The sequence below is a fragment of the Piliocolobus tephrosceles genome, chromosome 9 (assembly GCF_002776525.5).
Source record: "Piliocolobus tephrosceles isolate RC106 chromosome 9, ASM277652v3, whole genome shotgun sequence".
NCBI lineage: Eukaryota > Metazoa > Chordata > Mammalia > Primates > Cercopithecidae > Piliocolobus > Piliocolobus tephrosceles.
Window position 1 is genome coordinate 15586573 of NC_045442.1, and position 144179 is coordinate 15730751.

Consider the following 144179-nt stretch of genomic DNA (forward strand, 5'->3'; position numbering starts at 1 on the left):
AGAAGCATTTCCATGTTTACTTCCTCTAATAAAAACTGATCTGTTTCTAAACGCTTTCTTAAGGGATACGGTTAACAAGCCACACCCAACTTCCATCATGTGGGTTTTGCTTTGTTGGGTTGTGTTTCGTGGGCTCCTTTGACCTGAAGATTATTCTGAGCAATATGCATTTCACCTACTCAGTACTGTGTGATGCCGGATTCCATCAGCAGGAGAAAGAAAAAGTGGAGAGGGATGAAATGGTAATACACTTTGGATACGAGAATTATATGGAATTACAGAATAGATTTATTCTAGAAGAAAACCACAATGATGGTTCAAAATAATAACATAATGTATGAAACTCTGACAACTCATTTTTAAAATGTTCTATCTCTTCCTGGAGTATAAAATTAGTTAGAGACAGTTAGCAGATTAGCCTCTATAGTTTTTAGTACTAAGTTACTTAACTGCTATGTGATATTGTGTCAACAAGGTTTTGTGACCATATAAAATGAATAACGTTTTGCATAGAAGTTTTCTCATTTACTTTTCAGAGTTTCCACCATTGAATTAAGAACAAAAAGTACTTCCTATGATTTGTTTTTGGGTCATTTCTGTGGATACTGGGGGAATCACTAGTCTGGACATGAACATATGACTATTAAAAACACAAAATAGGTACCACACTAATAAGAATTCAACCTAAACGAAAGAAAACAAGCTATTAAAAATCTGGATTCTATGTTAAAAGAACGGCTGAAACTAATGACATTTAATTACTGGTTTAATCTCATAGATTTTGCCATTCTCACATATACATATCAACATTTGTTTTAGATGAAAATAAGCAAAATTGCACATGACCATTCAATACTATAGTTAAGATTTGTTCCATGGAAATATTTTAAAAATAGAATCAGTTAAAAATACTATTAAAAATGCTTATGCTAAAGATATTCTGTTTTTCTTAAAGCAGGGGAAAGTTCATGATGCAGTTTTTTTTTTGAGATGGAGTCTCAGTCACCCAGGCTGGAGTGCAATGGTGCGATCTTGGCTCACTGCAACTTCCGCCTCCTTGGTTCAAGCAATTCTCCTGCCTCAGCCTCCAGAGTGCTGAGATTACAGGTGCCCACCACCACACCCAGCTAATTTTTGTATTTTTAGTAGAGATGGTGTTTCACCATGTTGGTCAGGCTTGTCTCGAACTCCTGACCTCAGGTGATTCACCCACCTCAGGTTCCCAAAGTGCTGGGATTACAAGCATGAGCCACCGTGCCCGGCCGATGTAGATGTTTTTTGTTTGTTTGTTTGTTTGTTTGTTTGAGACAGAGTCTCGCTCTGTAGCCCAGGCTGGAGTGCAGTGGCGCGATCTTGGCTCACTGCAAGTTCTGCCTACCAGGTTCATGCCATTCTCCTGCCTGAGTCTCCTGAGTAGCTGGGACTACAGACGCCTGTCACCATTCCCGGATAATTTTTTATATTTTTAGTAGAGACAGGATTTCACCATGTTAGCCAGGATGGTCTTGATCTCCTGACCTCGTGATCCGCCCGTCTCAGCCTCCCAAAGTGTTGGCATTACAGGTATCAGCCACTGCGCCCGGCCTGTAGATGCTTTTTGAATATTCATCTTTGGGTTGTCGTTGAGAGTTTGACATTACAAAGATGAACACCCTGCACAGAAAATGCAGCAACCTCAATGCACACACCTGACTAGGTTGTCAGTCCACCCACACCAATGAAGGTTGAGATTGCATCAAGGAAGGCAAGTCCTCTATACAGCATGGTTACTGAGAAGTTATGAAACAGTTAATTTGGCAAAGAAGTGGCCCAGGTTGTTCCACTTTGCAATCCTGGCCAATAGTCCCAACCAGAGGAGCAGGGGTGGCCACATGCAGACTGGCAGCGCCAGCATTCTTTATGATTTGCCCCCAGTCAAGTGGGTGAGTGCCTGTTTGGAAGGCTGATTAATCAGTAATTCAAGGAGATCAAAATCACACAATTAAAAGACAGAGTTCAATCATATCATGTAATAGAAGGAATGTCCTAATGGCTATGGTGACCAACACAGGATATAAAGCGAGTGTAAAAGGCAAGATGACCTCTCCTCCACAAACCTGGAGGAAGTGACTTAGTCATTTTACACCAAAGCCCAGAAGGTTCTCTACTCCAAACCTCCAAACAATAACAGTTTACCAAGTCTTCCCCAGTGCTGCCGAGTAAGGCTGTCATGCCAGCAAACTGCTACGATTTACTTTTTTTAAGAATTGCCAGCCAAACACGTCAAAATGCATACGCAGCCTCCTAGCAGGGACACTTCAGATTTCTAATTTGGCAATGGTCTCCACTCTTGCCTGACACTGACAGCTGATTCCTGAAAACAGGACTGCTCCGCAAAGGCTGCCTGGTTCAGTGAAAGTGAAGAAGGACACCTTCACACAGTCTCTTCATTGGGGCTGTCCTCAGTTTCAGGGCAGCCAAATTGAATAATCATAAAGACAGGGCACCAACTGGTCTCCATCCTACCCGAGGGCCTTCAGCTGCAGTGTGTCTCTGAAATCCATGTGAGGACCACTCTTTGGCAGAGGCCTCTCTGCTCACACCCTCTGGAAGCTGCATCCTTTGGCCAGAACTCAGTGAAGCAATTTAGGCAACTGCTCTGTTCCTAAGCAGCTTTCAAAGAATGGGAGTTGGATCCTGAACCTTTTCTGCCATATATTTATGTCTGGCTAGTGAAGATTCTTTCATGACTCTGTTGGAACAGACATGATCGCAACAATTCTGAACTTGACTTGATGAATCATGCAGAATATTCACTTGAGCTTTTTTATATAATCCCCTGAACAATACTACATCCCTCATAGACTCAAAGACCTCAACATTTCCCAGTGATGTTACAGGAAGCACTTTTTAAAAATATGTTTTGCTCCCATCTATATCCTACTGAGATGCACCACATGTGTCTTTGTTCTGGTCACTTTGTACCTATTTTGAATGTGAAACTAGATAAATAAAGCCTATGAGGAATTACTTGATAATTCTACATCCAGAAAAGAACATCATATTTATATTCCCTACCTTTAAGAGGTTATTTTCTTCTTTTTTTTTCTTTAGCAGGGTGGTATTATCCTTTTTAATTTCCAGGGAATGTAGACAACTCCAAGGACATTCCAAAAATTGTTATTACTACATCCAGATGAGGAAACTGAAGACCTTTTTGTTAAAGGAAGCACAGCCCGCCATCAGCAGAGCTGGGGTGAGATCATGTGAAAATCCATCAGTTCATTATTAAAACCCACTTTAATGTGCGTCTGTCCTCATTGTGATGAGACCAGAGGCCAGCATCCCATCAACCTGGCCCAAAAGTGGAATTTTGGTTGGCGGGTAAGAATTTAGGACAATTATTTCCTAGAAAAACCACAGCCATACACTTCTACAGAAACAGCAAACTCTTCTGCTGGAACACCTCCCTATATTAGATGCTTTGATCTGGCATTTTTCATCTTTATCACTTCCTTAACTCAGTTGCTTTCATTGTCTTTTTGAGATAAGTGACTTTTGTAGTTGGACAATGGGAGATGGTAAGAAAATCAGGCATTAACTAAGTAAGTCCAGAAACTGCAGTCCTCAAAATCTGTACACACATATACACATATATACATATTAATTAAAAACCAAGTCGGTATTTTAAAAAAAATCTGTGTAGCTTATTAGTAATTGAAACATAACACAAATGAATATACAGCCCTCAGCACAGTGTCTTGCACATATTAGTGCTCAGGAAGTAGTTTTAATGAATCTCATTTTAGGGTATAGGATCTTTGCAAGTCTACCTGATGTGTGCATTTGGGGTATTTGGCAACAGTAACAAAAGAGCACATCTCTCTTTCTCTGAACAGAACTGTAGCTGCTCACGCTGATATTCCTTCGCTTCTATTAGGTTGGTAAAATGTAATTACGGTTTTTGCCATTACTTTTGCACCAACCTAATAATTTCATACCATGTCTTTGGCTCATCCCTAGCTAACAAGATCTGCTAGATGCTGTTTGTAAATTTTCATACAATGAATATAACATTTAAGAAAACTGAGCAATAACATTTTAATGTAAATATATATATACTATGTAATAATAATATAAAACAAAGTCATGTTGCAAAAGAGAAAAGCAATGGAACTTACGTTGACTTTAGAGCTGGGTTAAAAGCCACCCTTAGAACCACAATCTGATGATCCTACATTTCCGAATCACTTTGGGGTTCACAGATGTTTCATGATCATTGGCCTTTAAGGGCGCTTAGTTGTTTCAGCAATGGGAGCCCTGCCGACCCACAGCAGATACCCTGGGTAGGAGGGGAAAGACTTCTCTGGTCAGAGGAGTTTTGTTCAAAGTGGAAAATCACCTGAGATACACTGATAGGAAATTTTAATTTTTTTTTAACAATTAGCTTATACAAGTGCTTAAAGTGAAAGCAGGTAGTCCTCAATGCTCCAATATATTGACTGAATTTCTTAATGGAAAAAAAGGAAGAAAAAAATTCCCAATTGTCTGCTGCTAACTGACAAAGCAGCAGCATACGCTGAATGATCAATTTCTTTGCAGTATTGTTGCTCAGGTAGAATTGCCTCTGTCTTTAAAACAGAATACGCATCAACGAAATCATAAACAGGTCGCTCACAGCAAGTCAAAGAGGATTGATTCTAGGGGAGTCTTTTTAAATGACCTTATTTCAAATACTCAGCTTTTATTGACATCTTAGTGTTCTCTCAGCAGAGAGAGTAGCTCCTTGAATTGAAAGCCTGCAACTGTTTTTGTGACGGAACTATTGATTTTTTCCTTCTGATAGAACTTCACATATCCGACTGAGTTTCACACCCCATATCCATCAATACCAAATAATTTTTAAAGACCCCCTATAGGAGTTATCTGTAGGCCACATATGTATATAAATATATGTCACAGGTTTTTTTTCCCCTAAGACTGCACAATAACAAGGAGCATGTCATAATAAAGTTAACGTATTTATTTGATAAAATGTTTGCCTCTTTTATACCAGGTGACGTGCCTTCCATGCTAAAAATACCAGGAACTCCCAATCCCATGGGAAGAATGGACATGGAGACGTGAATTTCTCATTTGATTTTTTAAATTGCATGTTCGGAGAATTTATTATTCCATTTTTTAATTAAAGAAGAGCCTTGCTATCAAAATGCTCTCCCACACATCCTTTCACGCTAGGTAGCACGAACACAGTTTGAGATGGAAAGAGGCTGTCCAAAGTACTTATTAAGGAACTTTCCTGGAGAACCACTGAAAAATATCCTCAAGTGTGACCATCACATCTGCATCAAGTTATGAAAAAAGTAAGGCTTGTTAACCTGCTGTTTGGAAACCAGAACACTTTTATCAGTTCATATAATTGCTAACCCCTTATTCACTGCTCAACGCTGGAGAGTTCTTTACCTCCTAAGATCCCACTAATTGCTGACAGATTTGATTTCTCCCTGACAGCAGGAGTCCTGTTTCTGGCCTTTACATCAAGTAATTGCTTTATTTTTCTCCCTCTGCTCTAAAAAACGGAATTCCCTTCTCCCCTGCTTGAACCCCTTTAATGGCTTCTTTCTCTGTTATTAAATCCTTGCCATTTAAATCACATTTAGCGATGTTTTGAATAACTGATTCCAATTACTAAGGCTCTTACCAAGAAGCAGCTGAAAACGCAAGTCATTACTTGCCCACAGACAAGCGGCTACACCTTGCAGCCAAGTCTCTGGTGAACTGTATTGTATTTCTCCTCAGTACGGGGCAATTTATACTCACAGAAGACTGATGTCCAGCAAATATACAGCTGCTGGAGCTGTCTGACACCATCATTTGTGCATAATGGATATTAGATTTTATATTTATTTTATAAATAGCCCCATTCCTTAAAGAAACCATTCCCTTCTTCCCATAGCGTCCGGCAGAGGCCACGTGGAACAACAGCAGAGATGAGTAGTGACCGCCCCATGACCCACCGTTAGGGTGCTCTTCAAAGGTCTAATAAAAGCCACGGCTGGGCCCAAACAAACAGAGCTATGGAGCTGCTGCCTCTGCCAGGGACAGCACTCCACATTGTCAGAATTTGCTTTGACAGTCCACAGTTTGTTTTCCCTTGACATTGTGGAGTTTGGAAGAAAAAAAAAATCCCTGCCATCTTGTCTTCCCTCTCTTCCCATGATGTTGACTGTTGCTGTCCTTTTTCTGTTTTTTATTTACCTCGCAAAGGGATGTGTCTGATAAATTTCATGATGCAACCATATTTCTCCTATCATTTCAGGATTTAAGGTGTTGTGTGGATCCTGTTTCTCAGTCCCATTGGCTGTAAGATGACCAAAAACTACTCTGTTCATTTTGGTAAATTTCATCTGACACAGTGGTTTGGCCTCACTAAAATGATGCATTTTTCTGCCCCATTTGCATTGATGAAATATGATTTTCTTGGGCATATTTAATGCAGAAGAGCCTTTGTTTCACAGGGCATTTTAGCAGGTATGGCATAAGTTATACCTCTTCAGAATTTTTATTTTAAACACTGAATAACCAATTTGTTGTATAGACACATGTATAATATGTTGGGCTTCAGTGGTACATCAGGTAATCATGACACAGCCTGGCTATCATGGTTACCAGGCAGATCTAACTTAATGAACTGGCAAATGTGAAGGCAGAGCTCACCTTCCTAATTTGATTAACCAACTGTATGTCTCAGCTATGACTGGGGCTAAGGAAGGTTATCATTAATTTCCAACTTGAGGTTATCAGCGAAATTGAAAGATTTCTCAATTCTATATATGACACATAAATGTGAGAAGAGTTTTGTGTGTGGGGCTGTATTCAGGAAGTTTAATGAATGACACCACTATCAAAATAAATTATTCGTGTGACAATTATCTCATATATTGTGCTACATTTTTCTCTACTTTTGTGGGGGCTCAACAGGGGTATAAGTAAATTCTGTACAAAATAGAGTGATGACTTTTCTTCCTAAATCCATGGAGATTTTGGTTTTCATCCTTTCATTAAAGTAGGCAGTTTAAGAGAGACTTTTGAAACTCATTATTCTATTATTTAATCATTGTCGTCAAAACAGTGACAAAAACCACAAAAGTCTAGAAGGATGTATATGAGGTGTCAGAATGACTCACGCTGCTTGCCAAGTGCCCATGGAGATTCAGGAGAGGCACTGGCACAAAGAAAGAGAGAAAAGCAGCAAATTCACCTGGGATTTTGCATTTTCCATTTTTAAACACTGCCTCTTCAATTATTTATGTTTGATATTTGTGAAAAGTGTTACCTTGGATGGCCCAGAAATCCCAGTCTTATATCTGTCTGTGGAGAAGGATGCCGGAGCAGTGGCACTGCCCGTTCTGGAGTCTGGATTATTAATGTGCTTGTAACCTAAAGGCCAGTACCTCATTCCTTCACTACCAGGGTGGCGCTTTTTCATCCACAGAGAGAAGAAACGTGTTATGATTCTGAGACTGAGTACATATAGCAGAGATGCCCCAGCCTTTCCCAGCATCTATTATAAATAGGTAGCCCTCCATTTCTACCCCACACCGTGCCTGTCTTACACCTCCTAGGCTCTTTGTTGAGAAGTCCATTTGCCAAGGGACTACCAAAACCTCAGAGCTTCTCTTAGGAAGGGTCCCTAAGGAGCACCCCAGGGCAAACAGTGTACTGGACGGGTGGTCAAGACCAAGCAGCTTTCGAGCTTTAAATGTAAACTCATTTTATCAGACAGCTAGGGGGCAGGGGAGAGTCTTATGAGAGCCGTTTCAGTAGTTAGAAAAACATGATAAATCAGCCAGGCCGTTACAAGGACAAAATTGTAATGCAGATGAATGGTCACCACAGTGCTTCAGGGCTCAGAATTTGGAGCCAGAAGGCATATATTTGAAATCTGCTATTTATCAGCAATGTAAACTTGGGCAGGTTACTTAATATATCTACCTTTATGTCCTAATCTCTAATAGGGATAATTATAATAGCATCTACTTCATAAGATGGAGGATTACATGAATTAAGCTTGGAGAACACTTAGAACATGCTCCTGACATGCTATAAAATCACCAAAAGTACAGCTTTCATGAGTTCACCCCAGCGCTGCCTCTCCCTGACCATTTCCCCTCCCTGAGTGACATTCCCTTCTCCTTATCTGCTAGTACAACTCAGAGTCCTACTGTGTTTGCTTTCTTTTTCCTTTCCCATCAAAACTCATGCTCCAAAGCTGTATTTAGTTTAAGGGAGAAAATGTTAGTATCTTGGGTCATTCTTACCAAAGATATTTGTGCATTACTAGGGATATAAAACTAGGACAAATGAAATATAAATGGTGGCCTCTTCGATGGCAGCCAAGAGGTTTGTGGATATAGAGAGATAGAATGGGGTCTTCCCAGAGTTCTGAATTTATGCTATTCAGAGGGCTGCCTCCTCCATGTGTTGAAGGTGGCCCTGACTGTAGGACACTCCTTGTGAAGAGAGAACGATGTTTACTACTTTATTTTGCAGAACAACCCCAACAGGCCACAGTGCTGTTTGATCTGCCTGTCCTGGACTTAGAAAACCCTTTGAGAATGAGATGAAAGGGCTTTCTGGCATGGAATCAGACTATCTCTCCATTGGTTGGAAAGATGTGACAGCATTCAGATCCTGCTCAATGGAACTCTTGACAAGCATAAAGGACTATGTGCAAAATGCTTTCACTTGCATTTCATTACTACGGTTTTACAAATGTTTCAGCTTTCCATGTGGCAAAGTTTGATTTTGATCCTGAATATCTCCACAGAGTAGTATCAACAAGGATGGAGGAACTTGTACCTCTTTTCAAAAGACAAGAGGATTTTGATGTAAGTGACATTTTGATGTGTTTAGTCTAGGAGAGGTGCTATAGCCATGAAGGAGCCAGTAACCCACAGTTGTTCCTGAGGACAAGTGAGCCATCCTTCAGGTCTTGGGGAAAGTGACCTGGACTAAGATTCAGGAGACTTGGCTTCCCAGTGATGAACTGGGTGGCCTTTGCAAGTCCTTTCCTTCTGCTCTGAGTCTCCTTAGTCATAAAGAGTTGAACTAAATGATCTTCACAAGTCCCTTCCATCTTCAACATTTAATATTTTGAAGTTAATCAGTCTTCTGTTTCCAGGGATCTAGTTCTGGGTAGCTTAGCCTATTTATTTATGTCTAGGTATTCAGCTAGACAGAGAAACACACTGTTATTTAAAACATAATATACAGATATTAAAGATACAAAGTATAATATTATTAAAGAGTCTGTTAAATACTCCAAATAATTCTATCAGGCTGTGTGTGTGTATACAGTGTACATATTCAGCCACAGCTGTTCATTCTAAACTAGCTCTACTAAGACCATCCTTGTTTCTCCAGAGCTAGCCTTAGTAAGATACTTTAAGAGTTTAGGAGGGGGATTCTGAGCTTATCAGAGTAAACTGCCTCAGAGGTACAATGTTCCCCTAAACATTTATAGCTGTTTACAAGAAGGAGACAAAACTGATGAGACTACTACATCTTTACCTTTGAGTTCTCCAAGAAGGCAATTCTTTGTAACCTTCATCTTTGAAACAAGCTTTAGATATTATCAAGAAGATGCTTTATTTTCTTCAAAACAGTAATATTTTTTGACTTGAATTTAAAGATAAGCCAGATGTATAATACAGCATTCAGTATTATTATAATCATATAATATTGCCTGTTATATTTAATACAAATAATAACAATACAGCGTTGGTACTGACCAAAATAGTTGGGCTCTTGAGTGTTTGAAAGTTCTTTATAATCTGTTAGAAATATCATGAAATTCACTTGGAGCATTTTATTTAACAGACCACATTTGTGCCTTAATGAATAGTAATTAAAACTCACAGCAGCATTCCCATTAGGAGATGGAGTATATATAATGGGATTATATATACATCCCATTAGGGGATGGAGTATATAATACACCTCTCTGAAACAGGTAGGCTTAAGACAATGTAGGCTGTCCTTCTATGTGGATGTCAAACGCAGGAGGAAATTAAGACTTAATTTGAATTTTTCCATTTTTAGAGGACTAGGTACTTTTTTCCAAGTAGGTGTTAAGTCTGAGGATCAAAATTCTGATTTGATCATTTCCAATATAGCATGGAGTGGTGGATAAGTACCAGTGGTAGATTCTAGTCCTGGTTCTTTAACTAAGTGGTTGTACAATTGGCCTCTGGTAGGACATCTGCCCTCCTAACCTTGGTTCCTCATCTGCAGGACAGGATGGATTAAATCCTGACCAAGATCATGTTTGGCTCTAATAAGCAGTGAATTTCTCCCACCTCAATATTCCTGGCCTTAGCCCCAGGGGCCAGTGGCATTTGCTTATAGGTTCTGAACCTCTCATCCTTGTGTATCTTGCCTGGCCTGTGGCTCCTGACTCTTCACTGGACAATGGATCTTCAACTCTCTCTGTCTTCAATGTCTTCTGGGCCCAATCCACTATCAGTCAGCAGCTCTGACCTACAACTTGCAATGAATTTCTTGGCTATGGTCAGACTTGGTGGGTCTGAACACTTTTTATCTTCCTGGTCCTTTCTTTAGTTCCCTTGGTCCCTGGTCCTGCCCCTACAGGATGTTGCTATTCTCCAAGATGACCATGATTCTCTCAGCAAGTTGTATCTTGTTCAGCTTCCTACAGACACTGACTTTGAAACAAGGACTCTAATGCAAGTAGTTTATTTGGGAGGTGAAGGAAACAGGAAAAGGGAAGTAGAAAAAACAGGGGGGGAGGTAATTTAACCAAAACATGGAGCATTATCAAGCAGGCTACCGTGACCCATGGTCAATACCTGGACCTTAATGCTAAAGAGAACTCTGGAAGCCAATGGAGAGCATGTGCTCAGCATTATGGACCTGATGGGTGAGGGAGCTGGGGTATTTATGTACCAACTCACATCATCATCCAGTGAAAGAGAGGGTTTTTAATTCTCAAGCACTTTCTACCCACCCATGCTTAGACAGAGTGGGTTCTGCCCACCAGAGAAGACCCTCAGGTAGAGAGGTGCCAGGGTTGGTGTCTAAGAGCATGAAGGCCAGTGGTGAGATAGAAGGGATCTGTGCAGGCTCCCCCAGCACACCTGGGGTCAGATACAGCACCTGTGAGGTCATCGCTTTAAGGATTCTAACCATCATGTAAAAGAACTCAATGATGAAACCCACCTGTCAGACTCTTCTGCACCAGCCCATGTCCTAGCTTGGCCACCCTTCCTTTCCTACCAGTGTCTCTCATTCCTTTAGCTATCATTCCTTCTTATGACCTTGCTCTTCCAGCTCCCAACTTATCACCTCTTTTCTCAGTGGATGACCAGCCTTTGTCCCAGGGCTGAGTTTTCTGCTCCAAATATCTAGCATTTCACTGCCATTTTTATTGGTTCTCTCTGAACTGTCCTGTGAAAAATCCAGTGAGGGGTTAGGAATGGAAACATTCCAATATTTATCTGACTTTTCCTAGTTTGGCCTCAGATAGGAGTAAGGTCAAAGGGGTCTGACCATGTAATACCTCTTATTTATAGGACACTTTACAGTTTATAAAGGAATCTCATGGAACCTTATTAAAAGGGCATGGAGGTTAGAATCAAAAGCATTGCACTGGCATCTTGGTTCTTTCAGGTACTAACTCTGCCCAGTGATGTTAGACAAGTCATTTCTCCATGATGTGTTGCTTTCTTTATCTATAAAATTGTAATAATCATGGTGATACCTGTTGTTCTCACTTCCCATGGGTTGCTGCCAGGTTCAGCATGGCCATGGGCCCTGAAGAACCATCCAGAACTCACTCTGTACCTCAGTTATCTGATTTTTCACAATTTTACTGTTCACAGCAGCCTTGGGAAAAGGTAAGCGAGATTGTTTTCCTTGTTTCAAGGTTAAGGAAACAGAGAAGCTCTTCTGAGTCAACTGCCAGAATCTGTAGTTCTCAAATGCATGCAAAGAATTATTGTAGCTTCACATCAAATCATATTTAAAAGACATTTGTAATGTTACATTCTTGAAGAGAAAAGCAAATGCATGACATCTGAGATCTTGGAACAACTGAGAGAGTATGATACTTGAGTCATTTAGAAAAAGTTTTACTCTCTGTCTTAAAATTAGCCACATAGTTAACAGGATCAGTCATTTGAGATTCTAAAAAGTACTAATAGGGCTGGCTGAGAAAGCAAGAACTATGTACTTATCTGTTATTGCTCTTTTTTAAAAAAAAACCTCTCCAATGATTTTTAATTTCCTAGATAGGGGGCAGTCAGCCTTTTGAAGAAACTCATTTATTTCAGCATCACTCTGAGTTCCTAATGTAAACGTCTTTAGGGGCTGATTTGGAGGAAGTAGGACAAGATATACAAGACATTTCCACTATTGCCTGGAGGCAATTTGCATCTCTTAAAGATGAAGAGGCAGAGGTTAAACATAAGCTGAAACTCATCATGACTTATATACCATGATTTTTTATATATATCATTTCACACAAATCCATTTTTAAAAGTTGAATATGTGATTTTTAAAGTCAAATATCTGCAAAGGAAATTGGACTGACCCGAAACCGCCTTCAGTGTTTAATGGTAAGGATGTTGTGAAATCTGAAGCAATTTTGTTTTCCATGCACACATGCTTTTTTAGGAAGAAAATCTTTCTTTGCTCCACATTCCTCTTTGTGCCCACAGAAATGCTTGATTTGGTTTGGTATGAGTCAAACAAACTATTCTCATCACAAGTGGAGCAAAGAAAAAAAAAGAGCTTTTCATTCAAGTTATGGGTTCTGGAAAAAATTGTGTAAAAGCAGGCTATGTAACCATAGTTGTTGGCCACTCTTTTGTGAGCTATCTGTAGAATAGTTATTTTTTCCTGCACCCACCGAACAGAAAATATTTAGGGAATATAGAAAAGTGCTTATAGAACTCCTTTTTTTCCCCCCTATCCTGTGAATGTTCATGCATGTCTACGGAGAATTATTTCTCTTCTCTTTCCATGCTTCCCCTAAGATTGTGCCCTGTCAGCCTAGCAGGTTTAATAGGTGAACTACAAGACAGCAACAAGACAGTGGTAGGTATGGTTATATCTAACACTGAATTTCATGTGATGGCATCCACTACCTATTAAATCACATCTATCACTTGTGCTGTGATTTGGTTAACACATTGTATAGGAATAATTATGATCCTTAGATCATAATATTTAAAGGTAGATGTTTAACAAGAAGGAAGTTAAGATGAGCCAAAGCTAGGAATGACATGATTAGCTATTCCCTCTACTGCAGAAAGCTTCTTAGCAAATGAAAATAAAAATACCATCAATGATCACAGGGAAATCAAACTAAAACCTCCACAAATTCTCGTAGAGGTTGTTAAATCTAATCATCCAGGATAACAATTTGGAGAGAATGGAATAACTTCTCCATGCACTAGGACACAATTATGGTCAACTCTGAAGCTCTTTAAAATATTGAGTGTAGCAGGCAAAGCTGGGATATGAAAATGAGAGCTTAAATAGGCCCAAAAAATCAGAGGAGATTGGAACACTAGGGAAGAGTCGATGGTTTCATTGACGGTGGAGTCAGTAGGCCAAGGGAGCTTTGTGAGTTCCAGAAAATGACTTGGAAAAATCTCTTACGATCCTAAATCCAGAAAGACATGGAAAATGCCATTCTGTCTGCCCACCTGCCTCCAAGCAAGACCACACTAAAACTTTTTAAAAATCCCGTGGAGTATCCACATTGCAATTTAGTAGTATTGTTGTATAAGAAACCTTGAGAAAAATTTTCCCTTCCGATAAACTAACATTGACCTGAAAAGAATTAGTTAACAGCTCTAAACTTATCACTGATTCTCAGATGGGAGTTGAACAATGAGAACACATGGACACAGGGAGGGGAACATCACACACTGGGGTTTGTCGGAGGGTGAGGAGTAGAGGAGGGATAGCATTAGGAGAAAAACCTAATGTAGATGATAGGTTGATGGGTGCAGCAAACCAGCATGGCACATGTATACCTATGTAACAAACCTGCATGTTCTGCACATGTATGCCAAAACTTAAAGTATAATAAAGTAAATAAATAAATAAATAAACAATAAAACATTGTACAGAAGGGCCCGGCACCATCATTCGCAATGCCTTTGGAAATGAGTTGTGGATGTTTTGTCATACTGGTTTGAGATCTTATTGGTATAAAACACTAACCAACAAGTAAATGTCGAAAGATGAAAAAAGTTTTCCACTATGTTCTGTTTTCATAGAAAAAAATACATTTAATAAGTTTCTAAAGGAGAACAGGATGGCCACGTTAGAACACTGCCAAACTTATAAACTTCAACAGTCCCACATACTGAGATGAACAGAAAAATGCATTTCACAAGAAATAAAATACATTTTTCGTCTTCTGGATTTGTTGAAGAAGAAGAAGAAAAAAAAAAACCCACATCTGTCCCAAATTTCTTTGAAGAAACTGAATGCCATTCAGTTTTCCTAAGCCAACAGGCTTACCCTTTTTACTGGGTTGCCATAGATGGCTTTGTAAAAATAACTTTAATGCTATAATCCAACAAAATCAAGGAGACAAATTGAAAAATCTTTACCTCTACTAACATCTCAGGAATGGAAATAACATTTTTCTCAGATGTAGGAAGAACATCAATATAAGTAATTAAATATTTATAGGGTTGTTCACCAAAGCGTTGTAAATACAGCATTTTATGCCTGTATAGTATCATTTAAAAAATCGGGATAATCATAGCCATTTCATAGTTCTTATAAAGATCATGTAAATTAATGTGTATAGCTATACAAATATAAGGTGCATTTATTGTTATTCAAATTTATATTAGATTATGGCAGCATAAAGAAATGAGTAACAGCATGGACTCCCAAGCAATACTCCTAGTGTTCAAATCTTTGCTCCGTTTCTCACTGTTTAACCTTGGGCAGGTTTCTTAACCTGCTTGTGCCTCACTTGTAAAATGGGGATAATAAGAAAATCTACCTCATGTGGTTGTTATAAGAATTAAGTGAGTTAATATGGGTAAGCACTTAGTGCCTGGCACATAGTAAGCATGCTATAAATTATTCTTAGTTCTACTTTTGTTGCTTCTGCTTCTGCTGCTGCTGCTGTTATTGCTGGTGTTGTTTGAGTCACTGTTCCATTCTAACTGCCTCTCCGGGGACAGGCTGCAGCAACCTAAGTGGCCAAAGTTATAGACCCTAGGGTGTCTGAAAGTAAATCCCAGGGCTCACATTCTCTGGATTTCTAAGTTGGAGATTAAACGAATGGGACTGCAGTTATCAAGTCCAAAGGGAAAAAGAGAAAAAGAAGGACTATGATTTGAGTCCAGGAAGCTCAGGGAAGCCCATGGGAAGGCCCAGTCTGGAAGTGATTCCTCTACCATGAGAACCAGCAGTGCTTGTGCTTTATACCTGGTTCCTGATGCTGCTGTCCAGGGGGTGCCCTGCGGACCTAAGGGTAAGACACTGGGAACAGATAAAGGCCATCACTTGACCTCCTTCTGATGGATTTGTTGCTACAAAATAGCAAATATTGAAAATGTTTTAAAGTGACTCCCTAAAATGGCAAGGAAGTCAGAATTTGGTGTTCAGATAAATAATGTTTTTTGTGGTTGTAGACATAGCAGTCTTTCCAGATAAGACACACCTTCTGGTCTACCAAGAGACTATGTCAGTGAAGCTAAGAGTGCTGATTCAGTAGAGAGTCTCCAAACCATATTCATAAAGCACTGGATCTGTGTCTACTTAGCTAATTCAGTAAATGTCGTAGGAAAACATAAGTGAAATCATTGAAGACATCAGTAAAACAAAGGGGCAGCTGGCTTTTTGTAGACAAAAGGTCTGAAGTGTTGATTTTCAACCACTAGCTCTTTTCTTCATGGATAAAAGAGAATATACTTTTCTTGTGCCTGAATATAGGCCTTTTCTTCTTTTTAGGAGAAGATCATTTGAAACTTAGTGGTACAGCTGATTTTTACTTTTGTTTTACTTTTCTTCTGAGAAAAAGAGCTAGGGAGAAATTTCCCTTGGATAGTGTCTCTCAAACTTTAGCAAGTTTTAGAAATGTCCAGGGCACTTGTTTAAAAATGCAGATTTCTGGACCCCACACTATGAACGAATCAACATCTTTCACTTGTGGGGGAAAAGCAAAAAGGTACATAAAAACATCAGAACAATAAATATCTTTCAGAAAAATTAATGATATGTGGACTACACCTCTTCATTTACAAAGTTAGAAAAGGAGTCGTGGTGAAATATGTTTTAGATTTTTTGATATAACTATCTCCAAATCTAGTTCCAAAATTTTATTCCTTATCAGTCTTTTTCCTTTATTATATTTTATTATGTTTTTGATTATATGTTTTGTTTTTCATATAATGTAGACTTGTTTCTAAAGAAGGGCATAGTTTTATGGTAGGCAGTTTGTTTGGAATTAATCCACATATAAATAAAGGAATAAATAACTAGGAAAAAATTACAAGAAGTATGAGTGGAAAAACATACTAACTGGAGACACGACTTTCCCTCCTTTTCTAATATATATGTTTTGCATAACAGGAAATCCCTTGGTTTATTTTTAAAAGGATGTAACATACATGCTTAAAGAAATAACCACAATCTGCTCTTTCATGAGAATACAGATAAGACCTACCAAAATTCCTAAATACTATATTTTCTGGAAAGTTCCCAGCAATCACAAAGATGGCCTAGTATGAACAAAACTAACACCATCAGAGAAGAGCTACCATGATCTTTAAATTCATAATCCCCATGTATTCTATGATGTGAGGTGAAGCTTCTGAAGAGTAGGATATTCCCTGAATTAGAATGGCCCTTCTCTTCTACTTTTGATAAACAAATCCAACCTGATGTTTGCACAAGAATCATAGTTTCTGTGCACCCAGGCACTCTCCTTTAGATTTTTCGCACCTATTCTCTCTCCCTCTGGTTTATATCCGAGTTTTGAGGACGGTCTCCCTCCCTTTCCTTCGCCTATTATTCTCTAGCCATTAAACACTTATCAGCTCTCTATCTGACTGAGGAAATCTGAGCATGGTTACATTCAGAATTACTGACGTGTTTGTTTATATGATCAAAATGGATGTAAATGTGCTCTATTCTGCAAAGAAAATGGAATACTTGGATGATATGGTTAAGTGGAAATGATAGTAGTATGTCATTTTGTTTGAAAACAGAGCCAGGTTAACTGTTACTGTATAAAAAAGTCCTTATTGTTTTCTTACAAAAAAATCCATAAGAGAAGTCTTTTCAGATATCTCTGTATTACATGGTAAACAAGGCATATTGGTATCACTATTACCCAAGAAACAATGAGAGCCACAATCTGATTGATGCAGAGGACATTTACTTAGATACATCCAAAACCAGAGATGGACAGAGAGGAACAATTATTGGAATGCATATCTGTGTCTTTATTGATCCAATAAATTCATAAGAAGGCGAATCAATGAATTAGTAAACCTCATGTCATCTGAGGTCATGATTTCTATTTCCACTATTCATAGATTGGAGACTATATAGCAAGGAAAAAAAACTTTCAGGAGGTCTAGGTCCTAATTCTGACTTTATGACCAATTAGTCCTATAGTATTGGGTAACTAATTAAGTTCTGTTGGATTCAGTTTCCCCTTTGCAAAATTAATAGATTGTACTAAGGAACCCCTAAATCACTTCTGGCATTATACTTTAAAACGAGCATGAGTGTTTGTGTGTGTGTGTGTGTGTGTGTGTGTGTGTGTATAACACTAAGACATTCTCATTTCTTTCTATACAAAAGTTCCATATAAAAGCCTTTTCTCCATGCCTAACAATAAAACTAACACTAAGTAGCCCAGTAACCAGTGACATTTTCAACTTGTCCATTTGAATTATAAACAAAACACTCTGCAGATCTTATTGTTTCAGAGAAGCCTTCAGTTTGTAGGATATAGGAATGGAACAGCAGAAAAAGTGAGGTATCCATCTCTCAGTCAAACCAAAGTTATCAACAAAATTAGGTTGACATAAATGACAAAGATCTTGGAGCTGCCTGTTAAAAAAGCTCTGGCAGGAAGAAGTGGGAGCTATGCGCTTTCCCCGGAAGGTCCTTTGCAACAAAAGTGGACAGTTTGCCTTGAAAAATTACTTGTATACTTCCAAAGTCGTTTATATAACCAAGTGAAAATATACAGAAGTGCTCTAGTTACAGAAAGAAACTAAATGAATAATGGAGGCAATTTTCCAGATACGGGGTCAGGGGAACAGAAATGCTGGATGTTTGACTCACTCAGATTGGCATTCAAACTGAGTGATCCATACACTCAATTCCTTACTGCAGAAAGAAGATCCCTGTGTTCTTTAGGGCCTTAGAGAAAGTAAAGAGAACCATGCCAGCCAAGAAGCACTTTAAAGTGCAATAAATTTTCCTTTTGAACTAAATGTACATAAGAACTTGTGTGGTGGACACAGATATGCTACTGCTATAATAATTTCTGTTAAATGCCCTAAAAATGATGCAACGTGCTTCTTACTATTGCAGAAATACTAAAAGTGTATCCATCATCCTTGTTCTTTTCTTTTTTCTACAACCTCTAACTCAACTAGGTTGCTGAAGGCCTCGGGAGCTTCCACTCCAATGTGTCTATTGGAAGGTACCAGATTAGCCCTAGGATTAATGAACTCTCGTCAACACCCATATGTACTCCCCTCCTTGAGAGGCACGGTCAATATCCCCAGGCACCTTCACGAATTAATTGATCTACCATTGAGTTAGATAGAGAAGCATCATGTAGGGGAGGGACGAGGGAAGAGAGAGGGCGGTTTGGAAGCACTGCCTTATCAGAGGCATCGCCACGCAAGTAGGCAGTCACATCCTCCTCCAAGATGACCAAGGCAGTCACATCCTCCTCCAAGATGACCAATAAGTTCTCAGACTCAAGGGGCGCCACCCAGCCTAGAGTGCACAGAGTCCTCCTCGTGTCCACTGAGGGAGCTGGAGGCAATGTGTTCCATTTTTTACATAAACGTAGCTCTGAGGGGCACGTAAGCTGACTTTGCACTTCTGAACCAAACTGAAGCTGAGGTAGTCCCTGAGCAAAAAGAAATACAACTAGGGGCTTCTGGAAAACAGCTCAGAAGTTAGAGAAGCTTGGATTTTCTCTTTTATTTTAAAAACAACTGCCTTAAAAAAAATTTATATTATCCTTGTTAAAGTCCAATAATTAGTATCCTAAGAAATTGTTAGCCCAGGCAATATGAAGAGAGGAAAAGTTTGGTTGTTTAGGGAAATATTAGTTAATCTGGGTGCTATAGGTAAAAGACACACTTCTCTAAGTAGTAGGCTACTTTGTCTGATTTTTTCATCCTACATTATCTTTTCAGTCAGAAAGTGGAAAGAGTTGTTTTAGAAGCCTTGCCATCTTTGTTATTGGCAGTTGGACAACAGTTTTGGTATGTGCCAGATATAATTTCTCCAGGTTTTATTCTACTCACTTTTGTTTGAAAACATTCAGAGAGTGAACTGTTATACAATGAAGTATATCAAAAGTTTTGTATAAAAAGTAGTTTTGTAAGAAAATTATTCTACATGGGACAACTAATCCTTGCCCTTGACATATAACCTGAAAATGCTTGTCTTCCACTCTTTGCTTAAGCTGTTTCTTCCATCCAGATTGCCCTTTTGATGATATTCATGGCTGCATAAACAAATCACATGATTAAGTCTATCATTTATTCATTCAACAAATATTTATTGAAAGTATACTATGTGCAAGGTACAGTTCTAGATGGTGGGTGATGAACAAGACATAAAAATTCCTACCCTCATGGAGCTTCTATTCTATTGGAAAGAGATGAATAATATCAACTTTAAATGGCAGTAGCTAGATAAGCCTAGGTGAGAGGAAGTCTGTGTTATTCTTCCCCTGTTGAAGATCCATCTCTGCCATCATGTCCTCTCCCCTTCCTCTCATGACCTCCCATTTTCATTGACCCATTGCACCACACTAGGTAGCTAAGGAAGAGGGTGGCCTGGAAACCCAGGACAGGAAGCAAGAGAAGGAAGACATGGTTAGCCTGTGCATGGGTAAAGCTAACTGAACCCTATATGTAACAGTTTCCCCAGAGCAATGGCTGGAGTAAGAAGTGGGGCCCAGATCATTTGAAGTAATGTACGAAATATATCTGATAAAGCTACAGAAATGGTGTTTTAAGGAACAGGAAACAATCAATTGCATCCAATGCTGCTAATAAGATGAGGACCATCAGCAACATTGGAGGTCATGGTGACCTTGACAAGAATAGTTCTGTAGTGATGGGAGCTGAAAGCTGATTCATCCACCTAGTCTCACTCCTCCTCCAAATGGCTATGAGAATATAAAACACAAGATAATAACCCCATCAACTTCTGCCACATAACCTTGAAATCTACCTTGGCAATCATCCTTTGCTTTTTTCCCTTTGGTTTCAAGGGAGGAGGCAGTTTTCTTCATACGGGTCTAAGGGTTATCCTGCCCTCTCCCAGCTTCTCAGAATCTTCAGCCTCTTCAGTATTCACTTTTCCACCTAGGTATTCAATACGTCCTTCTCTGTCGAGTTTTTTCCATCCCAAAGCCACCAGAGAACCTGATAGACTGCCTTCCCAATTTATGAACAAAAGATGTGGAATCCACGAGCACAGGAAGCATTTCAACATGCTCAGGTCTTCCCCATCTCCACATTCCCTTCCAGCTAATACTTTATTTCCCATACCCTTCTTACCTTGAAAGAGCTTCCAACTTCACTGTTTCTATATTCTTACCTCTCCCTGTCACCTCCTTGCTGTCTGCCGTCCACCTCCACCATCACACTGAAACTGCTCTTGCCAAACTCATCAATGATGTTGTTGCTGCTCTGCCCAAAGAATCTTCCCTTCCGTCTCTTTCTAGATCTCTTTGTGGCACAAGACTCCTCTGACTATTTCCTTCTTCCTGGTACACTTTGTCCATTTGCTTCTTTGATATTGAGTTCTCCTGGCTTCTGTTCTTCTTCTCTGCCCTCCTTTTCTCACTTCTTTGAAGCCTCTTCATCCTCTGCTCATGCATCACGGGCTGGTGTTTCTATCCCTGGCCTTCTTTACTGCTGACTCTGGTTTTCCTCTGGTGCACTCGTTCCCTCTCCGGGCTTTCATTACCTGTCCACATGTTGATGATGCCCGAATCCGTATTGCCAGCCCAGCCCTCTCCAAAGCCTAGCGGATATTTGCACTTATAGGTCTGGAACACCCCCTTTTTTGAGACAGGGTCTCATTCTGTTGCCCAGGCTTCTGGAGTGCAGTGGTGCAGTCATGGCTCACTGCAGCCTGGACCTCCCAGGCTCTGGTGACCCCCCACCTCAGCTTCCCAAGTAACTAGGACTGCAATCGTGTGCCATTACACCCAGTTAATTTTTAAATGTTTTGTAAAGACGGGATCTTGCCATGTTGCCAACACTAGGCTCAAGTGATCTGCCTGCTTTGGCCTCCCCAAGTGCTGGGATTGCAGGCATGAGCCACCATACCTAGCCTGGACCACTCCTTGAATTCAGCTTGACCCAAATTGAACTTGAAACTTTGCCCTGCTGAGCTCCCAAGTAATAAAGCTATCCATAAACAAATCTTGTCAACTATAACCTCTCAATTGCTCTAAGACCTATTCAGTCCTTCCTAAGTATACAAGCAGATTATATTCTGCGGTCCTGTGCCAGTACATTTATAGTTGTTGGAGCCAGCATCCATTTTGATTGGCCAGTGACTCTAGAGCACTGATTGCTTAATATTATTAATATCACCCCTGTTTATCACCTCATTCTCAGTAAAGGCTGCCACCAGGTATTGCTTGGATTGGAGCAACACACCCCATGCTACTTACCTTTAGTCACTAATTCATTCACTACTCATCGACCAGAGTCATGTTTCTGAAATGCAAATTTGTTTACATCTTTGTCTTACATAAAACCTGTTGTAATGGCTCCTTATAGTCTAGATATCTAAAAAACTCTCTAATTTTTTTTTTTTTTTTTGGACTGGCTGCTGGCTAAATGGGATTCAGCCTTCAGGTCTCAATTCAGATGTCAGTTCTCCTGAAATCTTTTTTGCCCCCTCCCCACCCAAATCTTGGCTGCCCATCTTCTCTCATAGCATGCTGTACTCCTTGATTGAGATGTCCTTTCTGGCATTCTCTCCTACTTTACCGCGTATTCTATCTGTAATCCATGCTGCTAAGCCTTTCAGCCCCACCATTCCAGTGACACCACACATGTCAAGGCCACCAGATTATCACACCCCGTGATGAGTCTACTATTCTCATGTTCCTGGACTTCTCAGCAACATCTGACACTGTCAGTCACAAATTCTGCCTTGAAATCCTGTGGCTTCTAGGACCACAATGCTGTCTTAATTTTCTCCTGCCTCCTTTATAGGTGACTCCTGGTCTTTTACAAGGCCTCTTGGACTTGCTATGCCAGTAGTGGATTGAGTTGGTAGCCTCCAAATGATATGTTCATGTCCTAACCCTAATGCCATGGATAAAGTTAATATGACCATTAACTTACTTGGAAAAAATGTCATAGCAGGTGTAATTAAGTTAGGGATCTCTAGATTAATCATCCTAGTTTATCCAGGTGGGCCCTAAATCTAACGACAAATGTCCTTAAAAGAGACAGAAGAGAAGACATAGACACAAAGGAGAAGGCCATGTAAAGATGGAGGCAGAGATTAGAGTTGTGTAGCTACAAACTAAGGAATGTCTGGAGCCACTAGAAGCTGAAAGAGGCAAGGACGGATTCTCCCCTAGAGCCTTCAGAAGGAGTGTGGCCCTGATGACACCTGGATTTCTGGCTCCTAGAACTGTGAGAGAATAAATTTCTATTGTTTTAATCTACCAAGGTCATAGTAATTTGTTACATTAGCCCTAGGAAACCAATATACTGCTCAAACAGAGTTTTTAATTTCCTCTCCCAAACCATTTTCTTCCGGGTCTTCCTCATTTCAGTCAAGTGTGCAAAAATCCACACAGTTCCTCAGGCCTAAAACCATAGGAGTTATCTTGGTTCCTCTCTTCTTCTCCCACTTCACATCCCATGAATCAGCTTTATCCTCTCTATTTAAAAAAGTTACCCAAAGCCTGATTACTCCTCTTCCAATCCTCCATTACTACACAAGTCCAAGCTACTCCTCATCATTCTTCTAGACTGTTGCTTCAACATGCTAAATAGTTTCTCCGCTTCTTCCATTCTTGAACAATTCCAGCCAACTCTTAAACTCAGATCCCATCACATTCCTGATTAAAACCTTCCAGTAGCTTCCCAAGTTCTTGGACTATGGACTCATGGGCCCCAAATGATCTGGCCTCGCCCCCTGTACAGCTTGCCCTCCACTACCTCCCTTTTGGTCACCTCTTGAGCTGCCTATCTGTTCCTCAACATCCCCATGCTCCTCCCTCTCACTGGCACTTGCCATGGCATCCGGGTCTTCTCTGGCCAACTTCTCTCCCCAGTTAGATCTTTCCCTTCCAGAGCCTTTCCTTAGCCATCCAATCTAAAATAGCCTCCCATGTCTTTTCATCTTCTACCCTGCTAAACCAATTTATTTTCTTTGCAGCATTAATGATCTAAAATTGCATTATGATGTATTTACTTGCTTGTTGATTATCTTCCCTACTAGAATGTAAGATCTGTGAGAGAAAGTGCTTTGCCTATTCATCAAACAAACCCCAGAGCCTGGAACAAAGCTTGTCGTGCAGTAGACCTTCAATATACCCTCAATATATATTGTTTGAATGATCAGATGAATATATTTTAACTGCCTGCTTACCCTCTCCTTCACTGTTCTGTATTCAGTGCTTATCATAGTCCCTGACTATGTATATGTGATAAACCAATGGGCATATGAATGAGTATTTTCTTGATCACTCCAGCTGGAAGGAATCTCTCCCGCCTCTGAACATATACATGCTATTGCTTTATATGTTGATACATGATTGTGCCTTCATGTCAACTCATTTCTCTATGCCATCTCTCTTTCTCACTATAAACTCTTTTAGCTCAAGATCATGATCTCTCTTATCTTTATTTCCCACACAACATATTTTGCCATATGTTACAGAAAGCAGCACTTCAATGGATATTTGGTGATTGACTGACTGAACGAATAAATAAATGAATGATTACAAAGGACCCAGTCTGGCAACTTGTAAACTTCCACATGCTTAAGGCTGTTCAATCCATTCCTACTTGTCCCAGATTCTCTATAGCTCTCCACCAAATCCACCACTTGAGATATCAGAGGATCAAAAAAACTTCACTTCTTTCCTCTGAGCAGTGAATACAAGAGGCAGCAAGTAGCAAAACACTCATGATGCCCACGGGTATATTGGACTCTTTTTTGGCCACTAACTCACTTAATTTGGTGTAGTTTAGCACATTACAAGATTGTTCAAGAGTACTATAAATGATGTCAGACACCATCAGAAACCACTTCAGAAAATCATTGCCTGTAGCTGGATCAAAAGGTGAACACCTGGAAACTAGCAATGCTAGGAAAACAGAATAAATCATGTTTTCTACTCTACCTCTTAGAGATTTACACCTTTTTGCCCTAAAGGATATCAATATTTTAAAAAATGTTTAGGCTACTATAATATATGTATAAGTCATTTGTACAATAATAAAACATTTGGGTACCTGATTGAAGAGGAATTATTCTGGCTTCTCTCGCTTCTCTTTGCAATTATTCTGAGCTACTTTCAAGTCATTTTATTTATTCTGGTCATTTATTCAGGTTATTTTAATATTTTTATTGGTACTAAAAGTATTTATTGGTACTACTTTCAACAAGTTAATTAAACAAAGACAGCCATATGTATCCAAATAAATAATGATAATGACATTTGAATTTTCAATGGATTATTGAACTTAGAATATTTTTAAATGACTTTAAAAAGCAATATGGTAGTATTTAACTGCTTTAAGCACACTAGTTTAGGGAAAATGCAGGACTCAGAACAATAATACTTTTCTATCTTTTTTTTTCCTATCTCAGAGCAAGTTGTAAAAACAGGTTGATAAGACAGCTCTTATGTGAATGATAGTTAATGCATCCCAATTTTAATCCAAAAGCTTATTTCTTTGAGTATTCAGTCACTCACTAATGCCTACTTTGTGCCTCACAAAATGGCAAATGTGGTCAAAATGACTCTACAAAAAGGAAAAGATAACTTAAACTAAATTATGAATAGATTCAGCCATTGGGCAACAGTATATGTCTCCACAGCAGCAACTCTTACCAAAGAGACAGCAAAGCTGAGCTTCCTCAAAGTACTGTGAGAAAAAGAAATGAGATGTAGGAAAAATTAAGACTTTTTTTTTGGGGGGGGGGTCACTTTTATAGCTTGAACGTGGTTTAACTGAAATTTTGTGAACTTGATATGCTATTGTGTTCCAGGCTGCAGAGTTCAAAAAGAGATGGTTTGTTTGAAATTATGGCACCAAAATCTGTTTCCACTTAGGATTTTACAAAACAAACGCTTTGGAAATTCAGACAAGCGACAGCATGGAAAGAAATAACTTTCCAATTTTATTTTAACATTCAATTCTTGATACCCAGAGTAATTTGGTCCCAGTACACTATGACAATCACATCTGTCAAGTCCCTCTTGGACTTATCTCAGTCTTGTACGGAACACACAAAAATGCCCAGAAGGATTTTGTTCTTCCAGAAAATGAACCTGCTTCGCTTTGAGGACCCTTCTTAAAAGATTGTTACTTCATTCAGCTGTTCCTAGACTGAAAATATTATGAACCATATCCTTGGCTTCCATGTTCAAAAATGTAAAATTACAGAATTAATCAACTGAACAAAAATGTCTCCAAGTAGTCAGTTTTGTCTCAAGAAATTTTTTTCTGCTATATTGAATGGCCTGCAATATAGTGGATAAAGAAACTGTGTGAGTGTGAGCGTGTGTGTGTATTTCTGTGTGTGTGTGTGATGCATGTGTATTGGGGGCTACTTTGTTGTGGCTCTTTCCCCCTCCCTTCTTTGGACCTGAATGAACCAGGAATGCCTTACTGGAGTTAGTTGTTCTCAGCCGTTTCCTCTGCATCCACACTATGCACAGTCAGAGGGAGCAGGGAAGGGAATATAGAGACCTGTCAGAATGTGTCAGTGGGGAGGTAAGCAGGGAGCACATGCGCACTTTGAAAAAGTCAGTTCTGGCAAGAATTCATCCTCATCCTTTTCAGGATCACTACCTTACACTGGTAAATTTTAAAAAGCTGAAATATAAACCTACAAACAGAACGTCTTTTTAGAGATATATTTCCTAAATTTGTCATTCACATATGATCTTCATGATTTTAGACATATTCAAGCATCACTACCTATAAGTTAGTTAATCCTTGTTAGCAAACTTGACTTTAAAAAAATCATTATTTATTTATTTTGTTAAGGGGAAGTTTCTTTCACTATCATACATAGATGTGCTGGTTACATATATATTTACATATTTATTTTTAAAATACATTTATATATTATGTATATATTATATATTATGAAATATGAATATATAATGTATGCATATTATATGTATGATTATATTTATATATAATATATATTTTTCTGAAACAGTATGTATTAAGTGTATACAGATTTATTTATTTGTTTGTTTTTTATTTTTATTTTATTTTTGAGATGGAGTCTTGCTCCATTGCCCAGGCTGGAGCCCAGTGGCGTGATGTCAGCTCACTGCAACCTCTGCCTCCCAGGTTCCAGCAATTCTCCCGCCTCAGCCTCACAAGTAGCTGGGATTACATGCATGAGCCACCACACCCGGCTTATTTTTGTATTTTTAGTAGAGTAGGGGTTTCACCATGTTGGCCAGGCTGGTTTTGAACTCCTGACCTCAGGTGATCCACCCACCTCGGCCTCCCAAAGTGCTGGGATTACAGGTGTGAGCCACCATGCCTGGCCTGTTTTCTTATGTTTTATTTTTTGAGACAAGTCTTGCTTTGTCATCTAGGTTGGAATGCAGTGGTGCAACCTCAGCTCACTGCAACCTCCGCCTCCTGGTTCAAGTGATTCTCCTGCCTCATCCTCCCGAGTAGCTGGGATTACAGGCTTGAGCCACTGCTCCTGGCTGAGACATTTATATTTAGAAAAATATTTGCCACCTAAAAGCCACTCGCTTTTGGAAACATTGGTTTGAAGTATCCCAAAGTTGAATGATTTTACAAACAAAGATGAGAGGCTCAGGCACTGACATGCCACAAATCCACTTGTCAGGAGTACATGTAGCTGATGCTTCCTTTCTTTCCTTGGTGACTCTTTTCTCTTTTTCTGTTCCCTTATGCTTCAAATTATTCCAGCATCCCCTCTCACCATCATGTTTTCCTCTCTTTCAGCCCCTTACCTTGACACACTCCACAGAGACTATATGTAACATCTGTTTTCCAACAAAGCGGGGATAACACGTTCACATCTCCCAGGGAGAGTAAGCAGTCAGTTTTACAAAAGCATGGTTTCACTGTGAGAAAAGGACCCCGACATCCCCACGTCCAACCTAACTTCACATTCCTCCATAAAACTGCATATTAATTATATAAGGTCACCAAAATATTGGAGACATGAGATCATATTCTAAAAGTAAAGACTCTAACATAGTAACTGAAATAATGAATTGAGGCACAGTTTTTATTACACAATGATAGGAAACACACCTGTTAACAAAAAAAAAAAAAAAGAAAGAAATTCTAACACTGTATTTTATGATTGGGTGATCTAATTTGAATAAATGTCCCTGCCAGATCTCATGTTGAATTGTAATCCCCAGTGTTGGAGGTGGGCCTGGTGGGAGGTGTTTGGGTCATTGGGATGAATCTCTCCTGGCTTGGTGCTGTCCTCATGACAGTGAAAGAGTTCTCACAAGATCTGGTTGTTTAAGTGTATGGTTCCTTCCCCTACTCCCAACACACACACACACACACACACACACACACACACTTTCTCTCTCACTCTCCCTCTCTCTCTCGCTCCTGCTTTTGCCATGTGACATACCTGCTCCTGCTTTGCCTTTTTCCATGAGTAAAAGTTCCCTGAGGCCTCTGCAGAAGCCAAGCAGATGTGGTGCCATGCTTGTACAGCCTGCAGAACTGTGAGCCAATTATACCTCTATTCTTTATAAATTATCCAGTCTCAAGTATTTCTTTATAGCAATGCAAGAATGGTCTAATACAGAAAGGTGGTACCAAGGAATGAGGCATTGCTATAAAGATACCTGAAAATGTGAATGTGACTTTGGAACTGGGTAACAGGCAGAGGTTTGGAGGAGTTTGGAGGGCTCAGAAAAAGATGAAAAGATGAAATAAAGTTTGGAATTTCTTAGAGACTGGTTAAATGATTGTAACCAAAATGGTGATGGTGATTTGGACAGTGAAGTCCAGGCTGATGAGGTCTCAGATGAAAATGAGGAATTTATTGGGAACTGGAGCAAAGGTCACCTGTGTTATGTCTTAGAAAAGAACTTGGTTGCATTCTATTCATGCCTTTGGGATCTGTGGAAGTTTGAACTTCAGAGTGATGATTTAGGATATCTGGCCAAAGACATTTCTAAGCAACAAAGCATTCAAGATATGACATGGATACTTCTAACAGCATACATTCAGATGTGGGAGCAAAGAAATGACTTAAGGTTGGAATTTATATTTAAACAGGAATAAGAGCATAAAAGTTGGGAAAATTTGCGCACTGGTCATGTGGCAAAGAAAGAAAAAGCTTTTTTAGGAGATGGATTCAAGGAGACTGTGGAGCAACCACTTTTTAGAGAGATTTGCACAACTAAAAAGTAGCCATGTGCTAATAGCTAAGACAATGGGGAAAAGACCTCAAAGGCATTTCAGAGATCGTGGAGGCAGCCCCTTCCATCACAGGACCAGAAACCCAGGAAGACTGAATAGTTTCATGGTCCAGGCCCAGGGAAACCCTCCCCCCTCACACCTGCACCCCTACCCAACTCCCCCACCCTCCCCCCAGCTTCATACTGCTCTGCACAACCTTGGGACAATGCTCCCCACATCCTGCCCACTCTGGTTACGTCCTCAGCTCAAAGGGCCCCTGATATAGATCAGGCTGCTGTTTCAGAGGGTGCAAGCCATAAGCTTTGGTGGCTTCCATGTGATGGTAAGCCTGTGGGTATGCAGAGTGCAACAGTGAAGGAGGCTTGGCAGCCTCCATCTAGATTTCAGAGGATGTATGAGAAACTCTGGGCACCCAAGCAAAAGCTTGTTGCAGGGTTAGAGCCCTCATAGAGAACCTCTATTAGGGCAGTGCAGAGGGGAAATGTGTGACTGGAAGCTCCACACAGAGTCCCCACTGGGACACTGCCTAGTTGAGCTGTGGGAAGGAGACCACCATCCTCCAGACACCAAAATGGTAGATCTACTAGCAGCTTGCAGTCTGTGCTTAGAAAAGCTGCAGGCACTCAACAACCTATGAGAGTTGTTTTGGAGGCCAAACTCTGCAAAACCATGCTATAGAGGTGCCCAAGCCCTTGGAGCCTACCTCTTGCACCAGTGTGCCCTGGATGTGGCACATGAAGTCAAAGGGGATTATTTTGGAGCTTCAAGATTTAATGACTGCCCTGCTGGGTTTCAAAATTGCATAGGGCTAGTAGCCCCTTTCTTTTGACCGATTTATCTTTTCTGGAATGAGAATGTTTACCTAATGCCTATGCCCCCATTGTATCTTGGAAGTAAATAACTTGTTTTGATTGTACAGGCTCATATGTGGAAGGAACTCATTTCCAGATGAGACTTTGGACTGGGGACTTGGGATTTTTGATTGAGTTGATTCTAGAATGAGTTAAGACTTTGAGGGACTGTTGGGAAGCCATGATTGTATTTTGCGATGTGAGAATGACATGAGATTAGCAGGGCTAGGGACAGAAAAATATAGTTTGAATGTCCCCATCAAATCTCATGTTGAACTGTAATCCTCCGTGTAGGTGGGGCCTAACGGGAGGTGTTTAGGTCACATGGGCAGATCCCTCATGGCTTGGTAGTGTCCTCATGATAGTAAGTTCTCATGAGATCTGGTTGTTTAAATGTATGGTACCTCCCCCTCAACTCTCTCTCTTGCTCCTGCTTTTGCCATGTGCTGTGCTTGTTCCCACTTCGCCTTCCACCATGAGTTAAAGCTCCCTGAGGCCTCCCTGGAAGTCAAGCTGATGCTGATGCTAAGCTTGTACAGGTTGCAGAACTATAAGTCAATTAAACTTCTATTCTTTATAAATTGCCTAGCCTCAGGTATTTCTTTATAGCACTGCAAGAATGGTCTAATACACTGGGCAACTGCCCAGCCTCCCATTTTATCTAATTTGAGCATAGAAAATGATGGCTGGATTTAGAAATCCAGGTACAAATACAGAAAAAGAAAAAGAAAAGAGTATCATTTATTTCCTGTGTTTTTTCTTAATTCAGTTAGAAATGGTTAAGTGAAGAAAACAGAAATTTTTTGTTTTGATTTTTAAAATGAATGACCCAAAAGATATGTCAAAAGCAAACTGTTTTAAAGCACTTAATACTTTTAAACTTAACATTACTTCTGCTTGGTAGGTTCACTGACACTTTGATGATATGATGCATAATACGGAAGGTTTTAGTAGCATACAAGGATCTTATTTTATATAAGACCTAAATAAAATATTTTGCTCATGACAAAAATTGTGATTCAATCAAAAGACAACTGACCCCACCCACTCTGGTCTCATGTTTCCCCATTTGTAAAAGGAGTAGGTCCAATGAGAGGGTCTTCTAGCCCCGTTCTAAATCTAAAAATTTATAACTCTGAGATCCTGCATTTCCCACAGATATAAAATGCTTTATCTTAGTGTTGATCAGGTAACTAAAGAAGCAAACACGGCCGGGTGCAGTGGGTCAGGCCAGGTGTGGTGGCTCACACCTGTAATCCCAGCACTTTGAGAGGTCAAGGCAGGCGGATCACCTGAGGTTGGGAGTTCAAGGCCAGGCTGAACAACATGGAGAAACCCTGTCTCTACTGAAAAAACAAAATTAGCCAGGTGTGGTGGTGCATGCCTGTAATCCCAGCTACTCGAGAGGCTGAGGCAGGAGAATTGCTTGAACCCAGGAGGCAGAGGTTGCAGTGAGCTGAGATTGCACTCCAGCATGGGCAAAAGAGAGAGACTCCGTCAAAAAAAAAAAAAAAAAAAAAAAAAGAAGAAAACACAAGTTAAAATATTAGAACAGTTATATACTTCTGAGTTTATTAACCAAACGCACTAAATAGTTGTGTATTCACAATTTCCCTATCTTAAAATTATCTAAGAGTCCAACATCCAGCCTGGTTAAGTATCATTTTTATATTTGTAATTAAAAATAAAACAACTACTCAATGTTATCATGTACCAAAACTGCATGTCAGGAACAAAACATTAGTGAGTTGAACTGTAGTCATTGCATGTGTCTTATTTCAGTGCTTGATTCTAGTCTGAGACAGAGACATATATGGCTCCATATCTCTTCAAAATTTTTAAAAAATGGGATGTATGTCTTTTTCTGATTTTACGTAAGGCTTTAATGTTGATATGCTATTTTATAGGCTCCTTAAACAAAAAAAAAAAAAAAAAAAAAAAACTAGTCCAGATAAAAAACAAACTATATGTCTAAGAAGTTTAACCTGAACAAAGGCTGAGAGGGAAAAAACCTTCAATATTTTAGCTGAAAAATGGCAGATTAGTTCATTGAGTTCTAACCGAGACTGAAATCCAGCATCAGTTTGGGGTGGGATAAGGTAGGTAGGTACGGGTGTTGCAGGGGGGGCCTACAAGAGCCCCTTATGGCCCAGCTGAGGTCTCAAACTTTTTTTACTTTTGAGATAATTTCTAAAAGAGATTACATATTCTGTATTCTATTTGTGTTAAAGCACTAATTTATAAAATATCATTTGAAATACGCTAATATTTAGGAAATCTGACTTTGCAATTTGTTCTTTTTTTATGTATTCAGAAGCCTTGAGAAATGTAGCAGATTTGATGACTTGATTGTGGCTTCATGATTGGTTTCTAGAGCTGTTTATTGGTTATCGACAGAATCTAAGCTCCATGAAACCTGGGATGTTTGTCTATTTCACTCATTGCTGTGTCCCCAGTGCCCAGAACAGTCCCTGGCATGCAGCAGACACTCAAACAAAATTTGGTTAATAAATAAAGGAAATTAGTATATTTGTGATTTCTGTTTGCAAAATGTCCATTCTCGAGTGAGAGAGAGGACTTTGGGGAAGCCTGCAGGAATTAATTGATAAATAATGTAATATTTCAATCTTTCTATGGGTTGGCCTCAAATTGTGTTCTGATCCATTTTTTAAAACAAGAAAAAGTGAATAAGCAAATACCCAATAAAAGCAGGCAGCAGTAATAGATAATACAAATGAGGATGCAATTTTTAGTTACTTCTCAAATTCTCTCTCTCTCTCTCACTTCAGGCTGTTTATATTGGGCAGAAGAGGATGGATGGATGGATGGATGGATGGATGGATGGACAAATCAGTAAGATTGGGAAAGGCTGACTGTTTTATCTCCCCTTTAGAAATTTAATAATTATAGCAATAATAGCTAATACAAGGCATACATGGTGCTTATCTTGTTGTGTCAGGCTCTGTTCTAAGGGCTTTATATATAAGATATATATCAATGCAAGTAATTCTCACAACTACCCTGAGAGATATGCCCTCTTTCTGGCTCCATTTTGCAGATGAGGAAATTGAGGTGCAGAGATATTAAGTGACTTGCCCAAGATCACACATTTAGTCAGTGGTGGAGTCAAAAGTTAAATCACAGTGGGGTCTCCGGAGTCCACACTCCTAACCACTTTGGTATACTGCCTCTAAGACTCAGCAAAGAAACATCTTTAGCTCTCTTTAACCCACTGTTCCCAAAATTATTTGGCCACAATGTACCAATCAATATCTCTAGAACATAATTTGGCAAACACAGAAGCATGGTATTTCTTTGGTTCCTTACAAGTCAAAATGTCTGACCTTGTAAATAGGGGAATGAGTTATAATCAGAAATGTTCTCCTAATTTTAGGAAAGAGTTAGCATGAATTGAGTTTGAATTCTCAGCTTCCACATGCCATATAACTCACCTATGAAACAAGAGAAGGAGGCAAGATATTCCTTGCTATTTCTTAAAAATGAAACAGCTTCTTTGATTGATGTTCGTGAGTTGCAAATCAAACAAAACTATGTACAAAAGTACATAGCTGGCAAAACGACATGACAAATGATACCATGAAGTTCATGAGGAAAGAGAGTTAAGAAACGTTCCATTCTCCAAAGTAATTGAAACCTAGGCTTTACCATTCACTCATGAACCATTCCAGCTGAGAGGTTCTTCTCACAGCCACCAGCAGGCCCTGAGTGAACCCTGGTGCAAAGTCTAACATAGAACACTGCTGTGTTGTGCTTGCCTGCATAGGCCCTCAGGAAGGGGAAATAGGTTTGGCTAAGTAAGGATATATTTCTTAGGGCGGTAGGAAAGACAAGCTTGCCCGTCTGAGAGGCACACAATCCAGGTCTGCCATACAGAAGAGGGAGCTTTGAGCATCTTTATTTTAGCTGCACTGTGACTTCCTGCTCCCATCCACCAATATCAAGTTTAAGGTGGGGAAGGGTGTCAGGTGGGAAAGACAGAAGGGCAAGATCCACAGGTAGAAAAAGAAGCTGCCAAGTCACTCCATTCTCACCCCGTCACCTGGGGTGGACATCAATGGCAGCTTTGTCTTAAACAAAAGCTTTGGTCAAGCAAAGGCCTTTTGCAATATGCCGACAGCTTTGGTTTAGTTTTACCACTAATCAGTGCTGAATGGAACATGGATTCAATACAATCTCAAAAGGAAAGGGCTTGGTAAGCGGAGGCTGTCTGGGTTTTCTTTGGAACTTTTTTATTAAAATTCTGATTATTGCTGGGTCTACAAATCAGATAGTAACAGAATCCAGAATATATGGCCATGCTTTATAATGCATAGCATGTGAAATATCTTTCAAACCATGCTCTTTTAAATAATGAGTAGAGGAAAACTGGCTTTTAATTATTTTACTACTAAGTTCTAAAGTTTATTTTACTAAATATAACTTTTAATGTTATTAACACAACTTTTGAACAAAGGAAATATCCTATGTTGATGACTGTAAAGAATCACACGCATATCCATTCTCATAGTCTTCCAAAGTTAAAGGTACAATATGAGATACATCATTCAAATACATAATGGAATCCTTGAGTGGTTCAATGGATGGCTTGAATTAATAAAAACATAGGGAAATTATTCTTTAAAACCATGAATTCACAACTACAAAGCCTATTTTTGCTTTGCTATTATTAATACAATAAGAGGTTTGACTTTGACCCTGAAATCATAAATGTGGAAAACATTAACAGTATTATACTGACATGTCTGAGCCTCTCTTTTTCTGTATTAAACTGAGGCTTCTGCTAAGTTTGAAGGAGCCCCTATGGCACCAAATAAAGCTAAACAATTTATACAGCCTAAGATCAAGGAGGTCTAGTGAACCAAAAGATCCCAGCTCCTTGATAAAAGGAAGTCTATTTGAAATCACTGGCAATTATTAATGTTTTAAAACTATAATTTAAGAAATCATTCTGGCCGGGCGCGGTGGCTCAAGCCTGTAATCCCAGCACTTTGGGAGGCTGAGACGGGCGGATCACGAGGTCAGGAGATCGAGACCATCCTGGCTAACATGGTGAAACCCCGTCTCTACTAAAAACTACAAAAAACTAGCCGGGCGAGGTGGCGGCGGCTGTAGTCCCAGCTACTGGGAGGCTGAGGCAGGAGAATGGCGTGAACCCGGGAGGCGGAGCTTGCAGTGAGCTGAGATCCGGCCACAGCACTCCAGCCTGGGTGACAGAGCGAGACTCCGTCTCAAAAAAAAAAAAAAAAAAAAAAGAAATCATTCTTGCTAAAAATAAATACTAACCTTTTGGAAAGTCTAACCTTTCTAATAATTTATATAACAGGCTTTTCAAAAACATTTCAGATTCATATTGATAAAAATGTGCTCATATTATTAACCTAGCCTTTTTCCTGCAACCATGATAAATTTAAACTAAGAATGAATTAGAAGGCTGCAACTGTCTTTAATATAATAGCATAGCTATTAAAATAAACTGTCTTTTGGAATGTTATGGTTTTTCCCCAGAAGTATTTAATTCTTAAGATTGGGTTTTGGTAATAAAATAAGATGGGATTTTTGTCTTCCAGATCATCACTTAGTCTCCTCTGGGGTAACAGAGCAGCAGTTTGTTATAATCTGTGAGTTCTGCAGGGCTACTCTGTACATCCCTACCAGGGAAACTGCTGTGGTGTCACAGATTACAGTGGCAGACACACGCTGCCTTTCTCTTGCTTTCGATCTGGATAGACCAGTAGCCATGAGCCACGCTTGAGATGGAACATACTCCAGAGATAAGCATATAACAAAGTGGAGTAGCTAAGAAGCAACTGTCACTGGTTGTGATACTTCAAATCAGTATTCAAGTCTAGCTTTCCCCAAGTGGGATAACAGGCCTTTTGCAGCCTGCAAAGAACATGCATGAATCTGAGTGCCTATGAGTATTGTTGACTATAGCTTGGTGGTTCTTTGGACGTCATGTTTTCTTAGACTTTCTATTGAAATTACCACTTTGGTAAAGCTTGCACGATAAACTATATTTCCAAAAATAGTTTTTGTCAGAGAAATAAAGCAAAAAAAAAAAAAAAAAAAAAGCCATTGCGAATCTTAAGAGGTCATTCCTTTTAAGCCTGCTTAAGTATAAGCAATTTAGAATATTTAAATGTAGTGATATTTACAAATTATTAGAATGGACATTAATCCTGTTTAATCTTTAGCGACATTATGGAGGCAGTGCTCCATCAAGAGAAGGAAAGTACTGAGACCATTTTTTAGCTGAAAATGTCAGTCAATGAAGGTGAGCTGTCTCCTCAAAACAACAAAACACAGTTTAAATTGATCTTCAGACTCTCAAAAATGATGTTTTCATTTCAAATATATGTATGGTTACAATAATTAATGTGTTCTATTGATTTGCTTGATAACTGTTAATGTACCCCATGTTCCCAGGATAATCTGAGTCCTTTTGAGACTCCATAAATGGAAGTATTTTTGAATATCATGAGCTGTAGTTGATACCAATTTTTGGTGTCCTTTAGAGTAGCTTAGTATTCCCAAAAGACTGTTTCTCAATTTGTGTTTGGTTTAAACAATTGGTGTTTAATTTAACTAAGGAAAACCTTAAACTTAAGTTTGGGTTGTGGCAACACAGAATGAAATGGGATTTTTGTCTTCCAGATGAATAGCCATTAAGTTCAGCTCACAAATCTCTTTAGTCTGTATATAAGTATAGCAAATGTTAACAATTATTTTTAAGTGGGCTTTTAATAATGTTTGGTCTTATTAATTAAACACTTTAAAATATTTAAACTTTGCTTATAAATTTAATATATTCTATATATTTTTAAGTACTTCAATTATCTATACTATAGAAACTGCAGCAGATACTTAAGAAGCTGTTTTATATCTTGTACATTAAACTTAAATACACTGAAGTTCTCTTAAATGGTCCAATGTTGTATATGAGTTTAGTATAATTTCAATTTAAAATCTCAAGTCTAAATAAAATGATAAACCATCCCTAACTGAGGAGATGCCTGGTATACAGAGCTTTCTATTTTAAAATGAAGACAATTCTGAGCAAATCAGGACAAATTGGTCACCCTAAGTCAAAATCACACAGTTAGAAATTTTCAACTGAAGTCGTAAGACTGTCATTCCAAAAAGACAAATTTGTAAAATAAGAAATATGAACAGGCACATGAAAAAATGCTCGTCATCACTGGCCATCAGAGAAATGCAAATCAAAACCACAATGAGATACCATCTCACACCAGTTAGAATGGCAATCATTAAAAAGTCGGGAAACAACAAGTGCTGGAGAGGATGTGGAGAAATAGGAACAATTTTACACTGTTGGTGGGATTGTCAACTGGTTCAACCATTGTGGAAAACAGTATGGTATTTCCTCAAGGATCTAGAATACCATATGACCCAGCCATCCCATTACTGGGTATATACCCAAAGGATTATAAATCATGCTGCTATAAAGCCACATATACACATATGTTCACTGCGGCACTATTCATAATAGCAAAGACTTGGAATCAACCCAAATGTCCATCAGTGACAGACTGGATTAAGAAAATGTGGCACATATACACCATGGAATACTATGCAGCCATAAAAAAGGATGAGTTCGTGTCCTTTGTAGGGACATGGATGCAGCTGGAAACCATCATTCTCAGCAAACTATCGTAAGAACAGAAAACCAAACACCGCATGTTCTCACTCATAGGTAGGAATTGAACAATGAGATCACTTGGACTTGGGAAGGGGAACATCACACACCGGGGACTATTACGGGGAGTGGGGAGTGGGGAGGGATGGCACTGGGAGTTATACCTGATGTAAATGACAAGTTGATGGGTGCTGATGAGTTGATGGGTGCAGCACACCAACATGGCACAAGTATACATATGTAACAAACCTGCACGTTGTGCACATGTACCCTAGAACTTAAAGTATATATAAAAAAAAGAAATATTAACAGCTTTCTTCTTAACCTCCAACTATTATTATTTCCATTTTAATTATTGCAATCCTTCCTATACTTAATTCTAAATCTCCCCAGAGCTAAAATATTCTTACCCACTAAAGGAAACCTGCTACCATGCCATGTAATTTAGGTCACATGTGCATAGAGATTTTGGCCCACATAGGGACTAGACTTGTTAAAGACCCTGATGAGTTTCATTGAACTTTGTTTCATGGTTGAAATGTCATGCACTTCAAAATATGAAGGTGAACTCAACATCACTAATCATTAGGGAAATGCAAGTCAAAACCACAATGAGATATCACTTCATACCGATTAAAAGGGCTACTATTAAAAAAACAGAAAATGTTGGCAAGAATGTAGAGAAATTGGAACCCTATGCACTGTTGGTGGGAATGCAAAATAGTGCAGCTGCTATGGAAAATAGTATAGCAGTCCCTCAGAAAATATAATTACCATATGATCCAAAAATTCAACTTCTGGGAATATACCCAAAAGAATGGAATTAGCTGGGTGTGGTGTCACATGCCTGAAGTCCTAGCTACTCAGGAGGCTGAGGGAGGAGGATTGCTTGAGCCCAAGAGTTTGACGCTGCAGCATGCTACGATTGCACCCCTGCACTCCAGCCTGGGAAACAGAGAGAGATCCTGTCTTTGAAAAAAAAAAAGAAGATGAAGAAAGCCGAATCTCCAAGAGACATTTGTACAGCTATATTCATAGCAACATTGTTCACAATAGCCAAAAGGTAGATGCAACTTATTTGTCCAGTGGTGGATGAACGGATGAGCAAAATGTAGGATATACACTCAATGGCCATAAAAAGGAAGGAAATTCTGATACATACTACAACATAGATGAACTTTGAGACATTATGCTAAGTGAAACGTCATTCACAAAAAGACAAATGCTGCATGATTCCACTAATGTGAAGTACCTAGAGTAGTCAAATTCATAGAGACAGAAAGTAAAATGGTGGTTGCCAGGGGCTGGGGATGCAGGGGAATGTGGAGTTTTTTTTTGTTTTTGTTTTTGTTTTTGTTTTTTTTTAATGGGTACAGAGTTTTAGAGTTGTAAGATGAAGATTTCTGGAGAATGGTTGTACAACAGTGTGAGTGTACTTAACACTACTGAACACTACACTTTAAAATGGTTAATATGGGCCGGGCACAGTGGCTCATGCCTGTAATTCCAGCACTTTGGGAGGCCGAGGCAGGCAGATCACCTGAGGTCAGGAATTCAAGACCAGCCTGGCCAACATGGTGAAACCTGTCTCTACTAAAAGTACAAAAATCAGCCAGGTGTGGTGGCATGCGCCTGTAATCCCAGCTACTCAGGCAGGTGAAGCAGGAGAAGTACTTAAGCCCAGGAAGTGGTGGTTGCAGTGAACCAAGATGGCGCCACTGCACTCCAGCCTGGGTGATAAAGTGAGACTCCATCTCAAAAAAAAAAAAATGGTTACTGTGGTAAAACTTATGTGGCATGTAGTTTATCACAATTAAAATATTTTAAAAAATTACGCTAAGAATCAAAAAGTTTGGTAACAACAAGTATTGATGAGGATATGTAGAAATTAGAACTCTCTCAATCATTGCTGGTAGGAAGGTAAAATGGTGCAGCCACTTTGAAAACTAGTTCAGTAATTCCTTAAATGATTAGATGTAGAGTCATCATATGACCTAGCAATTCCACTACTAGGTATATACCCAAGAGAAATGAAAACATATGTTCATGTAGAAACTTATACATGAATGTTTATAACAGTATTATTCAGAATATTCAAAAGGTGAAAACAACCCAAATGCTTGTCAATAGGCAAACGGATAAACAAAATGTGGCATACGATGGAATATTATTTGGCTCTAAAACCTCAGGAACAAACTTTTGGTTTCCGGTTCTAACTGGAACCTGGTTCCCAGGTTCCAAAAGTGGAGACAGAGAAAAACCCCCCTCATGCTTCTGGCAGGGGGAGGAGAAAAGGAACTATTTTGGAGTATGCAGAGCACTCTGTTCTTCTTAATAAGACCTGCCCTGAAAAGAAACTGTTTTACCAGAGCCTAACCAACCTAGGTGTAGAGAAATGCCCAACTCCAGCCCCCTCTATGGCACCTACGGTTGGGGAAGTTTGGCAGGGTTACTGGGAAGCATTTGTGAAGTTCACAGCCCAGGGACCCGGGCTCACTAAAAGACCAAGGCTGAATCATACATGGTACTATAGAATGCTTTCTCTCCCCTCCACACAGTATCGTCACATTACTAAAGGCTTATTTACTGGAGTTCCTTGTACCCAGTACATTATCTCTAGTTTTCAACAAAAAATTGTAAGGCATACTAAAAGGCCAAAAAAAAAAAAAAAAATGAAAAGAAAAACACCAAAAAAAACCCCAAAACATAGTTTGAAGAGATAGAGCAAACATCAAACCCAGACTCAAATATGGCAAGAATGTCAGAATTATCAGCCTGGAAATTTAAGACAATTATGATTAATATGCTAAAGGCTCTAATGGAAAAAGTAGACAAAACGCAGGAGCATGTGGATAATGTAATCAGAGAGACGGAAGTTCTAGGAAAGAATCAAAAAGAAATGACAGAGGGCAAAACACTGTGACAGAAGTGAAGAATGTTTTTGATGGGCTCATTAGTAGACCAGACATGGCTAAGCAGAGTCTCTGAGCTTGAGGATGTATCAATACAAACTTTCAAAATTGAAGAGCAAAGGGAAAGACGACTGAAAAAACGGAATAGAATATCAAAGGATGGTAGGACAACTATCAATGTAACACATGCATGATGGGAATAGCAGCAGGAGAAGAAAGGAAGGAATGGAAGAAATATTTGAGGCAATAATGACTATGAATTTCCTTGAATTAATGTCAGACACCAAACTACCGATCCAGGGAGTTCCAAGTACACCAGGTAGAATACATGCCAAAAAGAATACACCTAGGCATATCATACTGAAGCTGCAGAAAACCAAAGATAAATAAATCTTAAAAAGAAGCCAGAAAAAAAAAAAAAAAAAAAGGAAGTACTGATACGTGCTACAACATAGATGAACCTTGAAAACGCACTTAGTGAGTAAGTTAGTTACAAAAGATCACATATTATATGACTTCATTCATTTGAAGGTTTGGAGCAGGAAAGTTTATAGAGGCAGAAAGCAGATTAGTGGTGACTTAGCGCTAGGGGGGAAAGATGCAGTGATAGGGGACTGGTAGCTATAGGGTATAGGATTTCTTTTTGAGGTGAAAATGTTCTAAAACTGACTGTGGTGATGGTAGCACCTATCTGTGACTATACTAACAACCACTAAACTGTATATTTCAAATGGATGAATTGTATAGTAAGAGAATTATATATCAAAAAGGCTATTAAGTTTTTTAATGTGAAAGTAGTTGGTCTCAGAGTTCACATTGCCTAGTTCTTTGTCTACTCACAGAGACCTGTAACTCTTTTCCAGTTTGAACCCTTGCTTGAATTTTGCATTTCTTTGACTTTTAGGATGTGCCGAACTCTAAAGACCTTTGGCTCTGATGAAGGCCTTATATTTGCGAATGTATTTTCTATCTGACCTGATGAAATCTTGCATTCTTTCATAGTTTTAGGACCATCCAGCCCTTAGGAATATTTAAAATGATATCCAAAGAATTCTGGAGACCTCTTCTAGCTTGTCATCACCATACACAAGACCATTCTACTGCCAATTGTGATATTGGTGAGACTGACTATTCCTAGCATGGTTTTCTATGGCTGAATAATTTATAAATAATAAAAAGTCTCTGAATCACCAATTTGCCAAATTTATAAAATTTACTAAAATTACTTGGAATCTGATGATTTTGCCTAGCATAAAGTTTATGTAAATTGATCACAGGGATGGTGATTTATCAGAGATGTTTTTTATAGCTTAATAGGAGAGTTTAATTTGTCAAAAGCTAGAGATCATAAAACTATTCAGTCTTATGAATAATATTTAATATTCAGGAAAGGAACCAAAATTTTCAGCAATTCATAATAAATCAGTACATAGATACAGGTAACTGCAGGATTTATGACTTTTAACTTACATAAGAATTTTGTAGTTCATACTGTTATGAACTGAATTGTGTCTCCTCCAAATTTGTATGTTGAAGCTCCAGTCCCCAAGGTGACTGTATTTGAAGACAAGGCCTTTAAGAAGGTAATTAAGGTTAAATGAGCTCAAAATAATGGGGGTCTCTAATTTACTAGAACTGGTGTCCTTATAAGATGCTGAAGACACATCAGAAATGCTCACACAGAGAGGAAAGACCATGTAAGGAGAGAGAGAAAGCAGACCATTCACAGGGCTGCATGGGAGGCATCACCAGGAACCAACCCTGCTGGCCCCTTGAACTTGGACTTCCAGACTCCAGGAACTATAAGAAAATAAACTGTTGTTTGAGCCACCCAGTCTGTAGCATTCTTTTCTGGCATCCTAAGCAGACTAATACACTACCAATTTTTCAAAATGATTTTGATGCCATTTTCTATTTCAACAGACTCTTTAACATTTTTTAAGATTATTTCACCAATTTCCCAAGTGGTATAGCAATTTCAACTTATTGTTTTTAATCAGTTAGAGGCCAGAATTGAATTCGCAATATGGTAGCTCCTGTATCTTTCTAGTTATTTTACATTTGTGTCTTTATTCATCTTATTGCATTCCTCAGGGATTTGCAACAATTTTACTCTTTCTTGCATAATTCTTTATAGCTAATGTATTTCAAATTTGAAGTTCTATTTACAGTAGGTATGGTAATCCCTTCTCAGAATCTTCACTTCACTGCTGCATGTAGAACATGCTATCAAGAAGACATAGCCCCTGTTATAAAGCAAGATTTCAGCAAATTGTGTGGCTGAACTGTTCAATAGTTTATCAAAGTGTTGGTTTTAGTTTAGCTTTAGTTTTGCTGTATTCTTTTCACTCTAGTCATTTGTAGTGGACTTGTCAGTTCAGTTAAATGTTAAGTTCATGTGCATTTAATATTTGAGACATTGGGCACTTCTCAAATGTTTAAAATGTGCATAAAAATGTTCATATTGAATTGGGTTGATTAATTGGTAAATAAAGAAAACTGCAGAAGGCTGGACTAAAAATATGTTGGAAAAAAAACCCATCCCATTGTTTATAAATCATTAGACACTGAATACAATTACATTTGTAGTTGAAAATATTCACTTCAAAGTTTTTGATTTCCCAAAGTCAGAGTATGATAAAACCTGTGATAGTCTAGCTTGGCTAACCACCGGGCTGCAGAAAACTAAAGCTCAATGAAAGCTTTGAGAAAAAGTCCCTATGAGTGTTGTAACTATCTCATGCATCATGGTTACTGATTATATTAGACAACATTAATGAAAGCAATGTGATTTTCAGCAAATTACTCATTCAACAAATGGATTTTCCAGCAAGTTGATTTTCTCCTCTCCCTTTTTGAATATACGTGTGCCACAAATACGCATCCATACAGAAGTTTAAGCAGTAAGGTAAATGCATTCAGGAACTGTGAGTTTTTTACGACATGTTATTTCCATAGCTGAAACAGAGGAAACAACCCTCTATCAACTGAGATGATACATTTGCCATCTGAAGAGACAACTATCAAAAGTTTGCAAAGTTTTTAAGCTTAACTGAGGTTACTAGTGACAAATTTAATCTCATTGGAAACCTTTTTTGGTGTTCTATCCTAACTAGAAAGATGGCTTTATTCAGCTGGACATTTTAAAGCACTTAGGAAAACAGCTACTTGACATTTAACATTTTTCCCTCTTGAAAACGAATTTATCTTTATAAGAGTTTGAAGTGATAAATATACTGAATGTAAATGATTACTTCACATGGTTATCCACCCTACTCCATTATGTGTAATAAATACATGTTTTAAATATTTGCTCCTCAAGGTCTCTTCTTGAACTTAAGCATAAGTTATCTAAACAGTTGAAAAAAGATTTATAGTTAAGAAGAGGCCTATATGTCAAGGAAAGTTTATGATATGTTCTATAATAAATTAGCAATAAATGGATACAGGTGACTGTGGAATTTATGACCTTTAATGCTTTAATACTGCACTAAAGAAAAACTAATTATTAAGGTCCTAAAGGGTAATAAAAGAATACCATATACAAATTGTCAAATTAAGCCATTAGTGCTAGGTATTTGAGGTAGGTGCTTTTTATTGTGGCTCAGCTGGAGAGGTAGATGCAAATAAATGCAAGGAAATGCAACGCTATCAAGTAGGAGAAAAGCAACAACAGTCAGGCTTTCCAGCTGAAACTAAAGGATTCCTTCTCCATTTTTTCCTGCTGCTTAAAAAAAAATCATTCTTTCAGCACTTTAGTAGAAGTGCTATTTTTACTGCAAAAAAGAATAATTTTATTAGATTCTCACATGGCATTTGAGTATTTTCTCCCAAGTGCCCATGAAGATGCTTGAATACAAGAGGTCCCAGCAAAAGTTATCTGACAAAAAAATCAAATTTCAGTTACTTGCAGGTTTTAGAACTGTCCTTTCCGTAAGAAATTGCAATTAAAGCACTAGTTGTAGTGAGGCATCTCCACTTTCATCTTTAGTTTTTCATAAGAAAAAAAAGAACTCACCCGTTTATTCCTAATTTGAACCTCACCAGGAGGTAGATGAGTTTATTTCCTAGAGGGAAGAGGCTATTGTGAAAGTCAGCCTCTAAAGTGATCTTCCAGTTTCCAGTCTTTCACCCTTCTAATCCATTCTCCACACTAACTCCAGAATGGTCTTTATTGTCTTTATTTTTAGGGGGAAAAATGTGATTATATCACATCCCTACTTAAAATCTTTTGATGGCCTCCAACTGCTTAGCCCCAACTCCTTGGCAAGGCATTTGTTGCCCTTTGTGATCCAGCCCCCACCTATCTCTCCAGCCACATTCCCTCCCGTAACCCTCTGTTCTAATGCAGGAGACCACTTGCCATGCTTGCAGGGCATGCTCCTCACTCCCGGTGTTTATAGCCTTTGTTTCCACTGCTTAAACGCCCTTTCTCCTGATTCTCCCTTTTCTTCCAAGGAACAGCTCAGATGTCACTTCACGTGTAAAAATTGTCCTGTCGGAATCAGTTGCTTTCTCAATGCTTCTGTGGCACTACATCCCTTTCCTTGCATGTGGTTCATTGTGTAGGTCTCTGTCTTATTACTCAATTGAAAATCATGGATGGCAGGGATTTCATTTTCCATCTTTTCATTCCTAGCTTCTAAGTTTATAGAGACATAATAGTGCTCAGTAAAGGTTTATTGGATAAAAAAAGCAGGGAAAGGGCATTAAAAGGGGGAAAGGTGATGGAAGATGGACGGTGAGCATGAGAGAAGGGTTGGCAAACCTTTCTTCCTCTTAGGTGGCCAGGCAGTCAGCATCATCACCAGAATCTTCAAATGTTGCAGTGGCTCTCTGTGGCTCAAAGCCTGCCTTCCAACTTTCAGAATATCCCATCCATCACCTTCTGAGAGTCTGTTCAAATAAAATAAATGATTTAAAATGTACAATGTAAAGAGGTACCTCAGCAAGTTTCTCTGTGGTGATGGAACAGCTCTGTATCAAATAGTGATGCTGGCTACATGAATCTGTCCACCTGGTTCTCTCCCACCCACTACTAGTCACGTGCAAGAGACAAGAAGCTTTCCAACAGTTGGACATACAACAAGCAGATCTTACCCACGGTGGTTTAAAGAGGATAATTGTATTGAGTGAAAGGTTAGACTAGCTCAGTGATTTTTAAAACATATAGACTCTGCTAGTACAATACAAAGATTTCAGCTGTCTGCTGCAAAACGAGAAAAGAGGACAACAGAGTATACTAGTCATTTTAAAGTTGATCTATCAATTTTAAGAAAAGCTCAATCTTTTATCCTGACATTATGTCCTCTGAATTTTGTTTGTGCATGTTGAACTTCATTTATAAACCCTATTTTTGTTTTGCACTGCATTTTATGAAATAATGATGATAGTAAATGATTGTCTAAATTTACTTAGCAAAATTTAAAACTGAATTTCTGAAGGAAATTGTAAGACCCCTCCCCATTTTTTCTTATAATTCTACCAATTTCCGAAATCCAAAATCCATATTAAAGCATATTAACTATGCTTTAAAAATTCTAATAATTTTTCTTTCACTTAGTCATCTATCCAGGGCCTATTATTTGCAAAGCACAGTCCTCAGCAGTATGGGATTCTGCCTTCTAATAATAGAAGATAAGACAGGTGCAGAAATATGAAGCAAAGTAGAAAGTGAAAAGTGCTGTGTGAAGTTTGGAAAATGAGCTGGAAATTTATTCAGATACCTGCAAACATTGGCAAAGCTGGAAATGGTGAGGACCAAGATGTCAAGTGGCATGGAAGTCACTGGCTAGACCTTTCTATAGAAAAGAAGCCTCATATCAAAATCGACAAGAATGAAGGCTGGGAAAAGGCAATGATTATTAAGTTTGAAATAAACACACTATACTCAAGCAACTGTAAAGGGACACAGCTAGCAACCAGAATACATGTCTCAGAGGAGTCTGCAGTGCATGGAGGAAATACAGTCATTTATCGAGGAAATAAAGTCATTTATCTTTGAGCAGTTTAGCAATCAAACTTCTTACCATGCTGAATCTGAAAAACTACTGAGTCTGACCAAATAATTATTTGATATTACATTTTTTAAAGTTGAATCCTTAGTCAATACCCTAAAAAAAAAAAAAAAAAAAAAAAAAAAGCAGTACCTCAATGTATGGATTACATAAAATGGTGAGCAAAAGGAAAAAGTGAAGACAGAAAAAGAAGGACAATGTGAAATAAAAGACAATCACAGAAGTGACCACTGCAAATAGGGGGAAGGCAGAGAAGGGATGGTGATGGAAGACTCAGAAATTCCTCCTGAACAGGTTTTATTTTCTCACTTTTTAAAGTCACTTAGATCTTCATTTACGAAACATAGAAGTAACTGTGCATTTGAAAGCTCTAGAGTAGACGCTGTATTTGTTTCAGTGTCTGCATAGGTAAAATTCCAATAATCAGACTCATAATTAATTATGCTAGGTGTTTTATGCAATATAGTTCCAGGAGTTTTAAAGCTTGATCTAACAGTTTCCCCCAGTTTCTAATTATTTGCTGTATTACATTAATAATATAACAGCAAAATATTGAAACTACATTTTAAGAGCTAGAAAAACAAGAGCATTTTCTGTATCATATATTATATGTATTACTCCACAGCACATTTTTCTAACATGATCATTTACAGTGCCAAAGAACTAATAATTCAATCCCTAGTCCTCACTATTTTTGTTCCTAATGATGTCTATTTCAAATGTGGGTTTTATATTAGGTATCTATTGCTGTGCAACAAACTACTGCAGACTTAGTAGCTAAAACAACACACATTTACTACCTTAAAGCATCTGTGGTTCAGGGGTCTGTACATAGCTTATCTGGATCCTTTGCTAAGAGTTTCACAAGGCTACAATCAAGGTATTGGCTAAGCTGCATTCTTATCTGGAGATCCGACTGAGGAAAAATCTGCTTCCAAGCTCCTTCAGATTGTTGGCAAAATTCATCCCCTTGTGGTTGCAGGACTGAGGCCCTCAGATTGTAGAGGCCACCCACTGTTCCCTACCACATGGACCTCTCCATGGGCAGCTCATAACAGGCCAGCTTATTTCTTCATGAGCAGCATGAGAATGAGAGCTAGCGAGTTGGAGCCTTATATAATATGATGTAATCATGGGAGTGATATCCCATCACCACTACTGTGTCCTAATGGTTAGAAACAAGTCATAGGTCCTGCCCACACTCAAAGGGAGGGCGTTATACAAGGGAGTGGACACCAAAAAGCAGAGTTCATTGGGGGTCACTTTAGGGTCTGCGTGCCACAGGTGCTAAAGTAAACTTTTCATATTTGGGGTACCTTTTCACATACCAAAAATAGATATAATTTCCTCTAAATACATGAAGATAAAACTTAAGACATAATTTTGGGCAAGCACAGTGGCTTATGCCTATAATTTGAGCACTTTGGGAAGCTGAAATGTGAGGATCACTTGAGGCCAGGAGTTTGAGACCAGCCTGGGCAACAGAGTGAGACCTCATCTCTACTAAAAATACAAAAATTAGCCAGCATGGTGGTGTGTGTTTGTAGTCCTAGCTACTCTGAAGGCTGAGGTGGGAGGATTGCTTAAGCCCAGGAGTTCAAAGTTAAAGTCAGTTGTGATGGCACCACTGCACTCCAGCCCAGGTAACAGAGTGAGACCCTATCTCTATTAAAAAAAAAAAAAAAAAGGAAGACAAAATTTAAGAGATGAAAGTGATAATATGAAATAGCATTCTAAAGGGAAGGACACATTTAAAATAAAGAGAAAAAAATTAAAAGGTACTTTTTTTGTCAACTCAGAATAAAATAAATTTCAAGCTTATGCTTAAAAATTATTTAAATAATAATTAATGTGGAACTGAATAAATAAGTAAAATGAAAACTAATTAAATAATTTGTGAACTGAACAAACAGTTAGCTAGCTGCTTTCTTGAAATTTTAAGTGCTAGCAATATTGTTACATGCTAAAACAGGATTCAGAAATAAAGTTCAAAAAAAAGCAACAGACTGGAAGAAAATATTGACACATATTTAACAGAGATTTAATATTCAAAATACATAAAAAGCATCAACAAGTCAATAAAGAAAAAACAACCCCAAAGAAAAGTGTACAAAAAAATGGAACAGGCAATTCAGGAAAAAATATAATTATTAAATAAAGAAACACAAAATTGACCATATAATTAAGTAAATAAATATTAGAACAATAATGAAATATAAATGTCCACTCACACAGTTAGAAATATAGAACAAAAATGCTTATAATATCAGGAGCTTTCAAGGATGTGAGAAAATAGGTATGCTTATATGTTCAATGAAAAGATAAATAAGCTTTTCGGAAGGCAATTTAGTCAAACCTATAAGACTTTAGAAAGACTATTTGACTCAGCAATCCCATTTCTGGGACGCTATCCCAGAGAAACACTGTCACTTTTTTAAAAGTAATATACAAGAATACTCATTGTAGCACTTTCGTAACAGTGAAACGCTGAAAATAAATGTAGTATAATAGAAAACTGAAATATGATATAACCATGCTATGAAATTCTATGTAGCCAGTTAAAAAAAAAAAGGTGATATGTTTAAAAAGAGCTCATGGCATATTGAGTGAAAAACAGGTTGAAGCATAACAGATAAATTATGATCTTAGTTATGTAAACAATATATGTACAGGTATGTATACATATGCGTGAAATCAATAGAAAAGACTGAATGCACATCCAACTCTTGACCATCATTTCTTTGGCAAGACATAGGAGGGAGTCAGAGAGACTCATGCTGTGTGTGTGTGTGTGTGACTTGATTTGCTTGGCTCATGTGGGCTGAAAATGCACAATGAGAGCAGAAATAAATGAAGTGGTATTACCTTTGTCTTTGCCATTCTAAATGGAAAAAGCAGTTGAATAATAAAAATATTAACAAATATTTTTAAAAAATCAACCACCTAAATTACTTTGTGCCCTTCCTTTCAACTAACTAACTGAGCTAATTTTCTGGCTTATGATAAATGTAAAAAAGATGCAAAATTAACAAGAAACTTCTATCTCTGTCTATCTATCTATCTATCTATCTATCTATCTATCTATCTATCTATCTATCTATCAATCATTAATCTAACAATTCTCTAACCCTGCTACTTATATGCCTTATCTGTTCTTGATAGTTTATACGAGTTCATTCCGGTCCTAAAATGTTTACCTTTTCCCTCTCAGAAGGTTTATTTTCCAAAATTCATGACATAACAAGAAATAGAAGACCTGCATCAATATAGCTGAGGATTTTAGCATCACCTGGAAAACCTTTCCAGCCTATGTTCAGCTTCCCCATATAAAAGTTGCCAGTAGCTCTATTTTCTTAGCAAAATGATAACAAGCTGTAAAGGGTTTATTTACCACACAATTCTGATTTATTTTGTCACAGTGAAGGTCTTTTTAATGCTATCTTGTGTCACTTTTTGCTGATATGAGCGTTACCATAGCCAGTGCATTTTATTACAATACAAGTTTTATAGAAAGCATTAATCATACTTCTTTTACATCAAAAAAGCAAACAAAAGAGCTTAAAAATTAAACCAAAAATTAAAAGCATATGGTATGGGGTCATTGCATTGGATTGGGTAAATGTATATATAAATTATACTTCGACCTGAAGGGTCTCCTTGCCCATTTTTATTTTATGATTACCTCAAGTCAATGTGGTGCTGTGTAAAAGCTTACCTATGCTGTAGTCATTCCATAAACTCCATGAATTAAAACACATCTTTCTGGCTCAATGAAGTTCAGAAAGCTTGGGTCTTCACTCCTATAAATGTATCATATTGCATTTACTGGCTAATAAAGTCTCCAAGAACAAGACTGCCCTGCTTTTCACAACTTGATCCTTTACAAATTTACAAATGTAATGCTTTAACCTACTTGAACTCAACTCTGGCTTACTGAGGAAGATGGAACCAAGGGAGAGTGTCTGTTCCCAGTTAGCAGGGCTCCAGCAGCCAGACCAGGAGGGGCAGCCTCATGCCTAAGGGGTGTGGCTGGCCTCTGCTAGAGGTTTGTGTAGCCTGAGTTAATGAGGTTAATGAACCAAGGTCAAAACAAGAAGATAAAAGAAGAAAGTGGGCACTGAGAAGGCACAAAACAGGGACCTGGTACCAGAAGGCTAGGTCAAGAGGTAAGGGTGAGATCTGTTATCAGGCTGGAAGCCAACTCCCTGAAAACCAAACACAGATAAGAGCTGAAGGACAGGTAACATTCTTTAGACACTAGGTGTTCGTTCTTTCTTAGGCATCAAATGGTTAGAGGAAATTTCCCTGCGGAGCTTCTGTATTTAAACATTCTTAGCCATCCCACCTGAGGAGGTTGTGACAGTCAAGTGGCCTAGAAGGTTCTGCAATAACAAGTTCTTGCTCATTCAAAGCCCACTCAGAGAAATTCATTTAAGTTTATTTCCTTAAAGGATATAGTTTAGACACAGAAGCTCCAAAGGTGGTATAAATATGTAAGGAAAAACTGTAACAACATTGTAGGCAGTAACTTGAATGTGACCTTGAATAAAATAAGTTTTTTTAATCAAACAATAAAATGTTTTGTCTACACAACTCAGAGAATTCTGAACTAGGAAAAACAAAATAAGTTTGTGTAGGAAGTAGAGGGTGGGTGGAGAAAAGAAAGACTAAAGAAAAGAGAAGGCTTAAGAGGTAGTGGGAAGGAGGGGTGAAGAGTCCCCTCTGAGCAGCAGGAGGGTGAAGTACACACTTCACTCACCAGGTAGAATCTATTCCCATTGCAAGCTCAAAGGTTTGAAAATTATCCTTATGCAAAGCTGAATATTTTCTGAATTTCCTGGATGTTTGACAATGAGTCTATTAACTTAGTCAAATGGATAAAGTTATTTGCTAAATAATTCGAAGAATTGCTTTCGTTTCAGTGACAACCACAAAAACACCAAGCATACATGATCTAGGTAATTTCAAATCAAAGCATTTGTGCCTAAAGTAATTGCCTCATTTTCCATTCCAAATCTGCTAGTTGATCTTCACTGGAAGCATACAACAGATGGTTTTTCGAGTCTGAAATGTGTATACCCCTTTTGTATTGATGTTTTTACCAGGGACGACACACCGGCTACTAGTGGTTAAAGCCACCTCTACCTGCTTCTCTCCCTTCCCAAAGAAAACACAGATCATGATCACCACCCCAATTGTGACAGTAGAGTCTGTCACTGTTTCCTGAATCGTCTAAACCACTGAAAGCACCAGTGACCACTAGCCACCTGTGCTCAGTTGTGCAATCTCAAAACAATTTAGAATCTTATTGAAAGTGAATCATTGTCATCAAAATGGTGGTAGCTCTGGCTCTCCTTAGATGAATGTGGGACCCTCAGGAAATAACATTGTGTAAGGTCCCCATTTGCTAACATTTTTATCCAACTGAAAAATCAAGTTACATGACCCTTTGTGGTGGCCCTAAAGAATAAGAGAAGGGCAGTCTGAAGGTGGCCTGTGGAAGTCAGGAAGGTTATAGAGAACATTCCTGGGAAAACAAATGCCCTTCACCTTTCTCCACTTCTATTCCATACCCTGTGATATAAGAGATGATTTTTCTTTAAATAAAAATACATATGAAGACAACCTCCACTATTTCCTGAGTTGCTGTCTTTGTTTTTACAGGTCAGGGGATTGAAAAAACCATCTTTAACACATAGAACTGAAATGCCAGTTGTTCTGTTTCTGTAGTCTTATCTTTATTTCTGATGCAGTTGAGACACCACTATATATACATACACACACACACACACACACACATATATATAAATATGAAAATAAGAGAAACACTTTGCAGTGAAAAATGTGTTTGCAGTGGTAATATGCTTGCCTGAACATTTTGGGAAATATTTGCTTATTTCTCACAACAAATATTTGGCAGAGCAACTGTGCCTTAAATAGTAGCTAAAATTCTGTACACTGTTACTGGAGGACTGGCAAACATTCAGTCCAGTTAAATGGAGTATTGGGCCTCTACTCTGTGCTTAGCATCTCTAAGTGCTGGGAGATACAAAAGAAGTGTAAGAAGCACTTCCAGCTTTTCTCAATATTTTTGAAAAGAAAAGACAAAGAACTATGCAAGAGAGTATGTAATTAAGTACCAACATGCTTCATGCTAAGGGCATGTTTTTGTTTTAAGCCTTTAATGAAAAAATAAATTGTATCAAAACTCTATTAAGAAAAAAGGTTAAGTTTTCCTGGGAGTCGTGGACATGGGGGGAGATGAGAAGGGAAGACTTTAAAGTTAGATCGTACCAACACAGGTAATCAGTGGGGCAGCAAGTATCTCTGCCAGATTATCCTTACACAGAGCTGAGTTTGAATTCTGACTCCTCCAATCATTCATTTTGTGATCTTGGACAAATTTTTAGCTTATTTGAGCCTCCAATTCCAAATAAAGGTAATAATGTAATTTATTTATCTCAAAGTCTCAGTGAAGTGGGAGTATAAATGTAAAAGACCTTTATTTTTGTCCAATCACCACTTTTAGCATTGATTTGGGCAAATCTGCCATTCTCATTTGAGAGCTAATACTCTTACAATTTCTTGTCCCTATGTTAAAACAGTACTGAGACCAGGAATAATTCTTTCTCCCTGTGTTCAACAATACTGAGACCAAGCAAAATAACATGAATGCTTGATCCAGAAAAGGGCTATTCTGAAAGAGAGAACTATAAACCAGTTCTCAAAGGTAAGCTGTCAACTAAACAGTTCATAGATTAAGACTAGCACCTTCCTCAGAGGACTGACTTCAAGCTCCTAGCCTTGCTTTAAACTGATCAAAGCTATTACGTCACACTGCGCAAGCTCATCCCGTTACTCCCGCCCCTGCCTCGCAATACCTTAAAACAACCATCCGAGGTCCCAACACCTTTTCCTGATTCCCCCACTTTGAAGTACCACTAAGACTCCGCAGATCTAATAAACTTCTCTTCGCTTGATCTACAGATTTTCCTGTTTTTTCTTTACAAGAGTTTATGGTAGACACATCCCTTAACAATACCTTCAACAGGTTTCATAATATTCTAAGCACACTGGAATTAAAACACATACATATCTGTTCAGGCTTACAAAGTTCAATTTATATCCTCTCGAAAGCACTCGCCCAACCTTACCTCACCGTCCATGTGTGGCTCAAAGGACTTGGAATGGGGAGGTAGCTTGGTCCTTTCTTTAAATGGGAGTGAGATAGGAGGTGGAGGGGATATTTGGTTTGAGATGACCCTACTTCCTTTGAAGATCCAACACTTTCAGGGAAAAAGGATCTTCTTGGGTAACTGGTCACTTATTTGTCAGCAGTGTGGAGGGGTGCTTTTTCATTTTGCTGATCTACCTGGTTCCATATATTCTTAGCTCCACCAGTATGGTGGCCCCTGTGTAGACAGTGGGTTGGCTTTTTCTGGTCATAGTGAGCATCATGCTGGCCCCTCCATCACTGATGTCTCACTCTTTTTTTATTTTTATTTTTTGAGATGGAGTCTTGCTCTGTTTCCCAGGCTGAAGTGCAGTGGCATGATCTTGGCTAACTGCAACCTCCCCCCCTGGGATCAAGTGATTCTTCTGCCTCAGCCTCCTAAGTAGCTGGGATTATAGGCACTCACCACCACATCCAGCTAATACACACACACACACACACACACACACACACACATATACGTATATATTTAGTAGAGATGGGGTTTCACCATGTTGGCCAGGCTGATCTCAAACTCCTGACCTCAAGTGATCCACCCACCTCAGCCTCCCAAAGTGCTGGGATTACACATGTGGGCCATCACGCCCAACCTGATGTCTCACTCCTAAGGGATCACCCTCTCCATCAGTTCTTGCCTCCAAAACCTTTTCTTGGTGCAATGTTGCCCCACTCTGCCCTCTCTTATAAACTCTGTGCTCCTTTCTATGGAGCCACAGGAACTACTGAGAAAATGAGATTAATAACGGAACACTGCAGTGAGAATTAAACACACTACTAACATATGTGGCACACAGGCAATAACTAGTAATCTTCTTTCTTCCCTATTACATGCAATGCACTGTATTAGTGATGGTACCTTTGTAGTTAGGAATGAAAATATAAGTATTTTTTTAAGTATATAAGAAAAGGTTCACAAACATTTATACTTTAAAACCAAAATCTAATCTACTGTGATTTCATTAAACTACAAATGTAGATTTATCAACAAGTCTTTTAAAATTCTAGTCAAGACCAATAAGGAACAAAACATTGATGCCACAGTGACACTTCATTTTGACTGTTTTTGTTGTTGTTGCTTCTACTTTTTGTTGTTGCTGTTGTTGTTTCTTCTTAATAACGAAATAATTTTTCATTCAGCATCTGAAAAGTAGATGCTTCATTATTGATGAAACTAGGCTCCATTCAAGGTGTGAAATTCATATGTGCCAACACAAAAGTGGGACATTTCTCTTAACATTTTCCATGACATGTCTTAAAGACTATTGCCATTTAGAGAGATTCAAGAGAGCAGAGTGAGAAATATGTATAACATATGAGTGTAATAAAAAAAGTTTAATCATGAACTACCAATACACCAAACTGGTAGGACAGAGTTTACATTAGATCACAGGAATGAATATCAAAAATACAGACAATATTTTTGAAAAACCAACCAGCAGTGAAAAATTTATTTATAATATAAACCAGATACTCCAAAATAATTTGTGGTTTACTGAATTCTTACCGTTCATCCTATGTTCTTTTGAATAAGCTGAAGGAAGGCACCCGAGTAACTACCTCAGCTGTTTTTGATTCTGATTCTGAATTTTCCATGAGATGAAAACTCTAGTCTATATAACAAAAAAAGATGGCATGTCATTTTTTTTAAGTTAGATTTTTTCCCGTGGTGTAGATACATATTAAAAATAAATGTATTACAATAAATTACTATATTTCCAAATTTTCTCATTATTTTTGGGCAAACAATAATTGCATACAAATTCTGAATAAAGGAATATCACATTGCATCTTATGTGTTCTGCAATATGCACTCATAGAAAATCATTATAGTAACAAAACCAGCTGCATGTAATAGAAAGCAAATGATTTACAATGTTACTGTGAGAAACTACTTTATTTCATATTATCATAAAAAGAACAGAGCTGAATATTTGCATGACAAACAGAAAAATCCAGAAATTCCAAATGCAACTCAGTTTTTTTTTTAAATTTAAATTGGTATTAATACTGGAAGGTGATTTGAAAAGCCTTCCACTCCAGAGAATATTAGCAATTATAATTTGCAAAGTCATTATTAGTCCAACAATTGAAAGAAAAAATCTACAAACATTAATATAGAAAAAAATGGAGTGATATGTGCTTCTATCATACAACATCTATGTTATAAGAGCTTATACTTAGTGATTTTGAATACTATATTTCATTTAAACTGAGAAGTAGAATGCATTTTTGTTCTTAAGTGAAGCTTGACCCTGAAATTTGAACCACACCAAAAGCTTTCAATGACTGTGTTTTAATATGTTCTATATGCCAGTCATTGCATCTGCCTACCACAGCTCCATCCAGGTGAACTGGCCCCGCCCACATCCCTAAGTAAAGGGAAATCCTATGCAGACCTCAGAGCCCTAGCTCTCTCCCTTCACCCAACCACAGATACGGTCACGGAGCCAGAGCTGCTATGAGATGTCCTGCATCAAGAAAAGCTGATGCTTCCTTTCAATCATGGAAGTTAAGGCTAAAAGCTGTAAGTCAGTGTCACAAGAAATCCTGGCAAGAAGAGGGAGCATTAAGAGGAGGAAGCAGAACAGGAGTAGGCAGTAACTACTACTGGGAGGGAGAGACAAAATACAGAGTACTAGGTGACAGTGAGGAGATGGAGACATAGGGAGAAGCAGCCAGGCATGTCAGGAGTGGATTACCTGTACAAGCTGTGAATTCCTGCTGCCAAGACCCCTCAAACTCCAGCTAAACTCCAGGACACCTAGCCCAGGACTGACTCCTAGGCTTAAATATCCATGAAATTCCATACCTCAGTTTTGGTCCACATATATCAATATAACAAAACCATTCTAAACAAATTAACTGGTATGAGTCTCAGGTTCCTGCAGCCAAAGAATATATAAATTATATACATATGTATAAAACTGAGCATATTAACTATATATGCCTATAACATAATAATTAGTATCTATTGTTTGTGATTGTTATATATTTGAATTATATTTATAATAGTACACAATGTATACTACAATATATTTTTCTAATAAGTTTATAATACTAAACATAGAAATTACATATAGTATGTATGTTAATATTACATATTATGTGTATAAAATTCTAGGTTATTATATATATCACAAAACCAGAGAAAAGTTCCAAGACTCAAATATTTATGCCTGAAGTCCCAGCTTCAAATCCCTTGTTAAAGTTATTAAATTAAAAGTGCTCTTTAGCAATCATGCTTTTTGGAGAAGCAGCTCATTCAAGTTTTCTAATAAATTTTATAGTGGATGCACCAAATGAATAGAAAATATATTTTAAATATAATAGAAAAAATACATTAAATAAGCATAGTAAGCCAGCTTTGGGGTTAAGTCTTTATTACTTATCACCAAGTATCATAATGACACTGAACTACAACACACCAAATATTACAATGGAACAGGCCATCAATCCAAACCTTGGAGTTATCCTAAGATGTCCTGCTTTATAAATGTAAACACTGATTTTACCTAATCCACAAAAAAAAAAAGCGACAAACCATGTGAGGTGCTGCTAACTGCGCCAAATAAGATATGGACTGTGACAATGTGTAGCCATAGAGGGGTGAAGACAAAAATCTGATCGATGTATATTTGAGAGAAAAAGAGCAGAAAGAGAAAGTAAATATGAACAAGTCTTTCAGTAAGTTTTGCTCTAAAAAGAAACAGAAAGGTAGCTGGAGAAGGTGCAGGGGTGTATGTGCAAGTTTTTTGTTTTTTTTTTTAATATGAGAAATAATAGATAATATTTGTAGGTTGATGAAATTGATCCAGTAGAGAAGAAAACAACTGAGAGGATGCAGAAGGGAGAAAGGATAATGGCAGATGCAAAATCCTTGAGAAGACAAGAAGAGATGAAGTCCAATACCTGAGTCCTCAGATGGGAACACAGATGGGTGATCTACTGTAACAGGAGAGGAGAGGTATGGCAAGTATTGGGACACCTTCGTGAACTATATTTTTATTAGTTCATCTCAAATTTGCATTAATTTTACAAGCTGCTACACCACAATATCAGTTTCTACTGCAGTGAGAATCAACCAAGATCCTGCATCTTTTCCCTGTATGTTGTTGGTAGTTCACCCAACCAAAGTGCAATTAATTTTTAAGACCAAGTTCACTAAGGACATCACTTCAGGTTTATGTTAATGCATCTGGAACATTTAGTCCTAATGTACCACCACAAGCTAATAGTATAGGGGACCCAAGACCATCTCATCACATCACAGAAGGCTCCTCAAACTCTTGGGCTCTGGCCATGACCTTACTTTGCTTACAAATGTATGTAGCAGGTACAGTATTTCAGGCCATATACTCAGATGATAGGCAAGAACTGTAACTCTATTTCCCTATTACTCAACATAATCTCTATTTTGATTCCCCTAGTTCTACTCATGTCAAAATGTAGCCAGAAAATGTCATATCTACATAAATTCAGGTTTTTAAACTCAAGTAAAATTTCCATCTCCCTATCCATCTCCCTGAGACCAAAACTAAGTTCTGAAGGCTGGACTGAAATTGAGGCCTCAGGGAGAAGCCCAGGAGGGTTTATGGCTGTCAGCATTGACTCCTATTAGCAAGTCATATGAAGTAATAGGTGTAGGTCCCATCATGGCCAGTCCCTGGTTCTTTATCCATGTACTCTGCATTTTCCCAATCCCAACCTGAAGGATCCTAGTCTATCAGCCCTCTCTCAGTTATTTTCTCACCTTGCAGGGGAAAGTGAAATTTTTGGAGTTTCTCAGGTACCTCTGTGATGGCAGGAGGCTCAGGGAGCTGCCTGTATCTAGCCCATCTTGGCCTTGAGTCCCCTGCTCTGCTATTCTACTGCTACTGTTGCTGCTCCAAGTCAATGTGGTGCATGGGATTAGGGAGCTCTAGGACTTTGCTCACTTTCAAGGTCCCTCTTGAGAAACAAGATGCAAGTGACATTTATTTTTAGATGCCAAAATTTATCTGGATGGTCTATCATCAATTTGCCCAGCTCCCATGCTCAACAAGTGGCATGGCGAGGGGAAAGGTCTTGGAAACATTCCACCTGTCCAACTATCTTGATCTTCTTTACAAGCTCCCTATCCTTTACTTCGTCCAGTGAAATCCTTGTCAAGTGTACATCTTTCATTAACTGCATTCTTCCCCAATTTTTTCTTTACTGCACACATTTTGGCTTTTGTTATATCTTCCCCTATCGTCTCCTTTGAAATGGAAAAGCTGAGAGGTCACTCTGTTGTATGCCTTGGCCTCGCTTCTCTGGAGCAGTTAGTCTAGCTCTCCTAGCTACTGCCTGAAACTAGAAGGAAGGTCATAAGGAGGCCAGCAATTACTAGGAATAAGAAAAACTTAAGTTATTATCAAGATATTATCAATCTTAAAACCACATGAGCTTGTTAAGGCATGTTTTTCCAAGAAGGCACTAGGTTTGCCATTGCACAATACATTTAAATTTAGTCTGTTTTATTAATACAGTATATTGTTCTGTAATAATCAATTTGACCATCACATATATTTATCTGCACATATTTGTCCTCTTAACTATCAAATTCTTATTTATCCTTCACATGTTCCTTCGCTTATAAAGTTGAGTTGGATTTAACATAATTTGAATGACAGTAAATTGGAATTCTCTTGCTTTTAAATGTTCCACTGTTATTTTAAGCAACCTTTGATGCCAGAAGAAAAGAGTGTGGGCCGGGCGCGGTGGCTCAAGCCTGTAATCCCAGCACTTTGGGAGGCCGAGACGGGTGGATCACGAGGTCAGGAGATCGAGACCATCCTGGCTAACATGGTGAAACCCCGTCTCTACTAAAAAATACAAAAAAACTAGCCGGGCGAGGTGGTGGGCGCCTGTAGTCCCAGCTACTCGGGAGGCTGAGGCAGGAGAATGGCGTAAACCTGGGAGGCAGGTTGCAGTGAGCTGAGATCCGGCCACTGCACTCCAGCCTGGGCAACAGAGCGAGACTCTGTCTCAAAAAAAAAAAAGAGTGTGCATGCTAATAGGTATACATTTAATAGATACAAGACTAAAATCGTAATAAAATTTCATATTTGTAAAATTATTTAGTTTACAAAATGACTTTACATGCATTATTGTGTTCTATTCTCCAGCAAGTGTCTACTGTAGGTTGAATTAGTGGGTCAGTCTTGATCTCACTGAATGAAAACTCAATATTTTTCTACAAGGAACAGACTATTACCATTTTGACCTTTGGTTATGAAGGCAGAAGAGTTCAGTGATATCCTAGGTCACTCTTTGTCCATGCATAAAGTTTATTAATACATTTCAATTTCTCTGCAGTTTATGGATGCCAAACACCACAGTATATGCTGCTGCTCATCGAGTATGTCATGCGGCAGAAAAGATATCAATTATCTTTTGCTTGTCTCTGTGTTTTCACTGAAGCAGTGTTAGGACCTGACATCATGTCAAGGATGCTCTGATAATGCTTAAAGCCAATTGAAATATAAGAGCTGTCCAAAGGATATGAAGGATCTGTTTTTCAAGTGTCCTGATGTGAGCAATGCCTAAAGAGAGTTCTCCCACAACTTCACATTCTTTGTAACAGGATAGGAAAAAAAGTGGTAATGTGTGTATTGGCTGTAGCTTTGTCTCTTTCAAATTAAATGAGATTGAGATGTTCATGAATGCAATGTAAGGCAAGTCATCAGCAAATGTCAGCTATTATTATTATTAAAATTGAGATAACAAAGTTAACATTAGAGTAGCAAATGGAAGTTAGAAAATATTGGTTAGCACAAGGTGATGATATTGGGAGATAGGGCCCCTGGCAGAGCCCTCTTGACTGGGATTAGCATTCTTATAAAAGAGACCCCAGAGAGCTGGCTCATTCCTTCTACCCTTGAGGACACAGTGCAAAGACTGTCATCTAGGAGGACGCGGGCCCTCACTAGACAACCATTCTGCTGGTACTTTGGTCTTTGACTTCCCATCTTCAGACTTGTGAGAAATACATTTCTGTTGCAAGGAAGGAAGGGAGGGAGGGAAGGAGGGAGGGAGGGAGGGAGGGAGGGAGGGGAGGGGAGGGGAGGGGAGGGGAAAGGGGAAAAAGGGGAGGGGAAAGGAGGAGAGGGAGAGGAAAGGGAAGCAGAGGATGGATATACTGGTTAGCAGAATATTTGTTATAATATTCACAGGATGTTATACTTTTGTTTTTAAATTTATCATAATTCCCTCTGAAGTGAAAATCTAGAATATTAAAATACTACCTGGTATATGATCTACTACATATATTTCTAATTTTGCTACTTATAGGTATATAATGTAAGGAGTTATTTTTCTTCAACTCAAGGATCTGATTCATTTTTATAAAGTTGTTAAAAGGATACCTAGAAAGTCATTATTAAATTTTAAAAGAAGGTTTGAAATACTATTAAGGGCTTATTTTATGTTACTTTTGTTTAGAAAGAGTGTCCAATAACATTGAGTTTGACTTGAAACAAAAATAACTCAGGGTCTCCATTTGCTGGTTCTCACTTGCTGGGTTAGAGGGGCACCTGCCACAGCTTAGGATCCTTAATTATTTGGTGAGGAAGAGTCCAGACCAATTGCTGTGTAGTCTTTGCCTTCAGATAGAGGAAAGTACTTGCAGAAGAAGGGACACATCACCAAGACAACAGCAACAAGCATCTTTTGAGCACTTCCTAGGTGTCAGGCCCTCTCTGCACTCGTACCTGATTCCCCTATTTAATCTTCCCAACAACCCACTTTGCAGATGAGGAAACCTAAATTTGGAAGGTTTACATAATTTGCCCAAGGTCACACTGTTATTAGTGCCCAGGGGACAAAAATCTATCACAGGGTGAATACTCAATAGTGTTCAGTGTCTCTACACAAGGAATTTTGCAGCAAATCTTGTTTCAGAAAGCATTACAAGCCCTTGATTCCTGAGGTGCCTAATTCAGAAGACTTCACTTTTACAAAGCTAGCTTGCTCCATTTTTTCCCCCAATGTCCAAGTGTAGACAGAAAGGAAAACAAAGACCATCGAAATTATAAAGGTGATCTGGGCAAAACCTACCTTAGAAATTCATGCCACACACTTCATACTTGGAATAGGGTTCTTTGAAAAACCTCCTTCATTTTCTGGTGTTAAAAGAACACAGTTATAGGCACAAATTGCACAATCCATATACCTTCTCATCTTGCATAAACTTGATTAAAAATAAAACCACAGTAAAATGCACTTTCTCATTGATTTGAATCTATTGGGAAGCCACTCTGGATAACCCAAGATCCAAGTTTGGAGAGTGAAGAAATGTAAAATTCACTGTTTTCTGAAAGAAGACTTTAAGTTGCTCAAGGGCATATACAACATTAGTTTATTAAGCCAGATGATTTCTGTCCACTATACTACATAATTCCTGAAAGGAAGTATTTCCTTTAGGTATACATTGCTAAGCAACATCTTATGCTCAGTTTTGGCTATGCAGATCATCCATGATCATTCCAATAACCAGAAAATGATTACAATACATATTGGCAACAGTTCTTCTCTATATTACAACCTATAGGTGCTCTGAAGGTGACCTAACCCAGAATGTGTAAAAGATAAGCACACAGTTCTAAGCCCAAAGTGTTTTTATGATCAGATATCCAGATGGACTAAAATATTGTTCAGGTCAGTTGAAAGTTGCTTTAGGAGAAATGTTTGAAATCTGGCCCTGGAACAAGAAGAGTTGGATCTATCCCTCAAAATGTCATTTTTCCCCCCCAGGCTTTATATCAAACACATAAAATATAACAAATAAAACAAAACACAACAAAAGCCCTTTACTTTGTTTAACATAGATCAAGTAAGTAGAAAGGCAGAGAACACTAGATCTCACATGGGGGAAAAAAGCACCACCAACCCATGTTTTTGTCAGCCACCCACCAGTTTAATGCTCTCTAAATGAACATATTTCCAGAAATATTATCCCAGAAATCTTATGGATTCCAGGCTGTACCAGAAACATTATAATTTGAATCCATTCTTTGTTTAAAAAATAATGCCCGTCTTGGATTTTAACTGAACATAAAAAAATTAGCAGATGTTTACAAAGTACAAAGATGATAAGTTTATGGAACTCTGCTAATCATTGCTTTCAGGAATAATCAAAATTCTCTAGCCCTTATTAACCTGCACCTAAATCCGTAGAAGCAGCAACGTTCTGGAAGATTTCAGAAAGACTCATGATGATGAGACAACTGAAATTTGAAGATAAATACCGAAGTAGTCACAAAATCTTCTTCCAATAGCAATAATCTCTGCTTCTCAGTAAATATAACAAAAGGAATTTGAGAATTCTGGATTTGGAAGGGGTCTCTGAGGCACAGACAGAATGTGGCTTGCCAGGTCTATAACTCTTTAGTTTGTAGAACCAGGATTAGAATTCAAGTCTAATACTCAGGCCCACAGGTGTTCTGTACTCTCATTCACAAACTCCCAATAATTTCATCGTCAACTGTAAAAAAAACAAAAAAATCCCTGCATATGTGCATAGGAGACATATATAGATGTTCATGCAGCATTGTTTATGAAAATTGAAAAAGTGGAAATAAATGTCCTTTGGAAGGAGTAAAGATCAAATGGGGCTTATTCATCTCACCCAATACCATACACCAGTTAAAGTAAATCAATCTGTGTTCTATGCATTAATATGCATTTTGTTGCAGGAATAAAAATTATACAACAGAATACTATGATACTATGAAAAGGAAATTGAAAGATGTTCCCCCACAAAACCTTCTTAAATGCAAATGTGTATTTTGCTCCATAAATTCTTACCAATCTCAGCATGTTTTCACAGTTCAAAAAAGCTCCAAATAATCAGATGGAAGTTATGTTTATTACTACAATTAAAAAGTTCAAGGCTTCTCAAAACCACTCACACCTATACACAATTTCTTCCAAATCTTGAGCTGTTGGTGTCAATTGTCTCATACAGGGCCTATTAATAAAACTTATATTTACTTGCTTTCTGTGATCATCAATTACCTTCATTTGAGAGACAGCTCTCAGGACATCTTGAAAAATAATTTTTTTCTCCTGAATTAGAGAATTCTTTATTAATATGATACATAAAAGGGAAATCTGCTTTAGTATATTGACCAAATTCAGTTAGATAATTATAATACAATTTGCTTCTTTGCATTGTGGCTATACTATGTAGAATCTTTAAATGTTAGAGGATCCTTTAGTGGCTGCTATAAAAGTCTCATTTTACAAGATGGCCCAAAGAAGAAAAATGACTTCTCTAAAGAAATGTAGCTAGTAATAGGCAGACTTGGGATTAAGACCCAGGCTGCGGACTAGAGCTCTTTACAATACATACCACATTACTTCTTGGGCATCACAAATTGCATCTACACACTGCCCAGTCCCAGAAGAGAAACTGATCAGTCCAGCAATGAAAAAAAAAAAAAAAAAATTACCCAAAATCCCCAAATGCCAGTTCATTGCCATAATAATTTCAAATCAATTTGCCAAATACTCTTTCATTTTTCGAACGGTTACGTGGAGATTGATCTATCTTATCTATCTATCTATTTATCTATCTATCTATCTCCAATATAACTCTGGGGCTTTGTCATATATACATGTATATGAATTTTATATACATTTCAGTTGTGTATATATTTGAGGTGTGTGTGTGTGTTTGTCTGAAGTCTGAGGACTGTAATGATACCTTGGGAAAGTTTCTTGTTGTCCTTATGTTTCTGAATCTCCATCTGGAAAATAATTAATATCCATTACATAATATATATGGGAGTATTAACATGCTTGACCCAGTGGGCTATTTAAACATGAGAGCATTATAATTGTTCTGCAACAGATTTGCAAGACGTGATTTTAGAGATGCCTTTATCCAAAGGGAAAATCTCCCCCAATGTTTGGAATAAGTCTTCTTATGGGACTGAAAGGAGCAACATGTAGTAAATATTTTCATCTCTGAAATCCTCTACTCCTGGGGAATAAATATTGACTATTTTAACTTTCTGGTCAAAGCATTCTTACTCATTGCTGTAGGCACTGTAACAGTTTAAAATTAGAATGTTCAGCATTTTCCTTTTAAAATACATTATTTTCCCAAGACTCTGATTTTGGAATTGTACCAAACATTTCCGGATATATCATTAGTCATAGGACAATTTTTAAAAAAGTGACTCTCTTCAATTCTGGTATGTTGTCCTTACACATGCAATCCTTTCCTTTTTAAATTGTTGTCCCTGTATATTTTAGAATTAGTAAAAAGAATTTTTAAAACTGTAAAACAGTAAACATTTTGGGAGAAGCACTTTGATCCTAGATCTTAGGTAATTGCCATTATTTTTCACTATAAGCCAACCATGTCTTTGACTTAACTGTTATGTTTTTATTCTCTTAATATAATCAAAAAAGGAAAACATTCTATAGGAAGTCATTTCCTTTTTATAATGCAATCCCAGATTCTATTTAGCTTATTTGATTTGTTTGTTTATTTGCTTTCCCCAGGGGCAAAAATATGTTATTTTATTATTCTGGTTTAAAAAATATTAAGTCATAACTTCTGATTTCACCAGTAAAACTAAACAATTTTGGCTCTAGCCCGGTGTTGGGAAAACTCAAAAGAAATTTAGGCGCTACAGAAAGAGAGGTTAGTAGTTCCAAATGTTCAGCTCTTGCCTTTAGAATATTCTCTGAATTGTGCTGGAGTATGTTATTGCGTTGCTGTGAACTACTGCTGCCAACTTCTACCCTAGAGATGGCTATATTTCAGAGATGAGTGAAATGATACTTGTAAACAAGTTTATAATCATTAATAAAGCTTACCAAACAATTTAAGCTCCTCAGAAATACACATCCACTATTGTAATTCATTTTCTATTGTTTATTTAATTACAACCTTTAATAGAGACATGAAGACTTTTAAAAATGTATGGTATAAGAACTCTAAACTTAATTAAATTTGATTTCATGATGCTTATTTGGTTTTTGTAAGTTTCAGGCGTCAAATTATTTCTCCCTAGAGATCCTGGTGAAATTCCACCATTGACTGTTCCAATGTACTGCTTAAAAATCCCTAAGAATATTTTTCTTTAAAGTTGACAACTGTGCACTCTGGGATCCAGATGCTATATTCGCAGTATGATGATTTTGTTCTGTTTTCCACACGTGGCCTTTTCATACACTGTCTCCCAGGGATGAAAAATTCTGCCTTAAATGAGAAGTTTTAAACCTTGCTTGAAAATAATAAACACGATACTTTACATGTTTATGGCCATTTAAGTTAAAAAACGTGCATTTACATGTATCATATTTTTCACTCTCAAAATTAGTCTTGTAAAGGGAAAAAAGGCATTAAGTAATTCAATAAATTGTCTGCTGCATGCTAGCCACTATGAAGGGACTGCATGATAGACAAGGCAGTCCCAAAACTTAGAATTTCCTTGGGAAGGTAAGACACAACAGAATTAAAGGCAATAGGGCTAGTACATAAGTGTCTCTTCCCATTGAGAAATAGAGGGGCAAAAGGAGATTTATGTGCCGCATTGTGCTAGGAAAGGCACAGGTATTATCTCCTAAAACTCGAAACCCATGTTTGGGGTGTGGTCTCCACACGATCTGCACAGTCTACCACAGTGTGAGTCCCCACGGGGGTCCTTTTGACGTCAAGCCCATGGAGTCGTGATGGAGTCTTAGACATGGTGTAGAACTGGCTTTTTTACTAGTGAAAACACTGAGACTCAGGGAGGTGAAATGACTCGGCCAAGGTCACACACACTGATAGCGGCAGAGGCGCGGCCGGAACCAGGTCTTCTGATGCCAGCCCAGTGCCTCCCTACATCTCTACTCCGTGTTAGTTTTGGAAACTATTTGCTTCCCTATCGCCCTTCGTCTGGGTGGGGGATGTCATTTTCAGTCAATTTACGGGCTTTTCGAAAAGAGAAGGGCGGATACGAGGTTGGAGAAGAGTTTGCTTTCGGTCAGTGAAGCGGCCTAATTCGTTGCAACACCATTTATGGACCTGCTCGTGCCAGGCACTGGAAATCCAGGACACAGCTAAAACAGATTCCCTGCCCTCAAAGACGCCCTAGTTAGGGGCGTCTCCGGATCTTTGATGACCTCCTCTCACGAGCGGTCCCCAGCCCTCCCCAGGGCTCACCTGCCGGCCTCTGCCACGTCCCCAGGACCCGCCACTGGGCCAGGCCCAAGCAGCATCAAGTCCCGGGCCTAGAGTCCCCGCCATCGCGCCCGCGTCGCGTGCTCCAGTCGCCACGGCAACCAGGGAGGCGCTGACCCCTGACCTCGAGGCCCCGCCCCTTCACGTTCCCGAGACCAACATGGAGAAGGCCAACCCGGAAGTGCCGCCGCAGCCGCCCGTCCGGTGTTAGGAGCCGCTGGCCCAGCCAGGCCGAACCCAGCGCCCGCCGTCCTGCAGCCCGCGGCCCGCGGCCCGCCCCGCGTCCCGTCGGCGCCGGGGCGGCCGCGTCCCCCGCCCGCCTCCACTCCACCCCCGGCTACCCGCCCCCGCCCGAGAGGAGGAGCTGAGGCGAGGGGGAGGAGGAGGAGGGAGAGGTTTGCGAGAGGGAGCGAGGCCGCGTTTACCGCCGGCGGTTCGTACTACCGGGGTCGGGAGGAGGAGCCGGGCCGGGCCCGTGGACGAACGCCGGGCGGGCGGGAGGCGCGGAGGCAGCGGAGGCTGCGCGGCCGCAAGGAGGCAGGCGGGAGGCCAGGGGTGCAGAATTGGGGCGGGGGACTCCCTGCTCCCCCACAGCCCTCCGCCCAGGTACCGGTGGCCAGGCCTCACGTGCCCGCAGGCCTGGGGAAGGTGGAGACAGGAGCGGGGGTCCGCGCAGAGGCCTGCACGGCGCGGCCAGGTGATGGTGGGCCTGTGTGTTTCTCCAGACGAAAGGGGACCCCCGGAGCGGCTGTGCCCCTGGGCTGCCCCCGCGAAGCGTTTTGACATCAGCCATAGGGAAGTCGGGGAGCCCTGAGCCTGCCTGTCTCCGTTAAGTGCCCTTAGGATGCTGTGATTAAGGAATTAGGCTCTCCCTCCGGGAGGGGCACTGCTTGTGCTTGTGAACTCGGATGCAGAGAAACAGAACAGGATGATGCTGTCCGAGCAAGCCCAAAAGTGGTTTCCAACCCACGTGCAGGTCACAGTGCTCCAAGCCAAAGATCTGAAGCCAAAAGGCAAAAGTGGCACCAATGACACATACACTATAATTCAACTGGGCAAGGAAAAGTACTCCACCTCTGTAGCTGAGAAAACCCTTGAGCCAGTTTGGAAGGAGGAGGCCTCTTTCGAGCTACCTGGATTGCTAATGCAGGGAAATCCAGAGAAATACATTCTTTTCCTTATAGTTATGCACAGGTCCCTGGTGGGTCTGGATAAATTTTTAGGGCAGGTGGCAATCAATCTCAATGACATCTTTGAGGACAAACAAAGAAGGAAAACAGAGTAAGTTATGTAATTTATTTTGAATTTGGGGGAGTTTATGTCTTATTTATGGTTTTTCTGTTCTTGGAAATTATCCGTGTACTTCGGGCGTTGGTTTTTGGATTGAAATATGATCCAGTTTTAAGCACTGTATTTGCATGAATCTGAACTAAAAGTAGCACTCGTGATGAAATATTTTTTAAATGGAATCATTAATGATCCCTTATTCTTTCTGTTAGAGGTAAACATCTGTCAAATAATTGAATATTTTGCGGTGGATTTTAAGTAAGTTAACGTTGTTTCAGTAAAAGAGGACTGGATCACAGTATTGACTAGCTAGAACTTCATATAAATTGTTATGGATTTTAAACGTTACAGTTATCAGTGAAATGGAAGATCAGAAATTAAATCTGGCAATGTAATGTTGATGTGTCGCACTTTGTAGCTGTCGAAAGATAAATTACCAGATTTAGAACTCAGTATTTCATTTCAGCGTTATAAACACAGCCTTCATTTTAGCTCCGTCATTTTTCGAGGTCAGTACGCCTTGATGGGAGTCTATACCTGTTAGAAAAAAAAAAAAGTTTTAAAAGTATGTACAAACATCCTCAACTTCGAATGCACTAACATTTTCCTTTGAATTTGCAATTACATCAGAGTTATTGTATTAATTCAGAATTGGTTTTCCAAAGCTATTGTGTTTAGACCATACTAAATGCTGTAGAATTGGAGAGAATGATAAATTTTTGTGATGAAATGATTTGATGACATCTTCAGTGGCTTTTTCAGTATGACTGTTGAGCTTGAGTTAGATATATTTTAATTTAAAAAATCGTCATATAAATTAACACTAGGATATTGTGTCTTAAATTGAAAAAAAAAAATGCTTTTAGAGGTAGGTATACTCACCCCTTCCATAAACTTAAAAGGACATTATATTAATGAAATTAGTGGGAGAAAAATACTGGTTGAACTTCTAAGAGTACTTTCCATTTCCAAAATAGTGTGGGTGTTTCGTTCAGTTATAACTGAATTTATTTACTGTTTAAAAAACTTTTTTATAATGATATTTTTCTTGAAGTTTATGTGAATTCTTTACATTTTAAAACAACTATCTCTTGTTGTATACATTTCTGCTCTCAGCCTTCTCTTGATTGGAGTTTGTTTCATTTCAAATCAGGTCTTTACCTAAGATTTAATATATGTAGAGTAAAAGTGTAGAGAGATCAGAAATACTAGGAATGCAGAAGGAAAAATGGTACTATTTAATTGAGATGAAAATATTTTAGAAGGAGAGAAAAAGTTTTTTTTTAAAGTGTAAAGTTTAATATATATCAATGATTTGAATAATAAAATTATTTGATACCTAAAGAGTGGCATTCAGTTTCCTCCGAGGGATTCTTTATCAAATTGAAAGTGAAAAATGGATAATTACCAAATAATCTGTTTCAAATTGCCAATTTTGGGTGACAGTAAATATTTAACATGTTTTGAATGTAAACTATTAAGTATATTGCACGTTCAAATTCCTCACTTCATTTATGGTACTTTAATATTCATGGATCATGTATTTCAGGCCTTCTCTGAAACATAAATTTTCCTAGTGAAAGTAGGCCCAACTGTGAACCCAAGGAGTCTGAGGATGAAATAACCTTTTACAGTTTCTTCTTGTTTTACTCCTAGTCCTGGGCAACATCACAGTTACAATACATTTGCTGTGAGCAATACTCTAATATTGTGGTCTCTCCTTACAGAAATTCTGTACTGGCTATTGTATAAAATTGATGAGAACTTAGGGGAAAAATGCTTTTAAATGTTATCAACAGGGTTTGTGATGTTTTTGCATTCAAAGTGATTTTCTTATGTTATTAAACCCTTAACATTTTATTTGTGGATAAATGGGGACCATGTATTTGATGAGGTATCTTTATTGGTAATATTTCTGGTTTTTTAATATATTTAATAGTTTCCTTTTCTAGCACAGCTGTACCTGTGGCCCAGTAAGAGACAGACTTGAGCCACTGGTATATTGCAAGAAAGATATTTAATATTCTGCACATTGCTAAACCTTGTCAGCATATTCCCAAGTGCTTTTTAGAAAACTGTTTTTAGTGATGAGGACTACCAGCTGACTTAGAAGTCCTATGAAACTGCTGGGTGTGACACTTTTTACATTTTGATACTGAAGACGTATATTTACAGTTTGTCTTCCAGTTGTGTCATGATAGGTAAAGAAGTATGACAACTAAAATTATTACTTTACTTATTTTCTTACCTTGAAAATAAATTTTTTTTTCTCTCTCTTTTAAGGAATGGGGAAAAAGGCCTGAGCCAGAACCCTTTGAGTGGGCCTGGGAAGAGAACTTCTGTATCTCCTCCTTTAGAGGATGTCTGGGTTGGTTCTGGCGTGAGATTTAAAGAAATAATACAATGTTTAGTAATAGAATATTAAAATCGTTGATGCTGTTACATAATATCCATTGATTTTTTTTACAAAAGAAGTAGGTGATGTCGACTTTTTTTTTTTTTTAATGCTCATGAAGAGTAGTAACTAGAGTCTCTAGAGTTAGCTATGACTCAAACATATGCAGATTTTAGGATGTGTGTGCGTCTCAGCGGTGCACCTGTGTCCTGGCCTCTGGCACCTTTACTGCCAATTTTGTCCCATTTCTGACCACACAGCACCAATTGCTTGGGAATAGTTCCCACATGTGTGCTGGTTTTTGAACATGGACCTGTGCCCACTAAAAATTGAACAGAGGCCATATACAGTTTAAATCCAGTACTCCAGAGGTGAAAAAAAGTCAGCTAGTCCAGTAAGTTCCAAATGCTGTGTCTTCATTTTATCTTTCTGAAGACTGGAAAAACAAGTGCTATCTCCGAAATGATTTGTGAAGCTCTCATTAAGACTTCCCTATTACATCATTTTCAAAACAAAGCAACTAAAGTTATTTGTCATTGCTACATTTTCAATGAGTATGTTTGTAAAAGTTCTTTGTAGTTTTTTTCGGGGGGTGGGGAGTGGACATTATAGTGTATTTACACTTTGTAATCAAATACTGATTTGCTTTATTCAGGTTTACACAGGTCTTTACAGTTCCCTACTAAAAAACAAGACAATATAAAACACATACACACACACACACACACACATATACAGTTGTAGCTTACTTGTAAGAGTATAGTTCTAGAAATAAAAATTGAATAAATGTTTAATACAAGGCAGACTGCCTTCCAGGAGCTTGTACTCTAGCAATACAAAATTTGCATTGTCTTTCTCCTCAGCTCTCATGTCTCCTGATTAAATACAGTGTCCTGCAGAATGTGCCAGCCATGTGGTTAACCTTATTAACGTATGCGGTTCATCAAATAAGAAAGAGCTTCTATTTTCCTGCAGATGTTATTCATCAACTTTAGATTTTTTTCCTTACTGACTTTAATCTGACATTGGGAAGTTACATATCATTCCTTGTGCCTCAATTTCCTCATCTATGAAATAAAGATGTTAAAGTAGATGATTTATTGGTCTTATTTCTAAAATTCTATTATTTTCCACTACCTCACCGCCTTCCATTTTGGGGGTAATGATTTTTTTTTAACTCATACTTGCTTTGTTACATACATGCTCGTTTTTGTTTGCATATTTTTGGTACAGTTTTTGCAAAGTATATTCACCTACATTCTATAAAACCTGAGGTACTACAGAGTATTTCTGAGATACTGTTCATCAGATGTGTTTCTCTCCCTATTGAAAATGGCTGTGTTTGCCAAAACTTGGAGGTAACTGGGTGTATAATCTACTTCATTTCCAGGCTTTTTGAGTGCTCAATTGTATGTTATTTAAAGTTGCCTATTTCACAGAGTTTATTGCTGTCATTTCTTATTTCTAGCCCCTGTTTCTTCAGATTTTACCATTTGCCTTACATAAGGAATTTTCTCAGTTTAAAGTCTCAAGCTAATGCCATTTAAAAATAGTGATATTCTAAGAAATGGCTACTGTTGATGCAACTATATCTGAATTGATTGAATTGCTCCAATTTAGTTAATCAAGAAAATATTTTTCTTCGGTGTTACTTGCTAAGATGTAGCTGGTATTTATATCATGTGCTAGTTTTCTGTTCTTCCTGGAAGACCTGTGAACCAGTGTTTCAACTTGATATACAGTAAATGTAATCTTCTCCTGGCATATCCAGTTGGTAACAATGAGAGAAAGAACTAATGTAAAATTAGATCAGAGTTCCTTTGTAGCTAAGAAAATTTGTTACACTCGATTAGAGCTATATTTAAATAATAACCTGTGTACAGGAATGGATATTATGCCTCATTGCTAAGTTACATGAAAACATTGTAGAAACTCTTTCAGGCTTGATTTTGTAGTTTTATTGGCTGTTTTCCCATAGAATGACCACTTGTGACATGGACAACTGGAGAATTTCTCATGGATAAAAATACTATAAAACCAAAATATTGCTTCTTGTACATCATTTAAATATAGATAGTGCCATACATTGAAGTGACTAAAATATAAGATTTGGCTTCATTTACAAAATATTTTTTATTTGGTATTGTCACAGTAGCAATAGTAAAATGAAGCAAATAGATTCAAAAGAAAGCATTTTAGGTTTTTTTTTCCTTTTGAAAATTTCACAAGATTTATTTTTTGTCACTTCTTGCATTTTACTTGTTTTGCATATTTTATTCAAGAATAGGCTTTGATCCATTGTATATCAGTCTAAGTGACATCATATGCTGTTTTAATGATTAGCAGGCTGTATGTAGTGATCTCCAATGTTAACAAAATTCTTTTGCTACTTTTACATAAGTAATATTTTGGGATAGGGCCAAGTATTTATTATTGTATTAAAATGTCATCAGTATTCATTTTATAACGCTCAAAAATAATTTGTATTGGTGAATTCTTTCAAAGTCTCTGCCTCAGTGTCTTTTAATGTTAAAAAAAAATGTCCTTAGGCCATGAGCAACACTTAGTCTCATATGGAAAACTTTTAGCATTGATAAGAATTTTTGATGATGAGTGATTTTCAAATCAGAAAAGAAAAGATTATCTAAAAACATTTTCAAACTTCCTAAAGACCTATTCATTTCTTCAGTATATGTTACGTCACAGAGGCAACGATCAGTTTTTTTAAACTAAACAATGAGTAAAGCCCGAAATACTGTGGCTGACAGATTCTTGTTCAGGGCTTAGGCTGCCTTGATGTATAGTTACTTTAGCTAAAAGGCTATTTGTATGTAGCAGAACTCAGTATCCTCTCTTCATTATGTGTTACAGCCCATTTTTATTTTCTTCTCTTTAAGGTGGTTTAGATTAGAATCCAAACAAGGAAAACGAATCAAAAACAGAGGTGAGATAAAGGTCAATATTCAGTTTATGAGGAACAATATGACCGCAAGTATGTTTGACTTATCAATGAAGGACAAAACCAGATCTCCTTTTGCAAAGTTAAAAGATAAGATGAAGGGTAGAAAAAATGATGGAACATTTTCTGATACGTCTTCTGCAATCATTCCGAGTACTCACATGCCTGATGCCAATAGTGAATTTTCAAGTGGTGAAATACAGATGAAATCCAAACCAAAAAAGCCTTTTCTTTTGGGTCCTCAGCGACTCTCGTCAGCACATTCAATGTCCGATTTATCTGGGTCCCATATGTCTTCTGAGAAACTGAAGGCTGGCACCATAGGTCAAACACATCTTCTTGGACACCAGTTAGATTCCTTTGGAACAGTTCCAGAAAGTGGTAAGTGCCACATTCTTGTGTCCTCATTGGTCTGAACTACCCTTTTAGTTTTTAAAGTTTAATTCCTAAATTTAGTAAATAAAAATAACAGTTGCTTTGTAGTATTTTCCAAATTTTGCCGTTCATCAAATATTGAGTACCTACTGTTCCTCAAATTGGTAAGTTCCTTGAAGGCAGAGCTTGTCTGCATTTATATTTATATTATTAGATGATAATAAAATGAGTGCCAGTTTCCTTTTATGGCCTGGCTGCCTGTTTTACTGCTGTTTCTACTATCTCAGAACCCTGAGCGTAAATGAATGTTCATTTCATCATAAAGTCCCCAGAAGAAAACTTTTATGTTCAGAAGTAAGAAAGTAAATTTAATGCTAATGAAAAAGTCTGAGAATTTTTAGCATTATCATGCCAACCAGAACCTCTAGTTTTGACATCATAGTTTATATGATTGTGAACTGAATACATTACTAATGGTCTAGCAATATGCTAATTGTTATTAGCCTCGATGCTTCAGACTGCTACACCTTAGCATTTTAAGATTGTTTTCCTTGATTTTTTGAAGGTTAATACATTTAAGTAGCTAATTGCTCTCATTCTAAAAGCAGCAGAATGCACACAGAATGTGTCAAATAGTGTGATGTAATGTGTCACTGATTATGTACTAACTACAAAATTGTTTGTAGGAAGTCTCAAATCTCCACACAGAAGAACATTAAGCTTTGATACTTCTAAAATGAACCAACCTGACAGCATTGTGGATGAAGGTGAATTGTGTTTCGGAAGACAAAATGACCCATTTACAAATGTGACTGCTTCATTACCCCAAAAATTTGCAACACTGCCAAGGAAGAAAAATCCATTTGAAGAAAGCAGTGAAACATGGGACAGCAGCATGAATTTATTTTCAAAACCAATTGAAATAAGAAAAGAAAATAAAAGAGAGAAAAGGGAGAAAGTTAGCCTGTTTGAAAGAGTGACTGGAAAAAAAGATAGCAGAAGATCTGATAAACTTAACAATGGGGGATCTGACAGCCCTTGTGACTTGAAATCACCTAATGCATTTAGTGAGAATCGCCAGGACTATTTTGATTATGAGTCAACCAATCCATTTACAGCAAAATTCAGGGCTTCAAATATAATGCCATCTTCAAGGTAAGCTTAATATGGGGGAAGTTCTACTATTTGGGAAAATCTTGTACTTGAAATATCAAATATTTCTTTTAAATACTGGAATATTTTCAAGTCATTTTATTTTATTTGAAAAGCATTTTTATTTCTATAATTATAGAGCCAGGCAATGTTTCATATATTTTTGGAACTGTTTTATCTGAAGAAGATAAAAGACTCTTATTCTCTATCTTGGTCTACTTCCACTTATGTGAGCCAGAAACTCACCAAAACTTAGAGAGAAAACAACATGGCTTGTGATGAGACATGGCGAGAGTGAATTGCCAGTGGGTATTAGTTCAAGCCAGAAATTTCAGTGATATGTTTCTAGGGATTCGTTCATGGGCTATCTGGAAAGGACCAACAGCAGCCCATGTGCTATTCTTTAAGAAATACCAGCTTCAGTATTAATGGCTTTCCTAATAGATGTTAATTATCTTTATTAAATGGCTATTTAGAAGTGGTTTTTATTTGAGAATGCTTGTTATTGGAATTCAGTGACCCTCATGGGTTTTGTAGGTACACCCAAGGGACCTATATGATGATTTGTAGTCAGAAATAATCACTCATGAGAAAGATTGGATTTTCCAGTTTAGAGTTTCCAGTTATATGTGTAATGGTGCTTTTCTTATTCCTTAGTATATCTAAATTTATATCTATCTATCTAAATTTAAATCTTTATATAAATTTATATCTACATATATAGATATAAATGTAGATATGCTAAGGAATAAATTTAAATATGGTTATGGATTTTACAGAAGTAAATGATAAAATAGCTGATTAAGGAAACCTCAAGCAAAGAAAAGGTAAATTTATTCACATCTTGAGTGTAGTTGGCCCCGCATATCTGCAGGTTCTGCATTTTTGGATTCAATGAACCATGGATTGAAAATATTTAAAAAAATAAATAAGAAATAACAATATAGTAATTAAAAAATAATGCAGATTTAAAAAATGGTACAGTGTAACAACTATTTACATAGCTCTACATTGTATTAGGTATTATAAGTAATCCAGAGATAATTTAAAATATATGGGAGTTGGTGTATATGTGCAAATACTGTATGTACCATTTTGTATAGGGGACTTGAATGTCCCTGGATTTTGGTATCCTCCGAGTGCTGGAACCAATCTCTCTCAGATACTGAGAGATGACTGTAATTATCTTGGAAGAGCATGCTAGAATATTTACCACGTAATAGAAGATTTTCTTCAAGACAATAATATAGAGTGTACAGATCTGAATGGAAATACTGGCTTAGAAGTGCTGTGACCTCCACAAAACTCAGTGTCTCCATCTTTGAAACAAGGAAATAATCCCACTTGATAGGATTCAGGGAGGATAAATGATATTATATGTAAAGTACATAATACAAAGCCAGGCCCCAAATAGGGAATCCATAAATGGTGACTACAATTATGTTTGATGTGTTGTCATGTTATATTTTACTAAAAAACAGTGCTTGGTTTTGTCCCACTAGAAACAGCAAATAGAGTATTAACAACCAATCACACTTTTAGGCTGTGCCCTCTCACCTCTCTTATGTATCTTCCATGATATTTTAACAACTTGCATTTAAAGTTTTCCAAGTGAACTGTACTTTTTTGTTTTCTTTTACCTATAAATGGATATTTGCTGTGGTTTAAAAGAGTATTCAGTTCTGTTTATAGACCATACTCCAGAAAAATAACATTTTTATCATATGATACCAATATTTTATTGAGTTGATAGTTTTGATATGCCATTCAAAAATATTTTGGTATTTTACATACTGTACTTCACATATTACATTAAATCTTATATGGGTAAATAGAAATACATTTGCTTCTTTCCGCCTTTACTCAACTTTTTTTACAGAAGGTTGTTGGAAACAACTGTCCGAGATAACTTGGATATTGGGCAATTTAGCTAATTTTAGAGTCAAAGAAAAGCAAGAAAATGGGAAATGGTAGGAAAATAATGTTTTTACATTGTGGGCGCATATGAAAAGAAAAGTTTATTGAGTATTCTTAAATCTTTAATTGCCCTGTATTTGAGCTGTTTGTGTGGGCTCTTACGGGTTTCAAAAGTGCGTATGGCATTTTGACACATCTAGGCTTTGTCTTCAGTTACTTTATTATTGGCTGTTTCTGTCAAAATTAGAGCTGTTTTATGATGTATAAAATGATTGCAAATATGTAAAAAAAAATAGTTTCGCTTTATGACTTTCTCTTCTTCATATTTATGAGATACCAGATATGAGGACAGAACATTTGTAGATTCCTAGGAAGTTATTCTTTTTGCATCACAAACCATCCGTGTGGTAAATGTAAAACATTTGCAGTAAAGGGGTGGTTCTAGTTAATCTTATAAAAAAGAAGAATTGAATATAAATAGACCCAAGAAGAGTGTGCAGTTCACACTTTTGGCAAGCAGCTTTATCTTGAGTGGAATTTGGGAGGATATTGCCCAGGTAGCATTGTCTTTATGTAACAGTGTATTTCTATTTTTCCTCCCAGTATCAACCCTCAGCTATCTGGGACATTTTAAATTTCACACATTAACATCCTAACCAAATGCACTTTTGGAGCTAGGGACTCACATCAGCAAGACACGTGCTGTGAATTTTTTTCAGGAGTGCTCAATAGACTTATTTACAGTTTCCTGGACTCTTGTGGCCAGTGTTTGTGAGAATGCTGAACAAGGTTAAGGGTAAAATACGTAGCTATGGAACTGCATTTTCTTCTTGGTGAGTGAACTGGCTCACTTGTGATTGCAAGCACCTAGGAACCATATTGTTACCCTCTGGTTGAATAATGTATATGATTAAAACTGGAAAATTTTATTTATGCCCCAAATTTTAAAATGTACTAAGGCACACTTTTTTTAGAAGTTAGACTTTTCATTCCTTAGTGTTAAGTAAAATCCACCTGAAGAAAGCACTTTGGAAACCACAAAAAATACCACATTTTGATTCTGTCCTTGGAATAGGTCCCATAGTTTTACGTAAAACTGATAGAGGAAATTAGGCATTATCTTGGGTTACTTCAGCAAAGAGCAGGGCTCTTTAAAACACTTTTCTCCAAAGTTACTAATTTGCAGTCTCTTACATGCCCCTATTTCTTTGAAGCGTTTCCTGTTCTTGTAGGGAAGAGTAGTTGTTCCCTCTGCTGCAGCATTTTCTTACGTAAGTCTTGTCTTCTGTGGGAATGGCATTGTTCACTAATAGCTTAGTCTCACTTTTCTTACCCACTACCGTGAAGAGGTTGAGAGCAGGGTCTGCATTTCATTCCTCTTTTTGCCCTTAGTCTCCAGTATGATGCTTGGTAGGTAGTATTAGATATTTTGAATAAAGACAAACAGTATAGCAGACCAGTTTCCTGAAATGCCACTCTCATTCCGTTAGCCTCCTGCTTTCAGCCCTGCTGGCCTGGGCTGTGAAGATCTTTCTAATAGACTGAAAACAGATCCATAAAGCCAGATGTATGCGTTTTTATGTACAACTAAACATTGTTAAAAATCTAAAGTTTTAAAGGATTACTAAAATTTAATATTCAGTCTAAATAGCACATGTCTGGAGTCTATTAAGAACTATGTATTAGGGTAGGTTGTCAGCTGTAATAACCACAGGTATCAGTGGCTTATCACAGCAGAAGTTTATTGCTCACTCTTGTCACAAAGCATTTCACTGGGATGGTGATAGGAAAAGTGAGTGCTTTGCTCTGTGCATTCATCTGGCTCTGCACAATCTCTCAGGAAGCAAGCTTCTTTCTTCTTGTGATGCCACCATTTAACACATGGCCTCCAAGATCCTTGCAGCAGGGGAGGAGAGAGAGGATCAAAGGAGGGTCATTTCTGTGTGCTAGGCCTAGTGCAGTATGCGTTACTTCCACATACGTCCCATTGGCCAGAGCTCACCCATGCCCCAACCTCAGTGCGACCTGTGACGAACTGTGACTTAGCTGTATACCTAGAAGGAAGCTGAATTGGGTTTAGTGAGCTTACAGTATTGTGTGTACCACTGATGCCAAATCAGCTTGCTACTAAGAAGTGGGGGTGCTGTCCAACACTGGCATGCTGCAAAACTCCTACGACACATATACAGTGAGTAGAGTTGGAATTCTTGTAATCTTCAGGAGAATGTTTCCTCGGTTTATTATTGGTACTAAGTTGTTTGTATGTTAAAATTGCTACTCGTCTTGCTTTTTAATTGTAAGTCACAGGTTGTTTAGCATCATCAGTAACAACTAATTTTTTTCATGATTTATCAAATAAATTGTCAACTAATTTATCATATGGTTTATCCCACAATTTGCAAAGTAATCCTTTATCAGCAGTATATCATTTGCCAAAAATAAATATGCCTGATTGTTTGTTATACTATTTTAAATTTGTTCACAACAAATTATCTTCTAATATATTATAAATAATATAACAAATAATAAATTATAAATAATGTTATCACCAGGCTATTTTTTCACTTAAAAGTAGAAATGATGTGTGTGTGTCTTCACCAAGCCAAATTCGTTCATTTCTTTTCTTTTTTTTTTTTTTTTTTTAGCTAGGACATAGCAAATTCTGGCTTATTTAAGAGTTCATGGAAGAGATGTATACCACTTTCAGGTCTGGCCCATGGAATGTCCTCTTAACACTATCCTCCATTTTGCCTCTTCCTCCACATCCTGGACCAGGGATTCGCAAACTAAGCTTGGAGGCCAAATCTGGCTTACTACCAGTTTTTGTAAAGTTTTGTTCGAGCACAGCCACTTTATGGTCATTATTGTGTACAGTGGTAGCATTGAGTAGTTGTGACAGAGACCATATGGCCCACAAAGCTAAAAATATTTATTGTTTGGGCTTTACAGAAATACTTTGCTGACCCCTGCAGTAGCTGAATGGAGAGGATCTTTGAGATGGGCAGAGCTGTAAGTCGGAGCAGCCTGGGTCTCTGCATGCAAGTGGAAGGCCCACCTGACCAGGAATAGCCAAGTGGCCCTTGTCCAAATGATAAATTCACAGGATATAAGTTACTGAGATTTATATATGTATTTATTACAGCACTTAGCATTATTTATCCTACTGAGGAGGGCACATGAGCTGTGGTACCTTTTGTTGTGTTTAAGAAAACCCTAGTCAAAAAAGTTTAAGAACCACTGATTTGCAACACCAAATCCAAACTCCTCTTTCTAACTTTCTAAGGCTTACTGTATTTTAGGCTTTTCTTAACCTTTCAAGTTTTCTTTTAGTATTCCTCACCAACCTGTTCTAGGTAAGTTAATTTCCTTACTGCATGTCTCTACACTGAGGTCCTTGTAAGCCATGCCGTCTTCATTCCCGGGCTCAATTGTGGGGTGCACTCTCAGCTTATCTCTGAGTGTTCTTTTTTGAGTAACAACCTTGTGTTTCCCTTTGGATTTCTGCTGATACAGAAGAAGTAATTACTATACAATGTTTATTGTGTCTAGGTCTTATATTAAGCTGTGTAAGCGTCTTAACAGTTGTGCAGAATCTTCTTTCTTGGGTGCACCACAGCACCTAGATTTGTTCATGACCTCAGTGCTGATCATCAAGGGCTCCTGGAGATTTTTTTTTTAAGCTACCATTTGTTGGGCCTCCCCTCTGACTGAATTAGAATCTTGAGTGAGTGGGCCCTGAAATGAAAATCAGCATTTTAATAACTGCCCATTGACTATCAGGTTTAAAAATTGCTGATCTATATTATATCACCTACAGTGGTGCCCCAATCTATGGGGATACATTCCAAGACCTCCAGTGGATTCCTGAAACCAGGCACAGTTCTGAACCCAATATATCCTATGCTTTCTTTTCTATACATGTATACCTATGATAAAGTTTAATTCATAAATTAGGCACAGTAAGAGAGTAACAATAATAATGAAATAGAACAATTACAACAATATGCCAGCATCACTCCTCTTGCACACTGGGGCCATTATTAAGTAAAATAAGGGCTACTGAAACACAAGCACTGTAATACTGCAATAGTCGACCTGATAGACGAGATGGCTACTAAGTAACTAATGGGCAGGCAGTGTAGACAGTGTGGATACGCTAAACAAAGGGACTGAACAAAGGGATGATTCACATCCCAGGCAGGACAGAATCGGATGGCCTACCACTTCATTAGGCTACTCATAAGGACATGCAATTTAAAACTTAGGAATTATTTCTGGAATTTTCCATTTAATATTTTTGGACCGTGGTGGGTAACTGAAACCATGGAAAGCAAAACCACAGATAAGGGGGTGGGACTACTTTATTTCCTAAGCTTTCAGTAAGTATTCTTTGTGAATGGAGATCAGGAATTGTGCTGGCAAATGCATACTTATAAATTAGACAACTTAGTCATATTAGTTTTGCTTGCAGGTCCCTAAGGTGGAGGGTACAGTAAGGAAGTTAGCTTGGCTAAAACAGAGATGTGGTGGAAAGGAGTAAAAGATATTGCTGAATAGGTTAAACGCGCGCACACACACACACACACCCCCTAAATTATAGTGAACATTGAAGACCAGGCAGAAAAGTCTATTAAATATTTATGGCATCTATGGATGAATTGTTTCTCAGGATTGAGATAAAACCTGAGAGTCAATAGTGATGAATGACACTTAAAAATATGCTTCTATTTGTATACTACCCATGGTAAATTGAGGAGAAATTCCACGATGTATATTCTTTGAAGAAGGTGTAAGTTCCTTGAAAAAGTTCAGGATCACAGAAGTCCATCTACTGAAGGGAATTCTGCTTGGGAGTAAGATTTTCTCTCTGTTTGAGAGAAAATTGCTTATGTATGTATGTCTTATTCTGAAATTTTTTTAAAAAACAATATAAGCCTACTACTCTGTGTGATGAGTTTCTGTTGTTTAATGTTAGAGGGGCAGCTGTTCTGAGAGTAATAATTTAATGGAAGTTATTTTTACCAGAGAATTTTGTTTGGGGACCGTCCTTCTATTTGCGACTCATACAGAGAACATGCTTTCACTCCATTATTTTCTGCTCCACTATAGTAGTTGTGAATGCCATATAGCAAATTCTTAGCTACTCTGGGATAACTAAGTGGTATGTTCTATAATATTATTTCTAGTATTAATTGATTTTACAAAAGCACGTATTTCCATTTTTAATGTTTGGTGGAAGAGCCTGCCTACTTTTTAGCAGATGATCTCATGCCAAATAGTTATTTTTTAGGATGGTACAGAAATAGTATCTAAGATCCAGACTTGTAATGGCAGTGTGCCTTTCACTTTTGAGGTCAGGTCTACCCGATTCTCCCCCCTCTTCCTTCTTTCCTTCCTTAATGAGTCAATTCCTGTCTGTGTTTGTGTCATACCTTCCTTAGGAGGTACAAAAAATTGGTTACCTAGAATGTGTATTTAAATGTGTTTCTAATTTTCACAAATCACCATAAGCTTGTAAGCATGTGGCCATTTATATGAAATTGTATAACATGTTCATTAAAAGTCAAAGACTGTTTACTGTAGAATTTACATTTTGATTTTTTATAAGTATAGTAAATGATCCTAAAGAAAGAGCCTATTGATAGTTTTTAAACCTTCATTTTTATAATGTCCCAATGGACCTTTTTTTCCTGAATGAGTTTAAATTTCAGTCGTTGGCATCATAAACCTTAATATGCAAAGGATTTGTTTTAATAGCAATATTTGTTTTTTGTTCATATTTGTCTAATATTAAAGATAATTTGCTTATTATTCATGGTAGGCTATAAATCTTTTACACACCTGAAAATTTGTGCCTTCATTTGTGAGACAGAAGACAAAAACTTTTGAGATGATTTTTAGACCCATTAATCCATTAGTGCCCAGAGATTTACAGAATGTGTCCAATGAAACAATGACTGAACACGAAATATGCAGTGTGATTAGTTCCCTTAACACTAACTAGAACTTTTATGTTTAACTCCCCAGATACTACTTGAAACTTTTTTACCCTTTGTCATCCTAATACTCATTATAATAGCCCTCATTAATTGGTGCATCTCCCAGTGGGTTAATTTGCAGATACCAGCCATGCCATCCTTGTGCTAACTCACTAATGCAAATTGATATTTATAGTCTTCAAAATTGAAAACAAAAAAAGCTCTGTAACAAAAAAGACAAACTTTGCTGTTTTTGTTTTTGTTTTTGTTTTTCCCTTAAGAGAGAGATTGAGATATAGCAAGATTCTGCGAGAAAAGAAAACAGGCCAAAAAAAGTCACAAAAACTACTGTAGGCTAATAAACTGATGTGAAAATTTCTCAATTTACAGCACTTGACAGGTGCTAAAAGAAAAGCATCTTTAATTTTAATGTGTTGTTAGGACCTCTTTAGAGAGACTGTACAAGTTATTAACAAGGTCCTCTGAGACAGGAGACGGGTAATTAACAAGACCTATGGAGATATAGTTTAGGTAATTAACGAGCTCTTAGGCACTGGACACAGGATAACACATAGCGAGTCCAATAGTTAAAGAGAACACGTTGTTATGATATGATCAGATATAAGATACAGCATGTAAGCCCTCTTGAGGTTTCTGATAGGAAAGTATTCAGATTGTGTTCCAGTGACCCCAGTGCACTGATTTTTGTAAATCAGTATGTGAGGTTTTTGGTTTAACTTTTAAGGTAGCGTTTGAGAGAATTATTTTTAATTGCTGTTACATGTAGATTAATACTCTTTGCTAATTGCCATTAATAAACGTGTGTATTTTGAGAAAAATGCATTGGAAACACATCAGTTGTATGATTCTAAATTGTCTTAAACATTTATTTTCAGTTTATTTTTTTACCTGTGGCCTGCTGGTTAAAATTGCCTATTGCAAATTAACCCTGCTTTCCTTGTCTCCTTTAAAACAGTCAGGATCTAGGCCAGTGAGGAGACGCGGCCCTGGCACCAGTTTGGTTTTTACATGTTATGTCCAGGTTCCTCCAGTCATGCCCCTATGCTACCTTCAAGTCTGAGATTTTATATTCCCACCTTCAAATATTTGGTCCAGTTATTTCCTGTGTAAATCTGAAATTTCTAAAGTACGAATCTTGAGTTTTGGCTCAGAAAATTCCCACATTCAGCAAACATTTATTAAGAACATGTTATCCTCTAAAGGTTAAGAATATAAAGAAGGCCCTTGCGAGGCTCCTGACTCATTCACTTACCTGCTGTCTCAGTAGTGCTACTGTAGCCCATCAGGGTGATTTTTTTCTGAATTTCAGCTCTGCAAATCAAATGATATTTTCATTATTATTTTTGGAATATTTGCTGTATGTAAGGAAATCATATTGTTGAGATATAAATCCTGCTCTGTGTGCTTGTAGAAAAAGGTGTGTAAATATTAGGGCTGAATTTCATATTAAGGGTTGGACATCGTATAGACACTGGGGAACCATGAAAATGTTGATTTGTAATATGATTGAATTACTGTCTTCTATCATGAAGTAGCTGTTGAGGACAGAGGATGGGAAAGGGAAGAAGGACTTGAGACAGGGAAACTAGTTAGGAAGTTACTATAATTGTTTTAGTGAGAGTTGATGGAGATCGTTTGACAGTGAGGAGGGAAAAGAAGGGAACATCTTTGAGAAATATTTACCCATTATGGGACTTACCCATTCTGCTTTTGGATAGGGGACAATATGGGGACTGGTAAGGGAGAAGAGACAATAGAAACTATTCCAATGATATGTCTTCAGCTGGTGTCTTAAGTTTAATGAAATGCAGCATTTAAAAATCCATTTAATTTAGTACAACGTCAGGTCTATAGTCTTTGAATCAAACTTGGGATTGTAGTCTTGATAGAAAGGTTTGCATTTTTTGTTTTTGTTTTTTTAACGAGGTGCTATATTGTTTATTTGGGATTTTTTTTTTTTTTTTTAGAGACTAGGCATTAGGTGTTTTGAATTGTTTGAGACTAGCAAGTTAGCATGAAAACAGTAGCAGGTTTTGAAAGTTTGTTTTTCAGCACTGAAACACTTTGACTTCTTTGAACACAAGAGTGGAAATTTCAGTAACTGGTTGTGGATGTATGCATTTAAAGTGTTTCTTTCACCTTAGCATTGAAATTACTAAATATATTTCTCTCCGGTGGTTTTGGCTTGACCAAAGGGTTGTCTCCATTGGACGCTTTTTGTTAGTTTCTCGCTCAGAGGATAACTTCTGTTTCTTACATAATTAGCCTTCACTTCTGTAGACACTACTTTTCCAGGCTTCTATGCTTAGAACATTTCCAGTTGGGCCACTATGATGACATCATCTGTGATTACTTTTTTCCCATGACAATAATGCTTTAACTTTTGAAATACAGGTGGCGTTCCTGTATATTTAATTTATGGTGATGCTGTTACCTTGTAGCAGAGGTGTTTTAAATAGCTGCTGGTGATACAAATTAATTATGAAGTGATTTTTCTTACATGCATGTAACTGGTTTCTAAGACTATTAGGGTCCAGACATTTGACATTTGTCTCTTTGAACTTATATTTTAAGGATTAATTCTTGCTCTTTGATATGATGTATTAAATATATTGCTATATAATAAATACTTATAATATTAAAATGTTATTATTATGTATTTAATATATTATACACCAAACAAAATGTCTTTATGTATTTTATATATTTAAGCTTAGAAATCTTGGATGAAAGTACTGATACCACTTTAAAAGCAATTAGGTGAATCAGCTTGGCCTTCTTAGAGTATACCTTAATTCAAATTGCTATTAAGAAAAAAATGTTTAACAAATGTTGTGTGTAAAGCTCTGCTAGGGTTGGGGAGGTATGGGGGATGACAGTCCTAGCCACACCAGCTATGGAGAGGGATGTGTAAGAAATAACCTGTAATCAAAGCAGAATAAACTGTGTTAAACAGAAGTACATGGAGTTTACTGTGGAAAGGTGGACGAAAGAGCAGTTCAGTCTACTGGAAATTGGGAAGTGCTTCTTCAAAGGGGAGAACTCTGGGCTTGATCTTGACCATGGAACATCATTTTGTAAGTTGGGGCATGAGTAGATAGACAACTCTGTTTTAGTAAATGGCAATGAAGCTCTTTTTGAAAATTATTAGATAAGTTTTGAAGGGATAATTTATAAAAAGTGACTAAATACTATTATATCGTTAGCTGTTTATTAACAGCTTAGCAATTTTACCATTTCTTTTTCTAGTTGGAGTCATGGAGCTATATTCTATGTCACTCCCTGACTGGTAGGTTCCTGAGGAAGTATGTTTGCTACTTTAGGCTACCAAGGAGCCAATTAGTGAGTGTGCTGCAGCAGCTCTGCATTAAGGATAATGAACTCTTTGTTACAGAGCCCGGTATGGGAATGGGGGTGTTCCAGTTAATCACATATTTTATTTACTAGAGGTTTACAATGCATTTGTTTTGTAGAGACTTTTTATCTTCAAAGAAATTAAATGCTCCAAATAATTAAAAATGAAAATCATACTGAATATAATTTAATCTTTGACTCAGAAAGTACATTTGATTCACTTCTTTCAGTGAAAGGCTTTATAGTACAACATGAAAACACTGAGATACTAATGATAGGATATTCTGAAGGCAGTATAGGATAAGTATTAAGAGTTCAGATTTAGGAGTCAGGTCTGCGTTTGAGTCTCTTTTAGCCGTGTGGCCTTACTTAACCTTTCTACACCTCATTTTTCCAGCTGTAAAATGGAGATAATAACCTTGGTGTAGGACAGATTAAATAATGTCTTGTACAAAAAGTGCTGTGGGTAGTGTTTGACACACGGTGCATCCAGAAACGATAGCCCTTGCTATGATCTTAATATACAGCACCTACAGAATACTTAACAATCGCTTTAAATAAATTAGGTGGAATTTTTTTCCAAGTAATAATATCTTCTCATTTAAAAAAAAAAACTTAAATAAAAGTAGAATTTAGAAGCCTCTGGTTTTCACCAACTGATAAAGGACATACATTTGGCAGGAAGCAATAAACTTGATAGTTTTTCTAGGATCTTTCAAGACGTATGTTCAGCAATAATCTTTGATGAGATAAAACTAAAACCACATTGAAATTAAGTAAAAGTTTTCTCTGTATTAAGTAGAAAACTCATAAGGCAAAGCTATTATAGTAAATATTGATATAAATAAAGTCTTATGTTCAGAAATTCTTTCATGGCACTAATAAGGATATCACAGGGTAGATACCTAAGCTGTGGCTTTCCATTAAGGCATGGTGACAATTTCCTAAACTCAGATGGCTGAGCTCAAATTAGATTGTTAAAGAAGGCAGTTCAGACTGTGATAGTAGGAAAGATAAAGGCTGCTTATTGAAAACTCCTCAGAATATTTCAGTGCCCTTTGGGAAAAGGGCAGCTGCCTTAGGAAATTCACATGGGCACTAATGTCTCTTCCAACGAAGATTTGGAGGTTGGCTCTTTTATTTCTATGTCAATGCAGGTGCCCTCTTTTCTCTGTTTTTCATCAGGAGTACAAGATTCTACTCTAGTAGCCTCTGAATTCAAGGTTCTTTAATATATCAGAAATAATATCCGTTGTATTTTTAATGTTTTGTCATCCTGGTTTTAAAAAATACATCTTTTTCACTTAACAGAAAAAAATACATAACCAAAAGTTGAATGTTAAATATTGTTAGACTGTCATCACATCATTTTATGGAATAATATCTCTTGTACTTACAGAGGTGGGTAAGCTCTTATAAGGTCAACTCTTTGTGCCTTCTATCTTTACACTACCAGACAGTATATATTAGGGTGACATTCTAAGATTCAGATGTTTATTTTTGAATTTGATACAAGGGATGGAAATTTTTTCTCTTTCTTGATTATATGTATTATTGCTGTTCTTTCTGTGTGAGGATTATGTTGATACTCTGATACAAAGGATGCACAAAGCAAAGTCTCTGTCTTTAAAAGTATAAGCAGGTAGATATAGAATGTGTAATTAATTGTCCTAGTTGTAAATAACTGTCCTGGGTGGTACAGTTGGTAAGTGCTGATAGAGATAGAAATTATAGATTAGGTGGGTAAGATTAGGCAGTCTAGGCATTACAGAAAAGGTAGAACTAAGAGTCTCGAAGGATGGATCTGTGAAGACAGAGAGGAAAAGATAAATGAGAAAAGGTAGAGAGGTAAAAATGAATATGTGAAGTGGTTCTCAGGGACCCAGCCTGCCTAAAACAATTAAAGGTTGGAAGTGGTAGTGGAAATATGACCTTATTAGTATGAATTTAGCATACCAGAATGAAGAATTTGCATCTGATTCTATAGAATGTATGAAGAGTTTTCCATATATGACTGATGTGATGAAAATACTATTTTAGGAGAACTCAGAGAACCGTGCCATTGCTGTTACATACGTAATAATGCCAGAATCGGAAGAGGTGCACACAAACTCAGAAAAACTGCATTTCCAAGTGTGATTTTAGATTCCGAACAAAAAGTTTTTGTGGTGAAACATTTTAATGATATAACTTACAGAAATGGGACAATAGTGAAATTATTGTGGCATAAGAAATTTGCAGATATTAATGTGTATTAGAGGTACACTCTTCAAATCAGTGGGTACCTGTTTTAATTGTTCTTTGAATAGTTTCTTTTTTTCTTCATGTACAAACATTTTTAAAAGCTGACTGAAAGTTGTATAGTATAATGTACAATTTATAAGAAGATCATTGTATTCAGGTGTTGGGGGATGGCCCTGGAAATTGTGTTTTACACGAAACAATATATTCTTTTCTGGCAAAATTTTTTATAATTTAATAGCCCCACTGAAACAAACTCTTGACTGCCAAGAATGTTTTACGGCTTCTCAACTTGGGTTGCAGAGTGGTGGAAATCCCCCAGTCACACCAGCAGTTGCTTCTAAGAAGCAAGTGTAGGAGCCTGTGGCTTGCGTCACCCAACGGTGCGGCCCCTGGAAGTCTGGCTGCCTTGATGTCCCTCCTTGAAGGCTCTGCAGTCGGTGCTTACTGGCCAGGGGCTTCGTTGCAGGCTGTTCTTAAACACCTGAGGCCTTCATGGTAACCAGAGGACATCATGACTTCTCCAGAACATAGCTTTGTCATAGGCCCACACAGAGCCAGCTTGGGGTGCTTTTGGCCAGGGTGTTGTGGGCTTTCTGGCTTTTTTCACCTGCTTCACAGGGACCTAGGGATAACTTGCTTGCACCCTCATGGAAGAGTCACATCCCTCCAGATTATCCTTATACTCTCTCCTTGCAGGAAAAGCTTAATCAAGGCTACTGGTTCTGTCTTGATAACATAGACTGGCAGAGTCTGTGCTGGGTTTGGCTTGTGGGTGCCTCGCTCTCGTCACTCCTGCTCACTGTTTTGCTGCTAAAATGAACAGGACTTGATTACACATACACACACACACACACACACACACGATGATGACTAATGGATACATAGGAGGTGGCGGGCAAGGGTCTACTCAGGGTAACAGGCCAAACACAACACAGTTTCCCAAAGTGATATATTTCCTAAAGATCTAGGGAGAAAATATTCATTTTATATCAAGAGACACATGATTATATTAGTAAAATGCAAAACTTCATCTGAGTTTTTAACTTGAGATGTCAAAATTTATGCTTGTTGTTGGATTTATTCTTATGTATTAGGGATATTAAAAAAAAAAAAAAAGGGTGAGAAGCTTAGTTTTAAAGGAATGGAGAACTTTTGGAATCCATAGGCCTTATGTTGAAATTTGTGGGTTGTTTGACTGTCTTTGAAATAATTATTTCTATTCTTTTTTTTTTTTCTTTTGAGGCAGAGTCTCACTCTGTTGCCTAGGCTGGAGTGCAGTGGCGTGATCTCAGCTCACTGCAGCCTCCGTCTCCCAGGTTCAGGCAGTCCTCCTGCCTAAACCTCCCAAGTAGCTGGGATTATAGGCACATGCCACCACATCCAGCTAAGTTTTGTATTTTTTAGTAGAGACGGAGTTTCACCATGTTGACCAGGCTGGTCTTGAACTCTTGACCTCAAGTGATCCACCTGCCTCCTCCCAGAGTGCTGAAATTGCAGGCATAAACCACTATTTCTGTTCTTTACCAGGAGAAATGTGTAAGTTAGACTTGATTGACTATTATATCCTTGACAAACCAAGCCTTAATTTCATAGACATCTTTAAATCCTCAAGTTCCAGGAGTTTCACCAACAACTATTCATCATTATTCATTATGGAAAAGCAGCTAGGTCTGAATTTGCTGTCCATGATCTTTGGTGTCACTCACCACAATTTTTAACTGTCTTGCCTCTGAGAGCTCATAAACGATACCCCATGAGAATATTAATAAGTAAATTACTATTAATCCCCATAGACATTTATGTATTAGGTTCTGTTTTGTCATCCAGGTTTTGGTGTACATGCCCAGTCCCAGGAGACAGAATGTAGTCCTTTCATCTATAATATCATTAATTTGATTTGGTACTGAGTTTTTTGCTTTTTTCTAAAAAGAAAGAAAAAAATATTTGGTTTTGTCTTGCCTCTTAAGCCTTATTTGCATGTATAATAAACATAATTGGAATGTGCTAAAGATTCCAGTGAAATCTCTCTAGTGGAATCTCTTTGGGCACTTCATTTTTTTAGAGCTTTGGAAAGAGGATTGTTAAAGAACATTAAAAAAAAACCCTTCAACATGTAACCTCTGTGGAATAAATGTTTTCAGGATTTACCAGAAAAATCTATTAATCTGTATTGTGTCAGATACCTATCCTGGTAGACCTAGTTGGCATACTGGATAAACTGGCTGATTGAATTGATTCTATTGGAAGTCCACCAATTTGAAAATGTGCTTTAATTCCTATTGACTTAAATATGAGAATAATTCTTTCTATCTTAAAAAGAACTGAAAAACACTCCACTAATGTATCATCAGGTATAGATATAAATAATCTTTCTTATTCAGGAACATTATTTCTTCCACTCTTTGGGGACTTGGGATCTTGTTGGTGGAACTTACATTGCCCTACCATTGATTTACTCAGTCAACTCACCCCAGTTTTTACACATTTTTGTTAAGTACTGGTTATTAATGTATTCAGCATACTTTTGTTAGGAATCTTTCATGCTGGCACTGTGTCAGATGCTAGGAATGAAAAGAGGAATGAAATATGGTTCCTTCCTTTAAGTGGCTTGCAGTAGAAAGGGAGGGGATCCAGGGGTAAGATAGATGCACAGAAGCAAACTTTTATACCATGTATTTGAAAAGCGCTTTGTCAAACAAAACATTTTCATACTGATTTCTTTTAACCCTCTTTTAATTCTGTGAAATAGATGGTAGCATTTCTGTTTCACAGTGAAGTGGATTGTTCCTCGGCATTAGGGGGTGGGCAATAAGTCTGGAAAGGTAAATTGGATAAAATCCAATGGGCTTTGAAAGCCAGACTAAGAAATTTTGTCATTATTCAGGAGGTTGGAGGTCAAAAGTTTTGTGACAGATGAATAATGACGTTAGACTTGAGCTTGAGAACGCCATATTCAGTATGAATAGGCTGGATTAGACAAGGAGGGATGGGCAGAGACTGAAGAGGCTGTTGCAGTAGTCTCAACAGGAGGCAATTTGGTCTTATGGTCAGAAAAGTAGCAGTAAAAATGAGCAGGGAGTAAACGATGAGAGTTCTGTGGCAGAGGCTGAATGGTGAGAACATGGCAGTTTATTTGTGAGGCATGTAAGCCAAAGACTGGAGTGAAGGGTGTCTCTGAGGCTTCACCTTGGGTGCCCAGGAGATTGGTGGTATGAGAAGGAAGAAAACCAGACAGAACTGGTCTAGAAGACATGATGATTGGCCTTTCACGGACAGGTAGGATATTCAATCCAAGATTTGGATCAGACGTTTGTAAACATGATATTATAAAGGGTAAAGAGATTGGTGGTTGAAAAGATTTACTAGTCCTCCATCCATATAGGGATGGTAGTTAGTGGTGAGAGAATATGAAATCACCAAAGTGGAGTAGAAAATGCCTGAAAACAACCTTAGGAAATATCCAGTGTTCCCCACCTAAAGGTGAAGAGGAAGATAACAAAGAAAAGGAGTGATTAGAAATATAGGAGAAAAGTTAGGCTACCAGATAGCAAGAAGAGCGAGTCTCAAAAAGGAGCAAACATTTGGTATCACATGGAGTTGAGAGATTAAAGAGTGAGGTGATTTTAGTGAAAATGATTTGTTGGGGGCCTTCGTCAAAGAAGCAGTGAGTATTGGTGGTGTGAGTTGTTTCAGATTAAAGAATATGAATGAGTCAAGGTAACAAAGTCAGCAAGGGCTACTTGGTAGGATTTAGAGATTGGCAAAATAAAAATGGTAGAATGTCCAAGAGATAATGGACTGTCAGCGAGTCCTGGTGAGAGAGGTGAGTAAATACAGGTAGATTAGGAGACAACTGGGATGAGGGTGGGAGTATACCAGCAGGTCTCTAGGAGAGAGGGGGTGTCGGGTGAGATTGATCAGATGGGATTCTGATTGTATGAGATTTTATGGTATAAGATTTTATTGATTACTGTTCCTTTGGAAACATGTTCGGAGAAATTCAGTTTGTGAAAATGTGTTATAAATTGTAAGACAATATGTAAGTGTGAGGTGGTATTATTCAAATCCAAGTCACTTGAAGTAATTATACCATTTTACTTACTGCAGGAGCAATGAATCTTTAAAAATGCAATCCTAAACGGAAAATAATTTTGAACACAAGTACTCTAGCTCTGTGAATATGAAAAGCATATTGTTAAATGAAGGCTAGGAGTTTGTGTGTGTTGGAGGGGGCGGGGAGGGGAGGCTAGCAGTGAATTATTTACAAAGTAAGAAGAGGCTATGCATATTTTGAAAAGAAAAAAATGTTAAAATAAGTAGTTGTGGAGCATAAGTCAGAAATTGAAGTAATTATTTTTCTTTAGTTCTTTCTTTTCTAAGAGAGAAATAGAACAAACCTTTGTCCTTAATTATTTTAAATTATTAAGTGAATGGTTTATGGCATTTATTTTATATTCATGTATCAGTTAAGAATCCTAATAGGAAACAAATGACACACTCAAAACAAATATCTGAGGAAAGTTTAGTGGAGAAGGTGTCGGCAGGGTTAAGGACATCAAGAAGGAATGGTATAGCACCAGGGACCAGCACTGCATGCTTAGCTGCAGTTGTGGCTGTAGGTAGAGATGCTATTGCAGCCCAGCAGGGAGGGAGGGGGGCAGTGGTGGGATGGGGCTGGGGGAATGGGGAGTAAATACCCTGCCTCCAGTGCTTGCAGTGCTCCAACCTCTTGGAGGTGCCTCCCAGTGGCAGAACGTAATAAGCCAGTGGGCCAGCCCAGGTGATACACTCTCCAGAGGTCAGTGTCCTGGGGTGCAGGGAGGGGCAGAGTGGAGCAGGAGGGGCAAACAGAAAATCAAGAGCACAGTTATTTCCAAACCTGTTGCATTTCAGCCATTCTGTCTCTTTTAGACTAAATCTAAGACTTTTCTGTATCATTATTTCTGATTGGAAGAAGCCTCGTGAAATTGTACTGGACTCCTCGAAACCAGCCAGCAGTGAGCTCCCAGTAGAACTGACAGTTTAGAGCAGCTCTGTGGAAGAAGTAGAGCTTATGCCTAAAGAGCTTGGACCGTGGGGTGGGGCTGCCTTTCTTGTGTCCTAACTCGGCCACTTACTAACTATGTTACCTTGGATAAGCGCCTTACCATCTCTGTGCCCATTTCCTCATCGGTAAATGAAGATAAATAGAGCACTCGCATCATAGGATTGTTATAAGGATTAAGTGAGTTAACATGCAAAGTGCTCAGAAAGGTACTATAGTTAAAGTCCAATAAGTACAGTTGCTTTTAGGATGTTATTCTATGCTTCATTATTGATGAAATACACGGGGTGTTTCTCTCTTCCTCCTTTTAGACTCACTGAAGATTTTTGTTACATTATGTCACAGTTCTCAGGATATACCTTTGTCATGAAAGTGAAGCCCCAAGTCTCTAGAGCCCACTCGGTTAAACAAGATCAGTAGGACACACTCCTTTGAAAATAATTAATGTCAGTTCTTCTGTGATAGTTTGAAGTTGTACTTGTCTCCCATACACAATAAGGAGTTGACTGTCGTTTGAGAAAGTTACTCCTGTCCTGCCCCTTCCCTCTTCCTCCTCTTCCCTCCTCCCAGCCAGGTGGCACACCTCCTGGATTTCACATTTAATTTGAATTCACTTCTTAAATACAAAATGAGTCAATGTGTAGACCAAAATGGACTTTGCTTTATAATTCCAGCAGTAACGGGGTTTGGAAAGAGCTATTGTGGAAGGTGTAATAGTACTCTAAAATACTCTAAAAATAACTTATTTTAAAATGCCCTCCAAAGAGCTTGTTGTTATGTGACTTCTCATTGAAAGATTTAAAATCCTAGAACCAGGAATTTACAGTTTGCATTGTCTTATAAAAGCACTGTTAACCAGTTTTAATAGATCTTTGTTCTTATGTAGGATTTTTTTTTTTAAATCTTTGCAAACACTGTACACTTTTTACTCTGAATAGTTTCTCCTCCTTAGGTATTCTTGTTCCAAAAGAAGATATATGTTTAAGAAAGAGAAACAAACCAACCAAAAAAACCCACTTTGATCACTGCCAAATGCCATAGTGATTACTGCGGTGATCAGGTTTTTTGCTCTAATGATTCGGTTATTTTCTGGCTAATATATAGAAGATTAGTCCATAGCACAAATTAAAGGACAGTTTCAAGTCCTCACTGATTTACTTCTTATCTTTTTACTTATTTATTTTAACTTTGAGGTAAATTAACAAGTGATATTGTAGAAGAGATACTAGTGATTCCTAGAAATATTTGAAAACATTTCAAATTTTAGAATTAGAGTTTACTACGGAAAATTCTTTAGTATTTGGAAATATCACAAAGTAAAACTATTGATGCTTTTGCGTAAAAACTTCAGAATGTTAAGGTAAATCATTTTATTTAAAGCAACTTTTAAAATACTAATTTAAAATGTTTAAATTCTGTGGTTTCATTTTACAAAGACCCCGTTTTAAATGTGAATGTGTCTAGGTTTATTTTGCACCTGATTAAAAACACCATTTTCCTTAACCTGTCAGCAGCTCGGCTGAGCAGTCAGACCGGATTATTCAATATCTTGTCTGACATGAGGACAGCAGTCCAAAGAGAAAGATATCACAAATTGGTGCCACACTTCAATAAATAGAGACATTTTATTTTTCACCAAGCTAATTCAATCCAGTTCAGTTAACTCTTTCTTCCCCCTTAAGGACAGATCAAAAAAGGCAGCCATGAGTGACTGTGTTCGTCAAGTGTTTGACACGTCAGTGTGTGATACAAAGCAGACCACAAGGGAGGGGCTCTGCCTTTAGACTTCAGACAATACCCGGTACAAGAGCCTCTCACTCAGGTCTGCTTTGTAGGGAGCTGGAGAGAGTGGCTCAGATCACTCAGGTGGAATGAGAAGTAGCCGGGCTTGCCGCACTGCAAACCCTTCCCCTTAGAGTTGTGACTTTTTCAGCATTCTTGGGAATTCTCAGGCATTTTTGAGCGGCCATTGAGTTACATTTTAGTTTTATAAGCTGTGGTTGGCTACTACATATCATTAGTTTTGTGATTTTCATAAAATCTTTGTCCTAAATGTTGTTCCTTGTAAACCCTTATTACAATAAATATTATACCGATATTTCTGTTTCTTGGTTCACTGATTTCTTCCTGAGACATATACTGAAATTTATATAGTCATAATACTGTTCAATCTCAAGGATGCAATGGGATGGATTATGCCACCAAATATAAAATGTTTAAATATTTACAAGAAAAGATTAACATTGTCCAAAGATTACCTCCTGCTCTACAGATTGGGCCTGAGGAACGCGTCATCAGAACCTTTATGGGCTCCTGCTGACCCTGCTGCCTCGCTGCCAGTCTACTCTGTGTCCTGCAGCGACGCTACTGTCTGACAGCCCCAGGCCACGCCATATGTTTGCAGAGCCCTCCTTGTCTAGCCTGCCAAACATATCCTTCATGTCATTTTAAATCCTGCTTTTTCCATGAATTAGGCATTCCTTGACTAATTGCTGTGATAGAACATTTCATTTCTCTATGAAGTCTAAAAATTTAATTATCCAGAGTGCTCTCCCCCACCTCCCACAAGTACATCTCTACCATGTGCCTTCTCAAAATGCAACATTGTTGTTCTCTGATTCATCTATGTGGCCTATATGTTCAGGGCTTCTGCAGTGCAGCCAGTGCTCACTAAGTAAATCTATATACAGGGAATGGGGCTAGGGCTGTGTGTCATAGGAGGACAGTCTAGAGCCCAGACAGCGCCACCAGCTGCTGATAGAATGACCACACGCAAGTTACCTAACCCTTCTGTGACTTGTTTCCTTACCTTTAAAATGAAGATGTGATAGATACTGGACCATGAGACTACCATAAGGATCATAAAGATTAAATGAGTTAATTTTGGTAAAGTGCTTAGAACAGTGTCTGGCACACATTAAGTGCTGTGTAAATGTTTATGAAATAATTATTTTATTTCATTATTTTATTTATGAAATAAAATAATGTTCTGATAGTCACAGTGCTAAGTGTTTTCCATGTTGTTAACTCATTGAATATTCACAGGAGTCTTATGTGGTAGATACTGTTGCCATCTCCGTTTTACAGATGAGGGAACCAAGACACAATCAAAGTTAAGTAACTTGCTCAAGGTCACAGGGCAGAAACAGGATTTGAATTCACACCACCTGGCTCCAGCCACTTCTCTGCTTGCAAGCACCTTGTATGCTCTTGGGCCTGAGTGTAAATCATTTTGTTTTTAGACTATCCCAGTCAGATGGGAGATGTAGCAGAATGTGTTTCTTGACATATTAGAAAACATGCTGTGAGATAATGGGGTAGGAGAGATGAATCCCACTGGACCCCCTATTGGCTACCTTGGATTGAAAATCAGAGAAGATGGAAGCCACATGTGTTAGCAGCTGCTACCATGGTACTCTAGGCTAAGGTGGACTGTGTGAGAATGCTTTTCTGGATTTGGTTTTTGTCTTTTAAGCCACTTCTTTGTGGGCTCTTGATGCTTTGCTGGTATAGTGACTTGAGTCCAGGACCATGCAGAACACCATAAAGATGTTGAGAAAATGTACCAGCCACACAGGCCATTAACTGGTGCATTGTAGGTTTTTAAAACATGTTTCACTCTCTCTACATGCAACCCAGCTCTGCTGAAATACTACATTTATCCACAGGAGTTCTAGTTAGAAAAGGCGAGCAATCACTTCTGGAAGCTAGTACTTCAAATCTTAGTCATAGCCAATGAAATCTTGGTTACATGGGAAACTCTCTGGAGGTGGTTGACATGCATGTGTGCCCTGTGCATCTTAGAGCGTAGGATTTGTACATATAATTATAGATACTTTACCAACATTATATCCAGTGTCCAGACTTTTTGTCATACAATCAAAAGGTTCAAAAGTAAATTTCTTAAATCTTCAAAGGATCCCGGTTATTTTACTGTCAAGGGACAGATAATGAAAACATACATATTTTACAGTTGTTGTTTTGTGTGTGGAATAAAAAGGTTCCTAGGACACTAATGCTTTGTGAAGGTTTTAAAGGCTAATACCTTTAAGTGCTGGGTAAAAATTAAACTTGAATAGCACCGATGAAATATTTACTCGTCAGATGGCTTTGAAGTTTAGCGTCTTTTTGGTTGCAGTCCCATCTAATGGACATGTTTCAAAGAAGAAAGTAGTTACAGCATTCAGCTGTGATGTTTTCTTCTCTGTGTGGAAGAAATCTGTGTTGTTTTGATTCATTTCAGTATTTAAATTTTCAAGACTAGCTACTTAGAAATTGCGTTAACGAGATAAATGTTTCCCACAATTCTGAATTTTTTCTTATTGATAGGGTTATGTTTGAAAGCTGAGTTTTCTAACACTTTTGGCATTTTTAAACAGATTGCTTTCACTCTTTTATTCTATAATCTTTCCAACCTACATTTACTTAATTCTCCCTAGTTTTATATCAGAGGGCCTAAGGTGAGTGACTGTGTGTAAATATAATGGAAATCTGTTACACAAATTAGTTTTACAAAATATCTTGCTGGATAAAAGTGCTGTGTTTAAAGATGTTTAAAAACTTCATATTTCGTTCTTCAGTTCTGATAACTAAAAAGTTTTCCTTCAAATTTTAAAATTGTACTGATGCTTTAAGAATGTTGGGGAAATACTGGATTTTTTTCTACTTCTTGGATGAAGTTTCACTCATCTGAATAATGTAGGGCTTTAGAAATTTGTATTACAATCTAGGTTAAAATTTTTCTATTTTTGTGTTTCCTCCCACGTGAGTTATGACACTTTTAACATTTGTTTGTGTTTTATTAGTTTTCATATGAGTCCAACAAGCAATGAAGACCTCAGGAAAATCCCGGTAAGTTGCTGAAGGGGTGAGAAGGTTGTCAAAGAACAAGCCGGTCTTTTTATCTGGCACACATTTCTAAAAATGCCTTTGTCTTCTTGCCTTCTGCCTCACTTACCTTAAGAATTGTAGCTTAGCATAGTAATTTTAGGAGAAAGAAAGTAAAATATAATCTTTGCCTTTAATATACAATAGGGTGTGACTCGTATGATCTATGAAAGTTCAAGCAAAATTGGTTATAATTGAAGCCAATTTAGAATATACATATTTTGTGTACAGACTGTTTTGAAATTAGTATGCAAGCTGTATGTCAGGGTCAAATTTGCAGTTATGAAATAAGAGCATGTAGAAAAGACTATTTTTTGTTGTTGTTGGGACAAGGATTGAAGAAAGAATAAAGCTGCTTGTTAACATTCAACAATAGAAAAGCATCCTGGCAGGATAGCCAGATAACCAGGAAAGTATTTGAAAGAACAAATACTTTAGGACACTTATCTTTCTCATCAGAACAAAACCAAATATGTTAACAGGATTGGTAGCGACCACCTAAATCAACTCACGTATTTTGCGAGGATTATTCAGATCATCTGAACTTTATTGTAGTGTTTGAAGTCCAGTATTTAATCTCTGTTCAGAGTTCCATTGCATCTGCAGCCAATTCCAACTATATTAAACGTAGAGAATAAATTACTTTACCAAAATATGGGCAATGTTCTTGGTAGAAAACTAAATTCTCACTGAGTAACAGAAATAGAGCCTTTATTCCAAGAAACTGGTGGTTGCTATTTCAACCATCTGTCCTTGATATGTGTGATCCAGATGTATAGTAAGAATTTTTTTAGGCAATCCCATATCACCTATTACTATTTTTTAGGATGTGATATGGCTAGAAGCAGCTCAGGTGGGTTTAGGGTTTATTTTCTAAACCATTCTAAATGCAGGTGTTTATCTTTAAAATTGTGGAAACTTATAGAAGCACAGGACTTTGTACTGTATTTTTGCTGTTTTATTTAAGTGATTCGTAAGTTTTGATGTTTTATAAATTCTCAAGTCTTTATAATATGGCAGTCTGGTGAGAAATGTGAGAAAATATGAAGTCAGCCTTTGATCAGATAGTAAAATGAATTCTATCAGGCGGTTACTTAATCTCAAACAAAATGCAACATCAAAAAAATCGATTTAATGTGTAGCTATTGTTTATTAAGTAACCTTAATTACAATTTCGATTGCTTGTAAATGTACTTTTCCAAATCTTGTAATTTATTGCTATAAAAGCATCCTTAGAATTCTTTAAAGAAATAAAATGTGAAAATTGTTTTAGTTAAAGGATTTAAAGGTGATAAAAGAATCCTTGATGTGTGATTATTTTTCTCTGGAATACTAACTATTCTAAATGACAGTTAAAGGATTACTAGGTGTTGTTAATTTACTGCAAGATACAATTAAGAGGAGGAAGCGCATCTTCATACTGATCATGGTTGAAGAAAAGCATTCGAACAATTTTTATGTTGAAGATTATAAGATGTTTGAAGTAATTTACATTAAGTTCTCCAATAATAGCCGTCCACCAAGTTATTTTTTCTCCCTCTGGACATAGTATTTTGTAATTAAGTTTGTATGTCTTATATGCTAGTGCCAACACCTGTCTGTGAAAGCACAGTGTTTAAACAGGAGCAGTAGCCAGTTGAAAGGGCAGTGTGAGCTCTTTAAGGCCTAATTAAGAACTGAAAGGGAGATGAAGGGAGTAGGACAAAAGATGTGAAAGTAGCTGAGATGATATTCCCAGAGCAAAGTTCCTCATTAGAACAATAATGAGATGATCAGAGAATGCCAAGCCTTCACTTTTTTCTCTCCCTCTCCTCTAGTTGCCTTGGATGTCAGTTAGTACCCCACCAATATTTGGTTACCAGGACAACCTTTCTTTAAATCTTCAGTTATTTTGAGTCCTGATAATTTGCTTTTGTTTAAATTTAAATATTGTAAAAAATGTACATTTCCTAGTTTAAAAGGCTAGACTGTGTAAAGCAAAAATAGATCACTAGCAGTTCTCAAAATCTTATGCACAACTGTAGTATTTAAAGTTCTGGGTTAGAAAACTTCATATAATAATTCTAATATTCTCTTACCACGCCACATCTTCTTATGTCTGCATATAGACACTTTTAATAGAGGTAGGGTGGAAATGAGAAAGGGTTGGTTGTAAAAGGGGAAGAGAGAAGAAAAATTTACATTAAATTTCAGAATAAGAAAACATCTTAAAAACGTAAGTGCTGTCTGTATAGAGTGTGCTGTGAGAAAAAATATTGAGCACTTTGGAGTAACCATTTTAAGTTGCGTTTGGTCTTTGCCAGCTTAGAGAGTTTTGAATTTTGTCAGTTTTTGCAAGAATAATAAAACATATATTTTGAAAAAATAATTTTTATATTTACCTGAGAGTTTTCCTCTTTAAAAAAATAATTTTTGTAGAGCATATATTTTAATTTTCTATTGTTTATATTAATCATTTTATTTGGAGTTATATCGACAAATATATATATGTGTGTGTGTGTGGATTATATCAGTCAGTTTAAGAATCTTACGCCTAAAATTAGAAGGTTTACATTCAAATATAGGATAAAATATGGAACTCAGCATGAAACTGTTTTTAATTATTTTATATTCTTTTCCAGAATATAGTTCATAGTACACGTGTTTCTAAGATGTTTTCCTGCCTAGAAACTTGATGCTAAAATTTGGGGTAAAGTTTTCACATAAAAGGACAAATGGAAAATTTATTGACAAGGCCAGAAGTGTATTTCCAAGAAATCTGTCTACACATTAATGTTAGATTGTTGTAAGGAAAAAAAAAATAATCCAAATAATATATCTATATATTCTAGAGTATGGCTATAAAGTATGACCAGTAGTCTGAAATGATAATTGATTATTTTGAAATATTTAACTATTAATTTATATCATGGCATTAATTTATGTCAAAACACAAATTTTTGACACATCTTTCATCTTCGGTGTCTTTAGAGAAATGTTACAAAAAATTTTTAACTACATTAACTGGTAATAGTCTTAAATATAGCAGTGCACATTATTTTTTTTAACTATTTCATTGCTTAATTAGTTTGGAGAAATCAGTTTATATATGTATAATTTTATGAAGATTAGAGAGACTTGAATAGATGCTTTTATTATGTTAAATAAAGAAAAAGCATAAAGCAGTCAACTAATCAGTAATGAATCCCATTTAGCTTCCTTTCATTAATCCCTGCAATTCTCACAAGAACATGAACTTCTCAGTAAATGTTTTATTAGAAAAGTGAAATCACATTAGGCTTTATTAGTTTTTAAAGTGTGATTTAGAAAAATTACTTGGTATACCAGACAATTTTAGATTTGAAAGGGACCGTGGAGAACATCTCATCTGTCAGATAAGGAAAATGAGATCCAGGTTGCTTTCTCTCTCAAATTTATGCAGAATTTCTTGGGTTGAAGTAAGAAACTTTAGCTTATTTTTAAGAAATTTCAAAAGTATACTGAACTCTATACTGTGTCTTGTCTTTACTGTAGAAAACCGCTTAACAATCTTTTATAAGAATGTAATTAATGTTTATGTATCTCTAAACTATATCTCATGGCCAATTAAACTAGTAACTACATACGTGAGAGAGAGAGAGAGCGAGTATGTGTGTGTGTGTGTGTGTGTGTGTGTGTAGACTTATAAAAGATTAATTGATCTGAGAGAGGAGAGAGAAGTAAAACACTTGTCTCTAGAATTGTCGTTTAATGGTTTTAGAACAACATTTGAAATGTTTTTAGGGATGAAGGAAATATAACTGAAACTTACATCTGTTTCCAGTTTCTAATGCTAAAATAAACTAAATTGTTTTAGACATATTTTATAGAATTTAAGCTCACTTCCCTTTAATATCCTCTCTTTTCATTCTTACTAACTCTGGTCTTTCATATTTCAGTAGCCCTATAACTAATCTTAGCCCCTCCAAATGATTCTACTGTTGCCATTTTACTTTTCCTGGAACATAGCTTTAATCATATCCTTTCTCTGTTTAGAAACCTTCAGTGGCTTCCTATTTTCCATAGCAAAAGTCTAAAAATTGTTTATACTACCGTTCAGCATCCTTGGTGGTCTATTTCAAACCTACCATTTCAGCCCTTCTCTGCTCCCTGTCCTGTACAGTATTTTCCAGCCATTCTCTACAGAGTACCTGTTATTGGATTACCTGTTATTGGCCACTATGCCTTGAGCCTTGTTTCCTTCTTTGAACAAGTAGAGCTCACTGCTTGAAATGTCCCATTAGGCATTTCTGCCTGCAAAATCTTGAAGGCCTAGTGCAAGCTGTATCTTCTCCACAAAGCCTGAGAGATTCTGTGAAACTGGAAAAGTTTTTCAGTCCTGAATGTATTCACTTATCCTGGAGAAGGGGGTGTGCTTCAGGGACCCAAGCATCAAATTGGTATCTGTACTCTAGCTTCTCTTTTTCTGGTCTGGTAAAGTCCTGGTTCCTTGGGCTGAGAGGCTGGGGAAGTAGGGAGGGCCAGTGAAAAGTTAAACTTTGGCTTTACCGGTGAACACCCCCAAACATATAGCACTATTAAAGTAGATCCTGAAAACAGGGAAAGACAAGTTTAATTCTTATGGCGGGCGAGGTCATTCTGCATTCACCAGTCCCCATTCCCCATCCTCCACTGAATAGATAGTATTCCTTAAGAGCAAGAAAACCAATTTCCTCAATATTTTAGTTAAGTTTCCTCAAAGCCAAATGGAAATGTTTTAAAAGATAGTGATGAAAATCATTTTAAATTGTTGGGCTTAGTGAGAGAACTATGATTTAAAAAGAATAAAAAATTGCTTAGTTGTAATTGGGCATTATGTTTTACAGAATGAAAACTCTTAATGCTATACACTGTTAATAAAAGGTGATTTGTTACAGGGCCTTGATTAAATTCCTGAGATATTTTTCTTTCACTTTTGATATAACATTAATATTAGAATGCTTTGTAATAGTGAATTAGTAAGTATCTTTAAAAAAATTTTTTTTTGTTATATTTATGCCTTTGCCTAAAAGGAATTTTTGTCAATAGAATAAAGTTAAATAAATAGGTGAAATGGGAGAGAATGCAAATATACTAACCATAGTATTAATATGGTTGAACTCTTGAGTTTCCTGATAACCAGGGTCAAAAAGGGAAAGAAGATAAACTAGATATTATTACTAGGGGAAAGAAATAGACCAGTTACTCAGGGGAGGAAAAGTTCTGCCTATTTCTAAATTAAAACAGAAGTTACTCCCATGGGGCTTCCTATAAGGATAATCTTTGATTTAATTCTGAGTGCTTCCATTTTCATAGCAAATTGGAAAAGATTTTTGCTGTAACCATCTTCACTAAGAAGCCAAACATGTAACATTAAATCACAGCTCAGTGGCAGCAGTTTCATAAGGACGCATGTCCAAGTGTATAGTTTTCAGTTGCATCTTATAGTTCCTCTGAGTTGACTTTCAGAAATCTTTAGTTTTCATCTATTTTAGTTGTATTTATTATAAAACATTTCATCTCTTAACTTAATCTTACATGATATAGCCAGTCTCAGATATTAGGAAATTGCCCACAATGTTAGAAAGGGTTTTAGGATTTAGAGTTGTAGTCAAAACTTGGGTGCATCTGCCTTAGTTCTTGCCTCAGGACTGGCTAGCCAATTTGTGAACTGTCACATTCACTCTAAGCAAGGCTAGCGAAAATCTTCATCGGGGTTTGAAAAACAAAAAGTCGAAGTTCTGGATAATTCTTAATGTTTGTCCCAGATGTTATATCTACAGAAGTGACAGTCTTTATCTTGTTCTAGGACAGCAACCCCTTTGATGCCACTGCAGGGTATCGTAGTCTGACCTATGAAGAGGTTCTACAGGAGCTGGTGAAACACAAAGAACTCCTTAGGAGGAAGGACACCCACATCCGGGAACTCGAGGACTACATCGACAACCTCCTTGTAAGGGTAATGGAAGAAACGCCCAGTATTCTCAGAGTGCCATATGAACCATCCAGGAAAGCTGGCAAATTCTCTAACAGTTAATAAAGCCAATTGTATTGTGTTGATAATTGGACAAAGAGAGAGAGAGAAAGAAGGAAGGAAGGAAAAACTTGTTACTGAAAGAGACTACACTATCAGGTTTCATTACATATTCTCCTTTATTGTGAAGAATAGTTTTACCTGTAAATAGTAGCAGGGACTATCAAGAGTGACCTTTGAAGCAAGCTAAATAATTTAAACGCTTAAATTGAAAATGGGCCAGATTCTCAATGAATAAGTGGTTCCTTAGGATTCACTCAGGTGCTGGTACTGACCCACTGATCTGCCATAGGCCCAGAAATATCTTAAGAAGTACGTGAGTTGTTCCTCAGGAATAGATTTTTCATAAAGCAGAATTGATACTGTGGCTGGTTTCTCAGAAATCAGTTTGTAGAAATATTTAGCTTCAGGAATACTGCTCATTATAAACACTACTGAAAAAAACAGTTTATATTTTATATACATATATGTACATGAATATATATTCATGTATCTTGTATATAAAATATAGGCATATACCTCATATATACATGTATTTTTAGAACATTTAGAAAAAACTGATTGCCTCTAAAGTTAGGCTACCAATTTCTTGATTTGAAAATGTGTGTGCTCTATTGATGCAAGACAAGTCATCGTTCCTACTGTCATGGTTTGTTATAGAGAAGCTGCTTCAAATCACTCTTGACTACATGGACCTTGGTTTCAAAGTGAGCTGCTATATATTATTCTAGCAACAAAGTTTTTCTCTTTTCCCAAAAGTAATGATTTCAAGTCCTTTTTTTTAAAGAATGACAAATTTTAGGAGACTTCATTAACTTCACAACAGCATGAATTTCTTTGAATTAATTATCTTTAACATTTGAGTTTAAGGTATAAGCAGAAGATAAGCTAAGATAGCTTGTTTTGTTGAAATTCTGCATGCCTTTAAATCACTAGCAAAGCAAATATTATAAAGTTATATCTGAAAATAATTGTGGGAAGTATGTGATTGCCTCGTGTGTCTGATAACCCAAAGAAGCAGGCAGATTCCAGGAATGAAGAATTAGGCTTGGTTTCAGGTTACATAAATAATAGAATAGATGGTTGCCTTTGGGTCTTGAACCAAAATAAGACTTACTAAAGGAAGAGTGAGTTTTTAGAATAGACCTTTACTAGTGTGGCATTATGCATTACTCCATATCCACCCTTTAAGAATTGATTTATTATAAAATTGTGTTCTGTTTTAAAGTCCAGTCCCCCAAAATGTTGATTTCTTCCATGGATTATTTTTATATGATTTGTGCAGTTTTTTTCTGAAATTTAAATTGAAAAGCAATGTTATAAAAATATTGCTAATCTTCTGCTTATTTTTCAGCCTTAAAAGTCTGAAATACTATAAAACACTGAGAGTATCTGTGTCCTTCTGAATTTAAAATGAAAAATTCATCTCCATTTGAAGACTCACATATTCCCCAATCTTTCCATGAATTGCATTTTTTTCTAATACTCATCTCTGTTAAGACTCCGTTGAAAGTTAAATAAAAAGCCGATATAAGTTTGGGGTTTGTTTTTCTTTTTGGCTTATTTTAGTGTTTTGAATCAGAGAATACTTGGCCAAGCTCGTATTTGTAAACTAAAACCCCTTGTTATTTGTATCTTCTGCATTTCAGTTTTAATGTAAGAACATGCATTTTGAAATTATGAACATTTTTTTTCATAAAAATTCAATGCTTTAAGAAATGGAGAAGGAAAAATAGCTTTTATCCGTTTTTTTCTCCACTTAAAATTCTGTAATAAACCTCAAAATCTGGTATAGAATGGTATTTTCCCATTTGAGGTCTTGGTAGTTTTTTGTTTTTGTTTTTGTTTTTAACATGGTGCCACTTTTAATTAACTAAATGTTAGAAAATTCTCAGCATTTGTTTTTTTCTGGTAGCATTATTGAGTCTTTTCATACACTTCTTAAAATGCCAAAATTTATGTTTTCAGTATTATAACAGTATCTGCAGATACTATAATAATATGCTTTGGCCAAATTTGCTGTTTATAGAGTGAACCAAGATGTCAGTTTTGTATTGGGGATATGTTTTACATAAACAGAGCTCATTTAAAAGTATGGTTCAAGTACTGCTCTTCTTTTTATGGGGAAATAGATTTTTAAGGAGCGATTCTTTTCTTATATAAAAGCTATTGAGGCTTAGCTTTATTCATACATGAGTGATTTGATTATGACTCAATCAAAATTTTTATCTTTAAATCTGAGACAAGTATTATGTTTAAAACTGGATCTGTTAAAACATTCATCACTGCCTGAAACTTTGCTGTTCTAATGTTTATGAATTTTCACTCATTATCTAGAGTAAACTCACTGCATATTTTCATAATCAGTCAAAATAATAAGCTAAAAACAAAAAGTAAAAATGAGTTCCCAAGTAAATATATCAGTATTTCCCATGTTTGGGCAGAAGTGCAAAGTAGTTTCAATTTGTCACATTGTAGAAAAAGAGGCCAAAAAGGTCACCTTAGTCTGTTTTTCTAAAACGTAACTTTAGGTATTCTAATGATGTATTTTGTTAGTTGCTTAGAAATGGAAATAAAATATATGTGCTTATTAAATAATGCACAGTACACTACATTATAGAGTTTATTTTTGCTTTTATGCTTAAAAGAGTGCATGCCCAAAACACTTCTACCACCAAGAGGATTTTTTAAAATCACAGAATTGATATTTATCTCAAGCCTATCTTAAGCTAACATACTTCTGTTACATAATTAAACTATTTCTGCTATTATTTTTAAAGCAGTATTATTTTATAACCAGTTCTAAAATTCAGCTTTAAAAATATTGAACATACCTTCCTACCACTTATGCTTCAAATTTCATTTATTGAATACCAGGGTCTTATCTTAGAATTGTATATAAAACAACATGTAACCCATTCATGAAAAACTTTTAAGTATTGCTTTTTGCTGCTATGTTCTGCATTGAGCCTAGTTTTGCCATTGTCCCTTGAATGTAGTATTATCCATAGATTATACATAACTACGTCTATTGCTTTTGGCGGTAAATCAAGATTTAGTTGTAATTTTCCAGCTGTGAAAATGTTGCCTTGTATTTAAAAGGGTTTCATGAATGGAAACCTAAGCAAAACTAAGCTCATTAGTGACAGACTTGCTTTCTTCATGTTACTTCTCCAGCAACTCCCTCACCACCATGCCTCCCTGCCTACCATCACCGGAAGGGTGCTTATTCTTTAACAAAGAGAATCTAAAAATAAATAAATAAAAATAAAAACTGTTGTCTAATATATCTACAGTAAATGTTACACTAGATCTTTTATTTTCCTCTGTAGCTTTTCAGAAAAAGCAAATCTACCTTGGATTTGTAGATCAAGCTGAAACTTTTTTGATGTTCATATACTCATATGTCTTATAGGTGGTAGGTGTCACTTGTGTGTATGTGTAAGTGAAGTATGATGCATGCTCATTCACTTGGTCTCTTTGAAGTAAGGGAAAGGATCACAGTGCTGCTGGGCCATGATGGTATGTAGAAGGGTCTGTCAGCACACATGGAAAGCTCCCATTTGCACAGATGTAGAACTTTAATAATCCAGATGCAATCATTGGAAGTGTTTAATATGCAATTGGTAGCACCTTAGCTAATTAATCTGCATATGAAGCATTTTCTCATATATTTAATAAAAGGTGTAGAAGCTCTTCAAGCATTAAACTAGAGTTGATGTTTTATTCCATTTATTTTATCCATCAAAAAATGCACTCTCACAGTGGAGTTGAAGTCTAGTAAATGATACATGTGGGCCTGTTAATCTTCGAAGCTTCCAGATAGTTTGTGTTTTAAGGTACAAAAAAATGCTGCAGATCTAGAAATGCATATATTTAGCAGGTATTTGAAAGATAGGAGCATTATTTATAACTGAAGAGTATGACACTTACCTTCTTAAGTAAATGCTGTCATAACTTGTATACATTTTTGCAGGTACAAATTCAAAAGTATGTAAGCATTGTATAATGTGACAATTGTATAATTTATGTAATCTGATGCATGAATCAGAATTTTTATATAATATATGATTATTGACTAATAGTTGATTAAAGTGTTTAAACTTAATTCGGTTGTCAACATTTATTACAGATACAGTGGTGTTACCATAATGGATTTATATATAAGTCCTCCTTGTCTTTTAATAATTACCTAGGATGCCTCTTATTTGGTGTATTGTAGCATATATTCTGTAAGACCTACAAACTTATTTTACTATGAAAATAGTTCTGAAAAGTCATTCAAAAGATAGTTTTTAAGTTCAAGTGAACATTCTTCAACAAGTGTGTGGATGCCCTCTACACATAAGACATCCCTCATAGGGAGGGAGCTTACGATTTAGCAGAAATGATATATGAGTATTATATAGGCTAAGGTCTATGCCGAGTACTTCCTATTTATGCTTTATTTTATTTATTTCTCACAACAACCCTGTAAGGTAGGGAATACACAAGCTTTCAGAGGAAATGTAAGAAAGTACCACTTTGTGGTACTGAAGAAAGTAGAATAGGGTTGGTAAACCCGGTAGCATTTCTCACCACTTCTTATCCTCCAGCTCCTACCAGAAGTCATTAATCAGTCACCACTTCCAGTCCCCTCAACACAACAGTCTAAGTACATGCCTCTCCATCCGATGTATGGGTACATTTTTATGGCAGTGTATTAGGCAGTTGTATTCTAGATTATGGGATGTGAACCATATGTAGTCTTAGACATAAGTCATACATATTTGGCACAAGGGATTTCTCAGCAGGCCAGAACACCGTTCTGTTCTGGAATTGTAGTCCCTTCTGGAGGCCCATTGAACCTGTCCCTCTACTTCTCCCAGCACATCTCCTTTAGAGTCTTCTTTCCACCTGCCCACAGCATACACGTTTCTTTTTCCTTACTCTGCTGAGACAAAAATATTTGGAGTAATTTGAAAGTAGAGAGCTATTATGAGTCTGTTAAGTTGACCATTTTTCACGTAGGGCTTGTGACCTAAATGCCCAACATTTGACATTTTTCCTCAAATAATTTTACGTACCACAACTTCATACTTTTATATTTTTATGATTATACAGTTCATACTTATAAGAATTATTTAATTTTGTATTTATGTACCTGTAATTACACAAACTAAAACTGCTTAATTTTGATCTTAAACAGTCCTCGCACCTTAAAATTTGATTCTTAAATGTTCAGTGGTTTCATCATTTGTGAGGCATACTAAAAAGCCAAATTTATGCTAGGAAGCACGAAATCAAATTTCTCTGTGAGAGGATTTCAATTGTGGTGTGTTGTGGTCAGATGTAAGGTATGGTATGGTTGGTCACTAACGTTAGTACCAAAGTTTGTGTGTGATTTTTTAAAATAAATTAGAACAATGTAAAGATTATTGCTATGATAGTGTTACATTCTCTTATGCTCTGGCAAATGATGGAAAAGTGTGTTGAGAGTGAGACTGGGGATTATGTGCAGTTCCCAGCAAACTTTCTCATTTGTGCTGCAACCTTTAGTGCAGGAATTGCAAAAACTCAGACATTTCCAGAGCCAGGTAGGTACAGTGGGTGATAGGGCAGGTGGAGTGTAAAAGAATAGGGATTACCAAGGACAGTGGCAATCTGGAGAGCTCATATTTTTCCAGTAAAAAGGAGCAACAGCTGTTCAGCTCCAGCTCATTGTGGCCATTCGGAAATGAATTTAAGTCCAAGATTGCTAAACCTGATCTTTCTAGAGAAACTGAAAATAATACAGATTATGTGAAATATGATTTCCAAATGTTGGCAGTTAACTCATTTTCTTTTTAACCAAAAAAATTTAAAGGCCACCAGTTTGCAATCTCTTCTTTTTTTTGAGACGGAGTTTTGCTCTTGTCGCCCAGGCTGGAGTGCAGTGGCTATCTCGGCTCCCTGCAACTTCCACTTCCCAGGTTCAAGCGATTCTTCTGCCTCAAACTTCTGAGTAGCTGGGATTACAGGTGCTCACCACCACCCCTGGCTAATTTTTGTATGTTTAGTAGAGACAGGACTTCACCATGTTGGCCAGGCTGTTCTCAAACTCCTTACTCAAGTGATCCATCTGCCTCAACCTCCCAAAGTGCTGGGATTATGTGAGCCACCACAGCTAGCCTGCAGTCTCTTCTTAGTGAGTCAGTATTTCTGATGTAACATCAGTTATCATCATCGTCATCATGGTAAGAAAAGTTTGGAGGAGGGTTGTTGTTTACTTCCTCCCCAAGTGATTTTGTGTTTAATCAAAAACTGGGTTGGCTGAGGAGCATGTGGGGTGTGTGTGATATGTAAAACTGAGAACAACCCACCCAGGACTTTCTCAGGGGTCATGGGGGGTTGGTGTTGAGGGAGGAAATAGAGAGTAACTATTCAATGGTTATAAAATTTCACTTAGCACCATGAGTAAATTCTAGAGATCTGCGGAACAGCATTATGCCTGTAGTTAACAATACTGTATTAGACACTTAAAAATTTGTCAAGAGTGTAGATCTCATGCTAAATGTTATTACCACAATTTTTAAAAATATAATTTAAAAAAGACTTTCTTTCCAGGATACCTGTCTCTGAGCCTGGCTACAGTTACTTTTCAGAGAACAGTGCAGGTAACCTGAGGTCCAGTCTGAGGGCCACTGCCTCTAATGTTTAAAGCGTTTTCAAGTGTTTTCCTGGGATCTGTCACATACTGTTTAGCGGTAGTTGTGACTTTTCAATATCTTATGATCTTGCCTTTTTGGTAAAAATTGTATAAAAATTACTGGTGTCCCAAAGATCACTGCATGTGTATTGTGCTGTGTTAAGGTCAAATCACATATATTGTATGACAATTTTCAGTAATAGAAAGTGAATAAATTTCCATGTGACTTTTTGGGCATAAAACACATATTTGAATTAAAATATAATGGCCATTGATTTCATAGTTCAATCTTTACATCGGCTATTTAAAATTCACTCATGCTTTTTGATCCCAGCCCTGACACTGGTGCTCACAGTGTCATCCCCAGGGCAGCAATGTTGACATCACCTGGAAACTTGTTAGAATACAAACTCTCAGGCCCTACCCAGACCTACTGAATCAGAAACACTGAGGGTAGGACCCACAAAATCATTTTCACAAGCCCTCCCTAGGTGGATCAAATGCATATTCAGATTTGGGAACCATTGAGATAGGGACCCTGTCCACTTTTTTCCCCCTTAGTTTAATGTAGTTTGGAGAATACTGTTTAGGTTTTTTTGTTTTGTTTTGTTTTGTTTTGTTTTGTTTTGTTTTTTTTGGCTTAATGTAACTTTCCTTGCCAATTTGTTTATAAACTGATTTTTTTTAAGTTTTTTGATGAATATATTTTAAAGAAAAACCTCATATATGATGAAACTTCATATAGGTAGAATGTTCGTAAGTACAATGCACTATGCAGAGTAAATACATGATAAATATTGTTGATTATTGATACATGTTTTGTTTGTGTAATAAGATTTGGTACTGTGATTGAGAAGAAATAAATACACAATGGGCCTTAATATAAAAGTGCCAGAATAGTCGTCCAATTGGTCTGACTTGACTATGCAAAGTTTGGTTAAGGAGGGCATCTTTCTCAACCTCACAGAGGCCAAAACTGTGATAAAAGATAAGGAAATCCAGTGTAGAAAAGGAAATCCAGAATGCAGCCACATAGGGAGTGTGAGACAATAAAGTTTTCAATATATGCCTGAAATATATGCCTTAAGATAACAAATGAAGCCCACTTGTGACTTTAGGTGCGAGGTTTTATTTAATGCATACTTTTTTTTTTTTTTTTTTTTTTTGAGATGGAGTTTCACTCTGTCGCCCAGGCTGGAGTGCGATGGCACGATCTCAGCTTACTGCAACCTCCACCTCCTGGGTTCAAACGACTCTCTTGCCTCAGCCTCCCAAATAGGTGGGATTACAGGCCTGTGCCACCATGCCTGGCTAATTTTTGTATTTTTTGTAGAGGCAGGGTTTAACCACGTTGGCCAGGCTGGTCTTGAACTCAAGTGATCCACCTGCCTCAGCCTTCCATCAAATAACTTGTTTACTAAAAAGCTTATGTTCTTTTCACAGTCAAAACTGGGTTGAGGTTTTGTTTCTAGGGAGATCTAGAATAAAATTGGAAAGTCTTGTTAGGTCTTGCATCAAATGTTAGAAACCCTAAATGATTAGAAAAAGATCATTATGCATTCAATTAAATAATGTAATTTAAAATAAGAGTGGCGTGAAAGAGAACATCCAATAGGGAGAGTATTTTATTGGTTTTTATTCCTAGTGTACTAACGTCTGGAACATTGACACTGAATGAGTTCAAAGGTATCTAAACAAGGCAAAAGTTGTTGGGTTTGATTTGCTTTTGTGTGTGTTTGTTGCTTGTTTTAATCATGCAAACCCTCAATGAAAACTTCAATGCCAAACATGAGATTAGCCTATAGTACAAACCTAGTATTAAGAAACTAGAGAACACAGATAATTAAAACCACAGCTAATTTGGAATCCTCGATTTGAACCCATAGTTTCAACCTCCTTCCACAAAATTTTGCTACTGATAATCTAAACAGTAACAAATTGGTTAATGAGTTTCATCTCCTTTCCTAGATTTGCAGGCATTAATAAGGGGGAAAATGGCAGAGAAAACTGGGAGTTGGATGTAGAAGGGAAACAGTAGGCCTGGTTCACTGTGAAACTAGTTGTCGACCTCAGATTAATGTAGGTTATAAGAGACCATACAGGACAAATACCTCTCTTAAAGAAATAGTTCGTTTGTCATGAGCAGTTGACTGATCCAGTAGTTGCATTTAATGTTTTTATGTTTACATTGAAGAATTTTTTTCATTAATGTACTGTTATTGAACATCTTTTATGAATTATAAGCTGTAAAATATTTTAATCCTTAACTCATTTGTTTACCAAGCTATTCATTTAATACTATATAATATGTAGCACTTGAGACCATCTGTTAGGAATATTTGAATAATACGCACACTGTGAAGATATGCACAGCAAATAAAGCACAAAACACATGAAATATTCAGGAAGAGTTTGCGATGAAGACAATCCATGTATTTTAATTTTTAAAAATGTAGTCTGAAATCTAGCAGTAAGTCTTTCCAAAAATGAAGCTCTCTTATTCTGGGCAAGTTGCTGTATTGAGATGGCATTAAGGTGTCATCCTAACTTTAAGTGAGCAGATTTTACATTAAAATATTGGAATTAATGTCAATTAGAATTGTGCTTCTAAGAACTCTTCATTAAATGGGACAAGGTATTGCAGAGTAACTGCAGCAGTCACATAGGAATCATAACAAGCATTCTGTTTTGTGAAGCAAACCAAAGAGGAAGGCTGTGATTAGGGGATGACTTGGGTGTCCTGGGGTCATCCTTGGAGGCAAGTATTTGAGGGGAGCACCAGGTTTCATTTGTAGTGTTGGAAATACTAAGTTCGGTGCAGTGATTGGGCTACAGAATCCAAGGTCTTGAAAGGTCCTTTAATCCCATTGGAGGCTGAGGCTGCGTATTTCTTTCCTCCGGCTTGGTGGAGGGTCAAGAGGAGGTTAACATGTGCAGGTCCCCCAAAGCAAGGGACCTTCTGGAAGATCGAAAATTGAGGTTTCCTTAGTCAGCTGCATATAGACACCTGGATTCTTAAACCCATCCACCTCTCAGCCCTGACTGATTCTAAGGAGCCTCACTCACCCCTGGCAGGCTTGTTGTCCAGTGTTACACCACTTGATAAGCTGTAGCCTGTCACGGTGCCTCCTGTGAGAATGGACCAGGATGGTGTATACATGGGACAAAAATGTGTTTCCTGCTAGACCAAGGGGGGATGTCTGGCCAATTAGAGTTCCCAATCCTAGTATTCACTCTTTAGCAGTGGCTTCCCTAAGTGCTTTCAACTCTGCTGTTTTGATGCCCAAACCACACCCCCTTGGAATTAAAAGCAGTCTACTTTTTTAGTTTTTGTTACTGGTCTCACAATAGCAGAGCGATGCCACTCGTGAGTGTCCCTCAAGCTCCCGGAGCACATCCCCTTGTTAAAAGCCATAAAAAGACCACAGCAGCGAACCATGCCTTAATTTCTGATGAGCTGTGCCATATATATCACTATATTAGGATACTAGCATATTATTTCAACCTTTCATCTTGTCTTTACTCTTTCAACTATGTTACGGACTCCATAATATTTGTTATTCCTCTCTCTTGATGCCCACAGACTGGCCAATCATGTTATAAATGCCTTTCAGTTGTCTTTACACTTAGTTCTTATTTGTTGAGCAAATTGATACATTAAATGGGCCTCACCTAAGTTACTCTTCAATTTCGTGTTTGGCATTCCCTAGTAACTAAATGGATTTCAGTGTGCATCTCTAAATGGTGAATATACTCCTACCTTTATTATCTTCACACTCATATTTCCCTTTTTCCTGACTCATTTATTTCATCATTTTAAGTTGTATATATTTTTGTAAATCCCTCAAATCTCTTGTGGGATGGGGCATCTTATGGATAAATGTTTTAAATCTGGCATTGCATCCAGTCCTGCTTATTCCGTTCCGTCAAACTCGCATCTGATCTTTGTTGACCTCCAACAAACTCCCTTGTGCATCGTTTGTCCTTGTTTCTGGGTCTAATAGTTATTTTTTAAAAATACGCTAAGAATTCCTTGAGCCTGTAGTCATTGTGGCCCCAGTATGGACACTTAGCATGGTGCCTGTAATATTGTTGGTACTCAATAAGTATTTGTTGTATAAGTGATCAAATTATTTTTATCAAGATCTATACGAAAATGTATTGTAAACAATGATGTTATCCTATAAACGAACCCCCTTTGAAGTGATTAAAAATAGGGGTTTTTAACAGGCAGTGGGAGTTGGCACTAGAGGACAAATGATTGCTGCAAAAAACATTGCAGAGTGAACTGGGAAAAAGCAAAAATAAATGTTCATCTCAAATCATGGGCAGTCTACCAAATTTTGATGAGTATGCTTCATACTTCTTCATTCATTCCTTCATTTTAGTGAGGACTTGTCATATCCTCCTGCAGATACTTGTTTACTTGTTCATCTCTACGCATTCTGAGCAGAATATCTTTTTACTTTTGCTTCCCTACTGCTTATAGGTCACATGTCACATTCTAGGTCCTCAGTAATGCATGTTAGAGAAAGGAATGGAGGCAGGAGTTTAGAGGCTGATTCTTTGAAACACAGTGTAAGAAGAAAGTTTTACTTTTTTGTTGTATGTGATTTGGATGGAGCATGCTGAGATTTTAATTATCTGTACTTTAAAATATTGCAACCATGGTTATTATAAAACACTTTCCATTGTCCTTGATAAAGGGAGGAGTTCCCATTCTAATTTGATTTATATTTGTAATTAATGAGAAAGAAAGAAACCTTGAGTGGTCCTAATTGAAACAGGGTGTACATTGATCCACTTTTGTTTAGGAGTCTTGTAGAAACTCTAGACATAAAAACAGTTTTCTTTATTATATCATGATCCAAAAATAAATACATTATTTTGATGAGAACACTAAACAAGATAGGCTTTTCCACCCGAAGTCCTTTATTTAATATACATGTCTTTCATTAAACAGTCTAGAAGAATGAGTCCAGAATAAAACCTCAGTGCAGCATGCAAAGTAAGTTTCATCTTGAGTGTTAATGGATTGATCAACAGTTGCTGCTGTGTTCTGGAAATTGATGAGACTTCATTTGGGCTCTCTCATTCATCCGTGAATCCAATCCACCAACTATCCATCCGTCCGTCCTTCTACTCAACAAATATATATTGAAAATCTGCTATGTGCAAAACACTGTTTTAAAACACTGCTGGTACAGAGTTGAACAGGATGTGCAAAAAGAAACCGTGCCATGATTAATGATGTCTAGCAAGTGCTCATGAAGTTGATGCTTCCTCCCAGCCCATTTTTTTGAGGAGCAATTTTGAATTTTTCAAGGCCTGCTTAAGTTAAAATGACCAATTAAGTACTCGAGTTAATCACAGCAGCAGCAACTCACAGAACTTGAGTGTTATGTTCTGTGAGGATGAAACTGCATATCATCTCACCAATGCTGATCTTAGATGATGAGGTAATCTAGATGCACCCTGTAGCATGAAGAGCTAATGATGAGCTCACATGAATTTTTTTCATAACTCTCTTAAGTTAACCCATGGGATTAATTTTGAAAAAAAAAATGTAGGTGAAATATGGGAGATGTTTCTAAGCAAGATTGAAAGAATGCTGAATTATCTTCACTACAGGGACAATTCTTTAATAATTTAAGTAATAATGTAAATGGACTGTTGTGGTCCTTTTCGGTATTGCAGAAAACTCTCTTCCATTCTTCACTTGGAATTGCAGTCATATAATTTAGAAATGAAACATAAAGTAAATTGTATTTAAGAAAGCTGCATCCATGTTTATGACACATGAATTCTTTGGAGAAAAATAAATACCAAATTGCTGAATGGATTGAGAATTTTATGTAAGAGGACGTTTTCAGTAGCTTCTAAATTGAATAATACTAGCCGAAAATTTTTCATACCCAAAGCCTAATGATGCCTGATTTAGCCTTTTTTAAATTGAAAACAATTACCTTCATAAGATGAAATACACTTCCCATCAAAAACAAACATTGAATCATGGGGAAAGATGTACTAATCAATAAAAAATCTTGAGGCAACTAAATGCTATCTGGAAAAAATATAAATTCATATCCATACCTCAGTCATTCCACCAAAAGAGATTCAATATGGATTAAAAATGTAAACATAAAAATGACAAGTACCAAATAAAATGTTGGATTTTTTGTTGTTTTGTTTCTTAATCTCAGAAGACCTGTCCATTCACGTCATAACACCTAAATTCTGTAGAGAAAAATATTGATATAGTTGACAATATGAAGTTTTTTAAATGTTTGAACAAAAACTATAAACAAAGTCAAAAGCAAATGACAAAATGGGGAAAAGATTACAACACATATGACAAACAAGGTCTTATTTTTCCGTTATATCAAAAGCCTTCATGTACTAATAAAGAGACAAACCCTTAGGAAAATATTCGGAAGACAAAAAGGCAGAAAAAGAAAGCCAAATAACCTTACAAACATTTGCAGATTAGAAAAAACAAAGAAGATGCCACATTTCACTCATCAATCATGTTAATACACAGCTTTGCCTGGAGATAGGGATGTGGACATTCTTAATACATCATTTGGAATGTAAATTCAGACAGGCTCTTCGGAGGGCAATTTTACAAGTTTAAGTGCATACTTTTGACCCAGCAATTTTATTCTAGGAATTTGACTTACAAGTATTTGGGACATGTATACAAACATATACTTGCAGCATTGTTGATAATAAAAAATTGGAAATAATCAACTAGTCCAATGGTTTTTGGTATCCAAATGAATACTATGCAGCAAGTGAAAAGCATGAGGTCTGTATTGCTGATGTGCCAAAATACCCAAGATACATTGTTGAGGAAAGAAAAGTCAAAGAAAACTATGCGGAGAGCACTTCAGCAATTTACATATTAAAATATGTGGATGTATTGATGTATTTGCTGGAACGTTCCTGGAAGAATACGTAAGACCAATAGTGATTATTTCTGAAGAATAGGACTAGGTTTTTGCATAGGAGACAGATTAACTTCATAAACCTCTATAGTCTGTTTTAGTTTTTCATCATATGCATGTGCAATTTTTAGAGTTAAAGATACATATTTTGATCAATTTCAGGACTGTCTAGTTATTATCTGGTTTTAGGCTTTAGCCATTCTTCTGTATATAATTTGGTTCTGTATTTGGAAAATAATATGTATAGAGCCTCAAGTAAACCACTGCCCTGCAAAGGTGAGTGGTTCACCATCTGGTCAAGAACAGGAGTCAGGTTCCTCCATTTTCAGAACCGTCAACTGTCTAACTGGAACATCTGGCATCCAGAACCCCAAGGGGCACCCATCCAGCCCAGCACAGAATCCCTGCAAGCCAGGCTTTCCATGAAGACTGATGCTGCCTCTGCTGGGGAACCACAGTGCAAGGGGCTGCCCATCATTTTTTTTTTTTTTTTAAGTGATAAATTCCCTATGGAAGTTAGTCCAGGAATTTCTTTTTAGATTTTTCTGTATGAGTTGAACAGTTCTAGAATTTGTGTTTTTTTACCAGATTTTTTTCTTTGCCTGGAATCTTAGCATCACATTCAGTGGTCAGTATATAACTGGGTGTTTAATAATGATTTTAATGATCTGGTTGTGATTAAAATATATTGTAAATCTTTTTGGGGAAGAAACCACAACATCAACCTAAATTGTAAAGAAATGAACAAGCTTAATACTATCTCTAATGAGGACCTTTTGTTATATAAGTAAGACATATCCCTTTGAGGTAGGACTTCCTTCTAGGAAAGGCAGTATCTCCTATGTTGTAATCTTGACCAAGATATTTAATTTTAATCTAATCACGAGAAAACAATCAGACAAATCCAGAATGTGCCACATTCTAGCCGATTGGGTTCAAAAACTTCAGTGTCATGAAAAACAAACATTGAACAAGGGATTGTTCCAAATTAAAATAGGCTAAAGAGACACACTGAATGCATTGCACAAATATTATTGGATTCTGCATTTAACAAAAAAAAAAGGCCAGAAATATTTGGGGACAACTGAGAAAATGGAATATGAATTATAAAATAAAATTAATGTTAATTTTCCTAGGTGTGTTGATGGTTATGTGGTAGGATGGCCTTATTAGGACTTGCATGTGAAAGTATTGAAGATTGGCTGGGCGTGGTGGCTCATGCCTGTAATCCCAACACTTTGGGAGGCCAAGGTGGGTGGATCGCTTGAGCCCAGGAGTTCAAGACCAGCCTGGGCAACATGGAGAAACCCTATCTCTAAATAAATAAATAACAGAAAAAAAAGTGTTGAGGAGTGAAGTGCTTTGATGTTTGCAACCTGCATTCAAATGGTTCAGGGGAAAAAGGCTATAGCTAGATAGTGAAAGCAACTAGCAATAGTAAAATGTTAACAATTGGTGCATCTAACTGAAGGGTAGATGGGTAAAGAGTATTTTTCTTTCTATTCTGTAAGTTTGAAAATTTCAAAATGAAGAAATGGGAAGACAAGAAAAATCCAATTTGGCTTTCAAAAATATCGTTAGTAAATGATAGCAAAAATTTTTTTTGTTTTAAAAGACCTTTTAGATTAGGCTCCTCTCCTTTCTGTTTCCCTTCCTAATGTGACTTTATCCCTTGTTATACCCTGGTGAGGACATGCTCTTGGTTAACTGTCAGTATCATGGGTTTTTCCTAGTGGATGTGACATCTCTGGACTACAGCAGGCTGCTCCCTCTGGCGCCACCATCTCTGTGCTCTGGTTTCTGGAAGCCTCCTTGACCCGTCCCTTTACCCCATATCCTGGGGGGAGTAGTCCATCAGGGGTCCCAGGTGGCTTGTTGACACCACCTTTGCCCCTGACCCCCCCCCTTCGCTTTCACTCCCCAGGTGTCTCTGCTTTCAGGCTGCACCCCACCCCTAAGCGTTTGTCTACTTAAACTGAAGTGATGCCACCTGGCAAAATCTTCCTTCCTGGGCGTTTTCTTTTTTTTTCCTTTTTCCCCTCTGGGGTTGTCAGGAATTTCTTGTCAGCATCTTTGGCCTTTCCTGCCCTCTTTTCCCTGAACTGGGTCTGTAATTTCCCCAGGTGTCCAGTTCTTAGATGTCATGTGAATTGCTGATGGCTTTTTCAGAAACAAGGAAGGCCCCATTGAGACTGCCCCATGCCTTTCTAGACAAAAATTCCAAACATAGGTGCCCTGGGAGGTGTTTTTCAGTCCTCTGCCCCTGCGCTGTCTAGCTGGAGCACGATCTGGGCTTGCATTCCCCAATTCCCTGCAGCCTATGTGCCCGGAAGGGGTGCTGTGGTCCTGTCCTCAGCAGGGCTCTCCCTGCTCCTTCCCCTCACCCTTGCCTTTGACTCTTTCACTTTCACACTTTGAAAGTTGATGCCAAAATCTTTCCTGTCTTTCCACCAGAATCCCCAGAACCCTCCAAACAACTGCCAAATCAAATCCTAAAGTATTGAGGCCAATTTAGTGATTTATGCTCCTGGTCTGTTCAAGGAAGGAAGCAAAAACTCAGGGATCAGTTTTTACCTGGATTTCCCAGATTTGAGCTGTGATCTGTCCAATAGAGTTGGACTGTTAATACCGTGACCATAGTATAAAATAGAAATGAAAGCTGTCAAGCACTGGCAAATGGTGTGAACCAAGAAACAGTCTTGCTTCGGGTTAGAACGTGGCATCGACAACAGATTGCAGACATTCGTTAATACTCCAACAAATTAGCATGATACACAGAATACAGGCAACTAGATAGAATCGCACTACCTTCTTTTAAGTCTTGGGTATTCATCCCTAAAGTTTCCAAAATTTGAGAAGCAGAGATGAAGGAAGATAGATGGAGAACAAGTTGTACCTCTGACCTACTTACTGATGAGTTTTGTAATTTTGTTCGAGTTACTAAATTTGTTTGCTTCTATTTTCTCTGTTCATAAAATGAGGAAGTAGGTTGAGTGGAGGTGTCGGATTTGATCTCCACAGTCTCCCTCGGCCCTAAATCTTCATGATGATAAAATACAGTGGTCTGGGGTTTTACATTCTTCAATGTTTTTTAGAAAACGCCCTTTTAAACACTGAGAAGAGGTCTCTGTATTTTTTGCAGTTCTAGTAGTTTGGTTTTGAGCACAGTCAAACCTGATCTGAACCCAAAGCCAGGATAATATGAAAAGAACTGTGTGGAAATCTAAGATTGGAACATGGAAGACACTTGCAGAGTATCAACACTGAGGGTCTTCCTCATTGATCTCAATCTCGGAGGAGCCACTCCACAAACACCCTGGACGCCTTTCCTGCGTCTACACTACAGAGCCATGTCTGGTGTCATCACCTATCACTAAGTGTTTGATGCTGATACCTTTGATCTGAGCCCGAATCCCCAAATCAAAGTGATCGTTTGTTTAATATTTGTCACACATCCGGAAATTCTAAAACCCCAAACAGAATAGAAGGCACACTATAACAAGGATTTTTCTTTCCAGCCAATTAAGGTCATTAAAGAACAGTTTCCCAATTTAAATACTTGCCTAAGCTTAGAATTACCGAGTTGCCCCAGCAACAGGTTACAAAAGGGCATACAAAATCATGGTGGAGAATAGAAAGAGAATGCAAGCGTGTAAGTAAAAGTATTCAAGTAATTCCTTTGACAACAACATAGTTTAATCTAAACAGAAGGCAGATTTAAAACATTGATCTAAGAAATCGAATGAATATTAAAGTTAGCTGGAGGGATATTTGTCAAGTTTTACTCTGGTTACTACAAGAAGAGTTGAGAATTCTAGCCCTAGTGGACCCCTTTATAGAATAATACAACATATAATTTTGAAACAACATTCCCCACATTTTACTCCATGGTTATATGTTCTTGGAGAGGGGCAACAATTTCCATTCTGCTCTCAGAAGTAAAAGCATTGGGAACACTTCCACCTTCCCTCTGTCACTCTGCCCCTTCCTCATCAGGAGGGGCGTGGCTTACCTGACTGGTGGGTTTGGGAAAGGAGGCAGCTTGTGCACAGGATGCTTGCATTTTGGGATGTCTGGGTCACAGTCATTTAGTGAGCTTGGACAGGTGCAGGGGGACTGCTAGTAGTCAGAGCTGCCTATGACTGAGGGGTCAATCCCATCTGATTGAGGATGAAGGATCAAGAGGCATGCTGCAGCCATGTCTTCTAATTTAGTTTTATCTTCAATAAAGCTGACCATTTGTGTCTCCAGTTGTCTGACTCCTATGTGTCTCAGGTTGGGAAGAAACAGGTGTTACTTATTGTGGCCACTGTGATTCCGTAAAAATAAGCCAATCAACATTTACCTACAGGGAGCCAGACTCATCCCCAGGAACCAAGTCTATAAAGTGAGACTCACTCCCCGTCTGGAGGAACTTGCAGTCTAGGATTATGAAATTAAATTTTATTCATTTTAATTGTGAACAGTGTTCTGCCTCACTCTTCTTTTGATCTCTTTAGGTGTTATCATTCAGTCTTATAAATAACTAGCATTGCATTTCTAATATGAGTTATGGAAAAGCTATTTTGGTCACTTTGTATTACTGTAGGGCTTTAATAGCTCACATAGAACAAATTTGATTGTGTTTATATTTAAACCTTCTTAACAAGGGAAACAGAAGGATTAGATTCAATAAAAACAGGAGCAAGATTCTGAATGTGTTTAAACAAGTTTTCCCCACTGATAAATAGAATAAATAGTACCATTTTCAACTAGAAAAATAACTGACTGCCAAACCCCCCCCCCCCCACACACACACACAGACGCATGCACGCACAACAACGAAAAAGTCACCAGTTCCCTTAAATAATTTGTGCAATCCTCAAGGCAAGTTACAACTGGGTCCTCTTAAAGAAATCAATCTTTTCTAGTAAATGACTCGTAAGACCATTTAAATCTATGAAGCTTTTCAGTAAATTTATTCAATTAAAAGGATTTTCAATATTTTGTGATGAAATGTATTCTGGGCACAGAGTGCATTTCATCTCAAAATAATATTTTAGCACATATTAAATTACATGTAATGTTCTTGCCATGTCAGAAGAGAAAACAAAGCACACCACACCCCTGACAGCCACTCAGCAGAGGCTGCAGCCAATTCCTCAGCAATGGTCTTCCAGCCTTCAGGCAAGTCTCCCTGCAGAGGGATGGAAGTTCCTCTGGTACACTAATGCTGATAAGTTTACTTATCATTCATGATCATCACTCCTGCTGCTTTAGGGGAAAATGTTTTGAGTACCTAAATGTTGGAGGATTACATTATGCCATACTCAAAAGGAAGAAAAGAACTGCCTCTAAGGACAAGACAATGTCAATCCAGACTCCGGACTAATCCTGTTATTCTCTTAGGAAAAGAGAGTCACTTCTCTTTGCCCAGAATGTATTTCAGCTCACATTGGGACTGTGACTTTTTCTTTCTTTAAAAAAGTCATTTGAGAAGATTCACTCTACAGACTATGCTTTGGATTTCTGTTTATGTGACTTTCATTTTGGGACTTGACAAAACACCGTACTACCAAGCATGTCTTTTATTTCCACTCAAGAAGTATATTCTAGTGATTAGAAAGCTGAAGGAATATGACGAGAAGAAAGGCGGTCCTCAACCCTTCCTCCTTGCCAGGAGTTGGAAGTCACAGAATTTTACAGGTAAGGTCTCAAAGCACCCACCGGGAGGAAGGATTTGGGCCTTGCCTTTTGGTGTGTATGAGTCACCTATAAAATGGAGAGAATCACCTACCTTTCAGGTCTGAGAATGAACACAAATTGTTTTTGAAATCTTCTGAGGTTTCAAGAAAAAGTATCGTATTAATTCTGAAAGTACATCTTGGAAGTACAGCTTGGAAGTACAAGCTGGACGATGCCAAGTATTGGTGGGGATATAGGAATGTAGGCGCCTTCCTACACTGCTGGTGAGATGGGAAGGCAGCGCTGTGTACAGTACGCATGTGCACCTTGTGGTCCAGCAATCCTGTATTTTGAGGTATAGCCCAGATGGATGCTTAGACAGGTTCCTAAAGGACTGGTACAAGTTTTTCATAGTAAGACCTGGAAGCAACTGGGGAGAGTGGACGGGTAAAACACAGTCCAGGCATACCCTGTACACACACACACATACACACCCCTGCAGATAAAATGACTTGAAAAAAGTCCTGGCAAAAAAAAAAAAAAAAGGCAAAACGTTGAATGAGATTTCTAGAATAGAACAGTTTATGTAAATTAACAATATTTGCATACAAAATGACAGTATGCATTTTACAAGGACATACAAACAAAAGATCCCAATCAACTGGAATGGTTGCATATGGCAGGGCAGGCAGGTGATGGGAGTAGAAATGATGATAGAAGGAAATAAATAAAATGTAATTAAAAAGTACAAAAAAGGGAGCCATGCTGAGAATGATGCTAATAGTGTACCATGAATGTGGTAGGATGGATTCAAATCTCTACATTTCAAGTGCTGTCCCTTCCCCAAATGTGTAATACACACACACACACACACACACACACACACAGAAGGTGTTGCAAGGTAGTGACACATGGGCCAAATCAGGCCCTCAGCTATGTTTTGTTTGGTCTATGCAGTATGTAAAAGTGGTTTGAATTAGTTGCCAACACTTAAAATGCAGGTCTTCAGCTACTCTAAGAAGATCCAACAAGCTTGGGCTGAAGACAGCAATCCCCATTTATGCTTGGCGGTTTGCCCCATCCCTAAAGAGCCTGCAGTCTGCTGGTCACCATAGTCCTTATCCTTTCTGCCCTGAAAAAGGAGGAGGGTAGGCTCACATTTTCCTTTGCACTGTGAGCTGAACCGGATGATTCTCCTCTTCCATTTCCCACCTGGCCCCTGATCGAATACTGCTTGATACAGAGGTCACCTGCCCTCTCTTATCTCTCATCCTCTCAGAAATTTGGTTCTACCAGATCAAGTGGTTAAGGAAAGTGGGTGGATTTGGCCTTTTGCTGAAATGGGAGAGGCAAGACAGAAGCAGGCTTGGGGCAAATTCTGAGCCCCCTTTCCACCATGACATGTTTCAGATGCCCATTACATATCCAGGTGGTGAAATTAAGCAGACAGCACTTATGTGAATGTGGAGTTCTAGGGAGAGGTCAAGGTTAGAGGATAAACAGTTGGGCAACATTGACATGAATGGTAAAGGTGTGGGACCAGATGAGCTCACTCGAAGTCTGGAAATAGAGAAAAGAAGGAGGATTAATGAAAACAGGAGGGATTGAGAGGAGGAATGCGAACAAGATACGAAAATTTGGGAGAATTCCCAGACAGCATGCTTTTTTCTCGAGAGCAATAATCAATTGGAGAGATCTCAAAAATGTGTCACTGATTGCAAAAGCATGCTACAGAATGATGTGTAATATGGTAGTATTTCTGAGTATTGAAAATAATATACGAAACAATACAAGGTATCTTTTCATGAATGTATTAAGTCTAGATGGATGCATAGCCTCTTGAGAAAGCCAGGAGAGCAGGGCTGGGGAGGGTAGCAACAGGGCTGTAACCATCTATAGTGTTCTCTTTCATTTATATTGTTTTATTTTATTTTATTATTTAATTTTAAAATAATTTTAAAGTAATTTTTAATTTTAAAATAATTTTATTTATATTATTATAAAACATTTCAAAAAATGGCAATGAGCAATTTTAGTGAAAATGAAGATGAAATTAGGAATATTGGAAATCTGTACAGTGCTTTGAATAGGGGGATTTGCACATAAAATATATGTAAACTCTTAATAGTATGTGTCATGGTTAATTTTACGTGTCAGCTTGGTTGGGTCACTGGGTGTCTGTGTATTTGGTCAAACATTATTTTGGCTGTGTCTGTGAGGGTGTTTCTGGGGCTGAGATAACATTCGAATCAGTACCCTGTGGAAAGCAGGTTGTCCTTCCTAATGTGAGTGGGCCTTAGCCAACTGATTAAAGACCTGAACAGAGCAAAAAGTTGAGTAAGAGGAACTTTGCCTGCCTGGTCCTTGAACTGGATCATTGATCATCTCCTGCCTTCAGACTGAAACTTACACTCTCTGCTCTCCTGGTTCTCAAGCCTTCAAACTCAGTCTGGAACTACACTGATAGGTCTCCTGAGATCCAGCTTGCCAACCTCAGATCTTGAGACTTCTTAGCCTCTGTAATCATGTGAGCCAATTCCTTATAATAAATCTCTTTTTCTCTATATGTATATCTGATTAGTTCTGTTTCTCTGTAGAACCCTGCCTAAGACAGCATTTAATAGCAAAATTACCACTTTGTTTTATTCTCAGCAAACTGAGCTGGGCTATTCAACATATCTTTGATTGCTGATGCAAGTCTTTTTTTTTTTTTTTTTTCCTTTTTCTCAAAAGCATTTTTATCAAAGGAATACATGCATATAATTTTAAATGTTTCAAATCACTGTAAGGCAAAAAATTAAAAATAATAGTCCCGTGCCCTCCTTGCCCACTACCCCACCCTGTTTTAGCTCTCCAGAAGCTTCATTCATTTCTTCTGATATTTATCTCCATTTTTCACATTTAAACTTACAGTGCACACTGTTGGATCATCACTTTTAGACATTTGCCATTAACTTCCTATTGTGCAGGATGAAGTCAATTTTATCTTATACTTCCATTCTCCTCCCTCTCTCCCATTCTGAAAATACAGAGATACCACAATCATAGATTAAATTCACTGTTAATGTTTTAATTAGTATTATTCTACAAATGTAGCTCATCATCTACTGAGCCAAGTAGAATACTAGGATTACAATGCCTTTTTTGTACTAACGTTTTGTTTTTCCCAGACTTAACCTTTCCTTCCTTCTTTCTTTTTATTTTCCTTTCTCTCTTTTTTTCTGGATTTACTTGCTTTTCTTTGTTAAGTTTCTTGTGAGGCAGACTATTAGTTTCTGGAGCCCCCTGCCTTAGGTTCAAAACCATCTCTGCCCCTTGCTAGCTGGGTCAGCTTGGGCAAGTTACTTCATGTTTCAGAGCCCCCATTTTTTCATCTATACAATGAGGTTGATGATGGCATGGCCTTACAGGATTGTGATGAGAATTAAATGAGTTAACATAAGTGAAGCACATAGAAGAGTTGGGTCTTCTCTTTTTTAATCTGCTTTGATAATACTTGCCTTTAAGTGGAAGTTTAATGCATTAAAGGTTAATGTAATTATTGGTATGGTTAGAATTAGGCTTACCATTTTATTTGTTTTCTAATTGTTACCTCTCTTTTTCACTTCTGTTTCCCTGCTTCTGCCTTCTTTGGAATTACTGTAATAATTTGTCTTTTGAATTTTTAGATATCACTCTACATGGTTTATTTACTTTTATTTTTTTTTTTTGTTGATTGCTCTAGAGATTACAAAATCAATTTTTTACTTTCCACAGTCTACTTACAGTTAATATTGTACAATTTCATAAAAATTATGGAAATCTTGCAATGATTTTGATTCATTGACTACCTTACTGCCATCCTTTTTGCTATAATTGTCATGTTTTTCATTTACATACATTATAAACCTCTCAATATTATAATTTGCATTTTAAATAGTCATATGTGTTTTAAGAAAATTAAGAGAAGAAATAATCGTAAAGACAGCTATTCAGAGAAGAGGAGATTACAACCTCAAGTTTCTGTTTCACAGATAAGGTAGTTGCTCACACATATGCCTGCAAAATAAGTGAGAAAGGATCCCTCCTCCCATTCCACACCACTACCTTTTTCCCCTAGGTTGCCCATGGTGACTGCATTTGTTATTCAAAATCATTCTCAAACTTCATTGTAGCTGGATCTCACCTGGGTAATCCTAGTAGGGAGAGAGGAAAAGTGTAGTCTGAGCTGACTTTGCCCCACACCTTCCTAGACAATACCCTACTTTGCAAATTCACTCCTTAAATGACAGTCTCTTTCTGGATGACACCATAATGTAATTAGTTGTTTTTCAATGAAGCAAAGTATATTAGTTTGTTTTCATGCTGCTGATAAAGACATATCCACGACTGGGAAGAAAAAGAAGTTTAATTGGACTTACAGTTCCACATGGCTAGGGAGGCCTCAGAATCATGGTGGGAGGTGAAAGGCATTTCTTACATGGTGGCGGCAAGAGAAAATGAGGAAGATGCAAAAGCGGAAATCCCTGATAAAACCGTCAGATCTCGTGAGACTTATTCACTACTACAAGAACAGTAGTGTGGGGTATGAAACCACCCCCATTATTCAAATTATCTCCCACTGAGTCTCTCCCACAACATGTGGGAATTATGGGAGTACAATTCAAGATGAGATTTGGATGGGGACACGTAGTCAAACCATATCACAAAGTAACCCAAAGTCTTATCAAAGGCAATGAAGATACGAGTTTTGACTATATCAGGCTCTGGGGTGGGGTCGGGGGAAGATTGCACTACATTTTTCAATTAACTTTTCCTTCCAGATGACTTCCAGTGGATTCTTTCCTGGAGATCAATGATTGTAAACACACCTTAGCTAGACCTGTGTGGGTTTCAACAAATCCATCTCTAGGCCCCAGAAGCAACCCCACATCCATGAGAGAACAATAAAATTAATGTTTCAAAAACGTATCTCAAAGTATTCAATACATATATCCTATGCCATCACTACCTGAAGGAGAGAGATCTTTTGCCCTGTCTTTAAAAATTTCTTTTTTTAATTTGTGGGTACACAAACAGACCCTAGCCATTCTTAGGAAATTGATGCCATTGAACCTCTGAGCTCACCTTCGTTTCCTAAACAAGTAAGCAAATCATATTCTGAAAACAAAGCTCTTCACCTGAGTTATCTTTTTGTCTCTCTTAGCTTTCTCCTTTGCTGACCTCCCCTTTATATGTGACAATTAATTTATATTTATGAGGACTATAGCACAGATTTTATTCATGCTTGGGCTTCAGCTTTTCTTATTAATCTTTGCTTTTCCAAAGTTTCCAGGTAATCTTTACTTTGGCCCCAGGGTTTTAAGCTTTTCTCCTGATAGCCCCTTGCCCTGGATTACTCTGTTTTCTATTTTATGGCATCAGTGTTTACTTTCCTTTCCTCCCTAACTATGAATCTGAACTTTCTGCTCTTGTGACTTCACCTTTATGCATCTCCCTATCTTTACTTTCCTCCTATGTTATTTTTCTCCAGTGGTTTTATCATCTGGAAAGGTGTCAAAATAGTGTTAACATTACTCAACACCTAGTCTCTTCCGTGCACCATCAGCTGAATTTAGTCACATTAAAGTGTAATTACGGAGCTAAATGGATTATGATTACATACTCTACTGCTTTGGTCTGTGAAGTGTATTTTCAGTAAGGTGAAAACTTGCCACATTACCTGGGAAGAAGTTAAAAAAAAAAAAAGATACTAACTCTTCAGCTAACATAGTACTCATTTTTTTTTTCATTTGTTGAATATTTGTAGAGCTCCTATTATGTGCTAGACATTTGTTGAACTTTTATTATGTGCAAATTATTGAGAATATACTGAGGAATAAAATAAACATAGGCTGTGCCCTTAAGGAGCTTAAAGTCTAGGTGGGGATAGGACAATAAACAAGCAAATGCATCCGTATATGCTTTAAAATCACAGTGAGTGAAGGAAGGACAAAAATAGAGGAACGTGGTTGAGAATAACACCAGAACACATTGGGTGGTCAGTAGAGCTGCCAGATCTGTCAAATAAAAATACAGGATGCCCAGTTAAGTTTGAATTTCAGATAAACTGTGAACACATTTTTGGATGGGCATGCCCCATGAAGTTGTTGGGACTTAGGCAGAATAAAAATGTATTCGTTTCTCATCTGAAATGTAGATTTAACTGGGTATCCTGTATTTTATCTGGTAACCTGGCTGGTCAAGAAAGGCCTCTCTGGAGAGGTGACATTTGAACTGGGAACCGAAGGATGAGTAGTGGGCTGAGAAAAGAACTTTGAAGACCCCAAGAGTGAGAACTGGACACATTAGGGGCGTGGGCTGGGGCAAGGGTCGCTGATTGGTGTGGAGCTGTGGGCAGAGGCCAGATCATGCAGGGCTCTTTAGGCCATGGTAAAAAGGGTGAATTTTATCTGAAATATACTGCAAAGCCTTTGAAGTATCTTAAGCATGGAAATGGGGTGTTAGATCAAATTTTGATATTAAAATGATTATTCTAGCTGCAGCATGGAGAAAAGATTGGGGGGTGTGTGAGGGGAAGTGAGGAGAAAAGTGAGATGGATATTGCTGTTGTCCAGGGAGGGATAACAGTTGTTGGGGTGAGGGTGGAGATGACATGGGTAGATTGGAGGTAATTTTGTAGGCAGAACTGACTGTAGTTGCTCAGGTACTAGATATGGAAAGCAGTGAGGGAGAAGGGAGAAATATCCAGAATGACTCTTGTTTAAAATGGAGCACGTACGTGGGCTGAGGAGCCAGGCCTGAGATAAGTGAGACAGGAGGAACTAGGAGGGGGGTGGGCTGGGGTGAGGTGATCAGGAAGCTCAGAATCACAAGGATTAAGATTCTGCCGACCATGAGACATCCAGTGGCCACCAGTGCTGAAACATGCACAGAGCTGTGTGGTTCATTCATGGCTCACACCTGTGTTGTCTCATTTGACATGACACGTCCTTAATTTGGGTGTTATTTAATTCCTGCAACCCTAAGCTGGTATTATTATACCTGAATCCCAAACGATCCTTGCTTGGCATCTCACTTGGGGCCTCAGTGATTTGGGCCCTGAGTGCTGTATGATGTCTGTGGCTTCATAACTGGTGGAAGTTTCCTCTCTTCTGTAAAGCCAGTTTATCATGGTCTTCTAATACATAGATCGGAATTGAGTCAGTGCTCTGATAATGCTGTGTGCACACTGGACTTCAATGGAACCAGCTATTTGTTGTGTCAGTTTTGAGAAATGTTAAGTACCCAGCGACTACCCACCGTCTGACCTCCCACCATGTCATGAACTCCTGGCATTATTTATGGGTAACAAAAGGCTTCATGATAGAGAAATTCTGATTTTCCATGTATGTATATGTGTGTATATATATATGGAGATATATATATAGAAAGAGAGAGAGAGAGAGGTATTATGTGGAGTTTTATATATGTATATATATGGAGTTTATTAAGGTGTATTAGCTCACACGATCACAGGGTCCCACAATAGTCTGTCTGCAAGCTGAGGAGCAAGGAAGCCAGTCCTAGTCCCAAAGCTGAAGAACTTGGAGTCTGATGTTCAAGGGCAGAAAGCATCCAGCACAGGAGAAAGAGGTAGGCTAGGAGTCTAAGACAGTCTAACCTTCTCACGTTTTTCTGCCTGCTTTAAATTCTAGCTGCACTGGCTGCTGATTAGATGGTTCCCACCCAAATTAAGGGTGGCTATGCCTTTCCCAGTCCACTGACTCAAATTTCATCTCCTTTGGCAACACCCTCACAGACACACCCAGGATCAATACTTTGCATCCTTCAATGCACTCAAGTTGACACAATATTCACCATCACAGCCTGGAATTTGCAGTAGCCATCATTTTGCTATTCTGAGAGAAACCAGCCTGAGGCAAAGCCATAACATATGGGAGCACAGAGTCAAGAGAATTGCAGAGAAACATAGCTGGACCTCAGAGAACACCATGAACCTTTGCATCAGACCACGTCTGCAAGTTACATGCCTATAAAATATTTCAGTTATGTCAGCAATAAATTCCTTTATCGTTTAAGCTGCTTTGAGTGAGCTTTTTTCCTCCTTGCAACCTGGCTTCTTCCAGACTCAGAAATCTGAGTTTTCAGCCCCTGAGCAAAGATGTATCTCACTATAGCCAGTCTCACAAAAACTAGTATTTTTCTCTGGAGCCATTGCACCTGCAACGCCCAATTGTAATGAGAATATTGCTTGATGTCTGTGGGATCAGAGAAAGGGGAGTTATTTATATGAGTTGAATGTTTTATGACATTAAGATATTTCGAAGTATCCAGTTTTCATTCCTGAAACCAGATGGAGTCCTAAGAACTGATGAAGTCCTTAGGGAGCTCTGTCCTAGAGAGTATGGATGCCATATTAGTCAGTATCAGCAAGGTTATGCTGTAGTGACAAATTACCCTCCAAATCTCAGGAGCTTAAAACAACCAAAGCTTATTTCATCCTTATGCTATCTGTCTACCATAGGTTGGTTTAGGCCTCTTCTCTGAGATGTTCTTACTCAAGGATCCTGGCTGGTGGAGATGTCACCCTTTGGAATGTTATTGATTGCTGTGGCAGAAGAAAAGAGGTCTCTAGAAAATCTAGTTAAATCTTCCAGCCTAGAAGCAACATGTTATTTCCATTCACATCTTATTGGCCAAGTTAAATTGGCTATTTAACTAAATAGCTCTACTTCAACCACAGGAAAGCCAGAAAATGCAGTTTTACTATGTATTTGAAAGGAGAAAGCCAGAAAAGATTTGGCCAACCTCGACCTCTGTAGACCTCCTTTTGTCCTGGTTTTTATGACTACACAACTCCTTTTTTTTGATTGACTCATAATTCGTGTACAGTAATAGATTCGGTTAGGTTACAGTCAAATAATGAAGGCATAGGAGGCATTTTGTCTTTGTTAGATGACATTGCATATCTGTATTCTGATTCATCATTACACATATAATAATGTAATCCTGCAAATTGTCTATGGATGAGAATACTGTTGGTTAAGTCATTCAGTTCTTTGCTTGTCTAAGGCTATGTTGTCAAATTTTCTACCACCATACCACCTTTTCTCTAAATCGTTGAAAAAGTTATTTCTCTGAAGTGTGATTGTGTTAGCTTGACCAGTGGTCTTCAAATAACTTTGCTCACATTCCAACTAAAAGAGTTGTGAAAAATTATGTACTTTAAATAGAATTATCAGCTGATTGATCATAACAAGTAGTTACTGATATTATACTATGTGACTTTTGTAATATATTTCAGAAGGATTTTAAAGAATTGAACAGCATTGTATACAACACAGAAGGCAAGTGATACCACTTCAAGAAAGACAGAGACACCATTACCTATCCAGAGAATGACTCAAGGTGAGATAATTATTTTCCATCATTTTCTTCCCCAGATGCATGTGCCAAGGCTGAGCGTGAGCTAAGGCTTGGTCTCAGCCCAGGTAGAGGGACTCTCCTGGGGAAAGATAAACCAGGTATTTGCATGGAGAATTCAAGCACACAGCAGGTTTTTCCACTGTTAACTAAATTCTGATGTGGTGTGAGAAGGTGACAGGATAGGCTGGGAGCTTCTAAAAGCAAAATAACATCTTTCAAAGATTCATGATGCTTAGGAGGCAAAGTCCTACTAAAGGAAATCATCACTGACCATCAGAGAAATACAAATCAAAACCACAATGAGATACCATCTCACACCAGTTAGAATGGCCATCATTAAAAAGTCAGGAAACAACAGGTGCTGGACAGGATGTGGAGAAATAGGAACACTTTTACACTGTTGGTGGTACTGTAAAGTTAGTTCAACCATTGTGGAAGACAATGTGGTGATTCCTCAAGGATCTAGAACTAGAAATACCATTTGACCCAGCCATCCCATTACTGGGTATATACCTAGAGGATTATAAATCATGCTGCTATAAAGACACATGCACACGTATGTTTATTGCGGCACTATTCACAATAGCAAAGATTTGGAACCAACCCAAATGTCCATCAGTGATTAAGAAAATGTGGCACGTATACACCATGGAATACTATGCAGTCATAAAAAAAGATGAGTTCATGTCCTTTGTAGGGACATGGATGAAGCTGGAAGCCATAATTCTCAGCAAACTATTGCAAGGACAAAAAACCAAACATTGCATGTTCTCTCTCATAGGTGGGAATTGAACAATGAGAACACTTGGACACAGGAAGGGGAACATCACACACCGGGGCCTGTTGTGGGGTAGGGGAGGGGGGGAGGGATAGCATTAGGAGATATACCTAATGTAAATGATAAGTTAATGGGTGCACTACACCAACGTGGCACATGTATACATATGTAACAAACCTGCACATTGTGCACATGTACCCTAGAACTTAAAGTATAATAATTTAAAAAAAAAATGAATTGGAGAGGGCCAGGAAAAAAAGAAAAAAGAAAGAAGCCTGCTATAAATATCTAGTCGACCTTCCCTTCAGGTCTGTGACCAGATTTATTTTTAAAGTAGACTTTATTGGTCGGGCACAGTGGTTCACGCTTATGTAATCCCAGAACTTTGGGAGGCTGAGGCGGGCGGATTACGAGGTCAGGAGGTCGAGACCATCCTGGCTAACATAGTGAAACTCCATCTCTACTAAAAATACGAAAAATTAGCCAGGCGTGGTGGCAGGCGCCTGTAGTCCCAGCTACTCAGGAGGCTGAGGCAGGAGAATGGTGTGAACCTGGGAGATGGAGCTTGCAGTGAGCCGAGATTGCGCCACTGCACTCCAGCCTGGGCAACAGAGCATAAATAAATAAATAAATAAATAAATAAATAAATAAATAAAGTAGGCTTTATTAAAATATTTTTTGGAGCAGTTGTATGTTCACATCAAAATTGAGAAGATACAGACATTTCCCATATACCCCACCACCTCTACGCATGCATTACCTACCCTACTATCAACATTCTGCACCAGAGCAGTGATATGTAACAATTAGTGAACCTACATAAACACATATGATTACTGAAAATCCACAGTTTATTTACAATAGGGTTAACTCTTGGTGTTGTATGTTCTGTGGATTTTGACAAATGTATATATAATGACATGTATCCACTATTACGGTATCATACAGAATAATTTCACTGCCCTAATACTCCTCGGTGCCCTGCCCGCTCATTCTTCCCTCCTCCAACCCCTAGCGACCACTAATCTTTTTATTGTCTCCATTATTTTTCCTTTTCCAGAATATCATATAGTGGAAATCATATGGTATATGGCCTTCTCACCTTTTCAGCTTGCCTTCTTTCATTTAGCAGTATGCATTTAAGGTTCCTTCATATCTGTTCATGGCTTGATAGACTTTTTTTTTTTTTAGCACTGAATAGTATTCCATTGTATGGATGTGCCACAGTTTATTCACACTCACCTATGGACAGACAGCTTTGTTGGTTCCAAGTTTTGGCAATTATAAACAAAGCTGGTATAAATATCTAAGCACAGGTTTTTTTGTTAACAAGTTTTCAACTCGGTACGTACCTAGGAGGACAATTGCTGGATCGTAGGGTAAGGGTGTATTTTGTTTTGTAAGAAACTGCCAAGCTGTGTTCCAAAGACTCCCATTTTGGACTCCCACCAGCAGTGAATGAAAGTTGCTGTTGTTCCACATCCTCATCAGCATTTGGTGTTGGTGTTCTGGATTTTGGCCACTCTAATAGGTGTGGCATTGTTTTGGTTTACAATTCTCTAATAACATACTATGTTGAACATCTTTTCATCTGTGTATTTGCCATTGTATATCTTCTTTGGTGAGATGTTTGTTCAGGTGTTTTGCCCATTTTTAATCAACTTGTTCATTTTCTTATTGTTGAGTTTTAAGAGTTCTTTGTATATTTTTTTATAACAATCCTTTATCAGATAAATCTTTTGCAGATATTTTTCCTAGACTGTGACTTTTCTTCTCATCCTCTTGACAGTGTCTCTCATGGAGCATAAATTTTTAATTTTAATGAAGTTCAGCTTATCTGTTATTTCTTTTATACATTGTGCTTTTGACATTGTATCTAAAAAGGCATCACCATACCCAAGGTCATCTAGACTTTCTCCTATATTACCTTCCAGGAATGTAATAGTTTTGTGCTTTACATTTTGGTCTATGATCCATTTTGAGTTAATTTTTGTGAAAGGTAAAAGGTCTATGTCTAAATTATTTTTCGTTTTTTTGCATGTGTATGTCTAATTGTTCCAGCTCCTTTTCTTGAGGAGGTTATTACAGCTCTATTATATTGCCTTTTCTTCTTTGTCAAAGATCAGTTGTCAGCATTCATGTGGGTCTCTTTCTGCACTCTCTATTCTGTTCCATTGATCTATTTGTCTATTCTTTCACCAGTGTCACACTGTCATGATTACTGTAGCTTTATAGTGAGTCTTGGAGTGAGGTAGTGCTCCAACTTTGTTTTTCTCCTTCAGTATTGTGTTGGCTATACTGGGTATTTTGCCTCTCCATATAAACTTTAGAGTCAGTTTGTTTACACCCACAAAATAATTTGCTGGGATTTTGACTGGAGTTGCACTTAATCTGTAGATAAAGTTTGGAAGATTGGTCATCTTGACAATAATGGGTCTTCTTATTCATGAACATGAACTCTCTCTCCATTTATTTAATTTTCCTCTGATTTTTTTTCATCACAGTTTTGTAGTTTTTCTCAAATAAGTCTTGTACTTTTTAAGATTTATACCTAAGTATTTCATTTTTGGGGGTACTAATGTGTTAATATAAATGATACTGTGTTTTTGGTGATATACAGAAAAACAAATGACTTTTGTATATTAACCTTGTATTCTGCAATCTTTATATAAATAAACTACTACTAAGCAATGAAAAGAAACAAACTACCCAAAGAAGCAGTTACATAGTTGAATCTCAGAAATGATATGTGGAGTAAAAGAAACCTTGTACAAAATAGTACATATTGTACAATTTTATTTATACAAAATTCTGGAATAGAGAAAATTAATTTATGGTAGAAACAAAATTAGAATAGTAGTTGTCTCTGGGAATGTTAGAGGGAGATTGATTTAGAAGGCTAGGAGTCATGAGGGAATTGTTCTAGTTGATAACGTTTTCTATCTTGTTAGGGGTTTGGGTTATATGGGTGCATATACTTGTCACTGAATGGTACATTAAAGATTTTTTCATGTCACTGTCTATACATTTTACCTTAAGGAAAATTGTAAACAAACACTGAATTCCAGTAATTTTGTACATCTTTAGGTGATTAGGGGTGAGGTGTGATGGTGCCCTTCTTAGTTTCTAGGAGCAAAGCGAGTTTGCCTTTTTTTTTTTTTTTTAAGTACTTTTTCATCATTAGAGTTTGGAGAAAGTTACTGATAAACAGTTGTACTTTGTTACCTTAAACACCAATAGTTTGTTCATTCTTTTATTTATAGAGCATTTACTATGCATTTAGTACATATTGACTTTACGCTTCTTTCTACAAATAAGTTAACAAGACAAATATGGCCCTTTTCCTAGTGCAGCTTACAAACCAGCAGATTTATTGTGTCCTTTTCCAGGATCCTAGATATACTCGTAATAGACAATCAATATAATCATCTGATAATGAAGATGTGCCATCTTGTGTTACATCTTCCATGTGGGTCACACTATACTCCGAACCCTGTAAGCTCAGAACCACCTCCTATGCCTCACTTTGATCTCTTGTCTAAATCAGTATGCAGAACTCTTCAGTGATTTAATCATTGTGCTATGATATTGACACATCTGGTTGTCTATGTTTTTCGTTTCTTTTAAAGCTCACTGAATTGCCGAGCCCAGCATACCCAAAGAAAGTGCCAGAGGATGTGTTCCATTCACTTGAAGTCCTAATGTGGCAGTTTTATGATCTTCTGTCATTAGGTATGTTCTAAGTGGTGGTAGTGATACATCTGATGAAACAAAGGTGGCCTGGAATTCACATCCACAGTATTGATGATGAAAACTGAGAGAGGACAATGTTGAATCTGAACTATCATATTCAGTGGTATTTAGCCAAGCTGCAGAGGCATGCCACTTTTTGTAGATTTTGGTGCTGAGCTTTGGAATCCAGCTTTAAAAGTGCCTGACTCGTGGAAGGCAGGAAGGTTGCAGTTGTAATCTTGGTTCCTTTCTGTGGCAAGCTTGGAGGAAAATTACCTGTCTGTAATATTGAATTTTATCTACGTAATTCTTCTATGAGGTCTTTGAGCTTGACTTGTGTTTTTCATGCTTCTTAATTTCACTAAGCCAGAACTATAGGATTGGGGCTGAAGTAGGTGATATTTCTGAAAGAAACACACCACTTATTGGTCCCAGGTGGGACCGAAGCTTTTGATCCTAATACAACCAATTTTAAAGCAGTGCCCGGGACTTGTAAAATTGGTAATTTTATTACAGAAATACATTATGCTTTTGGTTAGAAAATGCCTTCATTGAGAGCTGCCACTTGATTGGCCGATGATGTAGTCAACTTTTGCAGTCACTTTCTAACCAAATAATATGTTAGATTTTTACTGTGCTTGTGTAGCTTAGGGAGAGAATAATCATTCTCTACTTATAATAAGATACAACTCAGCACACTGGCACAAGAAAATTATTAAACCAAGTGACAGTTTATTTTAAATGACAGTGAAACAGACATTTGATAGTTCATACATTATTATTAAAAATCATACCAATGCTTTGCAATTATCACTTGTTTATTCTCCCACCATCTTGTTTGATCCTCATAACAGGTGTATGGGATAGGGAGGTCGAGAGTTGTTATGCCTGCTTGCTGGTCAGATGAAAAAAATGAGGTTTGTGAAGCAGAAATGATCAAGTTCATATGGCTAGAGACAGAGATTGATCTAGAATTAATGCTTTCATTCCAATTATCTTTCCAGGCCATTCGTGGAGGGCTTTCCCCAATGCCAACAAGTGATAACTCTCGGAGCATCTTGAGAGCAACCACATGGTCCAAGCGGCTGTAGATGAGTTGAGATGACCCCTCTGGGAAAGAGTAAGGGCCTTAGGTAGGGATACAAGCAAGAAGAAGGCAAAATGGAAACTAAGGAGACCCTTCTCCTTCTATTTTTTACTTCTTTATTTGTTTTGCTGGCTGATGAGAAAGTGGTGAAACTTGAAGACCACCAGAAACATACCCTCTCAGCTGGCATTTTGCTTATAAAGGACCAACTCTTTTTAGTGACTGAACCCACTTGATCACCATCTTTTCCAGTGGAAATATTTCTGCTAAGAGCCATCCTCCTCTATGAGTCCACCTTTATGGAGCAGACCAGAGGGAAAAGTAATTGAATTTAATAAAAGCTGTTCCCAATATAAAGCCACAGGGAAATACATTTAACTTCAAAGTCAAGATGCATGGTTTCTAAATATAATTAATTGCCTGGCTGTTTCTTGCATCAAATCTCAATTTGACAGTAAAGAAGTGAATTCCTTGGCATTTTTTATTTTATAGTAACATGAATTCTTCGTTGATGGTTATGGCTAGATTGAGAAAAGTCATTCTCAGAAATGTCATTCTTTAGATTTATCTAAGTTGCCACAGCTGTAACTTTGTACCCGCTCTGCTTTGGAGAGCTAGAAATAGTATTAGATAATCTTAACAGACTTGTCAAAGGTGAAACTTTTGAGAATGGTGTTTTCTGCCCCACCAAACCTCCTCCCTATCTCTATTTTAAAACTTTCCTACAAAAGAAAATAAAAATCTTCAAGGAAAAGTCTCCAAGCAACCCCATTAAGAGAACACTTCTGTTCTCAGTGTCTTTGGAAATGTTAAGGGTTCCTTAAATGTGGATTTAGAAGTGATAAAGTTTGCATATCATTATCTGAGCCTGCATAGGGGTGACTGCCTCCAACTCAGCAGATTAAGAGAAAGTGAGTGCAGCCTGTCCCAGGTGCTGTGGTCTGAATGTTTGCATCCCCTCCCCACCCCAATCCATATGTTGAAATCCTAATCCCCCAGATGGGGGAACTAGGAGGTGGGACCTTTGGGAAATGATTAGCTCATGATGGAATGAATGCCCTCATCAAAGAGACCCCCCAAAAGCTCACTTGCCCCTTCCACCATTTGAGGACATAGCAAGAAGTTGCGGTCCGTGAGCCAGAAAGTGTGCCCTCACCACACATGAACCTGCTGGTGTCTTGATCTTGGACTGTAAGAAATGAAGTTTGGTCATTTATAAGCCACCAGTCTATGGTATCTTGCTATAGCAGCTGGGTCAGACTAACACACCAGAGTATACAGAACCGTAGGCCACAACATGCTTCCTGGAGGGACTTCAACTTGCATGTCACACCACGCTTCTCTAGGTCAGGGCTCCTTTCTAGGTGACAGGCTGTTGTTGTCTAAGGACAAGCCATGTCCTATTCTCTCTCTCCCCCAAGGGAGGGTTACATTTTCATTCTATGAAGCTGCCTAATGGGAGAAGCTAGATATAAGAGAGAAAGGGTGTTGCAAGAACTGAGACTTCAGAAGACCTTCACTCCAAATTCTATTCCACAAGGCAAAAGCACATCTCAGATGAGCCTGAATGGGAAGTTTGCTGAAGCACCATCTGTATATTTAGCATGACAAGTCATCATGGGAGATGGTGTTTCACCAGGAAGCAGCCTCACACTAAATCACTTGCATTTAAAAGTGACTCTAAGCAAAGTAATTGTCCTTTGAGTTGGAGCCATAAGAAAAAGAAAAGGAGCAACGGACAGTTGAAAAGGAGAGAGATGGTAACAAATGTATTAAAAATTTAATAATATCAAATTTCCAACAAAATGTGAAAGAAAAAAGTTATATACATAAAAATATCAATTGCCTCATTGTCCATCATAGTAAAAGACTCAAGTCATATAAATGTTCAAAAGAAAAGTATTGCGTAGATAAATTATACAACAGTTACTCGGTAGTATAATAATGCCGTTATTAAAATGTTAACTATAAAGGCTGGGAAGAATATGGAAAAGTGTTTATAACATAATATAAAATTTAAAAACACAAGTGTGTGCAGACATGACTACAACTGTGTAGAGAAGTTTCAGGGCAAAGGCTAGAAGTAACTGTATACAGAAGAAAATATTTATGTCGGAGTGGTGAAATTACAGGTGGTTTAAAAGTTTCTGCTACATTTTATTTTATGGCATGATTTTAAACATGTGTGTGTGTGTGTGTGTGTGTATGAAATATAATAGAAATAGAAGCTGCTGTTAGCATTTATTAGCTTCTCCTCATCAAGAACTTCCAGGCTGACATGCTCTTCATCCATAGTTGACCGTTGGATTTTAACCACAGAACCAGAGAGCAGAAGGGTCTGAGTCTGATTGGAAAGGCATTACTTTCTCCATCTGCCCCGTGAGTCAGACAGATCCCTTCATTTCCCTGTGTTCACAGCTCGACATTCTTGGAATTATCTAATCTCCAGCTGGCCAGATGGATGGAGCGTTGGACTGGACCCACACCAGGTTTTCCTCAAAGCAAGACTTTCTGGATGGCCTGAGTTGATTGCATGCTTTCTGACTACTCAGTTTCCATAGCAGGAATTTATGATGAGTAAGTAGGGACTTGGAGAACTCCTGACCTTTGGGACTGGCCAATCTAACAGCTTTCCCTGAACATCTACTCCCCAAATAACATTTCTGGACAGAAATAGGGTGTCCTTGGACTGAGAGTATACTACCAGGGCCCTGAAGGAGGCTAATTTCATCAAAATGGGAATCAGTGAGTCCCAGGGCCTGCACAGCAGAGCCTGGACTGGACTGGCCAGTGTGTCTGTTGTGAGGCTGAACAGAGAACTGGTCCTTTAATGTGGGCCCACGTCATTTGGCAAGAACAGGAGGAGAAGGCTGGCTGTCATGGTCTTTATTTTATTTTACTTTTTTTTTTTTAGAGACAGGGTCTCACTCTGTCACCCAGGCTGGAGTGAGTGGCATGATCATGGCTCACTACAACCTCGACCTCCTGGGCTCAGGAAATCCTCCTGCCTCAGCCTCCCAAGTAGCTGGGGCCACAGGCACATGCCACCATGCCCAGCTAATAAAAAAAATTTTTGGTAGAAATGGGGTCTTGCTTTATTGCCCAGGCTGGTCTCAAATTCCGGGGCTCAAGTGATCATGCCACCTCTGCCTCCCAAAGTGTGGAGATTTTAAGTGTGAACCACTGTGCCTGGCCTTGACATAGTCTTTAGACTCACATACTGGGCTAGCAGATCTGTGCTCTGTGGAAGGGGAACTGGCTGGTCTTGCTCACTCCCCTCCACCTCAATGGGCTTGGCTCAGTTTATCCAGATACTTTATGCACATACATTTCCATCTCCGGGCATTTGATCTTCTCTTTCTAATTCTGGGAAGACCTTCTCCTCTTTTTCTTCTCCATGCTTGCTTGTTTTTATCCTTCCTAACTTACAGGGCACCGTGGAGGGGTCTCTCCAGCCCCCTACTTAAAGTTTGTTGTTCCCCAATTTGATTGTTCTCTATTTCAACTTCCTGTTTGTTTCTTTCCAAGCTCTTGGCCACAGTGTAGTTTTTATCTACTGGCTTGCTCATCTTCCCAGGGACAATACTGGTCTCATTCACCTTGTATGTCAGCAACCAGCATATTACCAGAGGCTTGGCACACAGTAGGGTCTCACTGAGTGTTTGCTGAGTGAATGAGTAAGTGAATGCTTGGATGCTTGGATCTGGAATGACTCAGTATCGTGTTTTCTACAGTAGGATGCTCTCGGGGAGCCTTGCCTTGCTGCGCTCCCATACAAAGCATGGGCTGGCTGCTCACAGTTGCTGTGGCGGGAGGCTGGACTTGATGTTCTCTGAGTCAGAGATGGTTCAAACCACCCAGAAAAGCCTGCTCCATCCTTGGATCTCAGAAAGAGAGTGATGGAGACTGAGGAGGATTATTCATCTTAGACCTGTTGGCCAGCAGGTGGCTGCCAGATCAGGTTATCCTAGGGTCCCCTGCCAATCTGCAGGGGGAAGGAGAAATGCAAAAGGTGAGCTGGGCAGTTGGAAAAAAGACATGGCTGTCATTGTTTGGTGATGTAAAGATGCCTGACCCAAAGGAGTCCAAGTGCAGAATGCCTGTGCAGCCTGGGTTCCCATCTTAACCTTGATGAACACTTGAAGGCCAGGTAGCCATGAGCATACCAAGGCTGGTGTGGTGTTCTACTTGACCTTCTAATGCCCAGGGATGGTGCTGTGGGTGGAAGAACAGGAAGGAGAATCCTAGCACAGTGCTCTTCCTTGATCTGATTTCTTGCTTAGGGCTTCTGGCACTCCCATCAACCTCCATCCTGGTGGGAGAGGCAGCCACCATATTTCTTGCTTAAGACTTTTGATTCAAAGTCTAGTTCTTTTGCTTATGTAAGTTATTCAAGCAAGAAAGCCTTTTCAAAGTCTCTGCCGGCAATAACTCATTTGTAGAAAACATATGCATAGTGTTACTTGCTTTGTGCTCATGTGGCTAGAGATGGAAAGAGAACTCACATTTAAATTAATACTTCTGGTCAATAAATAGCCCAAACAGCAAGAGGAATCCTCCCTCTTAATTTCTAGTCCAACTTGTCCCCTGAGTTTTGAAAGGTGAGAGATTCAGAAATCTTCTAGCCTTCTATTCTTATAAACTGGTAGCCAAGGACTCTTTATAAGAAATGATTGCACCATAAATTTTTAACCATTTTTAAACTGGAATATTTTGGTTGCTTCCTTTTTTAATTCAGCAAATTGCACTGTAATAAACATTACTGTATGTCTTTTTGTATGTATCTGTTCTCCTAACAAACTCTGGGCTCCCAAGAATCACATGTAATGGGGAACACTAAAATATTTTATCCTAAAACATAGCATACACATGGGTATGTATAACACATATACAGATTAAACAATCATTACGAAATTAACACCTGTGAACTCACCACCCAGCTCAAGAATGTATGTTACCAATTCGTATAAAACTCTCCCTCCCCCTCACCTCCTGTGCCCCTCTTCTTCCTTCAGAGACAATCACTATCCTGAATGTTGTGACTGGCATGCCTTTACTTTTCTTACAATTTAACCACTAATGTATATATTCCCTAAAATATACATATATGCATTTCTTAGGCTAGTCAATTGAAGCTGTGGGAATATGGATTATTTTGCATGTTTTGACCTGTATATAAATGAAGCCATACCCTCTGTATTACTCTGTGACAAGTTTTTATTTACTCAATTTTATGTTTCTAAGATTCACATATATGGATACGTCACTACTTTTCATTGCTGTATAGTACTCCTTTGAAGAACTATACCACAACTTATCAATTGTACTGCCCTTAGGATTTCAGCTGTTTCTCATTTTGGCTCCAGAAGCAATGCTGCATGTGGACATTTTGCCCGTGTCTCCTGGTCCACACATGAAAATGTTTCTTCTCTAGGAGAGGAAT

The 144179-nt window shown here is 37.8% G+C and overlaps 1 protein-coding gene and 1 long non-coding RNA gene across 4 annotated transcripts; one reads left to right on the forward strand and one right to left on the reverse strand.

Moving 5' to 3' along the window:
- Window positions 1–45070: 45070 nt before the first annotated feature.
- LOC111550783 lies at window positions 45071–67122 on the reverse strand. 2 transcript variants are annotated; one of them, XR_002734173.2, is made up of 3 exons: window positions 66792–67122; window positions 55113–55218; window positions 45071–45253 (listed from the first exon to the last, which is right to left on the reverse strand). It is a non-coding gene; the product is annotated as an uncharacterized LOC111550783 (long non-coding RNA). The 2 variants fall into 2 exon arrangements; XR_002734172.2 differs by lacking the exons at window positions 45071–45253; window positions 55113–55218 and adding exons at window positions 61684–61749; window positions 64335–64377.
- Window positions 66953–108561, forward strand: RAB11FIP2 (RAB11 family interacting protein 2). Of its 2 annotated transcripts, XM_023224358.2 has the most exons (6): window positions 66971–68090; window positions 73389–73831; window positions 74512–74980; window positions 79844–79903; window positions 98341–98386; window positions 104229–108561. In XM_023224358.2, the coding sequence occupies exons 1-6, from the start codon at window positions 67738–67740 to the stop codon at window positions 104454–104456; spliced, it is 1599 nt and encodes a 532-aa protein (XP_023080126.1). In that variant the 5' UTR covers window positions 66971–67737; the 3' UTR covers window positions 104457–108561. The 2 variants fall into 2 exon arrangements, with proteins under 2 accessions (XP_023080125.1, XP_023080126.1); XM_023224357.2 differs by lacking the exon at window positions 79844–79903 and having other exon boundaries at window positions 66953–68090.
- The last annotated feature ends 35618 nt before the right edge of the window (window positions 108562–144179 follow it).

Coding starts and splice junctions, on each gene's coding strand:
- RAB11FIP2 (XM_023224358.2), top strand. CDS start 67,738: ATGATGCTGTCCGAGCAAGCCCAAAAGTGGTTTCCAACCCACGTGCAG. Junction 68,091..73,388: donor AAACAAAGAAGGAAAACAGA/GTAAGTTATGTA, acceptor CTTCTCTTTAAG/GTGGTTTAGATTAGAATCCA. Junction 74,981..79,843: donor AATATAATGCCATCTTCAAG/GTAAGCTTAATA, acceptor TGGGCTTTACAG/AAATACTTTGCTGACCCCTG.